The following is a 104,895-nucleotide window of genomic DNA, read 5'->3' on the forward strand; positions in this document are numbered from 1 at the left end:
CTATTATATGCAGAAATAGGCAGAGGACTGGAAAAAGGATAACAACGTATGGGGTCTGAGAGGAGGCCTTCAAAGGAAATATTTTTAAAAAATATGATGAAGTTGAGTTGAGTGGTAAGGAATAAAACCTCTCACTGAGTTTAAGGACAGAAGCTGAATGAGAATTCAGCCTGGTAATCCAGCAAGTGAAATGGGACTAAAAAGTGTACAGTACAATTTTGGACATACCTGTAACACCATTCTACTCTAATTTTCACTGTTGTTGAAGAGTGTTGGGTGCATGCATGTCTGTGGTGACCTGCATTTTTAGCTAAAAATAGGAGTGGTGGTTGCATTACTTTTATTTCTGTTTATTACTTATTGTACTCTTCTAAGCATTTACCTATATATGAGTAAACTGGCTTGCCTACAAAGAAGAGGTAACTCCAAGGAAGTGTTGCAAAGTCTGCAAAACTTTACACTTTATAAAAACACTAAAATAGGCTATTCTGCAACAACTCAGAGAAGAATTAGCATGTGCCAACAGTTGTTTAGGGACAAAACATAAAGACATTCTGATAGGAACAACTAGCTGGAACCCTGAGTGTATTCTGTATTAAAATTTTAAATTGTTTTCTCTATGAATCTATATGTAACCAAAACCACACAACACAAAACAACATAATTGCATGATATATCTTGGAACCATGATAAACTGAACTAAAAGCATCTTATACAACATGCCATTGTTTTACATCTATATTTTCTTATGAAACACTGGGAGAAGAAAAATAAATTGGCTGGATTAATTAAGGTGAATTCATTTTCCCTCTGACTATCAGATTGGAATTGAAATTTGCAGCAACTTTTAGAGGGACTCTGATTTCAACTAAGACTTGCAGGAGCAGATGTGACCCTGGAGTCTCTCTCTCTATATATATATCATTGATTAGAATATATCTTCTAGAACAAGGGTGTCAAACCCGCATAGTCATGGCAGCGTCACATGATCTTTCGGGATTTTTTTCCCCATGGCTAAACCGGGCATGGGCATGACCAGCATGTGACGCATATGGGCCACGGGCTACGAGTTTGAACAGCCCTGTTCTACAATATATTCTTCGTGCGGTTATTTAGGCAGATAATATAGTACTAATTTGGCCAGATGTACTTTGTAAAAATATTTAAGTCAAAATTTATACTGTCTGGCATTTCAGCAAAGCTAAATATTTAATACTTCAGGCTTTAATAATCATTTGGTCTGGATCCGTTACATCACTGAAATCTCAAATTATGATTAAGATCAACTCCACCCACTGTTAAGTGAGGCAACCCTGAAGTCAAGCTTTATCTTGAATTGCAAAATCTGCAAATGAATTAAGATGGGACATTAAATTTTATATAAATTATAAAATATATAAATGTATAAAATATAAGTTATATTCATATTTGATAGTTTGGACAAACAAACTTTGTAATCAAATCTTTATTCTTAAAGTCACAAATATGTGACTGATGTTCATCCATAATTTCTAACTATGTAAAAGTTATTAATCTGATTTTGATAGGGTTCATGGTGTTAAATCACTGTTATACTATTGCAGGCCTGTCGAATTGGCGGCCCATGGCCCACATGCATCACACACAGGCCACACCCACCCCAGCTCTTCAAAGGCAAAAACTCGCAATACATCATGATACATCATATGACGCAATCAAGTTTGACACCCATGTACTATTGTGTACACTTCCACAGAGGCTGTGTTCTCATAATGCTATTAGTTCATTTATTGAATGCATCTCAGTTGACGGGGATTGAGTAATTTTCTGTGCAATAAACAGTTATTTACAGTCACAGGATCTGAGTCTACACAGCATCCCAGCAAAATAAGGCAACCAAATTTTGGTTTAGAATTACATGTGAACCATTACACATAAGCCCAAATTATTCAGTAAACTTCATCTAAAATAAAGCATATCTTAGAACTTTATGCAAGTTCAACTATTTTTATGATTCCTATAGTTAGTCATTAACAATCTTTATTCAGCAAATCTAAATACCATTTTCAGCAACTAAATGCATGTATGATAACAGAAAGTAGGTGCTGCTATAGCCTCTGAATTTTGACCCTGTAATACTCTTGTCAATTGCCAAACTGTTTATGTTTTAGTAGGCATACATAGGAATACTGTCAATCTTGGAAGCTACAATATAAACAGTACTGTGCTAGGTCAACTGATTATCTGAATTTGTATAAGATATGGTAGATTTCTAATAGAAATACTACTGTGTGAGTAGCAGTTTGCTCCACCTCTGGGAACTGCCAGCACTAAGATATCAGTGAAACTTTCTGCTTCCCCTATGACTATTTGGCACACATTAAATGACAGTTTTCAGTTACAGCTAAGTGTCAACTTTATATTCCACAACACTGATCTTAATAGACCTTGTATACTTAATACTTCAGCCAATTATTTTTAAATAAAAAGTAAGATTATCACTATTACATAGAGTAAAATCTTCAAATTGTATCATATATGATAATGTGTTAATCCCTTCTACACTTCAGCTTTCAGTAAATGAGGGTATTTACTTTTGAAGAAGATAGCTATCATGGGGCATGAACATTGCTTATCTGTGGCCTGTCAGTTAATAGGTTTCAAATTATTTAGTACTTGACAATTAATGTTTAACTTATTTTTTCTAGTATTTTGAGTCAAATCACATGTTATTCAAAAGATTTCAAATTATGGTACAATATGCTACAGTTAACATTTTGATACTTTTTTATTCCTGTCTTTCTTGTCAAAACTTCCTCTTGATGACAAGATGATTATCTTTTCCACTAACTCAGTTGTTCCATTATGCCATTGAAAAAGGTGATTTATTTTGCTACAAATAACCAAACACCAGCTTGAGCCAGTGAGTCAAAATCTGAAAGTCCATACCCTTTGTCTACCTGTATATGCAAGATTGTGGATAGGTTTTCATTCAGTTGCTCTCAGTCCCAGCTCCCAGTGCATAAAATAAGAATTAAATATTATCCAATTACTCTCATGAAATTTGCCCTTTGTGTTGTTCACTTTCCTACTCAAATTCTATAACATTGGCAGTAGGAGGGTTGGTAGAGGAAAAAAAACCTTGATGTCAACCAAGTCTTTCATTTCTACACATTGCATGAGAAAAGAGGGAAGTAAAATACAAAACTGCTAACAATCCTAAATTGTCAGCAAAATTTAATTTTGAGTTTTCCAACTTGTTGAACTCCAGATGTGCTTAACTTTAATTCCCCAAAATTCCAGCCAGTATCACAGGACGTTATCTTTATTAATCTGGAAGGACACAAGTTGGGAAAGGCTGATCTATCTTAACTTATAGTTTTAAAAATCTGACGTATCACACATAAACAGGAAAATACACTTTCCATAATTAAACAATTATTAATGAAACATCAAATAGGTATTGAAATTTACTGATAATAATACAGAAGACCAGTTGGTATTGGTCAAATTGACACAAATATACACTAAGACTTAATTCAGGAAGTAATTTTATTCAGTGAGCAAGACACCAGCATGAAACAATTATCAGATTTGTTTACTGCAAGTTAATTATACAGTTGCTGAAGTACAAGTTCCAGCTTGTTAATCTTTTTAAAAGAGAGTGTGAGAGAGTGCATAATGCAAAAGTACTCAAGTAGTCATTTGTATGTAGATTAAATCTAAATCTCACTCAAACTTTGTGGAAATCCTATAGTCAGAGAGGCTGGTTTATGACTTTCTAAGTTTTAGCACTTGAATGGCAGGGGCCTATTTTTATATGAAAAGAAAGAATCAGCCCTTACCACATGCCTGTTAATTATTCACCATGGTTATTGTGAGTTAATACATATTAACCAGGGAGACAATTTTTATTTATATAATGCTATTTTCAAAGAGTTTATCCTCTTCTTTTGGTATAAGTCAGACAGTTAAGTCAAATGGAATGATAAATGATAACAATGACACTAAAGACAGTGTCTACCAGTAAAATAGATTTATGACAGAAAAATGTGAAGTATCTGAAAGAAGTTAACTCCTTCAACAAGGAAATACTTTTTTGATCTATTGGTCTTCCGCAAACTGAAGCAGGGTCTTTTATGGGAGACTGGTGAAAAAAGATAAGATGGCAGCCATGACTGAAAAATTGAAGTTCCATCCGAATAGAATAGAATAGAATAGAATAGAATAGAATAGAATAGAATAGAATAGAATAGAATAGAATAGAATTGAATTGAATTGAATTGAATTGAATTGAATTGAATTGAATTGAATTGAATTGAATTGAATTATTTATTGGCCAAGTGTGATTGGACATGTAAGGAATTTGTCTTGGTGCATACACTTGGAGTACATAAAAGAAAAGATACATTGGTCAAGAATCATAAGGTACAACACTTAATGATAGTCATAGGAAACAGTCAATATAAATTGTAAGGATACCAGCAACAAGGTTACAGTCATACAGTCATAAGTGGGAGGAGATGGGTGGTAGGAACAATGAGAAGATTAATAGTAATGCAGACTTAGTAACTAGTTTGACAGTGTTGAGAGAATTATTTGTTTAGCAGAGTGATGGCATTCAGGAAAAAACTGTTCTTGTGTCTAGTTGTTCGGGTGTGCAGTGCTCTATAGCATCGTTTTGAGGGTAGGAGTTGAAACAGTTTATGTTCAGGATACGAGGGGTCTGTAAATATTTTCACAGCCCTCTTTTTGACTCGTGCAGTATACAGGTACTTATTTGTGTGACTCAACATAGATATTATCGGTACTTATTATGATACTGCATAGGGAAGAAAGAATGGCCTTGAGGAATAGGAGAAAGAGCTGTATCAACAATCAGATAAAAGAGGACCTGGTGCAGAGGAGGAATTAGGAATGTAAATGTTTCAGATACAACCCTCCCTCATTCTCACAAAGATAAAAGGATGGAAGCACATTTACACTTGAATGATTCTGTTATTGGAACATTGCAATAAAAAGTAGTACAGTATTGACCTATATGGCACTGGATTCTTAGTCTGAAGAACTTTCAAAGGGCTGACAGTACCAACAAATAATGCAGAGGTAAAAAGTTTCACAAGCTCAAGTAATATTTAATATTTCAAAAAGTCATGGAGTCCTGTCTCTCTCTAAAAAATAATCCAGTAAAAACTAAAGGCATAGAAAACAGTACGGAATATTATATGGAAAAATATATAACATTTAAATGTAAGAGGGGACATTTCTGGAATCTTGAATAGGGAGCATTTATGTTGCAGTATTTTGTTGTGTATCATTTTGGTTAATATCAAATATGCTGGGTGATAATGATTTACTCAGATCTGTTCCTACAGACTGCAAAATCAATTGATCTTGACTTCACTCTCTGTACTTTAGTAGAAGGAGGTCATTTCTTAAGCTTTTCGCAAACATACAAATTGCATTTCCGAGAGGTCCAAGAGTCCCAGCATGAACACAGCTCTTACAGGGTAGTAGTAATATCAAGAGTTTTTATGAATGATTTTCTGCAAATCTTGGCTTTTCCCACACCCCTGCTCTGTCACTGTGACATCAATTGACTTTATAAATCTCCCATGTGGAATGTTAGATTAGCAGTCTTCCCAATGGTATTGAGAGTTGGCTTGATTTCAAAAGCTTGAGGGATGGGATATCAACAATTGCTATTCTTGTTGGCAAAGAACCATTGCCCTGAGTGATTCTTTTTAAGAAATGAAACAGAAATAGCAATACAGTAGCCAGATTTCATTCCAGGTAAGATTACAGTGCATGAGAAATATAATATACACCAAACAAATGTAGAACATCTCAAAAGACACATCATCTCCATGTGGTGTCTAGTTCCTACCTTGCAAATTCAGATTAATTTAGGAATAAATAATTTGGAATAGTGAAATTGCCTACTCTGGAGTGAAATTGGATACTCTTGTCTCCCTGATCTTTTTTCCACCTCTCCTTTTCTTACAATGGGGTGATTTCAAGTCCAGTTTCCTATAGAAAAAAGGGAGGCAGATAGATGTAATTCACAACTCCTGAATGCCAAATTGGATATGATATAATATTTTTACAGATGTTTAATATTGGGCTGTTCTTATAAATAAAAGCCTGGGGGAGGAAGCAAGTGCAAACAATTCTACATTATTTAATTAAAAAGAAATTAGATTGTAAAAATCTCAACCATCATATACTATCTAGTTATATTCCTTATAGCAAAATTAAATCTAAATTAAGTTTAGAGGATTACTTAAATTTCAGTGCAGGAATAATACTAATAAAAACAGGGTATTTCATTAATCCAGTAATCTTTACCATTAAGCATTTCCAATAATTTTTACCATTGACCAGGAGTTTTTAAACCTTGACCTTACCATGCCATCCAATTTCATTTTCAGCAACTAAATGCATGTATGATAACAGAAAGTAGGTGCTGCTATAGCCTCTGAATGTTGACCCTGTAATACTCTTGTCAATTGCCAAACTGTTTATCTGCATTCTTTTTCCTGACCCAGTTTAAAAAAAAAATTTGAACCATATTTTCCATTTCGAAATCCACAACAAACAAGATCCTAGGAACTCAATTTGCTAACTATTCTCTCGCCATATATTTCAGATATGCAGAGGTATTTTTGCTCCACCCAAAAGTAAATCTGGAATGAAAATAAAAATATGGAAGGCCACCCTCTATTGTAACATACAGAGTAATCCCAACTACCTAAGTCTAATTATGGAAGGCCAGAACACTATGGATTTTTTGCTGCAGTCCTAAAAAACAAAGCCAGAAATCTGGGCCTACACCAGTATTTCTAACTATTAGTAACTTGAAGATATATGGACTGCAGTTCTCAGAATTCTGGCTGGGAAATTTCTCAGATTTTATCCTATTCTTTTAGTATAAATCAGACTGTTAAGCCAAATGGAATGACAAATAATTGTAATAACACTAAAGACAGTGACTATCAGTAAAAGAACTTTATAAAAGAAAAATGTAAAGTATTTGAATAAAAAATCCACATAGCTTACAGTTGCCCAGGTTAAGAAACACTGACCTAGAGTCCTAGACAGATGTCATGCCTTACTTCCAACCGATAGGCCGAACTGATTTTGATCTAAATACATCTGAATATTATTATCCAGTTTTATATATATAATACTCCTTTCTGTAGTACCTTTTAAGTTTTTAAATAGTAGTTCACGAAACCCTTTCCCCCCCCCTTTCCACAGCCATGTTCCTTCTGTTTTTTAAAAAAAACATCCCTAGTCAGCACACATTAGGTTACGTTTTCTCAAAAATGATTTTGGAAATAATGCTTCTGATCTCCCATACGAGCAGCACTTCCCTTATTCTTTTGTTCCTTTTATTCCTTTTATTCATGGTTTGGACACACAGAAAATAGATTTTTGTAACACTTAACCTACAGTCATGGAAACTTCCAGTGAGGACATGGTAAACTAGACATCCCTGAAGGCAGTAGTGGGTTTCAATTTAGTTTGCTACTGGTTCGTTTGTGCATGTGTGCCGCTTCTTCATGCCCAGAAGCTTCTGCACATGCCCAGAAGTGTCCGGGCGGTGGGTGGAGCTTCCCGACACCGCTACCAGTTCACCCGATCAGGGGCGAACCAGTAGCAACCCACCATTACCTGAAGGACAGAGACAGAATTATGGTAGAGATTGGCAGCCAGGTGGTAGGTCCTGCCTGCTGAAGGCTCTCCAGAGAGAGATTGTGAGATTGCCTGCATGTTCCTCAGACAGTTGCTCCTCATGAGTAGACTACAGGAACTAAGGTTTTTGCAGTCAGATGGTGAATTTAACACCTGGAAGTTGACTGATTTTACCTTAAATTGACATAATGTAACATATATGAACATAAAGTTCAGCCAAGCCTCATTTCTTAATCACTTTTGGAATTAATTTTTTACTACTTTTCAAATATTAAGAACATTCAGAACAAGTTTTATGGCAGGAAACAAAGAAAAAAGGGAAGGGAAGGAAATTGTAGGACTGACCTGAAGAAATTAAAGACCGAGATTGTTAAAAGTAAGGAAATATAAAAGTGGTTTATTTGAACAAGGTTAAAACAGATGTTATTTCTGGTAACCTTTAATGGACTTTTCCTGATCAGCACTCCCAGGTAAACCAAACAGGAAACACCACAAGATGAACTAATTTTACTTTATAGTAAGGCTACAATAAGGCTATTGTAAGGCTACAATAAGAGTATCTTGCATGTCCGAAGGCACAAATTTCCCATCTTAACTTTTAACCGCTTGATCCATTAGGATGAGTACTTCCTAAGTTTCATTCTCTGACTACTAAGTGATTCCAGGCTTCTGCCCCTCTTGTCTGAGGCAGCATCTCTTCCCCTTTTTCCTCAAGATAATTAATCCATTCCATTATAGATCAGGACTGAATGAGGAGTTTTAAGAATCTGTTTATAAATAAGAGATGTTTGTTCTATTTTAAGAGGAGGTGATAAGTTATTAAAAATTGTCCATACTTTTTATGACATATGAAAAAGCTACTTCTTTATATATTTTCTTTTTCTTTACTATATTCTATTTTAATTTTTTAAATCTTACCCTTTGTACCCTTTTCTTTTTTTTCCTGCACTTTTCTTTTTAACTTTTTTTGTAGTTTTTATTAGTTTTTATCTGTATAACTGTAATGCTTAATACAATTACTTTAATTGTATTAAAGTTGTCTGGACTTTAAATCCCAGAATTCTCCAGCATGGTCATTGCTGATAACCCTAGGATTTTAAAAAAACGTGACAGAAAAGAGATGTATAGTAGTGGGTTAAAAATAGCCATAATCCAACAAAATATTACCCTGTTATCTATCCAATGATGCACCCTCTGAATTTGTACAAGGATAGCTGCTAGCTGGGAAAGTATTTATTTATTTATTTATTTAATTAAATTTTTATACCGCCCTTCTCCAAAATAGGACTCAGGGCGGTGCACAGCCAAGGTAAAAACAAGACATATATACAAACATGGTGAATCTAAAAAAACTATTTAAAATAATTAAATGTTTTGGCCGAATTAAAACCATTTCCAATTTAAAATCAATTTAAAATTAAAATTAAATTAAAAAATTTGGTCAAGCCAGCCCAGCTTGTTGGAATAAATAGGTTTTTATAGAAAGAAGTTTTGAGTCCAATTGTGTCTTTCTATCTGACTGTAGGTTTTCAATGCTCTGATTATTTGCAACCATATCATAGTACAATAAAAAGAAGAGATTGGGGTTTTTTCCCACCTAGCATGGGACTCATAATCAAAAAGGAGAAGAAATATGACCATGGTTATTCTCCTACAGCATATTCACCTACCAGGAGGTGTGTAAAAGCTACAGAACTAACTTTGGGAAAGCTAGGCATAGGCAGTGACAGTTACATGGGGGAAAAATCATACTTTAAGTCTGGGCTTCAACCAAACATGAGAAAGAACTGCTTATTGATTCCTTCCTAATTCCCTATAATATAGAGAGGGAGGGAGGGAACAATTCAGTCATTCTTTCAAGATTCTGATTTTGCAGTATAACCAACATCAATAATGTATAGTTCCAGTCAAATTTGTGAAATCTGTTTCCTGAGCTGGCCTACACTACACCCAGGGGCTACCTCCTGGCACATTGTGGGAGTTCCCCATCTTCACTGTGGCTCATTTTTATGGCCTTTCAGAAGCTAGCAAAAACCTTCCTCTTCTTGAAGGCTGGAAGATTAGTTGCAAAGCCTTGGGTGCCTACATTAAGTCCATCATTATTATAATTATTATTTATTCTTGTTTTGTTGTGCTTTTTATCTGTAAACCATCTAGAGTCCTCACATTAGTGCAGCGATAAATCACATGAATCAATCTGAGCTGTCCATATGTTGTGAAATTAAAGAGGTTTTTTTCATCATGTCTGGATGATGATGGATGCATTCTAAATGATGATGGATGAGCCACGGTGCCACACTGGTTAGAATGCAGTATTGCAGGCTACTTCTGCTGACTGTCAGCTGACTGTAACTTGGCAGTTCGAATCTCACCAGGCTCAAGGTTGACTCAGCCTTTCAAGGTTGGTAAAATGAGGACCCAGATTGTTGGGGGCAATATGTTGACTCTGTAAACCGCTTAGAGAGGGCTGTAAAGCACTGTGAAGCAGTATATAAGTCTAAGTGCTATTGCTATTCTTCCAGTGTTTTGGGCCTCCATTATCACTGCAAGGCTATCATCAGAGTTTTATGGGAGGTACAGTATAGCCTAACACTTTAATGAAGCAGTCGTATTCAGATGGCTGATTAAGAAGAAGAAAAGATAGAAAGGTCATATCTTGACAATGACTGCTTCCCATCAGCTGCATGGGATTAGCATGCACCTAACACCTCTGAATGTTTGGTGCTGAGCTTCTCATAGTTCAGTGGTTATCACCTTCATAAGCATTTGGTTAGCAAGGAATGGGAAGGGAAAATTGAGTTAGGTAAGTCTTTGGTATGATCCATCCAGGCTTTTCTTAAAATAGGTTTTGCATTAATGGACATCATTCTTTATCTTGCCATTATTGATTTTGGTTGCAAAGCCACTTATGTTAATTTTTATTTCATTATGTATTGTTGGCTTCAATATCAAAGCCGTTTGGCCATAGCAAAGTTTAAGCACTCTAATGTCAAACAATCTTTCACCACTGTCTTTTTGAAAACCTCAAACTTTCCCTAGAAGGAAAGAAGAGATCGGCATCACATCCCATATGGGATCAGTTTATATCCATGGGCCAACTTAAGCCAGCACTCAGCCAGCTGTCACCACCCTCAAGTCATCCAGAAGTGTTGAATTAACTTAGTTCCCAGCCAATACAATCACAGGTTATGGGAGCTACAGAGCAACTTGAAGACAGTATTGTACTGTCAATATGATGTGCAACATTTTTGCCTTTGACTATCTTCCTTCCTTCCTTCCTTCCTTCCTTCCTTCCTTCCTTCCTTCCTTCCTTCCTTCCTCTGGTAAGTGCCAAAGTGTAAATTGCAAACCCTTTATACAGAAATTTTCCTTTTTTGTATGTTAATTCAGCAAAAGGGTCATATGGTACTTAGTAAAAAAATACCAAACCCTTCCCCAAACCATGTAAGAAATCTCACAAATGTACAGTAAATTCTAAACCTGAAACTGATTGAGATCCCACCCACCAGCACCTTCATATAGATCTTAAATATGATGAGGAAAAACATTGGTCCCTGAGCAATTCTAGACTGGAGTAACCTTGAATAGCTGTTCTTCCATAATTGCAACCTGAAACTGCCCAGTCAGGTAAAAAGAGAACCATTGCAAAACAGTCCCTTCAACTGTGTAAAGACAGGAAGTGTTTAATACCTCTCTGCAAGCTGATTAGGGTTTCTTTCTTAATTTATCCTCACTGGGTACTATTACTTACTGATTCCTAAGATAATATAGTATGCTTAAAAGAGGAAAGTGTTCATCTTGCCATTGAAAAAAATCTGTAAGACAAGTAGTCTTATCTATTCTTTGAACTGATCCCCGTGGAGACTGCAGTAAATACGTTCTAACATTGCAGAAAGCCATAATGTACCTTGGTAGCGGCTTAGTGTAAATATGTGAATGCAACCATTATGGTTTATGGAATGCGTTATATGTTCATGTAGCTCATTCATCAAGCAATGATGTAGCTAACCATGCAGGGTACAACTTGAAACCCCTTCCCAAAGCAGAATGTTTTCAGAAGATTCTAATAAATTGTAAAGTTTAATGAGGAAAAAAAAGAAAAATTATTAAATACATGGGGAACAATTGCATTCTCTGTCACATGTAAATGCCTAATGTATTGCCCACATGGCAAAGTAAGGGTTAACATAAACCACCCCCACTTGATCTCCACCTTAACCCCTCCTTACCTTGACCCCGCCTCCCAGGTATATAAGTTACTGTTCCAAAGTCCAAAGGGCACTCCAGCTGAGCACCTGTAATAGATAAACATGTTATAAATAAATACTTGTTTTTTTTTTTTTTTATTGCAAAAGTTTTACAATTACATTTTCACCCCTTTTTTCACCCCCCCACCTCCCTCCCCAAACTTCCCATCCTCCCTAACCCTCCCTAACCCTCCCCCCCCAGACTTCCCTATTACATACTCATAACTAATAACACTAATATATAAACCTGAACCCATCCCTCCCCCTATATAATTTTTCCTCTTTGTCTCTTTACATTAAAATATTTCTAATACATTATTTTCAAATAAAAGCTATTTGATACTTTCTAGTTTGGTATTTGTTCTGAACATATTCTATCCACCTTTTCCATTCCCATTCATAAGTCTCTTGTGAACAATCTTTTAAATACGCTGAAATCTTCGCCATCTCTGCAAAACTGGCCATCTTCAAAGTCCATTCCTCGATAGTAGGCAAAGCTTCATTCTTCCAATATTTACCTATCAACAATCTTGCTGCTGTTATCATATACAATATTAGTTTTATTTCACCCCGTGTAAAACCCTTAACTATACCCAATAAAAACAATTGTGGAGAAAATTGAATTTTTTTCTTCAAAACATTCTGCATGACCCACCAAATTTTTATCCAAAAAGCCTTAACTTTCCTACAGGTCCACCATACATGATAATACGTAGCATCCAAACATTCGCATCTCCAACATTTTGGCTGAACATTAGGGTACATACATGACAACTTTTTAGGATCCAAATGCCATCTATAAAACATTTTATAAAAATTTTCCCTCAAATTCTGCGACTGTGTGAACTTAACATTCTGAACCCAAATTTTTTCCCATGTTTCCAACATCACTGGTTCTTCAAAATTTTGTGCCCACTTAATCATACAATCTTTAACTAATTCAGTTTCTGAGTCCCTTTCTAACAAAACATTATAAAGCCTTTTAATATGCATTGGACCTTTCTCTCTTATATGTCTAACTAATTCTTCCTCATGCAGTATAATACCAGTTTTTTGGTCCTCTTTCCATCTCATTTGTAATTGATTATATTGTAACCAGGTTAAATTAATCCCTTCGTCCAACAGTGTCTGCAATGTCTTCAGCTGCCATCTGCCCGCATCTGTAAAAAGAACCTCTTTGTATAAAAACCCCCCGAGTGACATTATATTTGTATTCCACAAGGTATGACCAAGATCCAGCCATAGCGGTATTTTATAATCCCATTTGAGTCGGTGCTTCTTCCAAACTCTCATCAAAGAATCTCTGAGTATATGACTTTTAAATACTTTATCAACTTTATCATCATAAAATAAGTAAGCATGCCATCCAAATTCAAGATCAAAACTTTCTGCATTCAATATTCCAGCCTTTTTATTTCCAAACCAATCACTTGTTAAAGTTAAAGCTGCTGCATCATAATATAACTGTAGGTTTGGGAGTTTAAGGCCTCCTCTTTCCGGAACATCTTGCATAATTTTCAATTTCACTCTCGGCTTTTTCTCGTTCCAGACAAACTTATTCACACCAGACTGCCAGACTTTCAGTTGTTTATCACTTTTAAGCACCGGAATCATTTGAAACAAAAACAGAAATCTTGGCAAAATATTCATCTTAACTGCTGCTATTCTTCCAAGTAAAGACAGTTGCAGCTTTTTCCAAGTCTCCATGTCTTTCTGAACCTCTCGCCACAACACCTCATAATTATTTTGAAACAATTTCATATTTGATTCTGCAACCTGAACTCCAAGATATTTTACCTTAGGTACAATTTCAAAACCTGCCCTCCTTTCAAGCTCATGTTTACGATCTTGTGTCATATTCTTAACTATCATTTTAGTCTTTTTTGAGTTCAGTTTAAAACCTGAGACTCTACCATAGTCTTGTATAATGTCGTTCATCAGGATTGTTGATTCCATTGGTTGTGATAGGGTAACAACCAGATCATCTGCAAATGCCTTTATTCTATAATCCTCTTGCCTTATCACTATACCTTTCAAAATTTTTGAGTCCCGTATTGTATTTAGCAAGACTTCCAATGTTAAAATAAATAAAAGTGGGGACAACGGACATCCCTGTCTTGTTCCTTTTTCAATTTTAAACTCTGTCGTCAAACTTCCATTAATAATAATCTGTGCTTTTTGCTCTTGATAAATTGCTGAAATCGCCTGTATAAATTGGTCCCCAAAGCCCATCTTTTTTAAAGTCTTTAGTAGAAAGTTCCAATCCACTCTATCAAAGGCCTTCTCCGCATCCAAAAAAACCAGCACTGCAGAAATCTGTTTATTCTTATCAAGATATTCCAATAAGTCTATTACTTGCCTTACATTGTCCTTCATGTATCTGCCCTCAATAAATCCCGCTTGGTCCTCATGAATCACTTTTTGGATTACTGGCATCAACCTGTTGGCTAATACCTTCGCATAAATTTTATAATCTGTGTTCAAAAGAGATATTGGTCTGTAGTTCTCTGGTTTTTTAGGACCAACTTGTTCCTTTGGTATCAAAGATATATAAGCAGTTGTCCAAGATGGGGGTATTTTACCCCCTTGTTGAATATTGCAAAATAAATCTCTAAGTTGTCCCACCATTTCAGCTTGTAAAGTTTTGTAATACACTGCAGTCAAACCATCCGTGCCAGGAGCTTTGGCTGTTTTTAGCTGCTTAATTGCTGCTATTATCTCCTCCTCTGTTATAGGATAATTCATTCTTTCTTTTTGTTGATCAGTAATTTTTGTAACTCTCTTATCCTTTAAATATTTTTCTATAAGTCCATTCTGCACCTCTTCTTTGGCATATAATTTAGTATAATAATCCACAAAAGCTTCTTTAATTAATTTTTGTTGAAAAATTTCTTTCCCTCCAATGTCAATACTATCAATAGTCCGTATACTTTGTTTTTTCCTCAGTGTGTAAGCCAACCATCTGCCCGGTTTATTAGCATTGCAAAATGTATTATGCTTCGCGTATTGTAAACTTGTTGCAACTTGTTCCGCCATAAGCATTTGAAATTGGTCTTTCAAAAGTTTTATAGCACTTCGTATTCTTTCATCTGTTGGGTTTTTAATAAGTAACTGTTCTTTATTCTTTATTTCCATTTCCAACTCAAATCTTTTCTTTTGTCGGAACAGTCTATCTTTAGAATTCATGTAGATAAGTACCCCTCTCATATAAGCTTTACTAGCGTCCCAAACAATTTCAATTGGGGTACCTTTATTCAAATTTATTTCAAAAAATTCTTTCAAATGCTTTTTAAGTTCTATTGTATTTTTTTCATATCTAAACAAGTTCTCATTTAATCTCCAAGAACGTCTCTCAACCTTATCCATCTCAATTTCTATCCATACAGGGCTATGGTCAGTCAAATAAATAAATACTTGTTGATTCAACTCCTTTTCTGTGCTGGAGTTATTGGGCCAGATCCATCGGAAATAAGCAACATTCTCTATATTTGATTTAAACGCATTTTCCGCCGAGCCCTGAAAACATTTCTATTCCAACAAGCTGGTCTGGCCTAACTCTCCCTTTTTAATTGGCTTTTAAACTGTCTTTTAAATTGGGTTTTAAACCTCTTTAGATAAATTTGGATGTTTTTTAATCTTTGAGCCTAAATTACTTAATCTGTTTCTTAATAGTTTTTAACTTCTGTATGTATTTGTATTTATTATGGCTGTTCACCGCCCTGAGTCCTTCGGGAGTAGGGCGGTATACAAATATGAAAAATAAATAAATAAATAAATAAAACCATTTCTTTTTTTTTAATCTTGACCTTAGTTTTTGGAATCTAATACTTAGACTGGAAAAAAGTTGTCTATCTGAGATTTCAGAGAGCCTACATTATTTCAATTTCAGCTGCTATCACAGCCACCAGAGGGATTTCCTTGTGCATATTCTTCAAAACCCCCACTTAGAGCATATAAAAAAATGATTGTAAACAATCACCAGGGATATCCATTATCTTCATTCCATGCCACAAAGCGTTTTCTACTTCAAAACATATTTTTGATTGAGTAGCAATTACTGTCTTCTGAACTTATTGCTTCTGAAAACAAAGTCATGGATGAGATGTGTGGAAGACCAACACACACCAAAGCATTCTCTGTTTAGCTTCAGATAGTGCTGCTATTATCTGATCACTGTACAGAGTTCCTTCTTTGATTTCATACTGCACTGATTGAGTAATTGTAGCATTGTTTGGCATCTCAGGTATCTGAAAACTATACCAGGCTTGTCACTGATGTCCCTTCAAGACTTTAATATTGCATAGGGGTACAAATGAGTCATGAGTCAAAGCCCTGTTCTGCCGTTTGACCATAAATTATGCTCTTGTTTTTTTTATATTATGATATAAAATAAAGGGGACCAGTTTTGGAATCTACTGAATCACCTTTCTATTATGTTAACACCACAGAAGTTGACAAATTATATACTTTAAAATTTCAAAGTTACTGTTTTTATTTACAAACTACTTTTGCTCCAAAATGGAGCCCTGTTTTGAATTCCATAAAGGATTTCAAATAAAGGAAATTTTATTTTTTCCTTATAAATAGACATTTTCCCCCAAATCTTTTACGTTTTTTCATATGTGGTGCCTGATAGGTAATCTGCTAATGTGAGATAGTTAATAAATATATATACATGTCCTTTTCAAAGAAAAAAATGTCACAGTTCAACCTGACATCAATACCTGGGAAGATTCTGGAAAAGATAATCAAGCAATGAATTTGCGAACACCTGGAGGCAAACAAAGTCATAACCAGAAGCCAACATGGGTTCGTCAAAAACAGATCATGCCAGACAAATCATTCCTTGACAACATAACAAAATTAATGGAGCAGCAAAATGCTGTGGATATAATTTAGTTGGAGTTTAGTAAGGCATTTGATAAAGTAGACCACAACCTACTATTTGATAAGACAGAAAAATGTGGGTTAGACAGCAACATCACCAGATGGTGTCAGACCTGCCACAACTTAAACCTCTAAGTAGAAATGAAATCTACTTAGATACAACCCGAGGAGATACAACACTTACTTTTTTTTCCCGAAGCATTCCCTTCACTCCCCCTTCCTCTCCGCACAGTTCATGGCAGTCTGTTATCATATAGCAGCAAAGCACAAGCAAGATGGCAGCTGACAAATTGATTCATAATTGGCTGACCAACTGCGCTCAATGTATAGTTCTTAATGGAATTGCATCTACATGGATGGAAGCATGCAGTGAGGTACGTCGATATCTTAAGCCCTGTACTCTTCAATATTTTTATAAATGATTTAGAAAAAGGGATAGATAAAATGTTAGGAAATGTCAGTAAAATAAAATGTTAGGAAAACCTAAATAAGAGTACAGAAAGTGGCACATGAAGAAAACAGTAGGATGGTAGTTATGAATAGTTAGTACAAATTGCAGAAAACTACGCTTAGAAATGCACAATTACGTTAAGACACAAATAAGCAGAAATGCAAACTTTTAAATAAAGAAACAACAGGTAAATTAGAAACAACCACCGATATGATAGCTTCCTAGGATAGTTTTTTATTTTTTCTTTGTATGTGTATTGTGATGTATATGTACGTGTTTTTACATGTATTTACGTTGTACGTCTGTGTTTAAAAAATTTTTTTTTTTAAAAAAGGGATAGATGGGGAACTCATCAGATTTCCAGATGACACCAAGCTGACAGAAATAGCCAACACTTCAGAAGATATAGGCTCAAGATATAGAGCGATCTCCACCGACTTGAACACTTTGCCTATCTAATAAAATGAAATTCAATGATGAGAAAAGATAGGGTCTACATTTAGGCAAGAAAAACCAAATGTGCGGGTATAGAATCAGTGGTACCTGGCTCAACAGTACGGTAGTAACTGTGAGAATGTTGGAGTCCTGGCAATAATCCCTTAATATGAGCCAATAGTGTGCTGCAGCTGCCAAAAAAGCAGACACAGTCCTAGGCTGCTTTAGCAGAGGGATAGAATCAAGATAATGTGAAATGTTAGTATCACTTTATAATCCCTTGGTAAGAACACAGTTGGAATATTGCATCCAGTTTTGGTCACAATGAAATAAAAAAAATGTTGAGACTCCAGAAAAAGTGCAGAGAAGATGGGAAAAGATGATTAGGGAACTGGAGGCTAAAACATATAAAGAACGGTTACTGAAATTGGGTATATTTTGTTCAATGAAAAGGACTGGGGGGAGGGGGCATGATAGCACTATTCCAAAATCTAAGGCGCTGTCACAAAGAAGAGGGAGTCAAGGTATTCTCCAAAGCATCTGAGGGCAGAACAAGAACCAGAGCCTTGATAGTACAGTGGTCTACGCACCCTGTTATTAACACAGCTGCCTGCAATTTCTGCTGGTTCGAATCTCTCCAAGGCTCAAGGTTGACTCAGCCTTCCATCCTTTCTAAGGTAGGTGAAATGAGGACCCAGTTTGTGGGGGCAATAAGCTGACTTTGTATAAAATATACAAAAGTATGAAGGCTATTGCTTAACGCATTGTAAGCCGCCCTGAGTCTCCGGAGAAGGGCGGCATATAAATCAAAATTAAAAAAAAAAAAGAAGCAATGGGTGGAAACTAATTAAGAGATAACCAACCTAAAACTAAGGAAGAATTTCCTGACAGAACAATTAATCAGTTGAACAGCTTGCCTTCAGAGGTTATGAGTGCTCCAACACTGGAAGTTTTTAAGTAGATATTGAACAACCTTTGTCTGAAATTGTATACTATAGGGCCGTGATGGCGAACCTATGGTATGGGTGCCAGAGGTGGCACGCAGAGCCCTCTCTATGGGCACACATGCTATTGGCCCAGCTCAACCAGCTGGTTGTCAGCTTTCCGAGGCGTGCATGTGCACTGGACAGCTGGTCATCGGGTTTCCAAGGTGCACATGCGTGCCGGCCAGCTGGTCATCGTATTTCTGATGCTCTGGTGGGGGCGTGTGTGTGCATGTGCACAGGCGGGTGTGCGCCTTCCGGTTTGGGTACTTTGTGCCTAACAGGTTCGCCATCACTGTTATAGGGTTTCCCGTGCGAGTAGAGGGTTGGACTAAAAAACCTCCAAGGTCCCTTCCAACTTTGTTGTTCTGTACTGTTCTCTTCTGTTTTCTTGGCTCTCCATGGTATTGTCAGAAGTCTTTTCCAACACCAAAGATCAAAATAGTCAATAGTCAATACAAAAATAGTATTCCTGCTTCTTCAAAATCCAATTTTCACTTCCATAAGTGTCACAGGAAATACAATTGCATTCCTATCAGAATACTGTTAGTCTGTGGTGTATTGTATATATTAACTGTTTGTTTCTCTACTATTCAAAGTTGATCCTAAAAGTTAAAAACTATTTACTAGATCAGTATTGTCATTGTCAATTCTAAGACTGGTTGTTCAATCTATTCTCATTAGTTTGGTATTCTTTAATTTTAGTCCCCTTTTTTCACTGTACTCCTTGATTTTTATTACTAGTGTTTGCAGATGCTTTGCATTTTCAGCTATCATAGCATAGCACAATTTATTTATGCTTTTTTCTCCAATTTTAAAACACATTTATGTTCCTCTAATTCAGCTTCCCTTATTTTAGTAAAGTCATAGTATATCATGAAACATACTAAGCACAATTAATTATATAGTGTAACAAAAGGTCTTATACAATATTTTATGCTATACTATAAAGTGATTTGGCTCCAGGTTTTTTTTAGGGTAATGGATGTGAACTATTGCCAAAAGAAATGTATGAGAGGAATAGAGAAAGGATTTGTTTGGTTGTTCTCTGGTACACAGGTGTCAAGCTCGTGGCATCACGTTGCCGTCATGTGACATTTTGTGATATTTTTCTCATTCGCGGAGCTGAGGCGGGCATGGCCTGTGCGTGATGCATCCGGCCCATGGGCCGCTGGTTTGACACCCCTTCTCTGGTGTATTGTGTAAACCAAGACACCATAATTTGCAATGCCTTTCCTAGGTTGTAGTCCAGCATATTCTAAGATATTCAGTAAATCATTGTCAACAATGTAATTGTCTGGCCTTGAGCCAGAATTGCTTCTTTTAGCGAACCAAATGTTTTATGGAGTCTTACACAAACAGTATGAGAGTACTCCAATATATATAAAATATACTGTATGTTATATATAATAGTACCAAAGGAACCTGATTTCTAATTTGTTAAAGATATTACAAATTAACATGAGGTACTGTAATTCTACAGCAATCACAAGGCTTATGAAGAGCAAAACTACTAACACTTATTTCAAATGCTAACAATTCCTACCCACTCTTATATGCTAATATAGTGTTGGATGTGATTCAGATTTTCCACTCAGAAAAGACATGAATTTTATTCGTTATGCAAGAGAAATATGCCATTGGAATTCTATAAAGAGAAAGCTCTCCAATACTAACCTATGACTTTACATAGTTTTTTTACATTCATAAGTAAAAGCATTTTGTCTTCTTGTTTTGAGAATTTCATCCAATGAGAAGCTACTGTACTTGATGTTCTACTATAAAGTATTAGGCATTTCTTGACATACATGAGATACTATGGATCTCTGGTAGAATATCTAAAAGAGATGCATAAAATTTTAAAGATAATGTAAGGGTTGAATAGTATTGTACAAAATATTAAATTATCACTGAGGTAATTTTTTCCACCTCATCCAACTATGAACCGTGGACATCTGCACATCTACTCTCTCAGCTATAATTCCAAATTAATTAGGCAGCAATTATTGTTGTAGTTCTTACTGGTCCTAATGCCATACCTAAATTGCAATGGCCTGTGCTATACATGTACAAAACTTAACATCCTAAAACCAAAACTTTTTGGAGAACACTGCAATTAATGTTCATTCTAGAACATACCACTCTGGCCATTTTGGATGCAGATCAATTTTTTTCTGAAAGTAAATCTTTCAGAACAGAAAGTCATTTACAGTGTTTAGAATGATATTGTCAGGCCTGATAGGAGCATAGTGGCTTATGTGGTGAGGACACTGGGCTGATGATTGAGACCCAGTTGCTGCCATGGGACGGTGTGAACTCCTGTCACATGTTCAAGCTCCTGTAGACCCAACAGTTTGAAAGCAGGCAACTGTGAGTAGATAAATACTAGCACTTTGGTGGGAACTTAATGGCAATATGAAAGGAGCCCCCAATTGGACACCCCCTAGGCAATGGTGATGTTACTGCTCCATCCTTTCAACCTGGAAGTGCTTCGGTGCTCCCGACACAACTGTAGTAGTAGCTGTCTGGATGGACTACAACCAGTATATAGCAAGCTACTTATTTTGGAAGATTATTTCCAGAAAACAATGTAATCATTGTTAGAAGGCACAAATATGAACATATTTGGAAATAAAATGAAGTCTGTTAGTGTTCACTGGAATGTTCTCCCCAAATTTTGCAGACAACCTGTCTTGACCATCAAGAAAGGGTTCTTATACTAATTTAAACAATGTACACATCAGCAATATGTACTTGACCTTGCTGCTTGGCTAAGTAAACCAGATAGATTTATTATCAGGCTCTTGGCAGAAATAAAAGTAATTCTTACAAGCAAGGCTTTTACAGAGCCTTCTTTAACGGGATTTATTGAGAGGAAAGAAATAGGATTACAAGAATTTCATCAACCGAATTACTTCTAATTTAGAAAATAAAATATTCCCCAATGCATTAGGACAAAAACCTTGTTAGTTTTTTTTCTATAGGAATGGCTTTTGTGAATGAAAAAAAGAGAGAGATTTCTTTTCACTGACAATAGAGGAGTTTGCAGGTGGCTGTTCACAAACCTGTCTCCTGAATCTTTATCAGCTTGTAAATTAACCTTTACAGTACACATCCTCTAGTAATCAGCTGCAACTGAGATAAAGCTGGATGATAATCCTCAAAATGATCAGTTTCTACTACATCTAAAAAAATCTAAATTACATTTAGGAATAGCTAGTAATAATATGATTAAATCTTGACTTACCACAGTGTGCAAAGCTCGTCCTTCTCTCCCTGCCATGGTTTAACAAAAATTACTTCTCTGAAGCTCCTATTTGCATTTCAACTACCATTGATGTCAATGCAAAAGGGCTTAATAAAGATTAAATCAGAACCAGATAAGAGCGGAATACAAACTTACTTTTTTAAAATCATATTTTAACTATTTTTATATTCATAAGTGGCATTATTCATAACAGTTTTAAAAAACTCAAACAGAAAAAATTTGTCCAACACCCAATTATTATTGATGGAAATCAAACTGAACAAAATATAGTTGCAGAAAAGATACAAGGACAAACTGACTTGTTGAGCACAGGACAATCCTAATCACCAACCATGGGGTTAAGGCAGAGATGCATCTCCACACATTTCATTTGCTTATATTCAGCTGGCAACTGAATATTTTGCTATGTCCAATAAACAGAGATTCGTCTGAAGAAAATGCTATCTGTTCTGAAGTTTGACTACCAATTAAACACACAGTAAGCTATCATCGCAACGTTTAGACCAGTGTTTCACAAAGGAATGTTTTGTAACGATTACATATGAACAGGGATATTAGAGACTTTCCATTGGCACCAGATAGTGGTTGTAAGAGAGGAGGTTAAAGGAAATGAGTCAGAAGAATTACTAAAACAAGGAAATACGCCATTCAACACCCATTTCTTTCATTTTATTTTTGTAAGAAAACAAACTGCAAAAATGTTTATCCTGTTCGGCAAGTCTCTACTGAATACACTTCCAACTTATTTACTTATTCATTCTGCTTCCATTGTCCTTGGGCAACCTGAGGATTTAATAATATGAATGTGATTACACCATTTGAGCCATTATTCCCATTGCTCAACTTTTGAACCTTTCAAAAATATAGTTCAAAACCTCCATACTGCCTATGAGGGAGTGAAGTTGTTAAGTGACTCATGGTTGTTGTTAAAAGAATCCCGTTTCCTCATTGACTTTGTCAGAAGCCAGTTGAGAAAGTCGAGATGGCAATCACATGTCCCTAGGACGTTGCCATCTTCAATGTATGCCTGTTGCCAAGCGTCCCAATTTTGATCACAAGACTGGGGAATTCTGCAATGGTCGTAAGTGTGAGGACCAGTCATAAGTCACTTTTTTCAGTGTAGTTGTAACTTCAAATGATTTGTTCTGACCTAGGCTTCCTTAGAAAGTAAACAGCACAAACTTAGTCCAGGCAAACCTCTTTAATTCATACGGCTGTGAATTATTGCCATTCCCAGTCCAAAAGGCTTCTCAAAGTCTTGCAGGGGAGTGTTTACAAACACTCACCTTATCTCCCTTGGAATGCTGCCAGAAAACTAATTGCCACATGCAGGGCAAGGCCAAATTTAGCACAGGGTCGAACAGAACTTTTCCACAGCTTTTATTGACCAAATGAACTAATTGCTTCCTGCAAAAACTCCCATCCCTTTTGCTCCTCTTTTATGTCTTATGGGAGGGGTCAATCATCTCCAAGCCTTACTCCCAAGTCAACCCTGTTTTCTTAATTGTTCCTGTCTCCTGGCAGCTCTGCGCATGCACACACTGGGAACAGGCCAGGGGTGGGTTCTACTTACCTTTACTACTGGTTTGCAGTGGGGCCGTGCGCAAGCGCAGAAGCTGCTGCACATGCGCAGAAGCATTTTGATGACGTCGGGGGTCGGTGGGCGGAGCCTCCTGCCGAGCCTTCCCCAGACTCCAGGACTGGTCCACGTTCCTTCCCAACCTCCTCTGTCAGGTCTGCTGGCCACTGGCGGGCCACATGATTGCTAAATGAATGGTTGTAAATTGAGGACTATCTGTAATATGTATCTGCATAAAACTTCCAATCAGAGCAGTTCAACTGTAAGACCAACCATTTAGAGATGGGGAGCTTTCCTTCATGTGTGCAGGCAGAGAGCGGACATCTGATGGGCATGTTTTATGAACACTTTGCAACTGAGGGGAGTTAGGGATTCACTTGCTCTTTCCAAAATTATTATTCTACTAGTGAGTATTTAGAAATAATTAAAAACATAAAAAGGGTTAACCAAAAGCCGAAAAAAAGTTTTCCATAGTTTTCCATAGAGATAAAGCTCTTGAATTCGGTATCTTGAATCGATGCCAATTTTAGAAACATGTTCTGTATTGATGGTTGAAGGCCAAAGCAAATGCTAAATCATTTGAAATCTATACCATGAAAGAGATAAATGCACAAATATATATGTGGTACCGGTAGTATTGCCTCAGGCTTCAAATGAGTGTTTCATGTACGATATGCTGTCCCTTTGCACATAAACATTTGAGATTAATTGTGCAGTCAAACAGACCTGTCTAGGCTGGGTATCCTGAACTGCAAAATGAGGTAAATTAATTACTAACTTATTCAAGAATGAATAAGTTAGTCTGAGAGTAATCATGTAGCCCAAATCTATACAGTGATCAAAACTACTATATCTTAATCTTGTAAATGTTCAGTCATATTGGATAGGAATTCTGGGAATTGTAATCCCATCACAGAGAAGGCTCCTCTAGGCTAGACTGTTTGCACAACCCATGGCATAGTTCATTCAATGTCCTGAGTTCACACTAAAACTTAAACAAAACCATATGAGTTATCTTTGTGCAACATTGCCTTGTGCCAGCAACAGCAACTGTAGGAAGGCAGAGCTCTTTATGATGATATAAATCTCACCACAGGGCAGGAATGCAAGAGCTCTGGAAAATAATAAACAATCATCCAACGTTCATATCCATAGAGGGCGATAGAAAAAAATAATTGCTTGAACTATCCTAATTACATTGGTACATATTGGATCAATGCCAAATAAACCTACTTTGCCTAATGTCCCATAGGTGCTTTTTTTCCAAACTGCAACTGGATATTCTTGGGTTTTTTCTTTGAAAATGTTTCGCTTCTCATCCAAGAAGCTTCTTCAGTTCAGAACTGAAGAAGCATCTTGGATAAGAAGTGAAATGTTTTCAAAGGAAAAAAACAAGAGAATCCAGTTGCCTTTGGAAAATCATGACCTGGATGATTGAGAATACCCATAGATATTTTGCTTAATAGAATTTGGTATATGTGGTACACTAACATGTTTATTTTCTTTTATTTAATTATTAAATTTATATGCTGCCCATCTCACTCTGTAAAGCCACTTTGGGCAACTTACAATTAAAATCATAAACATTAAAACAATAAAAACATTAGAAGTAGAGACAAGATCAGTTCAATGGTGGCATCTTCTCTTTTAGTCCACCAGCCAGCTCCAACATAGAGTGCCCCAATTAGGACCCCAACCCAACCAGAAGAGCCTGGTTTTAATGCCTTTCCAGAAGGCCAAAGCGGAGAGCAGACCTCATTTTAGGCAGCAAGATATTCCAAAAAGGGGGGTCCATGGCAGAAAAGGCTACCCTAGATTTCAGCAGCCAAACCTCTTGACGGATAGCGACATCAGCATGTCTTCTGCCTGATTAAGTGTGATAGCTGATACCATTGAGATGTTGGATGCTAACATTGCTCAGCCACCAAAGGATTTATTTTGTTTGGTATGTAAGCACTGCAACATGAAAATGGATACTAAATGAGTTAACATTATCTAAAATCTGACTTAAAAGAGCATTCCAAGCTGTAGAGAATCACCTTGTACTAGTAAAAGAGGTGGTTCAGCACAGCCTCTGCTTAGAGAGTACATCTTGCAAAGATACTAGCAATCACAAGTACTCAAAGCACATTAAATTTAGAATTTATTTATTTATTTTATTCAATTTGTATAGCGCCCTTCTCCTAGTGGACTCAGGGTGGTGCACAGCCAGAACTAAAACACATACCAATACAAAATTTAAATTTTTTTAAAAAATTACATGACTTTGGCCCAAAATTTAAAACATTCAAACTAAAACCCATTGACAATTTAAAAACTAAGAATGAGGATTGGCATCATTTTGCAACAGAGACAACAGCACTAGCTTGGTTGAGAAATCTTCATTATATGCAGTGAGAAGACATCTTATTTATTTATATATTTTAAATCTTGCTCAATTTATTTACTTGAAAGATTTGTATGGCCACCCATCTTAGCACACATCTAAGATATGGCCCAAACTACATGAAACTCATGTGCAAAAAGTCTTGACTCTTCCTTTCCGAAGGAAATAGATTTTTACTTTTAGGTGCTCTGTGTTTCAGGTATCTAGCACTAGTGAAACTCTGTCACCAAGGCAAGCTGGACAGTGGAAAAATTGGAAAAATGATAAGCATTTAAAGTTGCATGGTATTAGCACAATGGTCTATTCCAAATGAACATGCTCATTCACATTTTCAAATAAAGGGTATTCCCATCACCTAAGATCTTTTTCAGCTGATGATGGTAAGGAATGACTTTGCAACTTCCCCAAAGGTGAAAAAAATATTAAATCATGTGGTATAGGTGCAGTATGTCCTAAAACAGAGGTCTTCAAACTTGGCAGCTTTAAGACTTGTGGACTTCAACTCCCAGAATTCTCCAGCCAGCTATGCTCGGTATAAGTTTGAAGACCTCTGTCCTAAAATGAAGAAAGGAAGTTTGCAGTAAGCCTTACTCTTAAGCAGTGGGAATAACTTTAGGAGGCTACTCCAATTAGGGAAGGTCAATCTAGGTCATGCCATTAATGATTTCTTGCCCAGCTATACATAGATAGAATTCACTAGAACAAATCAATCTAGGACAGAACACGTGTCGCGTTTCATGTTTGAGGCTTACAATAGCATGTTTTGAGTGATCATGTTGAATATTCCACTCAGCCAACCATGGTCTTTCCAAATATGTTCCATTCCATTCTCTATTCCAGTTCTCTGCTTTTACACTGAAGTAAAATATGTACTCACTGATACCTAAATATGATTCAGTCTTCATTAATCATTTTTTTTCTTTCACTGGTGTTTTTCTCTCCAACCCCTCAGTAATTTGGGTACTTCTGCTAAAAGAGGGGGTTCATTTTGTACTGGTCAATTTTGCCCAATTTAATCAATACAGTTTAATCAACACAGTAATTTTACACCAAACTTAACTCTCAGTATTTTTAATCCAAGACTGCCTTGTAAACCAACATTGTGTTGCCAAAATTCAACTTATTAGGAGGTATATGCATTATATTGACACACACTTAGTTTACTCAGTATATGTGCTCAGGCTATCACTAACTCTAATATATCCTTTTTTTTTCTATGTAGAAAAGAAATGTATGCAAAGGGGCTGAATGTTCTCTTTCAGAGTTTATCTTTTGGACAGTCAGCATAATTATTCTGAAGGGTTTCTTTACAAATCTTTTTGCAAATTTCCTATAATAAATAACATGTTTCTAATGCGAAAAAGTAATCTTTGAACATGTTATGCAATAAAAGTCATAATTCTAAAATTTGGTAGCTGTTGTATGTATATTCATGAAGCAATCCTTCAGTGAGCTTGAAAAGAAACGTTAAATAGGTCTTTACATCTGCGCTAGATTTAAACCCCCCTGCCCTTGACTAAAGATTAATAAGAGGATTGCCAGGATAAATTTGTCTCAGGAAAGACTTCCGCTTCTAGATAAGATCTTTCTATCTAGAACAATCTTGCTGAACCCAGTTCCCTCTAGACTACAATTGCTGTAGTATTAGGTCCAAATAAGGGTCACATGGAGAACAGAAACTTCAAAAAATTAGTCATTCAAGACATGAGATAGGAACATCAGAACAGGGATGGAGAAGTCTGGATCAATTTATACCATTGTGAGATAGCACATTAGACAGAATTTTTCAGTGACTTACTTACAACATGTGTTTCTGTTGAGGCAATTTCTACATTTGACAGTGAATCATCATGTTGAGAAATCAAGACATGAAAAATAATGTCATATAATAATAAACATCACAGACAAGATTATTAATGGTTGTAAGCTGGTCAGATGACAATCTGGAATTTATATGGATCAACACTATAGTAGTAGCTCTGGGTCATCTGAAGAAGTCAAAAAGGCCAGGAAACCAAGCATGACAGTGCAGCTGAAGCCCCACCTTTGTGTACATATGTGTGACATCAAATACATGCAGATATCAGGGAAGTTGACAGTGAGGAAGATCAACATAAAAGCAATTAACTTTTAAGATACTAAAATATATCATTTTAGGGCATGGTGTTTCAGAAGGAAGGAATTTCATGGGACATGAAAGCTTACTGCAGTGGCTTGCCTCTTTGTGATGCCACCAGTTAACAATCTGCAAGTAATCAGTTCTACTGTCAAACTGCTCTTCCTGTTAGGAAGTTTTTTTTTTTTTAATTGGACCATGCTTTCACTTTCAATTTGCTGAAGTTCATCTAGTCCAGCACTGCATTCAAGCAAATGTTTAGGCATACAATAACCATTTTTGGTGTTTTTTCCCCTAGTATCAGGAAATCAGAGCTGGTTGTCAGCAACAAACAGATAATTTAACACAAATTCCCTCACAAACTACGGTACATGTACCATTCTGCTATAAATCCACTGAAAGCTACTTTATTAAATTAGCAATTGTAAAATTTTAGTTTGGAAATTTTCAGAATTTTAGTGAAAATTTCATGGGTAGAGTGTGGTGTTCATGTCCTTATTTAATTACAATACAGCTAAAGGGTGCATGTATGTTTTCCCTTCTGTTTACATTAATCTCTCCAAAGGTCTGCAGCCTCCTCCTCCCCCGCTCTTCAGTTCACTCCCCAAAACAAGACACTTTGGGGGATTTGCTTCCATTGATTATTTTTTTAAAAGCTGCAAAAAAATCCTCCTCTTGCTGTGTTTGTGGAAGAGGTCTAAACGTCTTCTCAAAACATAGAATGGAAATCGGTCTAACATCTCTTGTTTCATGAACCATGAATAATTACGACAATGCTTTGTCATAAACTAATATCGATACCTCGGTTGGGGGGGGAGGGAGAAATGGGCTGGAGACAAGGAGAAAAGTAACCACTGGATCTAATAGAGTGAAGCAACATGGTATAATGGTTAAGGAGTTGGACTTGAATTGGGTGACTCCATTTCTAGTCACCCTCCTCCACAGAATCTTATTGACTTTTGGCCAGTCAGTCCCCTTCAGTTCAATCTAGGTCATAAGGGTGTTATGGTGGGGAAAGTATCTATCTATATGCTGTGAGCTCCTGAATGAAAGGCAGGATATAAACTGAATAAATAAATACTGGATTTCAAAATAATCATACCAAAGCAGACTTTTTCTGAAGTTATAAAAATTAGGACTGCATTGGCTCCGTCCAGATTCAAGAGTTCTTAGAGCTGCAATATGATTTGGGATGTGGTATTTATTTCATTATTAAGGTGTGTGTATAGGTCTGTTGACTGGATAATGAGTACATCTGTATATAATGCCTTTTTTCTTCACAAAGAATACCATTTTTAATACCCAAATGAAAACTGAAAACAATTTATTAAACTGGCCACACAACAATTTAATTAATAAAAACCTATTTGAGTAATTTCTCTACCATCAGTATAAAAAGCTCACTAAAAAAGCAATTACCACACATACACACACATTCCCTAACTCACTTTAACTGATTAAGACAGTGAGGATCTCCAACAACATGATTGTAACTCTCCACAACTGAACAAATAATTATCAGTTGAAAAGAGGCTTAGACCCATTGCAAAGGGCAATTCCTCTTTTGTTACTACCATTTATGGTATATGCCTATCAGTGTTCAGATCCGCTCACTTTTTTTTATATCAGCTAGTTTTTATTCATGAAGTAGGTAATGCGAGAATCTTCTCAACAGGATACTTATTAAGCCTATATAAGGAAGGAACTAATAATAGCAGGCAAAATTCATCCCCTTCAGATTACAGGTTGGCAGTCATGCATTGTCCTTCTATTACTGTTCTACTTTAGAATGCATTCTCTTTTTAAGGAGTAGTGCCACCTTCTCAATATGGATGTTTGTATCAAAATTGTCCAATTTTAGATGCATTGTATTTTATATTTACTTTAAATCCAGATAGTATTATTTTGAGGATGAGGGGGGAGTACTTGCTAAGTATAATATTCAAAACCATAGTGTCATAAGCAAAATCATATATAGCAGGAAGTGGCAATTGGATGATTCAAAGAGCTATTATGATTGGAATAAAAAAAATCCTTATAGATCTACTTGCTCGCTCACCAAAAAGGATTTCTCACAGGCAGTGCAGATGAAGATGGATGAATTGGGAGACCAATCAAAACTATTCTTATCTCAGGCTCCATAATGATCTTCATAAAGAAATAATTCAGATAAAATGTTCTTTAAGTAGAGCATAGCTGAAGAAAGAAGGGATGAAACTAGACTAAAGTGATTGGCTATGTTATGTAATGCAACTACACTCCAATTCATCACATGCACTGAATCTTAGTTAGATGAGCTGCTCTAGCAGAAAGCTACCGTAAGAAGCTTTTAGATAACTTCAGTCCATCCCATTCTTTTAGTGACTGACAACCCTGTATATGAAAGACATCACATGAAACAGGGGATTTTTTTTTTAAGTTCAACTAAGACTTGTTCTACATCACAAAGGCAAAATTGTAATGAGGTGAGATGAAGATGATAACTGGAACTTCAAGCAGAACCACTTTACATAACCGGTTTGCCGCATGAATTGCCTTAATCTACTGTCATATTAGTGATCTCACAGCATTTCAAAGATAGAGATTGTGCTTAAGGAAACAAAGAAGAATCAAGACTGCTGCTGTTATAGAGGAAGAAATGTGAACCCTGGGGAAAGGAAAAATTTCCAAACAAACTCTAATGCCTTTGACATAGGTCCTTGACTGATATATGAGAGCTAAAAACGGGAGTATGCTGTCCGTGGCTGTGGTTGCAGCTGCTGTGGTTGTTGAGACAGCTGCTGCCCCTGCTGCTGCTGAAGCCGAATCTGCTGGGAGTAAGGATCTTCAAGAGACTTAATCAATAGTGTGGTTTTTGGTCCTGTCTTCCATATAATGCCATTGAGATCTCGAACTGAGGACTCCACTGTGATGCTATGGGTGCCAACAACAATGAAGTTCAAGAGGAATTGTGTGCTGAAGTAATCGTTGTGAGGCTCCACCATCTGTTCCATCTCATTAGTTAGGTTGTCGATGGGTATCTGTGGAAGAAAACAAGCACCAGGCAACCAAGTGTTTAAAGAGTAGTTGAGAGTTTCATTTTACTTACAAATAGAGACTAGGTTTTCTGAAGACACTATTAACCAGAAGTGAGTTAAATAAGCAACTGGCCTGACCTAAGTCTTTCCCCATTTTAAATGGAAATTTTAAATTTGTTTTTAAATTATTGGGGTTTTAAATTTGTTCAGCCAAATTATTTAATTCGTTTTATTTTATTTTAAATTTTGTATTTATATGTTTTATTCTATGGCTGTTCACCGCCCTGAGTCCTTCGGGAGTAGGGCGGTGTATAAATTCAGTAAAAACAAAAACAAAAAACGAATACTCCCTATATTCATTTAGCATATCTAAACAAAATATATGAAGTTATTTGTCTATTTTTTTCTAAGTTACAGTATTTCAAATCGCTGAGCTATTCCTACGTCTTCTTGCCCACCCCTGGGGAATAGTCCTCTTACACTTGACTAGATTTGTTTCTTGATGTCAGACAGCTGCACATTTTTAAGCTTGTTGGAATACTAGCAACTATTATCGATTGGTGTTCCTGTCAATGGAGCAAGTGAAGACAAGGATTATCTTCCCAGGGGTGCGATGCTCATCATGGGGATATGAATTTAGCACTACGATCAGCATCTTATTCAAGCGCCTCATTTTCAAAGGAATCAGAATCGTCACAGAAGCTTGCACTCATGTTAAAAGACAAGAACATACTTGAAGTGTAAAAAATTCTTGCTGCCTAGTGGAGTGAAATTCTGTTCTAATTGTGCATGGGTTTCAGGAAGCAGAAATGTTGACAGTTCATGCTGTAGTGCTCTTTCTCTCTCTTTTTTTTTACCTTGTACTCTTGTCCAGGTTTGCTCTGCAGGGATGATGACACATTTAGACAGATGGATTGAATCTTTCGGAAAAGGCCTGGTTTGGAGCCATGCTGGACTACTCCCTCTATTTTTAATGCCAACTGCTGGTTATTTTGAACCACAATAGGCTCAGTAGGGTTACGTGGAGAGGGTGATAGGGCAAGCTGAAATAGACAATGTTTATGTTTATTAATTGATGTTTTTCAGAAGAAAAGAAAACATATAATACTACCACAAATTAATTAGAACAAGATGCAAGTAGAAGAGAAGAAAGTAAGCACATACTGCAAAAGATATTGGTCAAGAGAAGGGCATTAGGGACCCATTATATTATCAGTGCATTTACTATGTAAGTAATGCCCTATTTAAAAGAAACAGGAGATTCCAATTTGTAAAAATCTCATCTGAATTTTCATTAGATCTGCCATTACATCATTTCAGCCCTGCTTCACTTTGATGACAGCCTGCTATAAACTATAGGGAGGAAGGGTAGAAGGATGGGGGGGGGGGGGGGAGAGGAACTGGAAGTGCCAACCAGAGGTAACAGTTGAACGACTCAAGGACACAGGCATGAGAATGGAATGCAAACACCCACCAAAAGGCATCAAACTTTAGAACTGTTACCAAAAGAACTAATTTGAGCCTCATTGGACACCAACATGATGACCAGGTGGGAGGGCCTGGGAGAAGGGAAAAATATTGGCTTTATACGGGAATTCTCCAATCTGACTTGCTTTGGCTGTAACCACTTGGTATTAGTAAAAGTATACCTTTCACTACAAATGGAGTTCTTTCCTAAATGCCCTAGCTGGGACAGGTCTGACATTTAACCAGAATTTCAATAAATCTCTCCATTTCTCTGAATATTATCTCAGCCTACACGGATATGGGAAATAATGAGTCTGTAATCTAGCATGTCTGAGGAGTGCCGAGTTGGAGAGATTGCAATATTTCACATTACGGCTTCCAAAATTATATAATCTATTTCATGAATATTTTGCTGTACATCCATTTGGAAACTATTGTTTATACAGAAGTGTAGTCTAATATGAGACAGAAAAGTATCTAGAATATTCATCTTGGCTGAGATAGGGAAGAGAAGGACCCTTCTATTAAATTTAACATTCTCCCCACCCCGATTTTGCCAATTTAAAATATATTTTTGTAGAAAGTGAGAATTTTGGGAAAAGTATATAAAGCAAATAGATTCAAATAGATTCAAATTTCTGTTTCCATAAGTAAAGTATATAATTATATCTTGCCTTAATTTTTTACAGCTTTGGCCTTCTCTTTTTGCCACAAAAACAACCCTATAATATGGGTTGGACTGAGACAAGAGTGACCAGCCCAAAGTCACTCAGCTATCTTTCATACCCAAGGAACAACTAGAACTAGTCCAGCACCTTCACCATTACTCCATCTTGATTACCCCTCTCCCCTTTTTTGGGACAGAGAACATATAATCTTAAAACAGATAAGCAACACAAACTTGTCAATTTTTGTGCAGTGAGCAAAACAGAATGAAGTAAATCAATTGCCTTCTTCACACCTTTTCAAGAACTTAGCAAAGCTTTAAGACATCGGCGTTGCATGAGAATAGATTCTTTCCACAGTATTAAAAGATTAACAGAGTTGGAAGGGACCTTATAGGTCATCTAGTCCAACCCCCTGCTCAAGCAGGAGACCCTACACCATTTCTGACAAATGGCAGTCCAATCTTTTCTTGAAAGTCTCAAGTGATGAAGCTCCCACAAATTCCGAAGGCAAGCTGTTCCATTGGTTGATTGTTCTCACTGTCAGAAAGTTTCTCCTCATTTCTAGGTTGAATCTCTCCTTGGTCAATTTCCATCCGTTAGTCCTTGTCTGGCCTTCAGGTGCTTTAGAAAACAGCTTGACCCTCTCCTCTCTGTGGCAGCCCCTCAAGTATTGGAAGACGGCTATCATTTCTCCCCTGGTCCTTCTCTTCACTAGATTAGCCATGTCCAGTTCATGTAACCATTCTTCATATGTTTTAGTCTCCAGTCCCCTAATCATCCTGGTTGCTCTCCTCTGCACTTTTTCTAGAGTCTCAACATCTTTTTTATAGTGTGGTGACCAAAACTGGATGCAGTACTCTAGGTGTGGTCTTACTAGGGCTTTATACAGTGGTATTAGTACCTCACTTGATCTTGATTGTATCCCTTAAATGTTGAATCATTTAAAAGCCTAGCACTACAAAGATGGTTAACTGATGGACCTCTTATCACCTAATCTCCATCAAACAGGCCTTCGTGTGTATAAAATCTGACTTGTGCATATTTGAAACTTTAAATATTAAGTGCAGCATCATGGAATAAAGCAGGGAGGCAGCCAGATTACTGCTCATGCTTTGTATAAAAAATACCTCAAGGATCTCAACTGAAGGAAATACCTGTGCTCTTAAACATGACTCTTATAGCATTGTACACGGTTTTAAGTAAGCTTCCTCAGTTGTCAAAAGCCCTTAGGTTTTGATTCCGATAATCTTAAGTAAACACACTCCAAGCAAATCTAAAAAAACATGAACTCAACTGTTATTGACATAATCAACTGATTACCTGAAAGAGACCTCAAGATTTCCCTACTTTCTGTAAAGAGTAACTTTTGTGCTTGCAACTGTTCTCTGGAATTATTTTCTTATGAAAATTTAATTTATCAGCTAAACCTTTGAGCAAGATGCAGCAGGGTGGAAAAAGCTATCCATTTGAGGGAATCAATTTCAGGAAAATTCTGAATTTTTCAGCACGCTATACTGGATTAATTTGTTTTGCATAATCTTTTCCGCTTATGTATTGATTTATTTTAATTTTGGTTCTTTTTACGGTACTGAAATATTTATACCTAACTATCATGCTATTGCCTTTCAGGGGAAGCAACATAATGCAAACACATAAAATGAATAGGAAGTCAAAACCAATAAATAAATAAAGGGATAAAGAAAAAGAAATGAAAACATGACTAAAATACTAGCACATAAATACTATTCACTATACCTCTCTATTATATTCTATTATTGCAACCCTCATTATTTCTACCACTTAAAAAATATCGTTTCATAAATCTCATCAATTCTATCCAACTTTCTCAATCCTCCTTTTCCTCTCAAACCATACAATTTTCCTTCATGTTATGTCCTTTGTAAATTGATCTTGTTCATTTTCTCTATATAACCATACCAACTCAATTTGCTATTTTCATATTGGTCACTTGCTTTTATATTCCATTTATATTCATTCCTCAACTGTACATTCTTGACCTTATCTCTATTTTACCACATATATTTCCAAGTAACTCATTCTAGTACATTCAACCTTTTTTTATAACCTTCAAATAAATACAAGCATAAGAGAATATGTCTTTTGCCTCCCAAACTAATTGACCACCCAACCTTAACAATGAGAGGTATGCAGGAGTTTTATGCACCATCTGCTACGAGCCAGGAAGTTAGCTTAGAACCTTCTACATTTTGCCATTTACTACTGAGTTTATCTACTGCATAAATTAAAGCAGTATGTAAAATGTATTGCAAATATTCCCAAACCAAGCACTACACCGATTGTTTACACATACTTTTATGGGTATGAAAGATATTTCTTAGATCTGCTTGTAGTGAAACGTTTTGAATTCATGGGAAGTTGCTTTTTAAAACATCACTAAAACATTCCTAAAGTCTCATCCTCTGTGCACATCAATCCATATGCCAGTGACCTATTTATTGAAACTGTCGCAGAGCACAACATGAAATATTTCTTTGGGAAGGCAAATAGTCTTGCTCTTGGATCTGCTGGCTGCTCATTTTCCTTAACCATCCTAATGAGACCTGTACACTGACACATTTCTCTCTCTACATATGCAAGCATCACAAAATTTAGAAAGAGGACTGAAGTGTAGCATTTAAAGTAGATGTTAGCATTTACTTATTTACTAGTACACCTTTCATTTAGGAGAAAGATTGTCCTATTTCTCAATATAAATAACACAGAAAAGTGAAATCACACAGAGCAATACTTCATTATATAATCTTCATAAAATACAGCATGGAAAGTAAGCAGAGCATGACTTCAGGAATTCTTTCCAAACCTTTGACATGATGGCCATATGTTTGTGTTTTATGTGTGCCCTGGGAGTCAAGGACTGCATACTGCATATGCTGTGCTCTGGGTCATATGACCCAAACAGAGGAGATGCTTCTTAGAACAGAGCAGCTGCCAAGATTCCACATTGCTGGCCAACTGTTCCTTCCACAAGGATGCTCTGTAGGAATTTTTCAACATTTTTTCCTCGTAGCCCCTGGCCTAATCTGGCCCCGTTTACAGTATCAATCATTCTTTTGCCAGCTTCTCCCCCACACTCATTTGGCCCTTTTTGGTTCAATATTCGAAGAGGCATTTTGTTGACAGACAGAGTTCTAACCCCAGATACTTTCTATGCAATCTCTTGTTGGATTGGGAAAAAAATTAATACATAAATACTTCTTTTGCATGTCTACATCAAACATTTTTTGAAAGATATGCTCTCTCTGTGACAAAATTACAAAGTGACTAAGGTCTCTACCAAATGTGGAAAACAAGCTTGCATTGACATTAGATAATAATTGGAAAACATTTTTGGCTATATTGTGTCCTGTTGCTCTCCATCAATGAACGATTGCCTTTAATGTATGATCCATTTATAGAGAACATACTTGTCTAGTAGCATGATTATTTTATAAGCAGGATATATGGTTAATATACTAGAGGCATCTGACGCCATCTTATACCAAATGGATAATCAATAAAGCAACCATTAATATGAAACAGCAAAATAAAGCAGTAAAAGAGACCACAAGAATTTAAAAGAGCAACACAACTATTGGAAACTGTCAAGCTTCCAAAAGATTGTATAGCAGGCAGAAATCAAAATCATCTGAGAAATTGTGCCAGAAACTGGGTACTCAAGGGGAAGGAAGGAAGGAAGGAAGGAAGGAAGGAAGGAAGGAAGGAAGGAAGGAAGGAAGGAAGGAAGGAAGGAAGGAAATGATCCAACATCCAATATTAATTCTGTCATTCTTAATTATACAGTCACTACTATGTTCCATCATTTCTTTCTGCACATCTACTTTCTACTCTATCTCCTTCTTTCACCATAGTTTTCCTGCCATCATCAGTTTGGCATGACAAAAACCCAGAGACAGAGAAAACCAAGATAATTTTCCAGTTTGGAGGAAGCAGAAACACAACCCTACCGATGCCTTGCTTTCTTTCTGTTCGGCAGTGAGACTGATTAGCCTTCTGAAATTGTTTTCTGTTAGAAACTGTTATTCTGTGGGCTAAATTGTGAATATTATATTTTGCATAGGCTTCATTCAGTCTTTCTCTGTTGATTATTACCAGAGTTAAAAAAAAAAAAAGTAGGGCAACTCCTCTACTTAAAAAAGAACAAATCAGTGAGGTGACCTAGACCTGAGATACTCATTCAAGCTAAAGAAATCAAATTGCAAAGTGCTACATTGCTCTATTTATGTAAGATAGTTTTATCTTGTTTTATTTCCCCGTATATAGTTTTTCAAATAAAAAAAATACAATAAAATGCATTAGCACGCTAACAGAAGCAGCAAAACAAAAACATCCCCAACATCAATACATTAAAAAAACACTACTTGCTTCAAAAGACATATATTTATTTGCTAGAAAATGTCTATGTCCATTAAGCCACAAGGCAACAATGAATTGTAACTGAGGATCTTCATAAAACTGTCTCATAACACAAAACAGAACACACATCCTGATTTAATATTATTTTTTAAATCAAAACTTTATTTCAGATATGAATTCTAGTTCAAAAATTTCATTAAATGTCTAATCTAACATCTTTAGTAAATCAGAGCTTAGGCAGCAATTGGTTGTCCCCATCTCATTCCAGCCACTTCTGCCAGCCTGCTTGTCTAGGAGTTATAAATAACATTTCTTTCCCCCAAACTGCAATTATACCTAAATGCAAATATAGCTTACCTTAATGCTAGTTGATTGTAGCTTCTGAAAAAAATACCTCTGAAATGACAAGGGGACTTTCAGCAAGGCAATGACTGCACTGCATAAACAAGCGGTATGCTAGAACAAAAGAATGGCAAGTCTGATTAGAATTATTTGTTTTACAAAAGGAATATGAAATGACATGAACAAACTGAGCGTTAGTACTTCAGTTCCTGGTGCTTAGGAACCCAAGACACAACATACTATTGATCCAAAAAGCTCCAGAGATAGGAAACTGGAGATGGAAGAAATCTGGAAGAAAATTTGCAAATCCTAAGAATAACCTTGTCCCTATACTGAACTGGGCACACAAGAGAATATCTGATGTTGACAGTCAGCATCAATTTGGTGTTTATCTTGACTTATTTTAATAATCCTCCAATTAGCAAAATTATTTCCTTGCTTGGCTGGAAGATATAGGAAATGAGGTCTGAAGCATGCCAGCAAAGGCTGCACTCATGCACTCACTTTCAACAAAAGTGGCCAGCAAGATATGAACCTGAACTGAGACTAAACTTATTGGGTCAGATCAAAAATCTAACTAATCCAGTATCATGCTTGGTCAATCTGATGTCTTTAGGAAGTATGCAAACAAATATTGAGATAATTGTCATCCTTCCTGCTGTTCAGGTGTTATTGTAATTTCAGTTTTTCTTCAGAAGTCTATGCTCTTTTCCATGATCATAAAAATTCAAATCTACTTGCAGAACAGGCAAAAAAAATATCTCAAAATATATGCTGTCTTTTCCAAGGGATCAAATAAAAATGGCTTGAAGAAGATCTAAAATCTTGATTTTGTTCCAAGTACGGAAAATAGAGTAAACTCAATGCAACATTGATTGTTTGCCACTTTGTTTTTGGAACAAGTATAAATGGCACTAGTATTCATAGACAATTGAGCCAATAAAAGAAATACTAGACTGGTTAAAAGCCGTGCTGAAACCCAATCAGTATTACTGAATAAAGCAAAGATAGAACAATTATATAAGGTCTCTGACATGCTCTACAACTAAACCTTTTTACACAATGCCCATCATAGCATGAGAGCTTGAAATATACTTTAAAAATTCAAGTTCTGGAAAATGAAATAAAATTAGGCAGCAAAGAGAAGCAGTCTTTTCTATTCTACTTTTCTATTGAAGAATATTTTGATTAAATATATGTAAATACACGTAAAAGACCATATTTAGCTTTTCAGTTTGAGGATTCTGTTCTCTTATCTCAGGTCAAAAGCTGGAGAGTTTTCCATATAATGAATTATAGTACTTGCCATGTAGGATACTGGTGCATATTTTCGGTTCAGGGCTTCCACTTCTTCTAACACATGGCCAAAAACAGACATCATTCTCCTTTCATATTCACTTGCAGCATGGGCCACTCCAGCAGAGCCATATTCCTGAAAGCTGTTTAAAAAGGTAGATATTCAGGGTGTGGTTATTTTATCTTTCTTGCAGAGCACTTTGTGTACAGGCAGTCTTCAACTTACAATAGTTCATTTAGTAATTGTTCAAAGTTACAGCAGCACTGAGTGACTTATGACTATTTTTCACACTTACGACAGTTGCAGCCATCCCCATGGTTATGTTATCAAAAATAAGATGCTTGGCAACTGGCAGGTATTTATGACGGTTGCAGTGCCCCAGGATCATGTGATCACTTTTTGGAAACTTCTGACAAGCAAAGTCAATGGGGAAGTCAGATTCACTTAACAATGATCCACTTAACAATTGTGGCAAGAAGTTGTACAATGGGGCAAAATTCACTTAAGAACTGTCTTACTTAATAACAGAAATTGTAGCTCAATTGTGGTTGTAAGTTGAGGATACCTGTATTTACATATATTTGAAGCATCCTAGTTGAAAGGGTTAACAGAATAAGGAATATCAATTATATTATTTATGCAAAATTAAGCACAGAAAACACAATATACCAAGAGTAATATTCCTGGATAGTTTCTTGTATTCTCTTCAATATTTGAGCCATTATGTTGCTTAAATCTTCATAATAGTTTCCTTTTTCACAGTTAACATCTCGTTTTCCTGAACATTTAAAATTCTCCAAATCATCTGGGGTATATCTCCAAGTTCAGCCTTTTAAATAATGAATTGAATAAGTGGTGACTGCTCTCAACAAACCCAGATTTTAGGCTGAACACTAGATTCGTATGGATTGATGACGAAGTCTAACAGGACTAAATCAGTGCTGAATGCAATGTCTCAAATGTGCTCCAGAACCTTTTCTAATATTGCACAGGAAATATGCAAATACTCGCTAGCAGAAAATAATGGGAAAAGCACTTCCTGAACCAGGACATTAGAGCTGTGCTTCTCAACTCTGACAAATTCATCATATGTGAGGTTCAGTTCCCAGAATTCCCCAGTTGCTAAGGTTGAGAAACACTACACTAAACTGGAGATTGGCTGCTCTTTAGATTCAAGCTTAAAAATTGCTTGTATATGTATGAACTTTGGAAAAAAATAAGGCCCATGTCCATTCTAAAGAAACCTGTGCGGCTTTAGATCAAAGAACAGCACATCCCCAGAAGAAATATTCATGTAAGATAGTGTATTTGAGGTCCCAGATTGTAGAGGGCAATATGCTGACATTTATTAACTACTCAGAGAGTGCTGTAAAGCATTGTGGAGCGGTATATAAGTCTAAGTGCTATTGCTATTGCTATTGCTACATTGCTTTCATAAAGACTTCCAAGAAGCAGCTGTTGAGTGCCCTTTTACAGAAACTTTATATAGCTTTTATTTTATAACAGAACTGCTCAGAGGAGCCTTCTCCAACCTGCTTCTTCCAGATATGCTGGACTTTAGCTCCCATAATGTCCAGCCAACATATGGATGGAACGTGAATATTAGTGAAAAGATTAGCAAATAAAAGAAAAACAAAAGGCAATCTGAATTAGGTATACCTTGCAGATTCGGGATCTAAGATCAGAGCTTCAATTGCATGTGATATTAATAAGCAACTTTGCTGCTGCCTGAAGTAACGTTAAAGAATATTAACAAAGAAAAGTTGTAACATACATTTTATATTATGTTACAGATAAAAGGATTTGAATAATGATGGGAAACTGGCATTTGTTACACATGCAAGACATAGCCTATAGCAGTGATGGCTAACCTTTTTGCTGTCGCGTGCCAAAAGCGGGGGGAGCACGGGGTCATGTGCGTGCATGCCCACACCCATAATTTTTTTTTTTTTTTTTTGCTTTAATTTATATGCCGCCCTTCTCCGGAGACTCAGGGTGGCTTACAATGCGTTAAGCAATAGCCTTCATACTTTTGTATATTTATACAAAGTCAGCTTATTGCCCCCACAATCTGGGTCCTCATTTCACCTACCTTTGAAAGGATGGAAGGCTGAGTCAACCTTGAGCCTGGTGAGATTTGAACTTGCAGTAATTGCAAGCAGCAGATGTTAATAACAGTGCTTTAGTCCACTGTACTACAGGCTCGTACTAATTCAATGCCCCCCGTGCATGTGCACATGACACCCCCGTGGTCCCCCTGCTTTTGGCATGTGATGGCAAAAAGGTTACCGGTGGGCCCAGTAGGCTGGTTCTTCGCCCTCCCCAAGCTCCAGAGGCTTTCTAGGAACCTGGGGAGGGCGAAAACAGCCTTCCCCACCCCCATGGAGGCCCTCTGGAGGCCGGAAATGGCTTGTTTCCCAACGTCCGGTGGGCTCGGAAGGCCCGAAAATCAGCTGGCCGGTGCGCACATGCGCGCTGGATCTGAGCTAGGGCAACGCTCGTGTGCCCACAGATATGATTCTGTGTTCCACCTGTGGCATGCATGCCATAGGTTCGCCATCACGGTCCTATAGCATTGAAAAGTCAGTCTATTTATTTGAATGAGACACAAGTATTCTTATAACCTGAGGACATTTTTCTCTTGTAACAGTGCAACAAAACCTCAGAAGAAGTTGGCAGTTGGTGATACAAGACATAAAAGGCCTGAATGAACAGTTCATAGGATATGGCTAGCAGCCCAGGGCAGACATATGTGCAAGCAAGAGAGATCTATGCACAGTTGGAAGTTCATTTGTAGCAGCAGTTCCCATTGCCAAAAGAATAAATGAAGCAAATAAGAGTCTTAAATAACAAAGTGGAAGAAATGGGGAGAGTCCTGCTTTCCCAAAGCAAAATTAAACATATAATACTGCCTTTTTTAAAAAATTAATTTTACAGTATTTCCCATTGGATTTACAGAAAGCATATTTTGCATATACAAAATTGCCTTCTCAATTATTTGCATATATAGCTAGAGGATAAAGAAACAAATCTCAGAACTAGAAAAGAAATACCCGGGGCTTGTAATGTAGGGTAGAGACAAAATGAAAAAACAAAACAAAAACACCTTCAGAATAGTTCCACTTCAGACATTACAATGGAACATTCTGAGTCTTCCATATTTTGACTGAATCATATTTAAAACGATATTAAGTATCCTTGCATAAGGTACAATGGGGAGCTCCCTCATGCTCTCTTACTTTTTGGCCCTGGGCTACAACAGTACTGGTAGCTATGCTATGTTGTCTATCAACTTATGTGCAGAAAAAACTACCTAGAAGGTGACTTTCTAAAATAACTTCAACATTTCGAAAAATATCCAGTCAAACAATGACAACTTTTTCCGATTCTAATACAATTAAGCCAAGAAATGAAGCAAGCAACAATAATGGATTCACTTTAACACAACTGCAATTTTCTGGTAACCTGTGCACCACAACACAGCAACAGCAGCTCTGTTAATGGGCAATCCCAAGGCCCAATTTTTCACTTGGTAACTCATCAGCAAAGCCCCCAACATACAAAGGAAGAAAGCAGGGTGGTTTTTCTATTTGGCAATTGGAAGAAACCATATGTACACAGTTTGATGTACATGTACAAAATACATTTTTTTGCATTCAGCAACTTATCTCAAAAAGAAAGCATGATTCACGCAGCATGATTCACATAGAAGATATAGCAAAAGCAGCGTGGCATTACTATCTGTAAACTATTAACTTTCTAATATCAGTAATGGAATTTGTGTCTCAAGTTTTAATGGCTTTTGTACTCTCCAACCTTTGGAGAAATGAGAACAACAATATGGAACGGAATGTCTTGTTTTGCTCCCAGCTCAGAACACAGCTCTGAAATACAAACTATTTTGTCCCAAAGGTGCTTTTTTCAAGAGGCAACTGGACTATTTGGTTTTTCTTTGAAGACGTTTCAGGAGATCTGAAGAAGCTTCTTGGATGAGAAGCGAAATGTCTTCAAAGAAAAACCAGAAAGTCCAGTTGCCTCTTGAAAAAAGCACCTTTGGGACAACCATGATTTGGATGACTGAGAATCTCCATAGATACAGAGTATTTTGTTCTTGGGAAAAGAAGACACTTGATTTCACAATCCTACTTGTGATAATCAAATACAATCACTAATAATAAGAAAATATGGGGACAAGAAGAAACTGGAATAATATAAAGGGAAAAGGGGGAAATTGTGAATATTAAAAGATCATCATGAAATAGCTGTTAAGAGAATATATATATATATATATATATATATATATATATATATATATATGTTGTATATCTTGTAATGTCATTTTATGTTATAATAATAATAAAAAATAAAAAATTTAAATAAAAAAATATGGGATGGGCTATATCAAATGGGACAGAGCTTAAATTTTAAATTAAATTAAATGGCATACTTTCAATGATGAATTCTGGCAGGCCAACCGTAATTATGATCTGTTTTTAACTTTAAAAATGAACTCGCATGTGCAAACTGTTAAGTATCTAAGAATTGCCTGCACAAATTTATTTCTACCTATGCTCCCATAATAGATTCAATGGAGCCTCTTTGGGGGAAAAACATCCAAACTCTGGTTGTTTAAGCAGCAAGATAATTACATTCAAACAAGAATGGCTTCCATACATACAATATATTATAAAGCAAGGCAAGGCAAGGCAAATCCAAGCACTTACAGTAGGGTTATAGGGGTTAAATGTTTATAAACATTGCAAACTAATCAGGGTACAGTGAAGGTTAAGTTTTAAGTACAGTGAAGTTAAGACACCAAATACCCGTCTACATTTTTCAAGCACCTCTCTGTTCTTTTCTTTCAGGATTCATAAATAACAATACAACAGAGGCTCTAGTATTAAATTTCAAGATTTAAACTTTTTTTTCATATTATAAGAAGCAGGATACAGTTCCACATTTCTCAGAGTTTCAGAGTCTGCATCAAAAGAAGACTGATAGAGATCGCTGTATCTTGCTGCAAGGTTTCTGAATTCTTCCATGGAGAGTTTCATCTGCAGTAGTACAGAGTGGAGGCGAAACAGAAAAAGAAGCAAAAAAAAAAAAAAAAAAACTAGTCATGATTGAACATAATACATAGAGAATTCAACTGAGAGGTTTATATTATATTGGCCTGTCCTTTTTCCTATGCTTATCTATCACTTATTTTCACTTCAATTATCATAGCATCTCTACACCAAGCCCACCTATTCTTAGATCAAAGGCCAGTCTCTACTGCAGAGACTCCTACATGCTATCCTAAAATTCTTTCTGTACTTGGCTCTAGTTCTCTCTTATAGCTCTGTATAAAATGAAGCAAGATGAGATTATTGGCAGCAAGATCAGACTCAAATCTCAATTCATGCTTCTTCCTGTGGATGAAAGTACCTTACTTTGCCAAAAGTAGCATTTGCCTTGTCTCCTTGTTCTGATGTTAGCTTGCATGTAAGATTTTCTCTTTGCTACAGACCCCACATGTTGCTTTCCTATTTCACATATCTCTTCCCCTCATTTCAGATGAATAAATAGAAGGGACAGGACTTTTCATATTTATGGAACAGTCTGCTCTGGAAGATCTGCTAAGCTACATGCATAATGGCCTTTAAAATAAGTTAGATAGAAACTAATGCACTCTACTGGTTCCTGGCATCCAAGAAATGACAATTTTCTGATCATTTGCTTGTTTCAATGCCCTAATATTTCAGTGATATGTTAATATATACTGTATATGTAAAACTATATTATTAGGGATATTGCAGGGATCTAATGTCTTTGAACATAAAATAGTTATTGATTTAAAATATCAGTATACCACTTTTCAGTAAATTTCAAAACAGTTTGATAATTTTCTATACATAACACCTACTTTTGATTCCATGCAACTTGAAAAATTAAACAAAATTAGATTACACAACTGACAAACAAAATTAGATCACAAAACTATAACGTTTTGGAGTGTTTTAAGAAATTAACGGCCAAAGATATCCTGAGATGGCTAGCATTAACTTGCCTTCTACAGAAAAATGCACGAAGGGGGAAGAAATATTTTGTGGGAGTTCTCCAAATGTTGGACCTGTACCTGGCAAGGTCATGCTTTTAATGGAGGTCATTCCAATTTCCATTTAAAAGGGAATATCCAGCAGGATTTCATTAAACAGATCTTTAAGTGGTGGTGGAAGTAAAATCTAGTCTAAAACAATTAATGCCTAAATAAAGATATGAGAGCCCTTTTCACGTACCGCAAGAAATGCACCACAGAAAACAACCATCAGTTTTCTGCTCTCAAAAGCATTGGATATAGAATATTGACCATAAGTTACAAGAAGGCAGATCTCAGTTGACATTAAGAAAATTTTTTGCAAACAACAGGAATTTTATTACAGAGCTACTATAACTCTTAGGGGAGCATCTGTCTTAAATTCCCTTTTTCAGGATCGATTTCTATGACTGAAGAGAAGGTGATGAAGACTCAATGAGTGGTGAAACTGGCATTTACAGATTTGGAGAATGCAACTGTGTGAAAGACCTTTATGGTGCTAGAAATGGATTGGAAAAGTGATAGGCTTTTATCCCTATTTTTCATTTTGCCTTGGTCAGAATGAGGCAAAGCAGGCCCCACAGAACATCTTGAATCCTCAATGTGTCACTTCCTCAGTACCAATAATGACAGCACAGAGATTTAAAAACTCTCTGTGGGCAGTGGAACATTTATTTATTATTAGAGTGATGCATATATCTACCCATCTTGTAAATGTAACTACTGATTGATATCTTTAAAAGTTAGGGAAGCCATCATACAATTTGTGGGACATGATAGGAAGCTTAGAGAAAGATAAGTATGTCCAATCACACTTGGCCAATAAAGAATTCTATTCTATTCTATACTATAAGGAAATTACAACAGCTTTGATTCTGCTTTGATTAAGGCTTGCTCCAACCCGGTGGCTCACAAATTTAAAAGAAAATTACAACAAGCCTCTTAAGTAAACAAGTAGCAATGGTTAGGTAATTAGTATAGTACTTTCAGCAAAGATGAACACTGTTAGCCTACACTATAGGAAGAAAAATTGTTCCTGTAATGCTACCACTTGTAAAGGGGACTCATGGAGCCGTAAGACCAAAGATCAGGCAACTGCAGTGGGAAGACAAGTTTTCCTTATAAATCACTCAAGGAACCTGAAGAATTATTGAGAGAAAAATACGAAAAATAACACAAGAATAATTTATTTTAACAACCATGGTAGCACTTTTGTGGTTTAAAATAAATTTTAAGGGGTTTAGTGGGAACTATGGCTAGTGATGTGATACTTGTGGGGGTAAAGTTCCCACCAAACACAGGTACTCCTCATTTAGTAACTACAAATGAGACTGGCAACTTGGTTGTTAAGCAAGCTAGCTAGCTAGCTATTCATTAATTAATTAATTAATTAATTCATTCATTCTCCCGAAGGACTCAGGGCGGTGGACAGCCAGAATTAAGATACATATAATATAAAAGTTAAAAATAACTAAAATAAATTAAATCGATCGGCCTCCCAATTTAAAGCCCCACATCTATACAATTTTAAAAACTAACCCATAAGACCTTTTAGGCTAGGCCGGCTTGGTGGAATAAAAAAGTCTTCAGGGCCTTACGGAAAGTACAGAGGTCCGGGATCAGTCGTATTCCAGGAGGGAGCTCATTCCAGAGGGCGGGTGCCCCCACAGAGAAGGCTCCCCCCTGGGGGCCGCCAGCCAACATTGCTTAACCGACGGCACCCTGAGGAGCCCCTCTCTGTGAGAGCGTATTGGCCGGTGGGAGATTATCGGTTGCAAAAGGCGGTCTCGTAAATACCCTGGCCCTAAGCCATGGAGCGCTTTAAAGGTGAGAACCAATACCTTGAAGCACACCCGGAAGACCACTGGAAGCCAGTGCAGCTCGCGCAGGAGAGGTGTTACATGGGAGCGCCAAGTCGCTCCCATAATCACCTGCGCGGCCGCATTCTGGACCAATTGGAGCCTCCGGGTGTTCCTCAAGGGGAGCCCCATGTAGAGAGTAGTCCAGGCGAGAAGTGACTAGGGCATGCGTGACTGTGCATAAGGAGTCCCAATCCAGAAAGGGGCGCAACTGGCGTATCAGGCGAACCTGATAAAAAGCCCCCCTGGCCACGGCCGTCATATGCTCTTCTAAAGACAGCCGTGTGTCCAGGAGGACACCCAAGTTGCGAGCCCCCTCTGTGGGGGTCAATGACTCGCCCCCAATAGCCAGCGATGGTACCAGCTGGCTATATCGGGACGCCGGCATCCACAGCCACTCGGTCTTGGAAGGGTTGAGTCAAAGCCTGTTCCTCCCCATCCAGACCCACACGGCCTCCAGACACTGGGACATCACTTCAAGGGCATCATTGGGGTGGTCTGGGGTGGAGATGTACAGCTGAGTATCATCAGCGTACAGATGGCACCGCACCCCAAATCCATGGATGATCTCACCCAGCGGCTTCACATAAATGTTGAACAGGAACGGCAAGAGGACCGACCCTTGCGGCACCCCACAAACAAGGCGCCCTCTGCCCCCCTGCCAACATAGACTGCGACCGGTCGGAGAGATAGGAGGAGAACCACTGCAACACGGTGCCTCCCACCCCCAATCCCTCCAGCCGGTGCAGCATGATACCAGTTGTTACGTAAAACTGCCTGCACTTACTTCAGCTTTCCTTCGTCCTACATAACTTTAAAGGTTGTAAATGTGAGGATTGGTCATAAAGTTACTTTATAATTAAATTATAATTTTATAATTATAATTTTATAATTAAAAAACAGTCATTAAACGGAGACTAGTTGCAATTTCTCTAGACTCTAGAAGGTTCAAAGGGGCTTTGCATAGATGTATAACTCATGTGAGTAATCACAGAGAATCATTATGAAAAGTATGTTCACACAGTAACAATGCAGGTAGATCAGGTCACTTGCCTGGTTGGAAATACGACCACATCGCTGGAGATCACTGCCTGAAGTCATGGCAATTGTTGTGGCAATGGCAGGTGGGGGACTAGTCTTCAGGCTATTACAGGTGCAAATGAGCTGAGAGAAAGCCTGGAGAAGGTCAATGCGTAGTTTAACAAACCCACACTGAAAGCTCAAAGGGTTAAGTGGTGTGCTGGCAGCCTGGGAGGGAAAAAAAATAACTATCAGGTAAAGGCATAACTTGGAGGTTCATAATCTGAGTCCAAATTAAGTAAGGAAGTAAATAATAATCTAGTAAATGGTTGGAAATGATTTTCCAAAGAGGAAAGGAGGGCTTGTCTAGATAGTGAGGGATTATTTATTAAAAGCAAACCACTTACACAAATGACTGTGCAGATGGTAGCTTCTGCTTATGTTTTGAGACTGCTGCAATTTGCATTGGGGGTGGTGGTGGACTATATTTAACATATAGATTACCAAACCAATATCATTTGCACAATGCTCTGGTTATGGTGACCTAGTATAGTAGTTCTTCACCTACTTCACTGAGCCAATTAAATCATCTTCAGAAGAGAAGAGGAGGTGGGGAACAGGACGAACAACTAGTGAATGTAATATTTCAAGGACAAGATGGTACAGTGGATTACTGTCCTGTTGTTATGAAATATGTTATGATACTATGGGTTTGTAATATTCTTAAAATCCAATTACCTAATCTGATTCTTGAATAATCCTTTGAATTCAAGCTAAGGGAGGCAAGATAAAAGAAAAGAAACACAAAGAAAGAGAGAAAATTCCAAGAGGGCACTTGTAAAGAATATCTAGGCATCAGATCGGATGCTTTTTGCAGTGATGAACATCTTATCATAATTTTGTTAATGTTGACCGCAACACTTTATTTGCCCAGTTTCTAAATATCCTCTAAAGGGCAGAGCCAAAGACACTCCAAATAACCAAGGAAACATTTGTCCAGTGAGAGGAATAATTATATCAGCGATCCTCAACCTTTCTGGCTCCACTAACCAGTTGGGGAGGCGGAGGGATGGTTTCACATACACAACCTAGATCCCCCATATGCTCAAATGAAGTTTCACTTACCCGCCACTCACACTGCCCGATTGGGGACCCCGGAATTATATGAACACATTTGTATAGTTTCATCAAATAAAAAGCTATTACAAGGTTAATAAAGACTCAACCTGACACTTGTAAAAGCCTTGATTTTCATATATTCTTTCTATTCAAATTACTCCATTTTCATAGCATTATGCAATTAAATACATTTTCCGCTCAATATAAACTGTTTCATTTCTGCTTAGCTGAGGTTGAAAAACTGCCTTGTTCTGGAGTCAGAAATGACAATTGTACAACACAAGAATGAAGGAATTTAGCTAACCTAACAAGTAAGCTCTTTACCCATTCTTTTCTTTCTATCACACCAAGTGACTTGCTTCGAAGACATAATTTCTATACCCAGAAAATCTATAGAATAAATATAGACAGCCTATGTTTGTAAAAGTTCTTGAGCCTGGTCATGTGATGACACTTAACAACTATATCCCAATATATTTTGATATTTAGATATCAAAATTCTGGTCCAAATTATGGTTGTAAATTGAGGACTACCTGTGACGCTTATATCTATAATATGGATTTCAATATTTAATCATCACATCTGTACGTCATTTTTCTTTCAGGGAACTTAAGAGCCCAGTAAAATGGGAGTATCAGAGTAAACTTGGGAAGCAAATAATAGGCCCAGCCTCAGAGGTAAATGTGACCACAGGGGTCTCTAATTCAAAATTTGATGTTCTAATTTACAACAAATTGGCTGATGAGTCACTTTGTGAATGAAGCTTTATAAAGATATTTTAAACCTCAGCTTCATTTCTTTACTTTTCATCTCAGCTTTACTAACGCATCTCAAGATTATGTGGCAAATTCAGCATTTCTGAGATGAATAATTAATTAAGTATAATTAATAATTAAGTATAATTCAGTTGCAAATCCTCTGCCTCATTAGAATACATACAGCAGGCACATGAACCTCTCTTTTTAAATGCTTCAGGAATGTGGAACATAGTTGTATTCCTGCAAAAGCCACATTTTTATTAATTAAAAAAAATTAGCTTGTGGGAAGAAGGATCTCTTTTTGCAGAAAGGAACTTTGGCACTTGACTGATTATACCAAGAATCAACGATTGCTCAAATTGCAGTCAAAAATATTAGTGTTCTGATTCTGCCTCCTCCATACTCACTCTTGGATTAAAAGTTAATGCATGTATCAAAGCAATTCATGGTGTGCTCACACCTACACTCTTACACAGCAGTATTTGGTGGCTGAAATTACTGTGGGAGTAAACTAGCTGCACAATAAATGAAGTTATTGAGAGACTAAACAGTCCTCCCTTCCACATTGCCCACACTGCTAGTTCAATGAGGGACACGCCCGTGAGTTTTCTTTTGCAACAATAAAGAATTTTATTGCTAAAGGTGCAAGATATTTTTCCTGTTCTTTTTTAAACAGTAGATGTATCTGACCTTCAAATAATCCAGCCATAGATTACAGTCTAAAGGGAGGACCAGAAAAGCAAAGAAAAGGATATATCAGACAGGATTATCACATGCACCATTGGAATGCCCTACTAACTGTATTTGGTTCTTCTCCAAAAAGGGAGGAAGCTTATCGGAGCACTTGTCCAGGTCTGAGCCTACCAGAGGTCTAGGAAATGATGGAATCTCCAGCTCCTAAATAAGAACACACTGAATCATTGCTGAAATCTCAGTTCCAGCCAAAGCTTTTTCTGAACCATGAGATATAAACTTCAATTGGTTTTTCAAGGATACAGAAGGCTATAGCTCAAAACAGAAGAAATAAAAGATTGTTACAGGCAATCCTCGATTTACAACTGCAATTGAGCCCAAATTTTCTGTTGCTAAGTGAGACATTTAAGTGAGTGTTGTCCCATTTTATGACCTTTCTTGTCACACTTGTTAAGTGAATCGCTGCAGTTGATAAGTTAGTAACCCAGCTGTTAAATCGAATCTGGCTTCCCCATTGGCTTTCCTCATCAGAAGGGTTTCAAAAGGTGATCGCATGACCTTGGGACACTGCAAACAATGATAAATATGAAGCAATTGCCAAGCATCTGAATTTTTGATCACATGACTATGGGAATGCTGCAAAGGTCCTAACTGTGAAAAACGGTTATAAGTCACTTTTTTCAGTGCCGTTGTAACTTTGAACGATCACTAAACGAATTGTTGTAAACCAAGGACTACTTGTACTTTGACTAACAGCTCTGCAAAAGAAAAGAAAAAAATACTGACCGTTAAAGAAGCTATTCCTTTGTGATAAGATTTTAGTGACTCAGCAATGCAAGAAAGGGCAGAGCTGTAATCGTCCTCTTGCAGCCCGGTTAAGCACTGCTCTGCATGGGAGAACTCCTTCAGACTGTTCAGCCAGAAGTAGAAGTGTTCTGAAGCTACCTGAGTCAGCAGGCTTTGATAAAGCTCTTTGGCCATGCCATGATTGCCCTACAAAGGGTAAATGCAAACAGATGCAATTCGCAGGAAGGCAGCAGAAAATTCTATATACTTAAACATAGGAGATAGAGATAAACATGTATCTGAAGCAGCCTTGCAATGGATAACTCAAGTATAATCAAATTTGCTAGCAATCTTCCCTTCTGTGCTGTAATAGTGTCTGTGCTCTATCTCTGTGTGTGCGTATGTGTGTACATACATACAAACACACACACTCTCCCATCAACAGCTGCCCGAATAGCATATACAGCACATGATACTGCACTGTGTTCTCAGTAACACCACATAAATTGCATACAAATAATTTGATTTGCCAAGAAAATTAATGTTGACTAACTGGCATTTGTAACCAGAATTTAATCTGGCACATTTAAGCCAGAAAAGATTCTAGTTGCTTAGAAAGAAAAAGTTACATGATGTTGAATGAGGCTTACATTCTCCCTTGAAAGCTGTCTTCACTTTAGATCTGCTCCTGAATCTAGTACTGAAACTGAATGCTAAGATTTCAATAGAGGTCAAGAGGAAATCTCCCTAGGGAAGATTTAGAGTGCCAGATGTGCCTTTTCCAGGATACATCTTATAAATGTATAATGCATATACAATACATACTGTATACACACACACACATATAAAATTATAAATTCATATTCCTTATAAAACTAATAAAGGTGGGGGGAAACTCTAATAATCTGCTCACATCATTGCTTCACACTAATGTGTGAAGAATATGACTTTCCTAACAAATCAATCCCACTAATTACCAATTTGTTTGCAGCCATCATTATGACATTGCCAAATATGGGATGTAGCTGTCTAAAAAAAATCATTTGACTATAGAGCAGTGGTTCTCAACCTTCCTAATGCCGCGACCCTTTAATACAGTTCCTCATGTTGTGGTGACCCCCAACCAGGGGTGGGTTCTAAATTTCTTTTACTACCGGTTCTGTGGGCGTGGCTTATTTTGTGGGCGTGGCTTGGAGGTCATGTGACCGAGTGGGCATGGCTAGCTGGTCATGTGACTGGGTGGCCATGGCTATGTGTATAGGGACTACTCAGAGGGCTGAAAAAAAGTCATTTCTGACAGGTCCTCGCACTTTTGACTGGTCCTCACACTTATGACCATCCTCACATTTATGCTTGTGCAGCATTCTTAACAATCATGTCACTCATTTCACAACTGCTTCTCTTCAACATGGTATAAGATAGGGCAAAAAACGTAAAATGTGAGGACAGTCGTAAATTCGAGGACTGGTCAAAAGTGCGAGGACCAGTCAGAAATAACTTTTTCAGCCCTCTGAGTAGTCCATATGCATAAAAGGATACAGCAATAGAGAGGGATGAAGGAAGGGAAGGGAAATTAGAATAGGAGTGAAGGTAAGAGAGGGAGGAAGAGAGGAGGAGAAGGAGAAAGAGGAAGTAGGGAGAAGAAGAAGAGGGGGGGAAGAGAAAGTAAGTAAGAAAGAAAAGACAGAGGTGGTAGGTTTGAGGAGAAAGATTGCTGTACAATAAAAAAGATGAAAGGGAAGAAAGCCAACCCCAAACAAATATAAAGATATTAAGATAAAGAATGAATTGTTAAACTTTAAAGAATAAAAGAGAACAAATAGGAATAAATAGCAATAATTAGAAACACACATACAAACATACAACATATTTTCTTTGAACAGAGTATTTGGCCGGTCCACAAATTTAAACAGTTGTAGGAGGTTAGCAGCCACCCCTTTCCTAGAAGAATGAAATATTTTGGGAAATATTAAAAAGGCAGAATATTATATTTCCCTGGATGAGAAATGGAGAAGCATATTTTACAGATAAAGCAGCTCCCACCTTCCTGCTCCCCACCCTTTGTTAATGGGCCAGAGGCAGAAAGTCAATCCTTTGTCAAAGGACATTTGCAACACAATAGCAACAGAAACTAACACAATGGGCCCCATCAAGCCATGTGATCCTGTCCATATTAAAACATCTTTCCAAACAGTCTCCATGTTTCCAGTGTCTTTTTCCCCACTTGGAGCAGAACCCAGAAGGATATTTCTTCCAACACAGTATTTAGTCATTTCAATTAAATTTACAATTTCTATATTTCCTTTTTACCATATTTATTCAACTATTTTTTAAAAAAACCAATATTACCCTTCATCCTCATCTCTAATCTTAATCAAATTCAATTTTTCCCTTCTATTCTATATTATACCCCTTTGCATTGTCATCTATTTTTATATTCATCCTCACATTGGTTAATTATGTAATACAGTTGTTTAATACAAATTCAACATTTTAATATAAATCAATTAGTTATATAACTATCTTTTTTGTATATTTATCAATATGAACATGAATATTCCAATTATTTCCATGCAATCCAATTTCTTACAAATCAATTAATTATATTTACCAATAATAATAAACCAAATAATTTCCCCCCTATATTCCTCCAAACCACAACTTAACCATTTCTGCTTTCAACACAATATACAATTAATAGTATCTCAATTATTACAATTCCCTAGTTAAATAGAGCTTTTTTTCTTTTGTGTTTTAAAATCTTGAACCTCCTCTTGCCCTAAATTTCCCATTGTTTGCAGTTTTGTACCTACCTTTTTTGGTGAGGAAAAAGAAAAAGAAACCTCTCTGCCTCATTTTGTCACGTTGCAGCTAAGACCCTGCTTTCGCTTTCTTTTCAGTATAGCTAGGGGGAAAAAAACTTGCTCCAGGAATTTACCTCTTTGCAGCTAGCTCTTTGAAGCCCCGCGGCAAGAATTTAAAGTTTTTTTCCCTCTAGCCATCAGCTGGGACTCGGGAGCAGCAATAGATTGGGAGTGGGCGGGGTAAGCGAACGGCGACCGGGCGATCCAGCAGAGGCAGAGGGTGAGTGAAGGTGGGGGGGGCGAGAGAGGGCTTTGGCGACCCCTGGGAAATGGCCGTTCGACCCCCAAAGGGGTCGCGACCCCCAGGTTGAGAACCGCTGCTATAGAGGCTTTCTTTAGGTTTGCTATCATTAGAAGTATGGCTGATGGAAATGTGAGATAGAATTGTTCTTCATACTGTAGTTATTCCCAGGCTCTGAAAGTTTCTACCAAGTCTCTTTCAGGCCAGTTCTCCCTTTGCTACATTCCACCAACAGACAAAGCCAATTTATATTTAGGTAGGTCTCTTTACACTTAGGTGGGTTTCAATTGATGAAGTTGAGAACATGCACAGAAATATTTGAAAGTGTATTTATTGTGCTTTTGATTACGTTGTTTTATCTACTTGTTAGCTCACTGGGTATCATCTATTGGAGGAAAAAAGGATTTACTTTATATAAACTATATAAACTACATAAATTATTTTACAGCTTCAACTCTGTTTTAAATCCTTTTTCAAATAAAGAATAGTCATGGTGGCGCAGTGGTTAGAATACAATATTGCAGGCTAATTCGGCCTACTGCCAGCAGTTCGCGTCTCAGGGGCTCAAGGCTGACTCAGCCTTCCATCCTTCTGAGGTTGGTAAAACGAAGACTCAGATTTTGGGGGGCAATATGCTGACTTTCTAAACCACTTAGAGAGTGCTGTAAAGCACTATGAAGCCATATAAGTGCTATTATTAAAGTTCATCAAAAATACAACTATTTTACATGAGAAGAGTTGGGCATCTGCCTCTGCTAGATATGATTTCCTCTGAAAGCAAAATTTCTATAAAGCATAGAAAAAAAAACACAAAAAAAAATCATGTATTAAGAAACCTGATTTATAATTATGGACCACATACCATTCTTGAAGCTTGCCTGGCTATCCTATAAGCTGTCCATCCATTTGAATCATTTTCAAGCTGTTGTTTGATAACAGCTTTCACTTCAGAAGATAATGTCTTCTGACTGGCAACGAATATCACAGTAGCAAGAGAAACCTAATGAGAGAAAAAAAATCAAAAGCGTTGATTAAGAAGTAATCCACATAAGGGTTTGACAGAATGCTGAATTGGATGAACATCAACTATTTGACTACAGGTAGCCCTTAACTTACAACAATTGGGACCGGAACTTCAATTGTTAAGTGAAGCAGTCATTAAGTGAATTGCACCCAATTTTACAACCTTCTTTGCTGTGGTTAAGTGAATCACTGAGATCGTTAAATGAACCACATGGTTGTTAAATGAATTTTCCTTGAGCAGTGAACTGGACTAGAAGATCTCTAAGGTCCTTTCCAACTCTGTTATTTTTTATTCTATAAATACAATATCCAGTATAATTTTGACCAAAGTGTGGTCAAACCCAAATCTGAATAAAATCATCATACTGAGAAACACATTAGCATTTTCCATAATGATTCTAATCATTCCTTAAATAATGAGGTATAGGACTATTTTCCCATAATGATAGAATAAAACTTCCTTCCTTTGCAGCTGTCAAACATTAGAGCAATTTTCTAACTGAAAAAAAATCTCGTGATCTCAGGATAGGACTGACTGTAGCAAATGTGCACCCAATTACTTTGTATATACAGGTAGTCCTCGACTTATGGACCAGAATGTGCATTCACTGCAATCATTTATCGAGTTGGTATCAATTTTATGATGAGTTTTATGGTGGTCATTAAATGAACCCCACAGTTGTTAAGCAAATCGCACTTCCCCAATAGATTTTTTTGAATAGAATAGAATAGAATAGAATAGAATAGAATAGAATAGAATAGAATAGAACAGAACAGAACAGAACAGAACAGAATAGAATAGAATAGAATTCTTTATTGGCCAGGTGTGATTGGACACACAAGGAATTTGTCTTTGGTGCTTATGCTCTCAGTGTACATTAAAGGACAAGATACATTCGTCAAGAATCATAAGGTACAACACTTAATCATAGGGAACAAATAAGCAATCAGGAAACAATGAATATCAATATAAATCGTAAGGATACAAGCAACAAAGTTACAATCATGCAGTCATAAGTGGGAGGAGATGGGTGATAGGAACGATGAGAAGGAATGATGACAACACCAATAGTAATGCAGCCTTAATGAATAGTTTGACAATGTTGAGGGAATTATTTGTTTAGCAGAGTGATGGCGTTCGGGGAAAAAACTGTTCTTGTATCTAGTTGTACTGGTATGTAGTGCTCTATAGCATCGTTTTGAGAGTAAGAGTTGAAACAGGTTATGTCCAGGATGCGAGGAGTCTATAAATATTTTTACAGCCCTCTTTTTGACTCGTGCAGTATATAGGTTGTCAATGGAAGGCAGGTTGGTAGTAATTGTTTTTTCTGCTGGAAATTCGTTAAAAACTTGCATATCACAATCATGTGACAACAGGACGTGCAATTGGTTGTAAATGCAAGCCAATTGCCAAGCACTCAAACTACAATCACGTGACCACAAGGGTGTAATGCTCATATGTGTGAGTACAGATTTTAAATCACTTTTTCCAAGGCCATTGTAACTTTGAATTACTATTAAAAAATGTTCAGAAGTCAAGGACTACATCTAATATAACACAAGCGTCCCTAACCCCTGGACCATGGACGATTACAAGGCCGTGGCCTATTCACAACTGGGCCATCGTGTTAGTGGCAGGCTGGCATGCACACACATACGTGTGCATGTCAACTTGCAGTTGAGCTGCATGTGCATGGGTGCTGGCCCATCACTCGCGCAGCTTGGTTCCCCTCTCCTCTCCCCCAGTTAGGCCACCAAGCTGCAAGGATTGGGAACCACTGATATAATAGTTAGCATTTGCTATCCATTCATCCAGTAATGTTCTTTGCAACCTATGTTTATTTTCCACATACCAAACATCAAATTTATGATTGTTCATTTTTAAGCACTAAGGAAAAGTTTCCAAAGAACACAGGACTCATGGAAGAAAATCAGTTATACTTGTTAACAAATATCCGTATATTTTTAAGTCAGGTTCCACAGCACGTTAACAAGAGATTAGAAGAGTCAGCAACAGTGTGAAGTTCTCACATTTTCCACTACATTTGCAAAGGCCAGTCAGGCCAACCATGTAAAATAGGTGCCATCTACTAGGCAGAACAAGGATTGGGAACAGTTGCTTGTTTTAATAAAAAGTTATATTGAAATGAGCTTTTATATTTCCATTGTTGGCTCAATGAGAAAGTTCATGTAACTCTTTATTTTCTACATGGGTATTGCTTTATTACCTTCATTTTAAAATGCTTTGCAGGCTATTATTTTATTTTAACCATCTTTCTAATTACACTCTTTTGTTTCTCATTTGCAAACACATCCTCAAAATTATTTTCTTCTCTTACACTTTCTCAGATTGATTTTTTTACACTGGTGATCACTTCTTGGGCTCTTCATTTTTCTCTCTGCTGCAGACATAGGCAACATTCCAATGACTGAGGCTACTGAATATGTGAGGAGGATAGAGTACTTCAAAAAGGATGGGGCTATTTCACATATTTATTTATTCATTTGAATTTATTAGCTACTCAAATCCAATGGACATATGTTGGCAGGGCTAGGGTGCTTACGTCTCAGTTGTTTTTCAATGGTGATTTAACTTCTAGGGATTGCATTATATTTTTCATCTGCTTCTAAAGCCTCATCTGCCTCTAAAATGAAGGAAAATAGGCTTTCAGTTTTCACTAATTATTGTCAAAGGAAGTATACCCAAAAGAAGACTCAGGTGGCTACAGGCAGCCTTTGCCTGGTAATGTTCCTTCTCCCCATTCATTGCTTCTTCCCTCTTTCTTTCAATGCGGTATCTTTTGGGGCCTCTTCAAGTAGGGCTTTTTAGTTTTGATTGGTTTGCTTTGGTTCCAACACAAAAATCTCCAGTCTGTAGTCACCATGCAAATGACATTGTTTAGGCGTCTTATTTATTTCATGGAATTTCAAAACATCCAGTGATATCATTCATTAATTTAAGTACTCGCTGATGTTTTGTTTACTGACCAAATGGAATGACTTTTGGAAAATTCAGCACAAAACTAGCTGGTCAGTGCAATTCTTTGCTGTTAGTCCTTCAACTCAGTTGGTAAGGATCAACAGTCCTAAATTAAAACTCCTTGTATTCAGTTTCCTGAACTTCTGGAAGTTGTATTTGAAAAGCCCTAGATTCCTCATGCCTATCAGGTTTGGAAACAGGTTGTCTTTTGAAGGTCATGGTTTGTAGGAATAATTTGCCAATCTTAGTGGCATCTCTAGGGGTTTTTATCAGCAAAGATCTGTCAATTCTCTCCTGGAAGAACTGGAGAATAAAAACAACCTAATCATAGAAAAGAGGTGGACAAAGACAGCACTTTATAAGGAAGTCATGTTTTCCACTCCATTTATCAATACAACAGTTTAAGTCAGGGATGTCCAACCTTGGCAGCTCGGACTTCAACCCTGGCTGGGGAATTCTGGAAGCTGAAGTCCACAAGTCTTAAAGTTGCCACCCCTGATTTAAGTGTTACATACTGTATATTGTCAGATAGAAACTAGTTCTGCTGAATGTTCATCAAACGTTTATTCAGTCTGAATTCAGATTTGTTACCCAGAAGAAAAATTCTGAATCAGAGTTTCTTACCAAAAGCTCTTGCTGTTTATTGGCAGCAGAACAGCCAATCACTTTATAGAGATTCATTAGGTCTCCCAGCATTCCATCTCCTAAGACGGGTAACTGCATGGCAATGGCTGCCAAACAATGGCATATGAGAATTCTAGCAGCATCTTGAGCACAAGGTAGCTGTGTCAACAACGACTCCACAATGGATTGGCTCAGATGGGGGCGACTCTTGGCTAGCTTCACCATACAAGTGAGTACAATCTGTATGAAAACAAAATGGCACTTTTTCAGCTTTCATGATACCTAACTGTTTGTTTTAAAGATACTATCTACTTCAGGTAGTCCTCAATTTATGACCACAATTGAGCCCAATGTTTATGCTGCTATGCAAAACTTTTGTTAAGTCTGTTTTGCCTCATTTTACGACCTTTCTTGTCACAGTTGTTCAGTGAATCTAGCTTACCCATTGACTTTGCTTGTCAGAAATTTGCAAAATGCGATCATATGACTCTGGGACGCTGCAACCATTATAAATATGAACCAGTTGCCAAGCACCTGAATTTTGATCACGGGGATGCTGCAATGGTCGCAAGTGTGAAAAATGGTCATGTCACTTTTTTCACTGCCATTATAACTTGAACTGTCATTAAATGAATGGTTTTAAGTTGAGGACTACTATCATAGTTTTTATAACACAAAATAATCTGAAGCAAATTTATTAATTTCTACATAGTTAGTATTTGGGAATCTATGTATCAATTTGGATCTAATTTTAAACCAAAGTTTAGTGTTATGTTGATAGTTATAAATTGCTATTTTCCCCTTTTTCACCTCTGGCTAGTCAAAAGGCAATTAGAAGACTCCACATTTAATAGTTGGTATAATAGCAATGTCTCTATAGATATTAATAGTAGGTAGGAATGCTTCTGCAGACATTTCCTTGGGTGTGCACCAGCCATGTTTCCCATCTTATTTTTATTTTTTTAAAAGATTCTTTGACATTATGGTCCTCTCATTTATACAATGTCAAACTACATGATCCCAAAATTTGGATGAAGAGCCAGAACACATCTTGGCATCAAAATAAGATCAATATTGGCACCAGCCAGAGCAACATCACTAACACAGTTCTCTCTTGTGCTCTGCAAAACATGCTATTCCCCATGAACAAGACCTGAATAAGAATTTCCTTTGAAAATCCTGATTACTAGTTCAGTCTGTATAATGGAAAGAGCACATTCTAACATAAAGGACTCAAAAAGCATTAACTGATTTTTTTTTTTTACCTGAAGGCATACTGGGAATAAATGCAATTACTAAATTTTCTTCTAAACAATAGTGTCATTGCTTGTTCACTAACTGCACTTTTTGTGTGATCCAGGACAGCTGCAAATACCAAATATTGTAGTAACAAACCACAAAGACATCTAAAATAACAAATATCAAAGTAACAGATAATTATAATAAAACAAATATTCAGGAAAATCCGCTTACATCAATTAGTATGAGAGACAATGTTAAAAAAACCCTTACAATTTACCTTTAAGGTTGCTTCGGGAGATGAACTCGGTTCTTGGCTACAAAGAACAAGAAGAGATTCAAGGCCAAAGACTGCATCTTGTTCCAATGGCAAAAGTTCTAGGGGATAGATAGATTATCTTCAATCAATCAGAATAGAGCTGGAAGGTACCTGGAATTCTTCTAGGCCAATTCCCTGATCAAGCAGGAGACTCTATATTTGACTGTCCAGTCTTTGCTTAAAAATCTCCAGTGATGAAGCACCTACAAATTCTGAATGCAAGCTGTTCCATTGTTAGGAAGTTTCTCCTTAATTCCAGGTTGCTTTTCTCCTTGATTAATTTGTATCCATTGTTTCTTGTCTTGCCTTCTGGTGCTTTGGAAAATAAGTTGACGGCCTCTTCTTTGTGGCGGCCCCTCAAATACTATCATGTCACCCCAGTCCTTCTTTTCTTTAGACTAGATTATTCTTTATTCTTTACATACTAATCACTCTAGTCACTATGGTACACAGGACTATAGAAAATTACATTTACAATTATTTATATTGAGGCTCTGCCCTGGAATATAGAACTCTTATCACAGCAACAGAGCAGAGCCAAAATCACTCCAAAAACTAATATATTCTAATCGTTCCAGACTTATTGGCATGTGTTTCCAGAAAAACACAAACAATTTAGTCTGTAAGTGTTTTCTTGCCTGGCATCCAGCCAAAGTGGTGTTATGAAAAAGGCTATAAGATTTGATTAGGAACTGGAAAGCAACATTATTGTTTATAGTTTCTTTTTCATCAAATTAGCAAAGAGGAAGAAGCAATAGAAAACAGTGGAACTTAGGAACATTTACACTGCACTCTCAAAAAAGAACATGACATGCTATGCTGAGTGTCACAAACTATCCTGCAAACCCTGCTCCTTCCACACCTTTTGGAATTACCTTTTTCTTGACAAGAAGCAGCTATATTTGTCAGAACACGTACTCCATGTGCTGCAATATTCTGATTATTATGGTAACAGCTTTCCTGGGCAAGCTTGACTAGATCAGATGACCTTGCTGTAGTAGACTTTGCTCCTAGGTGAGAAAGGGTTGTTTTTAAGCAGCATGGTACCATTTATTACATGAAACAGGCTTTTTTCTGTAGTTTTTAGACGAAAGGGAAAATTAAGACGTTGGTCATATTAATAGTAATGGCAAATCTCTAGTGATGAGTAGATGAAAGCATCCAAACTATAAGAATCTCTTGTCAACAGAGAAATAAGAGCAACATGAATCACAATTTTTCAGTGAATGAATGAGAAAAAAAACTACAACTGGATTTTCAAAAGGTTACAGGCAGTTTGCACAAAGGATTTTTCTGGGAGGATCCAGAATGAGTAAAAATGATGCTGAATAATATCCCTGTTTAATGGTACAAACTTTTTTTTCTTCAAGATAAATTTAATTGACAACAACAAGCTGACTTTGTATAAATATACAAAAGTATGAAGGCTATTGCTTAACGCATTGTAAGCCGCCCTGAGTCTCCGGAGAAGGGCGGCATATAAATCAAAATTTTAAAAAAAATAAAAAAAAAATAACTGTATTATTGAAATACAGTTATTTCAATCTCTCAGGTCACTCATCATCACGGTTTCTGGACATATCCTATATCTCAACTATCCAAGCTTTGAGCTCTGCACAGTGATATGCCTGAACATTACTGGCATGCCAATAGCTCTACATAAGTAAGAGACAGATACATGCACATCCTGTGTGTGTCAGTATATTGAATCTACACCAGAGTGGTGGAAGGTCAGTGGTGAAATCCATTTTTTTTTTACTACTGTGTGGGTGTGGCTTGGTGGGCGTTGCAGGGGAAGGATACTGCAAAATCCCCATTCCCTCCCCACTCCTGTGGGAAGGATATTGCAAAATCCCCATTCCCACCCGACTCTGGGGCCAGCCAGAGGTGGTATTTGCTGGTTCTGCGAACTACTCAAAATTTCCGCTACCAGTTCTCCAGAACCTGTCAGAACCTGCTGGATTTCACCCCTGTGGAAGGTAGATAACAATATGGTGGCTGGCAGTATAATCTCTACATTAAAAGTCCTATCTTAATTGGGATAGCATGAATTGGAGAAAAAGTGGACATTGCTTATATTTGAGCATACCACTCAAAATCTGACAAAATTGGCAGATATATTTATCATGTATACATGTAAAATGGATACAACTAAGGTGATAACCTACTCTATAGATTTCTGACATAAGGCTGAAGTGGGGGAATGGAGCTGGAAAAAGTATTTTAAAGATTTGTTTGGGAACCATACTGAACCTTGAAGAATGAAAATAATGCTATAATTATTAATGTTCAAGAAAAATACATACAAAGAAAATCATGTTTTGAGAATTCAGGAAAATGCTAATAGAGCAAGTATGGATGGTACAACTGGAGAAATATTAAAATATGGATTTGGCTTGCTTATGTATTGGCTGTATAAATGATGGGAATATGTGGAAGAAGTCTTATTCTAAGCCTCGCAATAGGGAGAATGTTATTTTTTTGTTGTTGTTGTCCTCATAAACTACCTATGGGGCACAGCTTGTAAAGAATGAGGGTTTGGTGAAATTCTGTCTGATTAGATACAAGAAATGCAGGGAAATTGATCTGTCCAAAGGAGATATTTCAATAAACCCATAGCTTTTTCTATACTTTGCTGACTGTGGCAATTTCTAATAACAAACAGTGAACCAGAAACGCAGTTGAAAATTTCAGTCACAACCATGGCTGAAACACTCCAGCATGATTAAAATAAACAGGACACTTTTCAAGAAAAAGGACTACTCATTAACAGTATTTTTTATGTTAATGCCATAAATAAATACCTAAATAAGAAAAATACCCCAGGATTAGGCTGATGTAATCTATTCATACCTGGAGCAATGCTGAAGTACTGTTTGATGGCTATTGTATCTGACAGGGTAGAAAGCACAGATAGCATGCCTAGTTTCAAGCTGTCATAAGGAGTTTGAAGAGCACATTCACACAGGGCCTAAAAGACAGACAAGAGAAAAACGATTTTAAAGAAAAAAAAATCTTACATCAAATCCCAGGCAATTTACATATACCTATTTACTACCTGACAATTCATAGCTCAGTCAGTAAAGTACCTCTATTGACAAGCATTTTATTGGCCACCTTAAACAATACTTTGAGGTCATACAACAACTGAGTGATCAAAGCCATCCTGCACATTATAATTGGGTTTTATAACAGTTACCTTGTACACAAGGCAATATTGCGATGGCAGGCAAAAGTGAACAGAGCAAGAAAATATGGGTTTTGCCTGTTAGGCATAAAGTGTTCTTCTCCATCCTGGTCTCCTCCAATGTGTTGGATTACAATTACTATTCCAAGCTACATTGGAAAAAACTGGCACAGAGTTTTCAGCAAAAACCCTCCATTTTCAAATCTGAGCTCTGCAGAGGCACAAAGCCTATAGATGAAACTGTACCAAGCCACAAATAAATACCCCTTGATTGTTGCATTTTGAAGTATTTTATGTGAATATTTGAATTTCTTTAGTGCAAACGTTTGGTTTAGAAACAGTATTTTTTTAAAAAACCTAATTGGGGGCTTTATAATTTTATACATTAAAATGTATAAAAACCCCAATTAGGATTTTTTTAAAAATCTCTACACTTTTGTAAAATTCTGGTGCTTTTTTATATGCTGCTGATCCAAATGCCACAGCGTAAACTCTAACATCCTCATCTTAAATACTACATTTTATTGGACATTATTAATTATGACCCAACTTCTACGGTTTACCAAAAGACGGATTCTATATCTTATTCTCCCTATTTTCCAAATAAGGTAAAGTAAGATTTCCTTTCTCACCACAGACAACTGGTCCATTCAGGTAGTGGATTTTTCCAATAATGGAACGAACTGGTCTCTCAGAAGTTTAAGAGAAGAGTTCAAACAGTGGATTCCTACTTTCAAGACCACAGCCTTCTGCAATCTTGAAGTGGGAAGTAAGCCAATACAACCTAAAGTGTCTTATAGATTTTTCCATGAACTTCAGAGGTACAGCCTTACAATATGTTTTAACGGTCAGCTGGATATTTTTCATTTTTGCAGCAGCATTCACTCTGCAGCCAAAATACATCTCATGGGAAGTTTCAAGGTTTTCACTTATTTTATATCTTCCCTTCACTTCCTTTTGCTTTCATATGAGCAAACCACATTACAGATACTTTACTAGAGGGCTATAAATACTTAATAAATCTTCAATATAATGACCAAGAGACACAATTACTGAGATGAGTTACTGAAATGAACAAAATGAAGACGGTACCAGTTGGATATGTTTTTTATAAAACTGAATCTGATCTACATAGTGATAACTTTATGTTCCTCTTCATTACTTATTTGTCATGACAAATCAGTTGTCAGCTTTGTTCCAAGCATGCTTGCTTTAAAAATTGTAATCTAATTTTTTAATCCTTTCCTGAAAAAATTTTCCTATTTGGAAACTTAACACAATGGACTGGCAAAAAGTTCTTTTAAAAACAACCACAACTACATGATATTGGCTAAGGAACAGATTCCAGAAATAATGAAACCTTCTTGGATCTCCTATGAATAAATAATAGGAAATATTATTTTAAACAATTGACTTATAAAGGTGAAAAAAGGAAGGCAGAAAAGCATGGTAGGGAACCCTGCCCTTTACTTCTAAGATCTGTCTGTTACAGCCGCTTGTTTATGGAAGAACAAGACTATGAAACCTAGTTGAAATGCAATCTTAGGCAACACTTAAAAAAAAAGCAGGCCATATATGTCTATTTAGTAGACCAGTCATAATATTTTTAGTCATCCATAATTTGCAACACCTAAATGTGCTGTATTGAGAAAGGTTACCTTATATATTTTTCATTAGTTAGGAGCAAAACATGAAAAAATAAATGAGTCCTATGTTTCAATTTCAAATGCAGTACTTAAATATACTACAGAAACTGTATTCAGCCTGCACAGGAAGTTAAAGCAGAAGTTAGTGGCAAATATATACAAAACAATCCTTCTCAGAATCCCTAGTCTATCCAGACACTTAAAACATTTTAAGTGCCACATCAATGACACAAGGTCACCTGAGGAGTATCTTATAAAGAAGATTAAAAATCTTCCAATCATAATTCTCTCGGTTACAAAATTCAATCCATGGATTTTAACATTGGCATGTTCTCTCTTCCTAATAACTCTTTATTACTGGAATTGATTCTCATTTGCATGCAGAATTTATGAATCACACATTAGGATCTGCATGACGAACTGTTCATTTTCAGTGTTTTAACTGAACACCATTTACCTCTTCCATGATGCATTCTCCATTACATTCTATTCCCCCTCCTGCTACAGCCCAGCAGGAATTTTCTGTACTCCTGAGCTCACTCTTTAGACGGTTTAACTTGAATGCACCACTTTACAGTTTTTTTCTATAGCTTTCTATACTTCTGCAAACCTGGGGATTCCCACTCCCAACTTCAGAGCATATAAGATTTCAATTGAGAGGAAAGGAGCATCAAATAATGCTACATAATAGTTTCAGAGTTTACAGAATAAATAGATACTTCCTTCTACAGGTAGTCCTTTCTTAACAGCCACAACTGGACCAATAATTCCATCATTAAGCAAAGTGGTTGCTAAGTGAAACCGCAACTGTGTTTACAGTATGATCTTATTTCAGCTTGCTTTACAGACCCATAAAAGTTGTAAATGCAAGGATTGGACACTAAGTTACTTTTTCATCACTGCAATATCTGCAAATAGTCACTAAATGACTAAAGCAGTCATTTAGCAGTGACTAAATGAGAATTACTTATAAGCAAAATAGGACTGAAACCTAAGAGAGCCTGGAAGGAGGAATGAAATAAGAGAGGGACAGTTAAGAGAAAAAAAGGGGGAAAGAAAAAGAACAGGATATATATACATATAAGAGAAAAATACATTGGCATTCATTGTGAGAACAGTAAACTAGCATTCCTTAATTAAGCATGGATTCTGAAACTTTTAACAGAAACAATTTATATCCACATTGATACTACTACAGTGTTTCCCCGAAAATAAGACCCTGTCTTATATTTTTTTGAACCCCGAAATAAGCGCTTGGCCTTATTTTTGAGGAGGTCTTATTATTTTGGGGCAGGTGGAGCAAGATGGGGCTCCTCTTGCTGTCTTGCCTGATTTCCAGCTCTGCATTTAAATATTTTCTGGGAGGGCTTATTTTAGCGCATGTGCTCAAAAGCCCGATTGGGCTTATTATCAGATGTCTTATTTTCGGGGAAACAGGGTAAATGAAATTGTAATATTTATAAACAACTGGTTCTGTGAGTAAATAGGGCACAAAATATAGTATCCCTCCTGTGTTTAATATATTACATTACATAGAGAAAAATGATTAAGAAATAATAGTCTGGATCCCTTTCAGTCAGGATTCAGACTTGGGTATGAGATGGAAATGGCACTGATCACACTTTTGGATGATCTCTGATGAGGGCAAGATGGGGGCTATGCATCCATCTTGCCCTACTTGAACTCTGTTGCTTTCAATAGTATTGGCCATGATAACCTTCCGGATTGGCTCAGAGGATTGGGGGCAGGTGGCACTGTGTTGTGCTGGCTTGCCTCTTTTCTCTGGAGCCAACACCAATTGGTGGGGAAAGTGGGGAAAAGATCCTGTCCTCAGCCCCAACTGTGTGGACTGCTGCAGGATTCAGTGCTCTCTCCACTCCTATTCAATATCTACATGAGGCTACTGGGTGAGCTCATGTATTAAAGCTACCATTTTGGATGATGTCAGCAATATTTTAAAGTGTATTTATTTATCGTTTCCCCCCCCCCCAAATCTGTGCCACTTTTGATCAAATAAACTCAATGTCACTATATGCCATCGCAGTGCTGAAGTTGTACCATGCAGGACCTCAGAAGCTTAATTCAACAATAATAAAATAGCTGCAGATCAGCATAAATAAAAAAATAAATAAAAGAAACCTCTTTTTTTAAGAGAAGACCTACATCAAACATGAGCAAAGAAATAGAATATGTTTGTATAGCAAGGCAAACCAAAATACTATGTGCTGAAAGAACACACTGTTGTTTCAAGATTTATATTGATTTGATATATTACCTTAATAGACACAATTCTATGCATATTTATTTATATGTAAATCAAATCATTTCCTGCCCAATGCAAGGATTTAGGAATGCTTTTAATGGTCAATCCCAAAGCAAACATTTCAGCCTCACTAGATGGACCAGATAAAAAACACAATCAGATGAACCAATTCTATTTTATTGTAAAACTATATTACAGAAACTTGCAAGTCTGCAAGCAATTCTCCTGCTCCCCCAACCCCTTTACAGCCACAAAACTAGGGAGGGTCTCTTCTGAGCCTCCTGCCCTCCCACATTCTTGCGATGGATTAAGCTGCTTTTTATCTGACCATTCCCTTGGCTGCATCTCTTTGCCCTGTCTCCCAAGGTCATCCCCACATACCATTACAAAACATGATGCTGTTTATATACCTCAATATTCTCATTGTTCCAAGAATGTGGCGTTTTTTTTGCAAGCAGCTTTAAATCTTGGATAGCAAGCCTCTTTACAGCCTCTCTTCGGTCATTCTTCATGTACTGCAGTAAGAGTTCTATCTGTAAAAAAAGATTTTAAAATGAAATTTCATTTCATTGGATTTCTTAAGATAATTGCAAGTACAAGCAACTTCCCTTTTTGGAACTCTCCATTTTTTTATTTTTATTTTTTTGTTGTAATTTTATAATGTTGTTTTACACTATATATTTACATTTTTATTTTTTTTAATGTGAAATTATTTGGTTTTTAATGTTTTATTTTACAGTGGTACTTGTTAATTGGTTCTGGGAGACGTGATAAGTACTAAAAACGATGAGTACCAAACAAACCACATGACTCAACACGTGACCCTTTGTTTCAGCTGGAAAGAGTAGCGAGTCACAAGGCAACCAACACCAACATGTTCTAGTTTGCACATCAAGTACCAAAAAAATGGCAAGAATCGGGACAAAATTTTTGCATCAAATTGCATTGAGTATGAAATTGAATGAGTTTTACAGCGGTTGAGTACCGATGTACCAATGTATTGATTAAACTGTATGCCATCCAGAACCCTAAAATTTCTTCAACTTACCTAGGATAAGTTCACTTATTTTGTGCATCTAAAAATGACGTGCTTTCAAAAGAAAAAACAAATCAGCAAAAAAATAATGGGATTACCTGCTTGGGGATATCAACCAGAGAAGAGGCAGCAAGCAAGGTAAATGTGTGCAAAGTCACAATGACCATCTTAGTAGATGGATAGGATGTCACCAATTGTTGGAGCAGCTGTCGTGCACTGGAAGCCAGGCTGGCATCATGGTGCATATGCTGCAGAATGGGAATCAGCTTCAGTTTCAAGTCTACCGGAGTGGCTAAACCTGTTTAAAATAAAATAGCTTTCTGAATAAACCATAATCAAATTGGGGGAAGGTGCCTGTAGAGGTGTTACAGGACATGTCAAAAACATTAGAAATGTGGGTGGTGCTATTATTACCGGATTGCAGCTACAGGGCAAAGACTATGCAGTTCAATTTTTCAGCCCACCGCTTCCACTGAAATTAGGACTGTAGGGGTGAAACAATAGGTATTCAAGGACACGGCCTACACTGTTGCTTGTATCAACAGCGCACAATGTATACATATTTTGATATATATAAAACAATAATAATGGGTAATATAAACACCTATTCTAAAATGAGTTGGCAGAGTCAGCCGCTCAGAAAGGAATATGTTAGGGTTAAAACAAAATATTCTATCTTCTATGCTCCCAAGAAATTCAAATGAGAAAGCATTCCTCCTTGGATGCCCTCAGGCTGTGTTCATATTTAGATACAAGCTGAAGTTACCACATTCCCACTGTAAGACTACCCAATAATTATTTTACTGATAAGCAAGTTAAGACACAAGCCTTCAAATAAACGTAGTATCCACACAACTTACTATTCCCCCATGTGGTGTTAGAAACGGATAATTTTATCTGTAATTTATTGAAAGAAGCCAGCTTCATAAGCCATACTTTGAAGTTTAAAATGAATTCCTGTTCGCTCAGATGAAGTAAGAAGCTTGCTTAATCAAAAATGGATAATTTTTTCCTCATAGCCATACTGGAGGAAAAGTGAGCATGTGGAAGGTAATTTTCGTTGTAAATGACTTGTGGCATCTGAATCATATTGGAATCTTCTTCTTTCTCTAGGTCATGAAACTAACTTTTGAAGCATTAATAAATACGGTTAGGTTATTGATTATTTAGTTTAAAAAAAAGGGATATTATGTTTAAATGTGAATATATGTAAAAGATTTGAGCTAAGAGACATAATGATGGGGGGGAAGGAAAGGGGTAACTGAACTGAATAAATGTTAAATTAGGACTTATTGTATAGTCTTATAGTGGAAGTATGTTCTGAAATGTTATATCGCATGGGGGGTAGTAAAAGGGTAGATTATGAGTGGAAATCGTTAAATTGGGAGATATAATAACATTATTAAGTTAAATTAGGAGTTATTAGATAATGTTATAATAGAATGTCACTTTGAAATGTATATTATAGTATAGTATAAGGGGGATATGATAATTTTATTAGAAAGAAAGGGTCAGCATATGGAGATGGAGTAAGTGGATGGTAAAGTATGATATAATCTGTTATGAATTTGGGTTTTATTATGAAGAAGTCAAAGGGGAAGGGGAGGGGGAGGGGGGTTAGGGTGGAGAGGGGGGGGGAAAAGGGGGAAAAATTTGTATTTGAAAAACTTTTTCAATAAAAAAAAAATAAATACGGTTCTAAAAAGGATTTCTACTATACTACAGTATTTCCCCGAAACTAAGACATGTCCGGATAATAAGCCCAATTGGGCTTTCGAGCGCATGCGCTAAAGTCCCCCCCAAAGCCCCTCCCCCCAAAAATGAGCCCCCCAAAATACTTAAGACGCATGCGCGGGGGGGGAAAGGGAGGGGGAACATCAGAGCCACTGCCGCCCGTGATCAGCAGGCCAGATTCAGTGAGCCTGACGCACCGCTGCACTCGGGAGGAGAGAGAGGAGGTGCTGCGAGAGCGCCCATTTCTCACATTCTTCTCCTCCCGGGTGGCGGCTGCGCGTTCAGCTCCCCAAATCTGGCTTGCAATCTCAGCCAGCGAGGGGGAGCGGCAGATGGAGAGGGGTGGGGCGGTGGAGAAGTAAGAATTCTGCCGCTCGCCGAAACCCCAGATCTCCTGTTTGCCCTGCAGGCTCTTCATGAAGAAGGCAATCGAGCCAGTCCATGGCTTTTGCAATCCAAGCCAGCGCTTCTTCTCCTGCTCCCCTTTCCTCCCCCCCCCCCGGAGCGGTGTGTAACTTGAGAACTAGCACCTTGGATTCTCTCTTTTAAACTCTTCCTGGCCATTCTTTTGTTTTCTGCTTTGGTTCCAGGAGCTGCAAACAACCCCCGTCCCACCCCATCCCTTTGGCAAGGCTGGCCAGTTGACCCTCGGGGCAGAGACCCCCACCCCGGCCCCCTTGGCCACTTTGAGAGCAGCGGTGCAAGCCCAACCCAGCCCAGTCCAGCCAGCCTCCTTGGTTGGCAGCCGGGGAAGTGAGGTGGGGGGAGAGAAGGTCCAAGAAGATCCCCGGGCTGCCCCGCCATGCTTCTCCTGCCCCCTTGCCCTCCTTTCACACACAAAGCCAATTGCACTAATCTTGCTTGCGTACAGGCTTACCAGAAACTCCGCCTCCTTCCCGCTTCGTGCTCCGGAGCCTTTCTCGTCCAGGATGCAGCGGAGCCTGGCAGAGCAGGCCGGAGAGGCACCAGCTGATGTCAGCTGTGGCCAAGCCTGAGAAGTTACATGTTGTTGGCCTTCATGCCCTGCACCAGGTGAGACCCGCTCACTTCCTTTTTGACCTGTTCCGCACCGGGCATTGCCTCGACTTGGGAGTCGGACTTGGGACCCTCCTCCAGGGAGTCCTTCCACCCAACCGAGCCCTGCCAACTTTATGGGAGGGGGGATGGTGGAAGAAAAAAAAGTTTCCGGACATTGGGGAGCTGCCACAATTGCTAGAGGCAGCGGCCTGAGCGGCACCGGCAGAGCAGCTGGTTGGCACTCCAACACCAGTCCCCATCTTGGGGGCCGAGGTTTTGAGGTTCTGCACCTCAAAAATAATAAGACCCCCGATAATAAGGCCAAGGCCATATTTTGGGGGTCAAAAGAAAATAAGATCCTGTCTTATTTTCGGGGAAACACAGTATATACCCAACTAGGTGATGAGAAGGTTTGTGAACCCTTCAGAACTATCAGTAAGCAAAGACACTATAACCAACAATATCCTTACTGACATAAAATACTCCAAGTTGATGTGTGGGGTTCTGCAACAGATACAGGAAACATTTTGTTGAAACACTCAGCAAAAGGAGGTGCCACCAGTTACTAAATCTAAAGAAGTGTTTTCTAGTAAAAATGCTAGCTCAGTGAAGATTATTATAGATGCTAATTAAGATATGGTACAGGATACCATTTCATATGTTCTTTGTTTAACCAGAAATTACCAGTTAACAGGATTTAGGTGAAGCTATGAACAAAGGCAGCACTGCAGTTTATATTTATAGTTTAAGGGGTTCACAAACTTTCCATCACTATTATTGTCAACTTTGGCTGATTTTAAAAGACTAGCAAGGTTCAGTTATAGGTTACTGAAAAGTTATAAAGACTTTCCAGAAGAAGGCAATGCCAAACTATTTCTGTTATGGCCAAGAAAACTACTTGGATGTGTCCATAAAGCCATCAGGAATTTGGCTCAGGTTTTGTATTTTTATACATTAGAAATAAAATAGAATTTCTTTTAATTATAAGGAATCTTTACAAACTAGCACATTTATTAACATTTTATTCATTAATAATTTTATTAATTTATTTAATCTGAAAAGATGCTATCAAATTCCTGATTTTGTTGCCATAAACTAATATAGATGTCCTTTCACAATATCTACAATGAGATGTTTTCTTGAAATACCAACCTCAGAAATACTTTGTGTTGCATTCAAAGAAAATCCAGATATATGATTAAAGTGGGCAAAACCTTTACCCAGCAAACCCTCGCCCCTTTGATTAAGCTGGCATTTCCAAAATTTTAGTTCAAATTGAAATATACCACTTTTTAAAAACACTCTCAAAGGCACATATATAAATATACAAGGAGAAAATCCAAAGGGCATATACCTTGAATCATTTCACTTATTTTGTTACATATTCCTCCTGCAAAATCTCTGTGAAGAAAGAAAAGTATAATGAATCAAAATAAGAATAAACTGTGAAAATTGTGACAGCATCATATTTTCTTTTGCAGCATACTATTAGAACTGATATTATCAGATTAAAGTTTGTATGTTTCTTTATAAACAAAATCGGTGTACATAAAACAATGAATACATCAAGGACACCAAAGAAAACATGTAAGTCAACCATACCAAACTGTTGCATGAACTAGACTTTGCATGTAGTTTTCCTACATTAAGCCTTAAAAAATAAAGTAGCTGACTATTTAGTTACATTATTCGTTCCATCTCCCTCTCTCTCCCTTTCTGCTTGATCTGGGGTAAAGATAGTCAGAGATTACCAAGCTCCCAAGAATGCTATACTATATTTCAAGATTTGTACTGCTGTCCCAAAGCAGAGTTAAATGACTGTTGCCATTAGTGGTTTTCAGCGTTCAAAAAAACTACAACTTCATAGTTGTACAGTACAAACTAATATGAACTATACACATCTCTAAACATCAGTAAGAACTAGTGTTGTGCAACTGATAAGAAATTAATAAAGCATTTCTATTCCTGATGTTTGAAATATGTTTCACAAAATTTTGTGGGCTTTAGTTCTAAATAAGAATACTATTTCAGTCAAAGCGACAAAGTTACTGGTTTATATCTTGTTCATTTCCTACACGTGACTCAATCTTAATTAGCAGTGTAATATATAATACATTATTTTAATTACAAAACAACCTAAAAACAAAGCACCGGTGAGATATATTCTTTTAGTCTTCCCCTGCCACTCCTCTAAATTACGGCAGAACGCAGCAGTGAAAGATCAATACTGGCTTCCCCATTGATTTTGCTTCTCAGAAGGTTGTAAAAGGTGATCACATGACCTTAGGACACAGCAACTGTCATAAATATGAGTCAGTTACCAAGCATCTGAATTTTGATCATGTGACTGTGGGGATACTGCAATGGTCATAGATGTGAAAAACAGTCAAGTCACTTTTTTCAGTGCCGTTGTAACTTTGAACTATCATTAAATGAACTGTTCTAAGCCTAGAGCTACCTGTACTGACATTTTTGCAAAAGTTGCTAAACTTTATTTTATTTTATTGCTTATGTTTCATATCTCTAATCATCCATCTCCCTCATAGAAAATGAAAAGAAAATGAATAAGAAAATAATGTAAGAAAAAGTCTATCAAGATATCAAGGATTAATTGCTTGCTAACTTGGGAACAAGGAACACATCCCAGGTGTTGTTCTTACTTGGACTGGGCAGAAAAATTGGCTGCAGCAAAAATGGCAGCTTCAACTTCAACGTTGTCATGCGAGTCAAGGCTTTGGCGAATACTGTGATGTGCATTCTTCCTCTCAGGGATAATGGAAGCCATACTGCCTAGCATCCTGGAGAATAAAACAGAAGAATTCAGTGTAAAACCTTCATAAGCACTACTGGGGAAAAGTATTTTTCTTAATCCTATCTTAATTTTAAAGTTGATTTTTATATCTTGTTTTATTTATCAATTATACATTGCACACTGGCTAGAACATCTCTTTGAGGGAGACAGGTGGTTTAGAAAGAAAGAAAGAAAGAAAGAAAGAATGAATGAATGAATGAATGAATGAATGAATGAATGGGCAGTATCTGGGCAGCCTTCCTTGATAAACAGGCATACCTTAATGTGATTGCTCGAGCAACTGGATCATTGCTATGAATAACTGAGAAAATTCTTTTCACAAATTCATCGACGTTCAGGATCTTTTCCAAGTGCTTCTCACTTTGCTGGGTCACTTTCAGAACACACAGCCTCAGGAAGTTGTTACTGTTTTTAAAAATATATTTAATGTGTTTAATTGATGATAATTGTACTGCTCCTTCCCTGATCAATTCCAAAGTATTAGCAAACATAATGAAAGTGTGTACATCAAATAAAACAGTTTCAGAATTAAATATATTTAAAAATAGTCAAAATTGCAAATTTCCCAACGAAGAAATTCTGTACAATAAAGAAGGTGGCTTTCTTTAGTTGCAAACAGTTTCTTCCTAGCCCTATTCAAAGAATAATACAGAGGTCCATGAAACATAGAACAGGACCTCCATTGATAATTTTACAAAGAATTTATTTTTCTTTTAATGACTCTGTAATCTCTTACATCGGGGTAGAGTTGGGATAACTGAATAGAGCTGAGTGTTTACTGATGCCTTTCCTGTCGCCAATGCAGAGTTCGCTGCAGATATTTTCTCATTGCTCCCAAAGAGAAAAATTATCTACTGCTACCTAGGATCGAACTCACAGCCTCCTAATTGTGAGGCAAGAGCTCCACCTCTAGGCCACTGCACCACTCATAATTTTACAAAGAATACAAGACTTAAAATGAAGAAGCTGATCTTCCAGCAATCCTGACTCCAAAGTAGCTGAGAAAAGATCACCAGAGGTCAAATAGAAAACAATGCAGTTACTAGGGTACTAAAACTGCACACCAGAACAACTAGACACAAGAACAGTTTTTTCCAGAACGCCATCACTCTGCTAAACAAATAATTCCCTCAACACTGTCAAACTATTTACTAAGTCTGCACTACTATTAATCTTCTCATCTTCTCATATTCCCATCACCCATCTCCTCCCACTTATGACTGTATGACTGTAACTTTGTTGCTTGTATCCTTACGATTTACATTGATATTGTTTCCTGATTGCTTATTTGTACTCTATGACTATCATTAAGTGTTGTACCTTATGATTCTTGACGAACCTATTTTTTCTTTTATGTACACTGAGAGCATATGCACCAAGACAAATTCCTTGTGTGTCCAATCACACTTGGCCAATAAAAAAAAAATTCTATTCTATTCTATTCTTCTATTCTATTAAAAAACAAAAAATATTCACTCACCCAACTCTGAAAACATCAGCTAGCTTTAAAAATGCTGAATTAATTAAAATTGGGAATGGATATTTCTGAAAGAGTCTTGGAAAACGGACAACAGCCTCACATTGTTCTCCCAACTTGCCAGATCGAAGACCTATGACAAATAATAGCACAGCACAATGCTAGTCTACAGAATCAACAACAAAAATCCCAAAAGAATCATACAATGATAAAGTGTTCAAAAACATTTTTCTAAAGGACAACATATATCACTTGATCATGTACTAAATTTATAAAGCAATATGTTCATTTATTTTAAAAATTCCACATAATGCAGTTCATTCACTGAAGAACCATGCATAGGACACAATTTTCAGCCCCATCTTCCCTGGAGAAGCCCTATGGGTGAAAATAATATATCAGAAAGATCCTTCTGATCCTTCTGCCTGCTCCTCCTAGAGAAGGCTAGAAATAGAAATCCGATGTTTCTCCATCTGCTCCCAACTGGATTATTGTCATGATGCAGAAATAATTCAAACAACAAAATTGCCTCTTAAGCCACTGTGTAGCTGTATCGTTGTGATCACTTTATTCTAGTTGGTGAACATGTATATTGTTGTTTGCTCTTTATCCTGCTAGTGTATTAATATTTACTAATACTGCTAGTGTATTAATATTGGCTCTGGATTTTAGTCCAGCACAGGAGCATCTTCAGGGAGAGTGTAAATGTGAAGGTCAAAACCTATATAACTACAAATCACTGCATATCAAAAGGGATGGAGCAATCACAACGCCATGCCTGGCACCTTGCAGATTTTGACCCCCACCCCACCCTTCCCTCAGCTTATGTTGCTGCTCCAGTGCATCCTGGGAATGAGAACGAGAGGGAGAGAAAAAAAAAAAAGAGAGAGAGAGAGAGAGAGAGAGAGAGAGAGAGAGAGAGAGAGAGAAAGAAAGAGAAAGAGAAAGAGAGAATTAGAATTAAATGTTCCTAATGAAATGATTTTGATAGTAGTTGGATAAGCACTGACCACATATGGAAACCTTGGGCTAGATATCTGAAAACTGTCCTTTTTATTGTTTATACTTGTGATGAAGGGGGAAATTATTTACTTATACATTTTTTTCTTTCCTTTACTATATTATTATTTTCTTTCCTCTTTTTTGCCTGCACTTCCTATTCTTCTTTTTCCTAGTTTGTATTGGTTTTTTAATGGAATGTTTAATAAAATTATTTTACAAAGCAAACTATCCTGTTTATATTCTGCTTTATTTTAAAGCTTGCAGCTTAAGAATTTTAAGAGTGATGTTATACCTTTAAAGGAGCAGCTTATAAACAGAAAAAAGAACACAAATCCATAATTCTAACACTGAGCAGTGATCTTTTCTGCTACTCTCCAGTGCTCAAAAAATCCTTTAACTCTTTGTATAATGATCAATTCAAGTTTTTAGTCTTTAGCTCAAAGGTCAAAAATGTATTAAATCTTTGTTATCCACGTAACCAAAGTAGAGCTGGCAAGAAATGGTGTGATAAATTAACCATTGCATCCAGATTTATTTATGTAAAACATTTGCAAATTCCTCCCTTCCTTCTGCCACCTGCTACTCAAGCAGGAGCTGTAAACTTAGTATTGTAGTCAACATTTGTCTGCTTATATTGTTACAAAAGAGCCTTGGTAGTACAGTGGTCTAAGGCACCCTGTTATTAAGCTGGTTATTAAGACCAGCTGCCTGCAATTACTGCAGGTTCGAATCTCACCAAGGCTCAAGGTTGACTCAGCCTTCCATCCTTTCTAAGGTAGGTAAATTGAGGACCCAGTTTGTGGGGGCAATAAGCTGACTTTGTATAAATATACAAAAGGATGAAGGCTATTGCTGAGCACATTGTAAGCCGCCCTGAGTCTCCGGAGAAGGGCGGCATATAAATCAAATAAATAAAAAAAAAAAAGATGGGGTGGAGAGTGTAAGCACCTCTTGTGGTTAAAAAAGGGGAGGCCCAGACCCTTCCCATCATTTGCACTTGCTTAATTTTATCCAAGCATAGATTATGCATTTCAAGTTATGTATTCAGAGGCCCAATGGGATTTAATCTAAATTCCTTCACAGCACGGGGGAGGATTACTTGACTCAATAGGCTCATGCTGCTCTTTGGTAAAACAGATGTGACAATGACATTTGCACCACACAGGATAGCCGTTGGCTGAGATAATTAAATAACTGGGGACGATCAAACAGGTTGGAAAAACTGGGAATTGCCTTGGAATGATGGGAATTGAAGCGACGAGGAACGCTAAGGTGCGGGAGTTGACAGAGAAACTGGTGGCATCTTAAAATACACAATAAAACTGGCGATTTTAAGAAATCACAAGGCTTCCGCTCCAACCTAAAGCAACTTCATCCTTCTGCAAAGCTGCCCCAACACTTCGGTTGCACTCAAAGCCAAACGAGGAGGGACTTCCTTTATTAAGTGCTAGGGTAGTACATTACCCGCGCATGCGCACATGTTGCCACGGGGGCTTTCCCCCCCACCCCTCCCGACTTACCTTTATCCAGTTCCATGAGTGCGGAATTGGCATCCAGTTCCTGCTCCCCATAGCCGGCATCGGCGAGGAAGGATTTGGAAACGGAAGCCATTCCCCGTTATAAAAGGAGTTTCTGAAAGGAATCTTAGAATGACGCTTTATTATTTTTATTTTACACAGACACGAAAGCAAAGTCTTAACGCTCTCTCTTTCCCGTTTCCAACATTAATTATCTGCGCCTGTGCACAAGCTCCAGGTTTAGGCACCTGCGCAGTCGCGCTGCCGCCCCTGCCACCACGCGGATTATTACTCTTTCCGGAAGATCGGCTATCTATCGCAACCAGTGGGAAAGTTGTTACGCATGCGCAATTCAAAAAAAGACCGGTTGGTTTATAAAAACTAATGTCTCAGTATAAGGGCGTGGCATCCGCTTGCGGTGGGATAGGAGAAGCCAATGGAAAAGAGGGGGCGCGGCTTCTTGCCGCCAGGGTAGCCAATAGCGGTAGAAAAATGTCTTTGGCGCGGACTTCGGGTTGGCGGGAGATCTTTGTGGAGAAGCTATTCTTTTTCCCGCGGGCTTAACGCGCGGTGATAATAGAGCTTCCAGCTGCCGGCGTTGTTGTGATGTTGTGTCGTTCGTTAGTCCGTCGCTGCCAGGATGGACCGCAGGGTAAGTGTTGGGAAGCCCCTCGTTCCTGAAAAGAGCCAGCTTGGTATGAGCGGTTTATAAACCAGGAGACTCTGAATTCCGAGCCTCCCTTAGGCTGGAAACCAGCTGGATAAATTTGGCTCGGTCACTCTCTCAGCCCAAACCCACCTCATAGGATTGTTGTGGAGAAAATAGGAAGGAGTATCAGGGTATGCTCTCTGCCCTGAGTTATAAGGAGACCGGGGTCAAAATATAATAACAACCCTCATTGCTCCTCCACTGGTCTTTTAAGACCAGCTCTCTTTTAGCTCTTATGCTTCCTCGAGGGAGTGAGGAAGGCATTCCTGCTCTTCTCTGTTCTCTTTTCCCCTTGTGGCCATTCTGGCATAAACAGAAAATCCTTTATCCGTTAATCATTCATTTCTCAATTAAATTTGTATAGCTGCCCCTTTCACCAAAAATGACAGGACAACACAGCTAATGGCTCAAATCACATGCCCCAACTTGCCCCATTGAAATGAATCATAATCATAAATTTAATTGTCAAACATATATAAGATAACAGGTAAAAGTATAAACATAATTTGGATACATGAAAAGAGTAAGAGTAAAAAGGAATATTAGGACAGGGACAGTAGGCATGCTGGTGCACTTATGCACGCCCCTTACAGACCTCTTAGGAATGGGGTGAGGTCAACAGTAGACAGCTTAAGGTTAAAGTTTTGGGGGTTTGGGGAAGAAACTACAGAGTCAAGTAATGCATTCCAGGCATTGACCACTCTGTTACTAAGTCATATTTTCTGCAATCAAGTTTGGAGCGGTTTACCTTGAGTTTGTATCTATTATTTGCTCATGTATTGTTGTGGTTGAAGCTGAAGTAGTCATTGACAGGTAGGACATTGTGGCAGATAATTTTATGTACTATGCTTAGGTCAGATTGAAGTCAGCGTAGTTCTAAATTGTCCAAGCCCAAAATTTGGAATCTGGTGGCATAAGGTATTTTATTGCAGGTAGAGGAATGGAGGACTCTTCTCGTAGAATATCTCTGGACTCTCTCGATTGTATTTATATGAATGAATAAAATAAAAATGAAGATAAATAGTAGGCAGAATTATGTTGATGTCTCAATGCAGATACTATATATTGTAGACCTTATAAAGCACTTTAAAAATACAACACTTAAGAGGGATGGGGAAGGTGGATCAGAGAAACCCATGTTTGACTGAATAGTGGGCGAGATAACTTGGCCTACTGGTGCAACGTTTCCATAGGATATGATCAATGGAGACTGAGGATGAGGGAACTAGGTAGGTAGTCAATATACTTTGAAGGCACAGGTGGTTTAGGAGATATTGAGGGAGAATATAATGTCAATCAGTGTTTAATGGTGATACATGAAGAAATCTTAAAACCTGCTTGCAGAATTGTTGTCAGCTTTTCACATATCGCTTAAAAAATGCCCTTCAGAATACGCTTCAAGGCATCTGCTAGGCCCTACCGTCCCAACCTTCCTAAAAGATGTAAATACCTGGCTATTCTTGCAAGTCTTGGGGTTATATGAAGTTGAAGTTCAGGAAAGCTCTACATTTATTTCTACTTGTGAGTATGTGATGTTGGGGGAAGTTCTTTGTTGGTGTTTATGCTTATTATTGTTTCATTACTTTGTATTCAGTAAAAAAATTAAAAATAAAATAAACTTCTCCGTCTTATAAACTTTTGATAGGTTTGGCACCAAGATTTTCCTTACACCATCTATTGGGACAGTATCAGTGTATTAAGGAAGATGACCATCCTTCCTATGGAGAAATGGGAATTCCAGTTCCTCCTTTTGGCTGTAGCTTTTCAACAGGTAAAGTGGTACCTCATCTGTAAGGTTTGTCATTATGTTGGTTTAAAGGTAGATAGACTTTTCTGATGTGATTTCTAATTTTATTTTTCTTTTGTACTATAATACAAAGCCATCATGGTCAATGGAAAAGTAAAAATCTAATTTGTAGTCCAAACAAACATACTAGACTAAAAGATTCCCTATAAGGATGAAAGAACATGCTGGATAACTTTTGGTAACATTCAGATCATTTGGGCCTAATCAAGGTGAAGGCTAGTCACTTTCATGCATTAGGGAGTTTAGGATGAGTAGTAAATTTACATAAATTTACATCAATTACTTTTTGAGTGGAAAACATCCTATACTTTTCCTTGCAGTGATTTGCCATTACATTTTTCTGGGATGCTTTTTATTTTTCAGATAGGCTATAGCCATCCATATGTAAGTATTTCCATGACAAAATTAAGAAAATATACACTATCTACCATCAAATTTTCTTTTGCTCGGTAGCCATTTTCCAAATTCAGCAAAGGTAGGAAAGTAAGTAATCTTGGAAAAGTAAAGCAATTAATGCCTAAAGAAATTGACTATCCGGTCCTCTATTGAAAGCAGCTATCAAAAGGATATAGAGAAAGAGAACTTGTTTATATATATTAGGTGAATTCATCTTGCCTAATTTCAAAGTAGCTTGTTTGTTACTAAGTTAATCTTTCAAAGTAGCCAATGTTTGTCTATTCTTAGGGTAATAAAAATAAGAGAAAAGTTGATATTTACAAAAATGTCTTTATATTTTGTGTTTTGTATGATTAACACTTAGAATATATGACAGTAATTTTCTGATGCAGAAAAGTTGTGTACTATTAAAAAGCTTACAAAAAGTTTTAAAATACAAATATTACTACATTATTTTTCAGCTCCAGATGTGCAACATGTACTTGGTGTTGCCAATGAAGAGGGATTTGTTAGGTTGTATGATACCCACACACAATTGAGCAACAAGAAAATTGTTAAAGGTAAAAAGAAAGGCTTGTATTTGAACTGTATAAATTGGATTATTTGATAAAAGCAGTAGCCTGTAGAGGTTTTTTTTTTAATACTGTATTTACATTGTGGTACTGTTCTTTGTAAATTTGATGAAGGTAATAGTCTTCATTTTTCATATGTGGATGTTTTATTACCAAGAATTTGGTTTATTTAGATCTAATATATTTTACTTTCACTTCAGAATGGCAAGCTCATTTAAATGCTGTGTTTGATCTTGCATGGATGCCCTATGAACACAAAATTGTGAGTACTGTAAATCATCACTGTTTGTTTTATTAGCTATGGATACCACTCAATCTTGGGTTATGCTATTCCCTCTAATTATTTCTGTTGCTTGCAATTCATTATGCTTTTTCTGGCTCTTAATATTCTAGCAAGATCATTAAGTGGACTTAGTAATATAGTACAGCTTAAAAGATAAATGATATGACCAGAGCTGATATGACCAGAAATGATATGATCACGACAAACTTTCTATTGAAATATCCATGTTCTCTGGGCTCCAGTGGAACAAAACACGAAATACCTTGTGTTTTCTTAGTTCAGCCCAGCAAAACATGATAGGAAACCACTGGAAACTAACTGCTGGTTTGCTTACTTTTTATGGAGGTTCATAAAAGTAGGTAAATGGATGTTACATGCTGAAAAAAGTTAAGATAATTTTTTTAAAAAAAAACTTTGAAATTTGGAGTTGCTGCCGAGCTATCCATTCACCACTGCCTCTGGTTTGGTACAATATTACAGTATGTGAATTTAAACTAGATGTTTATTGTTTTTGATGCAAAAGGCAGGACTAAAACTAGCAGTTCATTCAGTATAGTAGTGAATTAGACTAAAGTTTTCTTTCACTTTAACGAGAGAAGCAGTGGTTAAAGACTTCCCTTTAATCTGCAGTGTTGCAGTTGAACCTTGCATTCTAGATCCTGTTTTAAAAATGGGATTCAGCAATATAATTATCCTTCTGAATTTGATTCTTTAATGTATTTGTGTCTGGCGCATCTGTTGTTAGGAAGCATTATTATATTTTAATCTTCAGGTAGTCCTCGACTTAACAGTTCATTTATTCACCATTCAAACTTACACAGCACTGAAAACAGTGACTTATTACTGTTTTTCATACTTGCAACTATTGTAGCATCCCTATGGTAATGTGATCGAAATTCAGATTCTTGGCAACTGACTCATTTATTATGGTTGCTGTGTCCCAAGGTCATATGGTCACCTTTTGCAAACTTCTGACAAAGCAAAGTCAATGGGGAAGCCACATTCACTTAACTGTGATGTTAACTTAAGAACTGCAGTGATTCACTTAACTGCGGCAAGAAAGGTGGGGCAAAACTTACTTAACATCTGTCTCATTTAGCAATAAAAATTTTGGGCTCCATTGTGGTCGTAAATTGAGGACCACTTGTATATGTCTTATACTTAGATGTCTTTAATCTTCTATGTACCTGATACCTTCCAAAACAGGAATTGTATGTACTTTATGTAGGGACTAAGTTCCATGAACTTGCTGGAGTTTTATTTTTTGAGAAAATATACATAATATTGAATTAATACTTCATTTCATATATCTATTGAAAAAATGCTTTTGTTTTGTAAACTTATGTTAAAGGTACCATAATTTTTTGCTTCCAGTGGTAAACTTGAATTTGTTTTTTCTAAGGTTACTGCTTCAGGGGATCAAACTGCAAAAGTGTGGGATATAAAAACTGGTGAACTCTTGGGAGTGTGCAAAGGACATCAGTGCAGTCTCAAATCAGTTGCTTTTTCTAAATTTGAAAAAGGTAAACTTTAATATTCTGTTCTTTAATGAATTGGGGGAGGGATTACTGTAGAAACTATGGAGCATAGGAATTTGAGACTTATATGCTCAATACCATTACAGTGCCATGGTTACGCCAATGTTCATAGATCATAAATTGTGAGAAAGCTATGTTGCTATCGTATGTTCTTAAATGAACTAGCAAGGATAATTAAAGTAGAAATCCCAGTCTAATACTCCATCTTTACATTTACAAAAGCAATTATTTCTCAAGTATATTTTTTGAAAAGCTCAAGATAGAATTGAAAAATTCCTCAAAAACTGTAGTTTAGACTACTTTGAAGTATACAACAAAACATCTGCGTTTATAAATATAAAATATGTTTAGTGCTTGAAATAGTATTTCAAAACAGAGATAAAGTTAGAACATAGTTTCTCTACATTTTTCAACTGTGGTCAACAAAGAACTATTAAGAAAAAGAGGCAACCACTTAAACAAATACTCCTCCCCCACTTTTAAAAAAATGTACTGTATTTAAGAGCCATAGTGGTGCAGTGGTTAGAATGCAATATTGCAAGCTGACTCTGCTCATGGCTAGAGGCTCGATCCTCACTGGCTCAAGGTTGACTCCGCTTTCCATCCTGAGGTGGGTAAAATGAGGACATAGTTGTCAGGGGATGCAAGAAGGCAAGGGCTGAATAGATAGACTACGAGTGGAGTGTGAGTGCCTTCCACAAATAAGGCTAAAGTAGCAATTGGGCTCTGGCCCATGAGCATACAAAAGCTGAAGTAAATTTCTACGGACTACTATTAGTCCAAGGAATGCACTTGAAGAATTACTGAATTAGTTCTAATCAACATGAACTGTTTTAGTGAAGCACTCTAATTTTGTATTTTATAGCTGTGTTCTGTACTGGAGGAAGGGATGGAAATATCATGATCTGGGACACTCGATGCAGTAAGAAAGGTATGTGATGTGTCTGTTTATTCTCTTGAATTATTGCAATGGTATTATGAGATGGCAGTGACCACTAGATTATCCCGGGTTTTGTGGATATGAACTTGGATTTCCTTGTCTTCATTCCAGTGCTTTCCATTACATAATACATATTAATACTAGGTAAGATATTCAGTTTTCATAAAGTTGGATGAATTTACAGTATATTGTGGGTCATTTACCATATACGAACAAGCCAGAAGAGAAGGTCTTTTAAAAAATGTTTCCTGAACCTGTTTTACAGATGGATTTTACAGACAAGTTAAACAAATAAGTGGTGCCCACAACATCATAGATAAAACACCATCCAAACTGAGGAAGAAAAAACAGAATGTGAAAGGACTTGCACCCTCAGTGGTAAGAATCTGGAATTTTAAGGCTGTATTTTGTCATGTTCTGTTTTGGCCACTGTACTAGTTTGAAATTATTAGGGAGATGGTAGCAATTAAGGAAAACAACTGAATTAATTACATTGATATCTATTTGAGTTCAACCCTCAAAGACTCCTTTGGGGCGACTTTTTCTGCTTTTGAAACATTACGTTTAGCAACAATAAAAAAGAAAAACTTTTGTAATGTTATTTCTCTTTCCCTCCCTCTCTATCTCTCTGCCTCCTTCAGTTTCTCGCTCAACACACACACACACACACACACACACACACACACACACACACCTCTGCACGGGGAGGAGAAGGAACCCCATAGCTGGTGCTGGGTGGTGGGAATGACGTCCGAAGGCTGACTTATTGTGGCTCCATGTCATAATGGGCTTGAGGAGGAGGATGGGATCCCATCTCCGCCATTGTGAACCACGCAAGTGAAAAAGTTCACCCAATCAGTTCCAACTTCGTAAGATCTTTTTCTTTTGCAAGAAGTTGGAATTGATTGAATGAAAAGTGATTGGAGCTGGGCTGGGGCGACTGCGCTTGTGCCCACAGAGAGGGATCTGTATGCCACATCTGGCATGCAGGCCATAGGTTTGCCATCACGGCTCTATGCTCTTTGTTTTTATTTGTTGGGTTTTTTCTTTCTTGTAATCATAGCCCAGAATCCCAATGTGCAAGTGATGGGTATATAAATTGATTAAATACATTTTTCTTCACTTATCATAATTGTTAGGCGGATGTGTTATGGATTACCTTTGGAAGGTAAGCTTAGAAATAAATGCACTAGCTACATCATACTTTACAACCTATCTCACAAGGAATCACATAGGCAGGGGATTTTAGAAAAATTTAATTATTCTGGTTAAGTTGCATTCTGCATCCAGATAGGCGTAGATGACGTTAAATCTTGAGAAGCTAGTTTTAATAATTTGTAAAGCATACAAAATCTAATCTCAATTATGCTGACTTAGAAATCAATATATCTGTATTCAGTGGGACTCGGCAGATTAATGTGAAGACAGTGGTAATTAGGTTTCCCTTCCTTTGTGTGTTTTTCTTTATAATTACTGTATCAGCTATTGAGAGTAGAGCCACAGTTTTTGAAACATCAATAAATAATTACCAACTGGGTCAAATGGGAAGCTGTTTATAGGAAATGTACAAATCAGTACTGAAATTAACTTTGTTATAGTATTAGCCTGTTGAGAAATAACCTCTTTTCCCATTTCTCTTTTTAGGATTTCCAGCAGAGTGTAACAGTGGTACTACTTCAAGATGAACATACCTTAATCTCAGCGGGGGCTGTTGATGGGTAATAGTCAATACTTCTATTTCCAGCAATTTTTTAAAAAAATATTTTGAGAAGCATTATGGATTTCTAATTTTGGATTGTTTGCTCATATGAACATGTAATGAAACTTCATTGAAACTGCATAGAATACCTCTTACCTGGGGAACAAGGACTCTCTTGGGGGTGGGGGGGACAGCATATTTTCTTAGTTATGTTGTTATAAGACAAGCCATTTGTCAAATAAGTATCCATCCTACAGCTGAATCATAGTAGAACATGGTGAAACACACCTCCCATATTGTATAGGCTTTAAAGGCATGATGTAGCTGCTGTCTCTCTTAGCAATTAAATAAATTGAAAAGATAATTTCTCAATCTTTGGGTACTGTCAATTCTTGGAAGGTGATACCCTGATAGTAGTAACATAATGTTTAATATATTTGTATTATATTTAAAATTGGTTAAATCCCTCCAAGGTTGCGTTGCTTTATATCAGCAGATGTCACTGTACTAACATAGGCCATTAGACAGGGTCACATTGCCCCATAAAATGTGATATGTGCCTTGGGGATGTTCTTCGATTCACAGCTGCTTTTAAATAGCAAGTGAAGGCCATTATTGTGGCACCTTTGCCTAGCTTTAGCTGATGCATGAGTTGTAGCCCTCCTTAGATCAGGATACACTGGCCTTGATAATTGATACTTTGATGATTACCTGCCAGGAGTATAGTAATGCACTCAGTGGGAGGGAAGCTTTGTAAATGATTTGGAAGCTACAATTTGTCTACAATACATAAGCATTCTTTATACACAATTGTTATATCAACTGTTGAGATAGAGCCACTGTTATTGATAGTTCAGTTTCTTGCAAGGTAACAACTCTCCTGTTTCTGCACTGACTATCACTAAATTTCCTGGCTCAATGCAAAGTGCTAATAATCGCCTATAAAAGCAATACATAATGTAGCACGGGGCTGCATCAGACACAGCCTAATCAGAATTGAAGCTGCCCATTTGGGAAGAACATCTTGGGAAGTACTGTTAAGAATTCTACTTTTGAAGTCAGAGGGGACATGAAAAAGTCAACAGGCCTCTGTGGGCAGCCCCACACTTGTCCTAGTCCACCTCTCCCTCATGGCATTTAGAAAATTAATGAAAATAGTTCAATACTTTATTGAAAGTTTATTTCACTGAGTTGTTGAACCTAGCAAAGTGTTAGTGATGTTTGTCTTTGGAGAGGGTTGGCTTTTTTTTTTTAATATCTTGTAGCCCATCCATAATCTTTTGATTTGGGCTAACTATAATTTAAATAAATTAGATAAGTAGACATTCATAGTATGCTTCCTAATACTGTATTTTTCAATTTATATTGTTCCCCTGCTAGCTGAACAAATATGTAAATTAAAGGTATATCCTATCTGTCAATTAGTGTTTTATTCTTGGTCTGAGTATAGCAAGCTTCCTTCACATGTTTTGGGACTATGGTTCACTGAATTCATGTCAGATATATTTGGAGAAGATCAAACTGAGGAAGGCTTGATCATTGTATGAAATTCTGAAGAATTCTGTTTTTTTAATTTTAGTGTGATCAAGATATGGGATCTGCGCAAGAACTACACTGCATACCGGCAGGAACCAGTGCCCTCCAGAGTTTTCAGCTACCCTGGGAACAGTACCCGTAAACTTGGTATGGCATAACTGAATATTCAAGAAGGAAGACAGGGTCATTCCAAAACAAAGCAGATACTTCTTTGCTTTTGCTCTGTTTTATATTTATACTTTAGCATTACACTTTGTGCTGAGGTCAGTTACCAAGATCTATCTTAGCCTGATTTCAGGACTATCTTTAATAAAATAAGGGAATTAATGACCCTGTTTGGTTACCTGTTTTGAGAGAATGGGCAGGATGAGCTAATTCTCTAGGTGTCAATAGTCTTCAGTGCTGCCACGTTACTCTTTGGGATGGACCTTAAAGACACTGTTTCCACAATCATGGAAGATGATTTTTAAAAAGGTGTTTTTGTTTTTGGAGAGGATTCTGTGTTGGTCACTTATGCTATAAAGAGCTGTACAATTTATTTTCTGGCCCTTATGAGTTTCAATGTTCTATGATGTCTCAGGCAGGTCATTAGGAGTTAAACAACACACTGACAGTATCCAGCTCTTTTATATCTGATTTAATGGTAGCAGTTGCCATGCTAGATTAGTGTCAGCATTACTAAGGAACTAGATGAATGCAAGTGGACTGAATTTCAAATCTCAAAAAAGCAGAAATTCTGTTGGTGAGTGACCTAATGTTGTCATAGTCAAAACCATTCTGTAAAATAGTGTAAATATGACTTGCTATGATGTTAATCAGACTGAATAATAAGAGCCTGCCTATATGTGTAGGTCTTCTCAGTGCTCTGCTACTTCCTCTGATGTGATGTAAGCAGAACTGAGAAGATTTTGCAATTTTCTCTTAGGGAATGCTTTTCAGACAGCTTTTCTCCCCTGATGCCAAGCAAAGTTTTCCATTTCCCTGGGCTTTTAATTTTTAAGCAGTGATTTGAAACACTTTTTAGATACTTCTGATTTCTACCTATTTTTTATATTTTCTATCTGATTTACATGGAGCCAGTTTGGTGTAGTGGTTTAAGGCGGCAGAGTAGAAGCTGGGAGATTGACAGTTCTAGTCCACCTTAGACACAAAGCCAGCTTGATGACCTTAAGCTAGTCACTCTCTCAGTCCTAGGAAGGAGGCAATGGCAGACTACTTCTAAAAAACTTTGCCAAGAAAATTGCAGGGATTTGCTCAGGCAGTCTGAAAAACAGTCTCAATTGAATGGAAGAAAAATAAAATCTGATTTCCACAAGCTATTATAGAAATGTTTTTACACTGCAATATGGGATGTGCTAAAATATATTTTTTTATATCCTTATTTCTTTTATCAAAACCCACAGACTGACTAAATAAGCATAAGAGGTCAGTTTCCCTAGTTATAAAAAGACTCACATTTACCAAAATAATGAAAAAATGCATGCTATTCCACCTTAACAAAAAAGGCAAACCTCCTCTTTGTATTGAAAGAACATAAAACGTAGATGAATTTCACCACCATACACTGCTTGAACCTTAATATCTTATTTGAAAGCACTTGCTGGAATTTTTGTGTATAATTTTCCTTTAATCTTCCAATAAATACTAATAATCAGATTTCTGCTCCTGGGATTAGCTGTTTCTTATCCAGCCTTTAAGGAGGGAAGTCTGACAACAGAATCTTCTGTATTGTAGGATATTCCAGTCTTATTTTGGATTCCACTGGAACCAACCTATTTGCTAATTGCACTGATGATAATATATACATGTTCTGTATGCCAGGTCTGAAGAATACTCCGGGTAAGTACTAATATTTTGGGATACAGGTTTATCTGTACAATACTTAACAGGTTTAGAAAGCTATGGTTGATGTACTTACTATATCTCTGGCAGTAGTACCATATGCATTTCCAGGAAAGGTAGTCCCATATATTTGAAAATGGCTTTTGCCAAGCTGTGTGTCCATAGAATTGCAATATGTAGTAAATTATACTTTATATACAAATCTATCAGAACAGCTTCGATTAATCGCAGTATGAAAGTTTATAACCCCTACAGATGTCTCCATTTTCTGTTTTTCTTTAGACAAACAAGCTTAGTTGTCTGAGGACACCTGTATATCTTTTCTCTGTATTCTTATTGTCATTAGCGGCCTTTTACATTAATCCAAAGTGGAACATTGCATCATGTCAATGAATTCCTTTGTTAATTGTGCTTATCTCAACCAAGCCTTGTTTATTTATCATCTTCAGAGTCTGCAAAATTACCTCTGAGAAAGATTGATTTAAATATGTTTGGAATAGTGGGTGTTATTAAGTGTTCATTGCCCTTTTCTTCCTTTTTGGGAGGAAATGGAAATAAAATGAACTGTCCATGGAAATTTGTCTATGTTCCAATCATCTACCTTTATGCTATATTCTGTAATTCTGAAAGAGTCAGAAAGTTCAGTCAATTTTGGTAAATTGGTTTGTTTTTGTTTTTTTGGAAGGATAGATCAATAAAATCTACAGAACTTTAATTGCCTTTTTGCAGGTGGCAATTCCACAATTAGAATATTTTGAAAATGTAGGGGGGGAAATTTTTGTTGTTTTTGCTATGGAAGTATCACTGATAAGGACTTAGATTTTGAGAAAACGGGAAAGGTCAGATAAGGAAGATATTTATATCCTTTTTTTCATTTTCATTTCATTTTATTAAATTTGTATACCGCCCTACTCCCGAAGGACTCAGGGCAGTGAACAGGCACGAAATAAAACACATAAATACAAAAGTTAAGACATGATTAAAACCCAATTAAATAATTTTTGCCTGAGACAATTTAAAACCCCCAATAATTTAAAACGAATTAAAATTTGAGTTTAAAAATTTAGAAGAAGGGGAAAAAATTAGGCCAGGCCGGCCTGCTGGAATAGGAGTGTCTTCAAAGCATGGCGGAAAGTGCGCAGAGCCGGGATCCTCCGTATCTCCGGGGGGAGCTCGTTCCAGATAGTAGGTGCCCCCACAGAGAAGGCCCTCCCCCTAGGGCCTTCTTTTTATTTGAGTGTTTCTAATGGAAGGCTACCAAACAGAAAGAAAATAAATCCATGCAGTATTGGAGAACTGGTTCAATTTTTGCTAGCATCTATAAAGATTTCTAAATGCTTGGATTGTAATCTAGCCTAAGTTGATTGATCTAGCTGCTATGATAAATGGGTGGATCTTGGGTTTTCTCTCTTGTTCTATCTATTTCTCCATTTTTGTTCAAACAATATTGTAAAATGCTGTATGTGTCTTTGGAGTTGTAATTGCGTCTTGTTTTATAACAACATTTGCATATATATCCACTTGCTTACTCATAACTCCAAAAAATATGCAGTTTTATAAAGCTGTCTTAATGGCAGCATGGAGATAATTCTGAATTACCGTAGGTGAATTGATATATTTGTAATCGTAATCATCTTTCCTCAACCTGATGCTTTCCATATATATTGCAAATGCAGTCCCCAGAATGTTCAGCCTCGAAACACCTACCACAGTGATGGCTAACCTTTTTGCGTGCCAAAAGTGGGGGGAACACAGGGGGGTTGCACGTGTGCATGCCCATACCCATAATTCTATGCGCCTCACCCCTGTGCATGTGTATGTGACACCACCACCACCACCCCGCGCTTCCGTCGCTTTTGGTATGTGATGGCATGGCGGGCCTGGTAGGCCCATTTTTCGCCCTCCCCAGGCTCCAGAGCCTTTCTAGGATCCTGGGGAGGGCGAAAATAGCCTTCCCCATGCCCCTGAAGGCCCTCCGGAGGCCGGAAATGGCCTATTTGCCGACTTCCAGAAGGCCTGAAAATCAGCTGGCCAGTGTGCGCATGTGTGCCAGAGCTGAGCTCGCGTTCCCACCGGTATGGCTCCGCGTGCCATCTGTGGCATGCGTGCCATAGGTTCGCCATCACAAACCTAGCAGATACCAGAATAAAGAAAGCTGCTCTAAACGGTCAAGTTCATTTCTTGGTTCTGTCACTCTACTCCTACTAGAAGAAGATTGTTTTGGATTTCAAGGCCCAGATACAAGAGAGACAAAAATTAACTTGGATCTACCTATCCCGACTGTCATCTTTTCAAGCCAGAGGATTCAAACACAGAAGAGCCTGCACTGAACAAATGTCAGCCTAGGAATTGGAGAGCAATTAACTACCTGCGGTCAATCTTGCCAATAATCATTTGGGAGAATCAATATGAATCAAATGACAGAGGTGCCAATTCCAAGCAGCGCTATCCCTGAGAACATGTTACAAACTCCAGAGAACTAAGAATGGCATGTTCTCAGAAGAATTCTGCTCAACTCATTGAGAAACAAACTAGCAATAGTCTTAATTGAACCTATATTACTACAACTATCAGCAATTGGTTTTTCCATAGGGAGCAACTGCATAAATGTTCTATATTTTCATGACTTTGAATTCCCTATGCCACCCGAATCTCAATTTTTTGGTTCCAGAATTGGCTGACTATCCTGATACCTACACCTTTCAACTGCTTCTGGACTTATGATTTACCCATGCTCTGATTTGACTTTGGATTCTTACAGGCAAGATTTTGATTTGTTTAGCATTGCTAAGGTGTGTGAGCAATTGCACGTGCCAACACTGCCTACGAAAGCCTGAAAATGTTTGCAAACTTGAAAATGCTTGCTTATCCTACTCCATGTGTGCTCAACCTGAAACAGAACAAAGCAACATGCTAATTGCTCTGAGAGATGACAACAAGAAGGCAGATCAAGCATCTCTGTTATGGTTCCTTTAGAAAAGATGAATGGACAATTCTCGGTGTTATAAAACAATAGGAAAATATTCTGCTGAATTTGTATGCTGAGAAAATGGTAGAATTAGTGGCCAATCTCTAACTATTGGATCAGCTCTTAGTTTCCATTACTGGTAGCAATTCTGATGCAGGCTTGAAATAACATGGTTTGAAGCCATGTTTAGGCAGCACTATGTTGGAGAAAGTTGGATTATAATATATACATCCATAAGTATCCATCCATCTACATCTAAATATCAGAATAGGTTTTCCTTTCAATATTGATCAGAGGGTCTCTAATTTCCTGTGCTGAGTGTAGGAATCTGACATCCCACTCTCCATTGCACACAACTCCCTTTGCTAGTGACAACTCTGAGTTCTTTGGGGCTTTCGTTTTAAAGTTGTTTAAAAATAGCCAAGTAACCCATATCTCTGTGTCACTGCACATCCTTCTTAAGAAATAAGATACCGGTTTCAGGAAATGAGAAAAGCAGCAATTTCCCTACTGGATACTGAAACTTTAGTGTCTACCTCAGAAATGCCAAATGTGAAAAGTTGTAAACAATCCACCATTACATTAATCGCAGTTCAAAACTTACATTCCCTGAAGAAAGAAATAAGTAGGAAAAAAATTTAAGTGCTCTAAAAAATTTTAATACCTAGTAGGTCCTTTTTTTTGGAGAGTAGGGGCAACATTTTAGAAGTTAGCACAGGAGTCCATGCAGGAACTCGTTGAGTATTTGCTATATTCAGGAACAAGGGTACAGTGATACTGTTTACAGATGTGTTCTAGCACGAAAGTGGTTTTTTCAAGATTGTACGCTAAATTCAAAGTTAAAATAGTTTCATACAATTGAAACTTGAAACATTTTGCACACCTCGGGTGGCAAGTTTTATTTTGCTACATTGAGTAAACTTTATGCATTCCCTGCTCCTTTTACTTTGATTTTACCTGTTAAAATATTTTAGCTGCTGGTCCTAGTTCTTTAAGAAAATTCCCACAGTTGAAAAAGTCTCTTAATTATTTCTCATATTACTTAACTGGTTATATTTTTAGCTTGTTATCTTATTGTTCCTCTTTTATTTTAAAGCAGTGTTTTTCCATTGTGAAGTTATTGTAGACAACCATACAAATAGAAACCACTTAGGCTATTAAATCTAAGCCTGCATAATGCAAGAATCCAAATAACAGTTTTCAGATACTTCTCTGGCATCAGTGAATTAAATCCAGTGAAGAGGAGCTGTCAGCTCTCTGGGTAATTCGTTTCACTTAAAAATTGCTCTTACTATTGAAAGATTTTTCTAACATTCAGTTGGAATTTGTCTTGTAGCTTAAGTCCATTATTCTGTGCCCTGTAGTCTGAGATAAAAGAGATCTTGCCCCTCTTCTGTATTTGCACATATTAATGATGCATAAACATCTCAAATGCATCTCATAGGTTTTAGTTTTCTAGTCCCCTGAGCTTATTCATTAGTCCTGAATGTTTTCTAGTTTTTCTCAGTTCTTAAATATGGCTCCCAGGATTAGACAACGTTCCTCAAGTGGAATCTGATCTATATCTCTTCTAAAACATGGAACATGAATAGAAATATTGAAGAGCATAGGACTCAGGTCCAAATCTTCTGGCACTACATTCAATACCTCTATTTCAATGAGCACAAAAGTAAAATTTTTGAGCTAATTGTGTATCCACTTAATTGTCATTCCATTCAGCCCACATTTAATCACTTGCTAATCAGAATCCCATGAGGTTATTTTGTCAAATTCTTTGCTGATATGAAGCTTTATCCTGTCTGCGAGCATTTCTGAGTGTGTTCAAAATAAGAAGAGTCTGGCAAGACTGTTTTTCAAAAAAAACACGTGCTAATTTCTGATGCTTATTACATTACTTTCAAGTTGCTTACAGATAAATCTCTTTATCTTCCTCAGAACCTTCCCATTTATCATTGTTATCCTAACTGGTCAGTTTCCAGCCTCTTCTTTTCCCTTCTGAAGCTAGGCACGTTTGCTCTCTTCTACTGTGGCGCTTCATCAGTTCTCCAGGATATCTAAAATATAATACATGAGGGTTCAGCCAGACAATCAATTACTTCCTTCAGTATGCTTGGATAAAATTGATCTACCTCTGGAAATTAATATTTATTCAAAATTGAGAAGTTAATTCAAAATTCTCTCACCATGATTCTATCAAGCTAACAATTCAGTCTTACCCTTTCCTTGCAACTTCCTAATAGAACCCATGTTTGTTTGTTGGAGGAAACCCAAAATAGCTGAATTTGTGTTTTTTCTTTCTTGTTATGCTTATTAATAACTTAATAGCATCTATATCAATTCTTTACCTTTATTTTGAATGTATTTAATAGTTAATTCTTGTTAATTGTAATATTCTTTCTTAAGCTGTCCCTCCCTCCCGTTTGTTTGTTTGTTTGTTTGTTTGTTTGTTTGTTTTCCTTTCCAGTTCAGGGCTATTATCTATACTTTTTCTTTGTGATCTGCCTTCTTTCTATCATCTATATATGTCTTATTTATTTTTAAATCTTGACCATTCAAGGGGGGAGTAATTTGTATTTGAATGTTCTAAAATCTCAATTTATATCATTTGGTAAGTATGTAATGTATACAAATAGAGTCATTGACAATAAAACCTTGATTACTCTGCTTGTAAGAGAAATAGTACTAAATGGTTTAGAGACATCTCTATATAAAATACTATGTGATATAAAGGGTTTATCCTCAAATTCAACTCTAAGTTGTATATGGTTTTTCTTTGTTTTTTGTTGAATTGCAGTGTCAGTTTTCAGTGGACATCAAAATTCCAGTTTCTATGTCAAATCCAGCATTAGCCCAGATAACCAGTTCTTAATCAGTGGTTCAAGTGACCAGTGTGCCTATATCTGGAAGGTAAGCAGTGTTGGCTCTGACTACAACATTGCTGTTATTTCTCTGTTCGCTTTGTGCAGAAAAGATGGATATGCAGGCACAGAGGGAAGATAATAAGATTCATTGAACCATGTTTCCAGCATACTGTGTCTAAAGTACACAGCTGTCAAACCTGAATACAAGTCCAGATATAAAACAGCTAGGTTCTTGCCTCTACTTTCTCTGTATTTCTAGTTGCTGATCTTAATCTGGTTTTAATAGGCCTTTAAAAATTTCTTTTCAGTTCTGTTTTTCAGCAACTACAACAAGCTGAAAGTTCTTGCTTTATATTTAACAAGAGTCTATACATTAACCAAAGTTTAATAGTCATAATTGGTTTTATTTTTTTTAAGCTAATCATTTCCCAAGGTTTATAAACTGCATCACAATTAGGTTTCTTTCACGTCCCCGATCTCCATGATCCTCAATTTCCAGCAGTTAAGATTTTATTATGATAGTTCAGTCAGAATTTTTAGTAACATTTGCCAGTATCAGCTGGCAGCTCAGAAACTTAGTTTATATGCCAAGCTTTCTGCGGAGAGATGCATATGTTTCAGTGTAATTTCCTCATCCAGTGATACACATTAGAGCATTTCAGGTTAACCCGTCTAGTTTAAATATCCAAAATTAAGTACTTTATATTAATCCAATATGATAAAAACTCATTTAAACAAGGAGTGGGTATGTTCTTTAATTTTAGAGCAACCTCCTTTTGTTCTGCATTTGATTCTGTTGACTTAGTATTCAGGAAGCCTGGGTGCTCCTTAAACATTTTGTAAGAACCCTGAGAAATAGCTCTCAACATTTGTGATCCCTAGGTGTCTTGAATATTAAAATCATCAAATATTAAATTTTAAATGGCCCTAGGATTATTTCATCATCACCTAGTTACCAATGTTTGCATATTCCTTCTTACCACAAAGTTGCCTCTTCAAAACATTTTCCTGAAAAGGGTAGAATTCTCAAAAGTATAAATATTCAGGGCAAAATATGAAGCTTGAACTGTTTCATGCTAACATCTACATAATGTTTGAGTTATACAATTTGTTTACTTAAAACATGTACAGTATGTCACAGAAGTGAGTACACCCCCTCACATTTTGTAAATATTTAAGTATATCTTTTCATGTGACAACACTGAAGAAATGACACTTGGCTACAATGTAAAGTAGTGAGTATACAGCCTATATAACAGTGTAAATGTGCGGTCCCCTCAAAATAACGCAACACACAGCCATTAATGTCTAAACTGCTGGCAACAAAAGTGAGTACTGGAAAATAATGGTGGCCACACAAAATATTGACACTTTGGGCCCCATTTGGACATTATCACTTAGGAGTGTACTCACTTTTTTTGCCGGCAGTTTAGATATTAATGGGTGTGTGTTGCATTATTTTGAGGGGACAGCACATTTACGCTGTTATACAAGCTCTTATACTCACTGTTTTACATTGTAGCCAAGTGCCATTTCTTCAGTGTTGTCACATGAAAAGATATACTTAAATATTTACAAAATGTGAGGGGGTGTACTCACTTCTGTGACATACTGTATATAGCTGCCTATTTTAAAAATAACTCTGGGCAATTTACAACCAATAAAAATATATATTGTAAAACTAACAGCAATAAAACTAAAAACAGGAAAATCTTGTGCCACAGCCACACTTCTCTGACGCATTCATATTCTTGTCCAATCCTGACTTCGCCATCCCAAAACTTGGGGGAAAAGCTAGGTTTTAAGTGGAAGGATAGAACGGTAGGGGCTGTCAGATCTCGAGGGAAGAAAGCAGTATTCAAAGTGCAGCCTCACTACTGCAGTAAAGAGTAATACTATCAGTTCCCGTGATCTTGATGCTATCCCTGTGTTATTTATTTATTTATTTATTTATTCAAATTTCTATACCGCCCTTCTCCTTTTGGACTCAGGGCGGTGAACAGCCAAGATAAAAACATCTATACAAAACATCACAGTTTAAAAATAAAGTTAAAATAATTTATAAATTTGGCCCATAATTTAAAACTTGTCAATTAAAATCAATATTAAAATTTTAAAACTAACCCTAAAATCAAGACAGACCGGCTAACTGGAAAAAATGAGTTTTTAGGGCCCGACGAAAAATCCGAAGGTCGGAGATCACTCGTATCTCTGGGGGTAGATTGTTCCATAGGGTAGGTGCCACCACAGAGAAGGCTCTCCTCCTGGGGGTCGTCAGCCGGCATTGTCTGGCCGACGGCACCCTGAGGAGGCCCTCTCTGTGGGAGCGAACCGGCCGGTGGGAGGCTATTGGTGGCAGAAGGCGGTCCCGTAAGTACCCTGACCCTAAGCCATGGAGCGCTTTAAAGGTGATCACCAACACCTTGAAGCGCACCCGGAAGTCCACCGGAAGCCAATGCAGCTCGCGCAAGAGAGGAGTCACATGGGAGCGCCCCGTCGCTCCCATAATCCCCCGCGCTGCCTAGGACTACATTGACCTCTTGGCAGTTGCAGCACACTGCTAACCCATACTTTGGGTGTCCAGTGTGACACCCAAATCTCTCTCATAAGCATTACTGTTGAGCCAGGTATAGAATTCATTTGTGCTACCATATCTTTATGCTGAGAATTTGAAAAAAGATAATCATAAATTTATGTTGATCAATGGAGATCTGTGTATTTTTTTTAGATTGAGAAAACATAATACAACAATCTTAAAGTTCATCAGCCTTACATGTCAGGATATAGTGTGAAAGAGCAAGGGAAATGGCTTTAAAATTCAAGATAAAAATCTAGACTCAGAATACTTGAACCATATTACTAGTGGCTGGAAGTAGAAGTTCAGCTGCATAATTCATCAATTTACCTTACAATGAAGAATAGGAAAGGCTATTAACACTGGGTAAAAATGTTCAAAATGTGGACTTGACAGCATTAATCTTAGTTTTAAGATTAATAATCTGTGTTTAGCTTTTGCATATTTTGAATATAGAATTTAGCTTACAGATGTAGCTACAATGTTTATACATTTCTTCAGGATGTGTTTGGTTTCTCTACTTCCTTTTGTCCTTTAACCAACAATACATGATTGAAGCTCTTCTTTGATAACTTACATCAGCTCTCTCTAGCCTGAATTGTCTAGATATATTGCACTACGGTGTACAGCTAAGATTGACGGGAAGGATCCAGCCAATTTGGGTATCCTCTAGGGATGGTTTGTGTAGTGAAAAGCCAGAGAGTAATGAGAATTCACTGGGTGAAATTGATGTCTAGATGTCTAGAAGCTCAAGTGTCTTACCTTTGAATTGTGTCCCTTGTGCTACTCATAAATAAACAATAATATTTCCTGATACTTTTTTTTTTAATTCTTGTGTCTATATAGGTATCTGAATTACAACTTCCTCCAATGGTACTTCATGGCCACCTGCAAGAGGTCACTTCTGTTGCCTGGTGTCCATCTGATTTCACTAAGGTTTCTTTCTGGTGTTTTGTCATTTTTTTTTTTGTTGTTGTTGTTTCTATTCCATTTTCTCTTTTCGCAAAAGTAAACACATGACTATATTTTCTCTTGTTTTTAAAACATGGATGGCTCTTTTTAAAAGTTCTTTATTCCAAACATTTTTTTCTTCCTATTTCCTTATACATATCTTCATGTTTTCCCTAGAAATCTTTGGTCCTCAAATGGCTTTTCCTACTCCATTTTATCATGCAGATTAATTATGTATATAGAAATCAGTTCTTGCTATATTGTAAAGTATAATGTAATGAAATGGTTGTCTGATCAGAAGTAAGAACACTGAGTTTGATAGGGCTTCCTAAGTGAATGCAGCATGGCTGATTAATTTTTGTAGGCTGAGGCCTGCATTCCTCTGTACATAAGATACATGGGGCAAACTATAAATATGGGCAAGCCTAAGAAAAAAATCTATTTAGCAATATTGATTCCATTAAAGGGTGATATTGATGACTTCTAGGGAGTGGGTTCCTTAAAAGAGTTTCATCCAGTGTGGGTACTGTAAATTGGATAATAGGGGCCATATGCAGCCAGTAATTTGCCCACTCTAATCTTTATATTCCATATTTCAAACAGTGCAATATTTGTCATGCTATTTTGCAGATTTCCACTTGTTCAGATGACAACACTATCAAGATTTGGCGTTTGAGGCAAAGCACTGCAGAAAAGGTCTTGACAGACAAAACCAGCTTAGTTGGTTGGACTGATCAAAAGATAGTAGTAAAACAAAACAAAATAGGTAAGACCTTGTGAATTAATGATCGCTTTTCTCTAATGTGGATTTAGATCTTAGAAAACTTATTTACAAAATAAATTACAAAACATAATTTATTCCTAATTTTCTCTAAATTCAGCCTGTATGAATCATACAATAATCTGTATGAATCATAAAGAATATCACTTTTAAGCTCTTCCCATTATACTAATAATGGGAAGAGCTTAAAAGCTACCTAGGCCCTACTGCAATTCTCATACACAACAAATTTGTTGCATACATTTGCCAAAATTAAAAATATGCAAAATCAAAAAGATGGCAGTAGAAATCAAAAGAATATACAAAAATTGGGTTTTACAATAAAATACTCCAGGAAATAAAACCTATGTTTCAATAAAAAAAAAGTTTCTGAAGTAGTTTTGCTAGAAACAGTTTAATAATCAATGCAATATTTCAAATACTAAATCTATCTGATGCTGAACATGTTATAGGTTGTTAACAATATGTCAGGCAACAAATGAGATGATATTTCTCCAGGGTTTTTTTTTTTTGTTTTGTTTTTTACTAAATAATCATACTTAGAGCATGCTATAAAACACACACACACACCACCACCACCACCCAAAGATTTTGGGGATATTAACACCCCTCTATGTTGAAGGAAGGTACTATTTCTCCAAGAATGAAGTATTCTGTTATATTTAAATGATAAGGGAGAAATACAGTGATAAATTAAAATGAGATGCCTTGTAGAAAATTCAGTCTCTGTTAAAGTTTGTGGAATTCATAGGTGTTTGAGAGAACTCCCAGAGTTTCATATATTTTATATCATAGAACTCCAGATACCTATGATGTCATAATAGCAAAATCTGTTTTCTGTACATGGTTAGTGTTAATGAATTCTTAATCATGTTATATTTGGTGAGAAAGATTTATATATTGCATATCAAGAACAATCTAAAAATTTAACTGTCAAATATGGTTTCCTGGTTCAAACCACATTCCTATACCGGTAATAAAATTATTTTTATCTAATTCTTTGGAGTTTGTCCAAATGTTGGATTATAATTATATGGCATTGCATTGATGGTCTTAAACTAAACTTCTTTAACATTTCCCTCACCTTCAGTCCCACAAAGGACAGAAACAGATAAGCTGAATTCCTGTTGTTATATTCTTATTACTTTATATATTGCTATTGGTGCATGAATAGCATTTAACAGTTGTGGCAAGGATATTTCTTTTGACCTTACGTGCATTGCATAAGAATTCATTCCCAACTCTTAACTTGCAAAAGAAGGGTAAACTTACAGGGTAAAGAGTGCATTGTTAAACATTAGTCTTTAAACTTAGTGTTACAAGAGTGCTTCACTTCTATCTATTGCCTGCAACTCATAGCACAATCATATGTGATAGATCTCTTTTATCTCTCATTTACAAGGAAGTTCCCAAAAAATGAATTATGGTGGTCTCTTTGAGTGAGCATTGCAAATGACATATTTCTAACTCTAGGAATGGCAGTAAATTGTTCTGTGAACATAAAATTCCTATGCAGGAAACTTGCAGAACAATAGGAGGGTATGTGCCAGTTCTCTTTCATGCTGCGAGTATCTCACGTGCACATATACATCATTGTTCTCTTAGGAAACTTTAAAAGAATCACTTCCTATTCCCATAAATAAAGAAGAGTGCTGTTTAATCCTTTGGTTTGAAAACTGCAAGTGATGTTCATGCTGCATCTTTATAAAGTTGACAGTAGTATTATATAAAACATCTCATCTCCTTATTCTCCTTCATTTTCTCCTGAAACAGCTTAGAAATGGGAAAGGAAGTCCATGAACTCAGCAATCATAAGCAGACTTCCTTTTGAGACCTTGATATGTTGAATACAAAGCAAATGCTAAAAACACAAAATAGTTATTTACACTGATTCATATTGTCTTAACCCCAGTTCTGTTTCAGGGCTGTCTAGATAAAAGTATGCAAGATGTTTGTACTTCCAGCCCCCTCCTGTTCACAATGATACTGTGGCTACCTAGGAATTATATATGCACAGACTTTTTAAGATTTTAATATTTGGAAAAAGGATACAGAGATGTTTACCATTTATTTTTATGTTTGAGAATGTAGAGGCAAAAAGAATTACTTGAGCAGGGCCTTTGTTCTTTGTGGAGCTGCCTGATCTCTTCAGACTTTATCATTTTGTATCTTGTCTTTTACCACAAAAACCCTCTCCAAGATGCATTGAATTTTCCTAGAAGTAAAATATTTCCAAATGACTTTATACACATTTTCCTAAGTAGCAATTCTCACATTGCCTACTAAGAAAACACAGGAAAAAACCCTTCAAATCTGAGTCATTCAGATTCTAAATATTTAAATATGTTTAGTGTGCAACATTGCTGTATTTTTCTCTCATGTTACTTTATCTTCACTAAAGCTGCTTTGTTTTTCTTTTAGAAGTTCTTAGCAGCAGGCATGGTACTCCACCTAAAGTTCTTCCAACAGGCAGCCCTCTTATTTCTTCACCACAGCCAGCTGCTTGTGCTCCAATTTACACGGGAGATCTTCCGCTTCCTACCAACACACCAACATCATCTTCTGTAAAGACACCAACCAACTTAATTTGCACCTTCACTCCTGCAAAGCAGAAAGTTACTTCAAGCACCTTATCGAAACTAGCGCTTACTTCAACTACATCCATTCAACACTGGGTTACAAAGACTCCAAATTCATCTCCACCTGTAAGGGAAACAAAGACAGTTTCTCCACAAATAGCTGCAGCAGATATTCCTGACACTGCCTTTGCTTCCACCTCACCACATCTGAGGTCAGAAACACGTGCCAAGAGAAGGTTAGAATCCAGTAGGGAAGAAAATATGATGTGCCTTAAAAGATGTAACTGTATGACTGAACATCACCCAGAGTCTAAGAAATCCAGACAAGAACAGTTCACTTTGGCAGCAGGTTCAAAGCCTTGTAGAGGAGACTACCTTACTCTTAATGGAGAAGTACAGAATATTCAAAGCTTGAAAGAGCCCTTTTCTCCTAGTAGTCCTTGTTCTTCTGCCACTTGTCTAAATTATCCACATCTTACCAAGACATCTTGTGAGAAGATGATTGACAAGGAGAATGGTTCTACTGACAGAAGAAGCTGGCTGTCTGATTTGGGAAATAAACTACGGACTAACAAAATGAATAACTATAGTGGGTCATCCTCATTACGGAATCCAAGCATAAAACGAATGGAAGCTAGGACAGGAGCTACATCACCAGGGCCCGTAAGTAAATTACACATGGTTGCTAAACCAGCTTTGTTAATTTGGTCAAAATTCTTCTTATAAGTATTACATATTATAGTAGAAGCACCATCCATGCTAACAAGTAGCAAAATAGTCTCTTTGCTATAAAAAGTAGGGAGAGAGGGCTAAACCAATATCAAATTAAGTCAGTATTGTATAGCCAAAGAGCATCACTGGTGCATAACAGGCAAAGATAAGGAAGTGGCCCATGCTTGGGAGCACACAAATAGTTTGAAGAATCTCTAATACTGACTTATGAACTAGGGATACTCAATTATCAGAAATTGACTTTCTTAGTTTCCAAAACTGAAAACTAAAGTGTATAGAGTATACTTATATATTTTTATATAAAGTATATAGCCCAATTTGCTCTGCAGGCCAGTTTTTTTATACAGCACATGTTTGTACATGTAGAAATATGGAGTTTGTAATCTTTATCTACAGAGTTTGGATGAATTTTATACTTGCTGTCTTTTGTTCTATGTTCTAAAACTAATGGCCAGGCTGAATAGCATAAATCTATAATGGTATAGAGATGATGTTTTTCTTTTTCAAGATGTAAAACTAGTAAAGATTTAATAAATGTACTGTTGTTGGTTTTTTTAATCCTGCCCCCCACATTCCAAGCAGAAATTTGATGTTTTGCTAGATGATTATTTCTTTTGGCCAAGAGGATTGGTTTCTGACTCTCTTTGATAATGGATAGATCAGATGGTAGTACTGTTTACCATATTCACATCTTGTTACTAGAATTGTACAAACAAACAGCGATCAGTGTATTGCTTTAATTCCTGCACTAAGTAGGAAGTTGCCTTCAATAGTGAAATCTATTGTATAAGCCTTTTTAGACTGATTTAGAGTATCCTACTAGACTACAACTGCTTATTAATTTTCTGGCTACATAAGAATTCATGTATGATAATTAGTTAGCTGCTAATGTAGAGAAATTGATTAGAATGACTATGGAAAAGACGAAATGGTAAAGGTGAAACCTTTTATGCTGATAATTATATTTGACTATTTTTTTGTTTTTTTTTTTTGTTTTTAATCTTACAGATTATAACTACAATAACAATGAGGAAGATTTGTACATACTTCGAGCGAAAGTCACAAAAAACCTAAAGAACTATGCTTTGAGTGTACCTTAATGCTGAAACATGCTTTTTATTAATCCAGATGGATTTAGTTTTATCCACAAAAAAGATACCCGTGCATTTTAATTAAAACTAATACTTCCTGTTTTTATTTTATTTTTTTCTATTTACCGTCTTGCATTTAATTAGTTAGGACACGAATTAAATGGAGAAACAGGCTCAATGAATGAAACAGCCAATCCCTTTGATTGTAAAATTTGTGTTTGTTTCTTTTATGGTAAATTAGAGAAAATATTTTTTCAACCCTTTTTTGAATATACTTTTACCTATTTGAATGTACTATTAATTGCTAAATTAGCACATGATGTAAAACAAAAAAGGAATCATCCATTCAAGAATGTTTTACTTGATCTGCCTTACACTAAAGGAAATGCCTTTATTTTATGCATCACAGTTTCCCATTGTTGTATTGGTGTAAAGATATCTTCTTATAAAGTACACTTTTCTTAACATTGCAGCTTTTTTTCTTCTTTTGCAATGGAGCAGATAATAAGCAGGAGGGACAAAAAGCC

General features: G+C 36.9%; 2 protein-coding genes across 3 annotated transcripts; one reads left to right on the forward strand and one right to left on the reverse strand.

The window, feature by feature from the left end:
• Positions 1–29,369: 29,369 nt before the first annotated feature.
• INTS7 (integrator complex subunit 7) lies at positions 29,370–78,634 on the reverse strand. Of its 2 annotated transcripts, XM_070948745.1 has the most exons (21): positions 78,512–78,634; positions 76,796–76,835; positions 75,993–76,122; positions 74,771–74,917; positions 74,361–74,498; positions 73,055–73,101; positions 69,048–69,247; positions 68,324–68,446; positions 63,671–63,788; positions 61,693–61,827; positions 60,779–60,876; positions 59,260–59,499; positions 55,495–55,632; positions 51,528–51,734; positions 48,204–48,398; positions 44,166–44,269; positions 40,875–40,943; positions 39,225–39,357; positions 37,934–38,032; positions 31,904–32,089; positions 29,370–31,049 (listed from the first exon to the last, which is right to left on the reverse strand). In XM_070948745.1, the coding sequence occupies exons 1-21, from the start codon at positions 78,569–78,571 to the stop codon at positions 30,747–30,749; spliced, it is 2,910 nt and encodes a 969-aa protein (XP_070804846.1). In that variant the 5' UTR covers positions 78,572–78,634; the 3' UTR covers positions 29,370–30,746. The 2 variants fall into 2 exon arrangements, with proteins under 2 accessions (XP_070804846.1, XP_070804837.1); XM_070948736.1 differs by lacking the exon at positions 76,796–76,835.
• Positions 78,635–78,892: 258 nt separating this feature from the next.
• DTL (denticleless E3 ubiquitin protein ligase homolog) lies at positions 78,893–104,351 on the forward strand. The gene is given in 17 exon segments (XM_070948756.1): positions 78,893–78,998; positions 79,001–79,068; positions 79,070–79,160; positions 80,863–80,988; positions 81,882–81,980; positions 82,193–82,254; positions 83,678–83,798; positions 84,679–84,744; positions 85,019–85,131; positions 86,398–86,471; positions 88,032–88,135; positions 89,723–89,827; positions 95,593–95,705; positions 99,081–99,170; positions 99,816–99,951; positions 102,388–103,208; positions 104,286–104,351. Coding segments are annotated over 17 exon segments (2,361 nt in total).
• The last annotated feature ends 544 nt before the right edge of the window (positions 104,352–104,895 follow it).

This window comes from Pituophis catenifer, unplaced genomic scaffold (assembly GCF_029215685.1).
Source record: "Pituophis catenifer annectens isolate HBS135680 unplaced genomic scaffold, rPitCat1.0.hap2 SCAF_1, whole genome shotgun sequence".
Taxonomy (NCBI): Eukaryota; Metazoa; Chordata; class Lepidosauria; order Squamata; family Colubridae; genus Pituophis; species Pituophis catenifer.

What these genes read in the sequence shown, in the direction of transcription:
- INTS7 (XM_070948745.1), bottom strand. Translation starts at nt 78,571, where the DNA reads ATGCCGGCTATGGGGAGCAGGAACTGGATGCCAATTCCGCACTCATGG. An exon ending in CTCCCGAAGCAACCTTAAAG is followed by an intron (nt 59,500 to 60,778) that starts GTAAATTGTAAG and finishes GTTTTCATACAG; the next exon opens with ATTGTACTCACTTGTATGGT. An exon ending in AACCTGGACAAGAGTACAAG is followed by an intron (nt 31,050 to 31,903) that starts GTAAAAAAAAAG and finishes TTTCTTCCACAG; the next exon opens with ATACCCATCGACAACCTAAC.